The following is a 144,179-nucleotide window of genomic DNA, read 5'->3' as shown; positions in this document are numbered from 1 at the left end:
TAAGCTTTTGGCATCCTACCTGTTCAAAAACGGCAACTTCTGGCCGTATTTGATCTGCCGGCGGAGTAAAGGTGGATGCTAGGGCCAGGCTAGATTGATTACTCGATATAGGTTTCCTTATCAGCAAAAAACGCTCTGAGGTGATTTTTCCTGAAAAATGCCATTAGATCTACATACAGCTCAAATATGTTAATTCCAGAGTGAGGGGCAAAGGACAGCCCACTAGATAGTAAAGAGTAGGTGGAAGGGGCGAGGCTAGAGTTACTGAGATTGAATATTGGGATTTTTTAAATTCCCTCCAGTACTGGGCGTTGCGAGTCACCAGATATTGGTTGTAGTTGGTCTGTTGATTGCCTCGGTATCTGGGTTGATATTGCGTCCGCCAATTGCCTCTCCTCGTATTGCGCCTAGCAAAAAAAGGTTGGCTGTTTTGTTGTCCTCTTGACGTATATATGCTTACGTATTATGCCTGCACATATTTCTATATTGTCACTTGCCTAGGTTTTTTCTTAACTTTTAGGACTTACTGTAGGTAACAGGAGGGGTTGTTGGCCCCCAAGGACCCCCGGCATCTTAAGGGACTTCATCCCCCAACCAGTAGTGTGCCAGGAGACGTGTTTGCAGAGTTGTGGAGAAAGGGGATTGGGCCTCTCAAAGGCTCTCATCAATTGCACTGTGTGGAACTTACTGGAGGTACAGGAGAGGTTGTTGGCCTCCAAGGACCCTCACCAGCCAAGGGGACTTCATCATTCAACTAATAGTGCGCCATGAGGTGCATTTGCAGAGTGGTGGAGAAAGGGTCTGGGTCCTCTGATCACCTCTTCAATCCCCCTGTGTGGGATTTACTGGATATAACAGGAGGAGTTGTTGGCCCCCAAGGACCCTCTGCAGTCAAGGAGACTTTATCCCCCAGCAAGTTGTGCGCTATGAGGCACCTTTGCAGAGTGGTTGAGAAAGGGGGTGGGGCCTCCGACGACTTTCCAGCTTTAAAAAAAAATTTTTTTGCAATGCAGGAGGGAGTCTGCGTGGCCCCCCTCCCAAGACCAATTTTGATCCGAGGACCCCATTTCCTGGGGCCTGGCCTTTTTTATCAAATATATATTTATAAGGAGCAGGGTGCCTCTCGGCCCTCCTCCCTGGGCCTATTTCGTCCCCGGGGTCCATCTCCTGGGGCACGGTTTCAAAAAAAACTATTTTCTTTATTTGCGGGGGCACACGGCCCCCTTCCCAGGCCGATTTTGGCCCCAGGGACGCTATCCCCTGGGGCCTAGCCTTTTTTAAAATATATTTTTTTATTAGGGGATGGGGGCCACATTACCCCCTCCCCGGGCTGATTTCAGCCCCGGAACCACATCCCTCAGGGTCCAGTCATTGTACTATGGGGAGGGGGCTGTGGGACCCCCAGCCCTGGGATGATTTCGGGCCCGGAGACCCCATCCCCCCCAGATTGGGCCTCTCTATTCTGGGTGGCCATAGGGCACCCAGTGACCAATGCTGGGGACCGCGAGGGAGCCTCCTTAAGGTCCCTGCATTCTCAGCTGGCTCCTTGCCTCTTGCGGGAACTGGCATTGCTGTGATAAACAGGGATGGATCGATTCAGGGCTGTCCAGAATGGCCTTAATGAACTTGATGCAACTTATGCACAACTATCCTTATTGCATAACACTTAGGACCTTATATACGACCTGACATACATCCATCTATATAAGGTTACCATTAAGCCGCATCACACTGGATCACCGCATCCATACACCTTATATGTACGACATGCTGTCCATCCACATGTCCTGTCATAATGATCGCAAACGATGTCGGTTTGACCCCGGGTTCGAAACCAGATTGTGCGCTGCTGATCAGACAGTAACCGGAACATTTGTGCACATTTTGTTCCTCTGTACCAAGATTTATCACCTCTTAGTTGTCTCCTATACCGGTTCTGAAGCCAAGTGTACCCGAAAAATTATGTTCTCTACCTAATACTGTGATACTAACTGCCCTACATGCCAGCAAGTATGTTTTATGTAAAATTGTGTCCTATCAACGTCTGTCAATTTTTGTATTTCATTATTGTATACACATTTTCCGTGTTGACTGTGCGATTTTTCTTTTTGACTGTACGATCTTCAAACGCTATTTATTGTTTCACCGCTTTGTAATTATCCCCTTCTCTTTTTTTGAATATTCGGCGCTAGTTAACATTTATGCCTGTTACCCTAAATCGTCTTCACACCAGGTCTGGGATCGGCAACTCCGGTCTCCCCAATACATCGGTTTAGACAGGATCGATTTTCCAAGCTGCGTGCATGACTTCATGTCTTTTAACCAATCACGTGACATTCCCCCGGGCTAGCTGTCAGATGCATCGACACTTCCCTACAGGTATGTCACACGGCGAACGGCTGCGCGCCTTTATTCTTATTCTCATCTTTAGATGCCGACTGCCACTTATTATTTCCTTCATTAGCCCCCCAAGCGTAGAGTTTTTCACCGACTCACCATTAAATATATGCCATCTGCCTTCCCCCTCTTCGCCCATTCATGCCCACAAACCACAAGACACTTCTTTCACTATAACTCGTGAACTTAAAGGTTCTAGATCCCAAGCGACTATTTCTTATTCGTAGGTACTCTGCTCCGCAAACGTCACGATATACAATCCTTTCCTGACAGCTACTTGTACGCTGCATGCGGTCAAACAGGGCTTCACACTCTTGTTGTACCTTACCAATTACGCCCTTATTTTGGAGTTCACACCAACCATCCAATGCCACACACTGCTTGATATGTTCCTGCTTGGGAACCCCTGCTCCTATCATTCTTTTTTCTGCACGCGACTTACGTGTGTGCATTTAGCATCTTGCAGCACTTTCACAACCGTCTCACGGTACTTCCTGCAAAGCGCTCAATCAATGACATGCATTTCCAATGTCAACAACGTGTTTCTCCATCTTTTCTTTTCCCGTTCCCAGCCACTGGTTACGATTCAACCGTGTGTGTTCCGCTACTGACTTATCAATCTACCAAAGATATTTATTGCCTATGGTATTTCCTAATTCCTAATGGTGAGTACAGACTTACCATGTATGTTTTCAATTCCTCTCCCCCCTCAGCCATTAGTTTTTAATTATGACCCCCACTTTGGCTTATTTGTTTTCCTCCCACCCAGGAGCGCTGCGGGCCCCCATTCACATTTTCCAGCACGATGGATTCCTGCTGATGCTGGTAAATCTTGCTCTGATTTTTCCTATTCATGAGATCCTTTTCTCTTTTTAAAACACACCGTAATACTATCTATCATTATCCTTAGGTGCTCTCCCTGCCCCCTTAACCCTCCAGTCCTGAAGAAGACCCCACCGCCAAGTCTCACATTGTGCTGGCTCCCGAAGGGGTCGAAACATCTCAAACCTGGAAGACAGTGATATTACAACTGCATCCACTGTTTATGCTTCTTACATTCATTGTATTTGCCAGAAATCTGGCAGGATAGGCTGTTAAAAATTCAATGTGGATATATATATATGCACAACACCTGCACTGACCCTAAATTCTGCACTTTCACCTTGCTTGCACCTGTTTTTACCAAATTTGTGATTTTGACATTCAGTCTGTCATATGAACCGTTGATCTTCTGACAACCCTGATTTAATTGATTAAATCACAGTGATTCTTCGCAAATGATTATTGGTGTTGTTATAATTTTCTGCATAGTGATTACATATATGTTTTCTGATGTTTCGCAAACAATTTCCACTGTGACTACTAGTTTTGTGTACCGTGATAAACAGGGGGCTGCTGAAAGGCATCACTCTTTCTGTCAAAGCAATGTTTTAATCTGTTTGAGAAACAGATGACAACTCCGCTTTCTGCAAGCCAGAGCTGTTTGACAACTAAAACTACAGGTGCCAACCACTCTGATTCCTTGATTTCTTCTACTAGTTTAGTTTCAACTCCTCTTTGAAGGTCTTTCATCAAATAAGGAACTTGCCAGAATTAAGATAGCCCAAGTTTTTATCCTTCTTTAATTTCAATCTTATGCTTAAATTACTTAAGCATTGCCAGTTCATTTCGGAGCACAAGGGGAAAGTTGCTTACCACATTAATTCCTTCATTCGACCTTGAAATCAAACTCACTTGTCCTTTTGCATTGGGATCTAATGTCATACCAAGATCATGTTAATGTCTCTAACCAAGTGAATTTTCTCCACCACAAACACTTTTCCAACTGTATGTCTACTATGAGCACAATTTCTGTGCTCAACATTCAATCAGATCCATTTGGACCTTACCATTACTACTTGGTTTAATAACTTGATTATATAACATTTGTTCATCAAATACTCTTTCAAATACTTTGTCTCCAACTAATGTACATGGCAAACCATACTCTTCAAAAACAGCAACCTTTTCCCCATCCAATGTTATGTCTCATTGTGGCATATTCAGAGGTTCCTTCACTTCCTCATCAACATCTTTCATCTAAAGAACAATGTATTTTCCTTTCTTCTTTTCTCCATCATCCACTTGTTGTACCTCTACTGTATTACATACTCTTTCATAGTCTCTTTTCTTACCACAACGTCTGCAATAAAAGCCTGATTGAATACTAATATGGTCCCTGTTGTGCAAAACAAATGCAGTCTGTGGTGAAAGTGCACAGCCTAGAAAGCAGGCTAACTTGTTTTTATGCAGCTAATAAAATGTGTTTGGATTGCCATGTTGTTTCTTAATTTTTATGTTAACAAAGCCGAGAAGGAATAGTTCCACTCTCATGAAGGCAGTGTTCATGAACATAGCACCTGTGTATGTTTATCTCCTAGGATGAACAAAGAAAAGTAGGCACCAGCTTCTGTAAATATTTCAAACAAAAACCATTGCTAAAATATCACATGTTTAGTGATACAGAAGCTGAGCATCATCCGGCCCTTACTTGCTCCATAGAACATCATGCACATTAAAGAACTGTAAGACACTTTATTGCAAAGACGTCCTCTGGGAATGTTTTGTATTCACACCTTACCTCACACTCGTGATCAAAGTCACATGCATTTAGATCCAATCATATCGACCACATCCACACCTTGAGTCTGCTAGGTATTGGCACAAAGAACCTATAGTTATTGAAATGATGGTTGAAATGTATTAAAGCAATATTTTTTTCAAGACATTACATAATAAAAACAATTCTATCAGAGAAGTCACAAGAAAGCACTTACAATGCATTCAATAATAAAACCAATTGATCCTAGTTAAAATACAAAAAATGTTGCACGAGAGTTTAAAAACAGACCGTAACCTTTGTCATCAATTGCCACAATCAAAAAACAAGATTTCACCACATAAACCTTGATGCCTTACAAGTCATAAGCATCTAAGGTAATGTTCAAACAGATGGATTTATGGCTGCAATAGGAGCGTCGACGCGTTTTGAAAGTATGTTCACATAACACCTTCTTTTTCAAGACAATTGTAGTGTTACTCCCGTTCTTTTAAAAAAAAATCTATAAACATAAACAAATATATTTCAAATACAACAGTAATGTCTTCATCTAATTTACAGCCATCTTTATAATACCTTCAGTTGTTTAAGCACTATATGTACATATACGTATATAAAGAAGCAGGATGGAAAATGTTATGCAAATACTGCGAACCCACAAACATCCCCTTTATGTCTTAACCATCGTAATCAATCAGTCACACTTACTCTACCATTCTCCACTCCTAGAGTCATAAGATAGTATGTGCCCCTTAGTTCACATGTGCTCTATTATTAATAAATGTCTATACCCTCCATTCATGAGCTATATAGAATAGTGTCTTGTAACTTACATGAGGCGAAGATAAATCAGTCTGCCCAAGAGTCATGTGGACTTTATAGTCCCAGAAGTATTTCCTATTAAGACGTCCCGGTTAGTCACTTTCTTATCTAAGGACACATAGAAAGACAACATTTTTTTCTTTTACATTAATTAATCCATATGTTTTGGAACTCTATTTCACTACCACTTGCTGACGTTGATAGCCTTTATTGAAAAGTGTTCCTCAAGACTTACTCTGTAAACTCTGTACAAACTACGGGCGTCTGATTCACAGCGGCGGACTGGCCTTAATTTGGGGATCACAGCAACCACGTAGGTCCTGGTATTGACTGCATGAATACAATTTGTGATTTTAAATAAACTTATCTTATTTTGTCGTGGCTTATGTTATTTCCTTATTAATCACGCATACCTTCTATTATAAAATTCCTCTATTCCTTGTGGGCAATATTAAAAAGGAACGTATCCTTCACATTATTCCTTAACCAGAACTCCTTTGAAATTCCTTAATGAGGTGGAGCTTTTAGATTCTATCGAGCTCTGAAATACAAGAGAAGGCCTTCATGAATAATTTGTTCATTTTTATATAATCAACAAAAACGAGCTGCAGTATGTCTCACAGCGATTTTAAATCACACTCGGCTAAAGTGGGCTCTTCTATCACAACAGTTTCATATTACTAAAACGGGGAACAAAGAATGCTACTCTTTAAAAAGTTTAATTTCCATTCCTGGACCAGTCTATTTCAGAGGAAGAAACCAAAGGGTCACTTTATCAGAAATGTCAGGGTCAAGCAGTGAGGAGGAGGATTATGATAAGGATCAATAGGGGAGAGAAGGGATGAACCCTGAACAGGAGTCTTTTTTTTAGGCCAGAGACAGAGATGAGGCCGGGGGAATTATCGGAACATACAAAGAGGGGACCAAGGGAGGATATTTCCTCAACAAGATCAAGGCAGGAATTATCCCCAACAGGACTATCTAAAAACGTGCAATCAAAGATATTGGCGATAGATAAATTCCCAATATTTAATCTCTCAAGACGGGCTTTAACTAGTAGTGAAATTGAAGAGCCATTTACCCTTTGTCCTAGTTCATATGGGAACTTCTGAATTGTTTATAATGCTAACAGTCATTCGAATGCACATGATTTGCACAAAAACAGTGCATTATAAATAGTCATATAGTGTAAAATACCACCTACTGTATGTGTGTACTGATTTTTGATGTGGGGCTCTATGCATACCACTTACAGAAAAGTGTTTCTCTGTCAGGTTTGTCTAACAGTTTTGCCTACCAGAGCATAACCTAGTAGTTGAGGACAGAAAAGCACTTTCTGGTTTTCCTTCTCTTAGTAAAAGACCACAGGTTCATTTTGGGGCTTAAGGGATCCATCGGGTAAGACGTCAATAATATTGGGGATAAAACAACATCCCCAAGTGTTAACAGTAAGTGTTGCACTTCATGGGTGGGTGGCACAAAGCCTCATCTCTACAGGTTCACTTTACTGTCTTCTCTATCTTTCCATGAGTTGAGAATAGTCCCCTAGGAATTTTGTGACTTTGCAGTAGGTCAGAGAGCTTTTTAAGTACTCCTGAGTCATGTGACAAAAATTAGGTCCAAGTAAATCCATGCATACCAGTTAGGCCATTAGAACATTTAGAGCATAAGCTGTGCTTGTGTCTGTTCTCCTTAAACATTTATCACAACAATGTCAGAGAATTTACCTTCCTATACTCATGCCGTGCCAAACCAGCTTGAGACGATGGAGAGGATGAGATCCATCTAGCCCCCACTGGAGCAGGCTTGCATAATAATAGAGTTCATAATCTGGAAGTCTGAACCACCTGAAGGGAGTGGAGGCAAAGCTTATACAAGGCCACTCTAGGTCTATCTAAACTCCATTTTAAATGAAGGAGGATGGAACCCAGTTTTTCATAAATATGTTGATGAAAAACAGGTAGACTGACGAGGTAGTATAAGAGATGCAGGAGGACTACCATCTTGGGCAACTCTATTCTACCCATTACTCGCAGGAGCAAAAATCTCCAAAATGAGACACTGGCTCTAAGGGATTGAAAAACTATCTTAACATTACCCAGTATATTATCCTAATCAGAAAGATAAACCTGCACCACCAGATATCTGAACATAAACTTCATGATATTCTATCACTATGTATTGAAAACTGCAGGTCGCGAGCTCACCACCCACAGTGCGAAATGACTGGTGTGGAATTCCCCTTTGCACATGCTTTGACTTCCATTAACTTTAACTTAGCAAAGGCTTGCTAAGGTTCAGAATGGTTAAAGATAATACTAATCCTTTCTCATATACTGGAGATTTTTCTCTTCCACATAAGCTGCTATAAATATTTCCTCACACTCCAGAGGCCATGAGTATACATTCAGGGGTTGGTGTTGCTTCCTTCCCCCAGCCCTGGGCTCAAAACCTGTTCACAATTTGTTGCAACCCATTAAAAGGTTACACTGCCTGGAATGCAGATCGCCCTTCTTGCAAGAAGCAACAAATAAAAAAGGAAGCACCTCTGCGACCTGCCCAGAAGGCTAAGTGACTCTGTATCGAATCCCATCAGCACCAGCACAGGGCACGAAATGATATATGTTCATAATGATATATGTAATATACTTATTCAGCCAGGCCTTTTCGTGCATCTTCTGTTGTTTAGTCATTCACATTTTACTTCCCACTACAGTATACTGTATACAGCATGGGGCACTGTGTCAGCCCACTTCAGCCATTGGAGAATTTCAGTGACAACATCCTGGCTGTGAGTAAGGACATTTCACTCTTGCACAAGGTGCACATCCGTGCACAAAGTAGTTTCCTTCGGTGCCAAGAACAACTGTGCAATGTGTGCTTCTTAATGTTACTAAGAAGATATACATACACATGCAGCAGCAACCAATATAAACGAAGGGCGGTGAGGTGGGTGGGGTCGCGTGTTAGACATTGCGCGAGGGCACGGGGTCATTGAATATAAAAAATAATAATAATAAAACTTACCTTTGCCACTGGCCGCTCCAGAGTCACGTGATCCCAGTAGCCCCTGGGACATACTCTTAGCCAATCCTTGTGTGGCAGAGAAGCGCGGGGACTGTTCTGAGCTGGCAGAAAAGACGCCCTGCTCAGACCAGGCAGTCTGGGGTTTCTCCAGCCCAACTGCTCAATGCAGCTGGGATGGAGAAAACCTCAGTGCGCATGTGTATTTTTGTCAGCCTGAGACGGCCGGCCAACACACATATGTGCACTTAGGGTGTGGAGTACACTAGCACTCCTCCTCCCCGCTCCCATACCTATTCCCCGCCCCTCCTGCCACCGCTGGCTAAGAGCCGGCAAATGTAAATTGAAACGATGCAAGAACATTTACTGGCTCTGAGCCAGGCAGTGGGTCGACACTCAGGAGATGCCACTGTACACATTCTAAAAAATGTAAACGGTCTACCAGACCAATTAGCGATATCAGATGATAAATTAAAACGTAAGTATGTTTCAGCTGCAAGAGAAGACTGGCTATCCCCTTCTATCGTGAGTCTGTATTGAAAAGGTAGGACATTTTCAAGGTAACAGGGGTGGAACTGAAAACTGGAGAGCCTGTGGCTGAATTCAGGGCACAATAAGAAAGGGTCCCTCTTACGCATTTCCAAACAATACTGCGTGGAACAAAATATTAAACAGCCAATTCTTAGCAAAGATGTCTGCATTAAATATTCTTGTTCTGTGGTTGTTTTTAATGATCTTATAAGATATGTGCACATCTGAAACCAGGGAGTTTTTTTACTTCAAGCCAAAGCCTATTTTCCATATTACAAACCGCAGAAGTCTGTGTTTACATAATGGAAAGAATATTTAGAAGCATACATTATTAAAGAGATATTTTACATTTCGTCTTTGTAGGTACCATGATTATAGGCCCTCCGAACGTTAGCAGGAATGAAGCCAATAATAATGAAGGGTTGTTAACCACAGGAATAAAGATACATAAGGACTTCAGTCGCACACTTTATTAAGGGCCTGATTACGAGTTGCTCATAATATTTCGACCCATGCGTAAACTCCTGTTTACTCATGGGTCCGAATTATGAGTTTGAAGGTATTTAACGCATTTGATAAATATCAGATGTGTTAAATAACTCAATCTTCATTCAATTTCAGCAGGACAAACCTGCTGAAATTTAACTGGAGAAAATATATGGTATTTACCATATCATGTGGATTTTGGTGCGTTAAACTCGGAAATCCAAATGTTATTCCCTTTGGACTCATAGTAGGTGTTATTTAGTGCGACTGATATATTTGGTACCACAGTAGTATCGATATTTATCAGGGACAATAAATAATGCCTGAACTCAGCGCCATAAACTTCTGTTCTAGGATGGAACTGATGTTCGTTTGTGTTATGTTCTGCATTGTCAATGTAACCTGGTAACTGGTTCCTAGGTAGCTGGGAGCTCCCCTTCTGGAATCCGGCATGTGGATTCTAAGAAGCTGGGGCTGACAGTTGCTGGGAACCTCTTCTTCACCTCCGGCCGTTACTATTCTCGCAAATAAAAGAAGACTGCTTGTAACACGGTGTCCTGTAACAAGGATGGGATGCAAGGACACGAACCAGGCGGAATAGAGGGAAAGAACAATATTGAGAATTTACATAATTCTCGCATTGGAAGTTTTATGCACTTTGGGAAGGTACATGTCTGAGGATTTGAAGAGCTATGGCTGAAACGTGTGCAAGGAGCTATCTGCGTGAAGGAGGGTTTTCGAAATTGCCCCGATGAACTTAAACAACGAGTGCCGTGTTCATTTAAGGTACATTTGTGCGGTTGCGGCATGCGGTGTGTGCGCGCTGTTGTGAAGTACCGAGAGTTCGGGGGCACGATCGAGCCTCGAGTGACGTACCTTAGTTGTTTGCAGGCCGGGATTCAGCTGGAATTTGGTGGACGTCAGTGACGTGGCAAAAGCTGTGTACGTGGAGTGTGCGCCGCAGCGCAAAAGGAGTGGTCACGTCATTACACAAGATGAGTGAACCACGCGACCAGCTTGAACGTTCCTGGTAATCAAGCTCCTGGTTACAATTGCGGTAGTGCAGCATTTCGTGAAATTTGTTTTCTAGCAACCGAGTCTTTGGGAACCAACGCAAAGGACAAGCGAAGGAGTTTGATTACGGGATCAACTAAGCTACGATTTGTTTTTGAGAAGGCAGTTGAGAGCAAGTATTTTATACCACACAGCATGTCCTCGACTTCTGTGGGATACTACACCTGTGGCAGATTAATTCAACAAGACGCTACAGCTATCACACATATTTTCATTGCTTGTGTTCTAAAAGTACAGAGGCTTTTAAAGGCCATTGTGCTGGGATGTATTCAGTGTGACTGTGCATAGTGGTGGGAATTTGATCACTAATTCAAGGGTTATGTCCTCGCAAAGTATACCTCACCACCAACATTCTTGGAAAACCCAGGTCAGCTGTGCATGGGTTGGGAAGATTGGAAGGATGCTTTCACAACATACTTGGAAGCAATTGGTGGGGATGTATACGTGGCTAAAAGGAGGCTAGCAATTTTGAAGCACAGTTTGGGCATTGAGGGCAGGAAGGTGTTGAAGACGCTTCCAGTAGAGGGAAGAAATATGGATGTAGGTTCAGATACTAACGATGATGATGATGATGTTTATGATAGTGCGCTGAGAGCGTTGGAGTAGAATTTTGGTAAAAAGGTTAGGATAGTAGTTGAGAGACACAAGTTTTTCTCCTGAGCACAAGCACAAGACAAAACGATAGATCAATATATGGCAGCACTAAGAAGGCTTGCCATCATTTGCAAGTTTAGAGACCTCAGAGACGAGATAATAAAGGATCAAATGATTAATAGAACATGTAGTGTGAAAATACAAGAGACGTTATTGAGCCTCAAAGATTCTACATTAGACAAATCTATAGAGGTGGCTAAGAGAATTGAAACAAATCCTTGTATGTGAAGGAACTAAAGAACGGAGGCAGTAAGGAAATCGGTTAGGCAGACAAAACGTGCAATGTGTGAGCCCTAAAGAAAGTGGTACCTAAACCAAAAATTGGAACTGATGCAAAAACAAGGTTCCATGAGAGCAACAAAGTCAGATTGTGTTTTAGATGTGGAAGCATAAGACACACAGCGGAATTTAGCAATTGCCCGGCTATTAATAGTATGTGTTTCAAATGTAGAAAAACAGAGCATTTTTCAGTGTGTAGTAAGAATCAAATACCACAGTTCAAGAAAACAATGAGCTGTGTTGATGGAGTTACAAAAACAGATTTAGATATGGGTATGGATGGAACAGATGATGACGATGTAGAGGTACTTGTGGTCTGTGAGGAGAAAGGAGTGAATAAAGTGCACCTATCGCCTTCCTAAGTGCCAAATTAGAATGTTTGGAAAGGATGTACAGATGTGGGCTGATTCTTGCTTCTCCATTCACGATAATGGATGTCAAAACATGGAATGACATAAAATCTGGTCAATTACATTCCACTGATGTTGGGCCAGAAGTCTATTGTGGCACAAAATTACCAGAGTTGGGGTATTTTACGACATAATTGGAATTCGAGAGCAGGAAAGCAAGAGGAAAGGTGTATGTTGTAGAGAAAGGTCGATCACTACTAGGTTGGAAAGAACATCATGAGTTGGGGATAGTGTTAGATCCCAATCATCCCAAGCAAGTTTTGTTTACTGAATCCCGATCTGACACAAGCTGGGTCAATGATTTTCCTAAATTATTCAGGGAGGAATTGGGATGTTTGACAAAGTTTGAGCACCGCATATTATGGAAGGAAGGGGCGGTGTCTAAAGTACACAAGGTGAGGAATGTTCCTTTGGCATCGAGGGGTCCACTAAGGGAGGAGTTGTCATGGTTATGTAAGGAAGGTGTGATTGAACCAATTGAATTTTCGGAATGGTTAAGTCTGTTGTTATCGCCAGAAAACCTAATGGAAAAATCTGCATGTGCATCAACTTTAAAGATTTAAATAAATGCATATGGGTGATAGACACCCACTACCTAAGATTAGCAACATTTTGGCCAGTGTTATAGGAGGACGACGGTTCACCATATTGGTCTTATCAAATGCATATCACCAGGTGCGATTGGAGAAGGGATCAAGACATTTGACCTCATTTATAACACCTGAAGGAGCTTATTAGTTTGTCCACATGCCTTTTGGACTAGCTTCTGCTTCAGCAGTGTTTCAAAAAATCATGCAGGGGATATTGAAGAACATGTCAAATGTTATGGTGTTTCAAGGTGACTGCTGGTTTGGGAGAAGATGAAGGCGAGCATGATGAAACGTTGAGGGAAGTTAAAGGAGGCTGGTTTAACCATATGTTTGGAGAAACTTGGTTTTCCGAACAAGGAGGTGGAATACTTGGGGCATACATTGACAAATGAGGGTATAAAACCAAAATGTAGGTTGGTTGAAGCCATCGAGAAAGCCGCTGCTCCCCAAGACAAAGATCAGTTAAGGTCCTTCCTTGGAATGGCAGAATACTATCCCAAGTTTGTACACCATTTTACAGACAAAGTGCATGTTTTGCGGGAGATCATGAAGAAAGGTGTTAAGTTGCATTGGTCTCAGGAATGTTAGGATGCATTTGAGAAGGTGAAGGAGTCCATTGTGAAGGTAGTCAATCTTAAACAGTTTGACCCTCAAGATAAAACGATTATTGTTACAGATGCAATAAATTATGGTTTGGGGGCGGATCTCATGCAAGTGCACGACAAAAAAGGAGAAGGTGGTGATGTTTGCGTCATGCACTCTGAAGGGGCCGGAGAGCACATAGTCAACAGTTGAGAAGGAAGCCCTTGCATGTTGGTGGGGTGTGCAACATTTCAGCATTTTTGTATGGGGGTTAGATTTTGAATTACGCACAGACCATAAGCCTTTACTGGATTTGTTCACCACGGTTGGTGCTAGTAGAGCTACACCATGCATCGCCAAACGGTTGTACCGCCTTCAAGACTATGTATTTACGATGATATATGTGCCTGGGGTCACAAACATAAATGCAGAGGGTGTTAGATGTTTTAGGCCTATTCACAAAGGCATGCAATTACTAATAAAAGAGTACTTATCTAGTACTAATTACCTTACTCATAAATGCTTTTTTGTAACTATATTTCAAACCCTCATGCTATTGGAGGTACACTGCAGTGAGGATAAATATGGTATTGGAAGCTGTACTGATCGCCCCTGGTTGGTGACTGATACTGCCTGAGGTGAAGGGCTTGATGAGCTGCAGGGTGTATCTGGTTGCCTGGGGAGTCTGTTGATTATTGCTCTTCCCACTAGTACTAAAGTTGCCAGCCAGGGTAAAATGGTTTGTCGTGCTCTTTGCTGATTTAGTGGATAGGTGGCCATGCTATTTTCCTTTCTTTTGCTGCAAACTCTTTGTTATGGCTGTGTAAAATTCTGCTGGGCCATGTCCCACCCTAGATCTGAAACTGCACATTGACTACACCTGGTGATGGTAGGTGTTAAACACATACAGCCTTCGAAGGCTATGTTCAAGGTTTCTAAACTCATCTCTCAAAAGTACCCTAGACACAACCCTTTACCCTCAAGAAGCAGAGAACCACCCCTAAAGTAAGCTCTCTGGGGGGCGTGGCCAAGATGGCGGCTTGAGTGGATGTGTCGCTCTGTCTCTCCCACCGGCGGTCCAGCACTGCCTGCGGGGTGCCGTTCGCTGCAACAACAGCTACGAGAGCAGCATTATGGCACGGACCGGGCTTCTTGGGCCCAAGCACGAGAGCGGAGAGCGAGCCTGCGAGACAGAGGTCTGGTTATGAACAGGCGCAGCAATATAGCAGCGACGGCAGGGCGGGGACCTCGGAGGCTGGTCTGTTGTAGCGCAAGCCCCCGAGAGGAGGATTGGTGAGACAGGCCCAGCTGCGTGGAGGTCTTCCCCACCCCTGAACAGTGGACCTCTGGCACCCTGGGCTCGATCATCCGGGCCGGAGAGCGGATCTGCGAGGCGGAGGCCTGGTCGCGGGGTGAGGCGACCTTGCAACAGCGGTGACCGGGCAGAGGCACCTGGGACCGGCCTACCGCAACGAGAGTCCCTGGACCAAAGACACACGAGATGGGCGGAGCCACGTGAGGGTCTCGCCCACCTCCAAGCAGCGAAACTAATGGGTGACTAACCTGCGCGGCGGCCCGGGGAGACACAACGCCGGTCCGCCATTTTGAGGAGGCGCTGCGGAGACTCGCGGTCCTGGAGCTGATTGAGGGCCCGGCGATTCAGACGGGACCACCCCGCCCCAACACCTGCCAGGCAAGTGACCGCTCTAGGGAGGGGAGCGGCTGTCGGCGCCAACAGCGGGGGTCCGAGTGGCGACAGACAGGAATCGGCAGCGGGAGGCCTGGAGCTCCTCTCCCTGGGCTTGGACCTTGGCAGTGCCTGTACGGCGCCTGGGGGCCGGCGGGCTCCGAACACATGTGGCGAGCTGAGGGGGCCTGGCGGGCTCCCGCGGAGGCTGATTACTCTGCGATGAGGCCGGGGCCAGCCATCCTGCAACGAGTGGGGGCCTCACCCAACCCGAGCAGAAGGACCAATGGGGGAATGACTGGTGCGGTGGCCCGGGGAGACACAGCGCCGACCCACCACTTTGTGACAGCTCTACAGAGATTCGGTGGTCCAGGAGTTGGATGGGGGCCCGGCACACCTGACGGGACCCTCCCGCCCCCACCCCTGACAGGCAAGTGACCGCTCTGGGGGTGAACGCGGTGAGGTCCACACCTGCGGGGGATGCAGTGGGGAAAGACGGGGATCGAAAACCGGAGGCCCGGGGCTCCCTGCACTGGGCCCGGATCTGGGCAGTCCACGCACTGAGGCAGGGGTCCGACCCATGTGCAGTGCCTTGGGGTCAGCAGGCTCCAGGCATATCTGGCGCTTTGGCAGAGACTGGAGGGCTCCCGTGAAGGGGACTACACAACATTGAGGCCGGGGCCTGCCATCTTGTGAGGCGGCCTACTGGTGGACTGCAGTGCTGAAGGCCGGATGGTGCCACCCGTGCAACAGGCAGCATTGAAGAGACTCCGGGTGGGGCTCGCAGCCGGGACGGCTGGTTCTGGGGTCGGGGGCCTTCTTCCACCCGGGATTCTACAGAGGAGGGCCTGGCATCGCTGGCCCATTAGGGCTGACGTGGGACCTCAGCGCAACTGGACGGCCCTTGGCACCAGGAGTGCAGCCTACCACGGGGGAGCACACTGGAGGAGAGTTATCAGGGGCACAGTGGTAGGGCAGCATCTGTGATGACACTGCAGGCCGCTGGGGCCCGGCGCCTGGCGTGAGACTAGCCGGAGTGGACTGGCAGACGGTGGTGGAGGTGCAGCTTGCGACAGACAAGCTACCGGCATTGGAGCGTTGATAGACGGGGTTACGCCTCTCCTCGAGTGAGCCGGTGGTGGGGGGGCAGGAGCGAGTAATGGTCCCCCCAAAGAGTGGCAAAGACAAGACATTGAAATAATTGTTTGCAAAGGCACCGGTGGGTCCTGCGCTGGGCGTCATGGCGCCCGGTCCCTCATCCGCGCGGACGGATGGAACTGAACAGATCACCAAGTCCTTTCTAGAATCCATGTTCACTGCCCTGAGAGCTGACATTCAAAACCTTCAAAAGGAATTTGCGGCGGAACTTAAAGAAGTTCGCAGGGATGTGGACGGAATTGGGGAAAGGGTCGCCGCGCTGGAGGACAAAAGCGACGAGCGGGACACGGAGCTGGCGGCGCTACAACAAGAGATCATCCGGATCCATGACCAGCAGGTTGACCTCCAGTCACATGTAGAAGATCTAGAGAATCGATCTCGGCGCCATAATATACGCATCCGCGGAGTGCGGATAGCCGAGGACACAAAAGACCTGTTTGGCTTCACGAGAGAGCTCTTTAATCATATCCTGGATCGCCCACCGGAGTCAGAGTTGTGGATCGACCGGGCACATAGAGTGGGTCCCCCGAGGCCCTTATCCGCCACTCCGTCCGACATTTTAGTGTGTGTACAAGATTACCGCACTAAAGAGGACATACTCCGTAAAGCTCGTCAAAAGCACCCGGTGATGTTTCGTGACCACGCACCGGTCCTTTACCAGGATCTCTCGGCCCTCACGCTCCACAAACGCAGACTCTTCAGGCCGATCACAACGCATCTTCAGCAGCGCAATATTCAGTATAGCTGGGGGCATCCTTTTCGCCAGGTGTTCCGCATTGACAACACGCTATACCAATTGCGTTCTTTAAAGGAGGCAGCTAAACTGTTGGGAGTAGAGTTGCCGGCGGAGGACAGCGGAGATGATGGGGGCCCGGTGGATACACAGGCTGCCCGGCCTGGGTGGCGCCAACAGGGCCGCCGTAGACACGCCAGGAACCTCTAGCGGCGGAGATCCTCAGAGGCCAGCAGGCAGCGTTAGAGACTGTCTCCACGGGTTTGCGCACCTCCTCACCCGCCTAAGTTAAGCGATAATTGTAGTCGGCTGGTATGCTGGCTTCCTGGGCGGGCCGTCGGCAGGAGGGGGGCCTTCCCACTGTGGAACTTTCTTCCTCGTTGCTACCTTCCCACTCACTGGAAGGTGGAGGACATTGGTTCTGGACCTTTTTTGTTCAAATGTTGGGTTGTTGGGGTAGGGGTTGGGGTGCACTGGTCGGGGGAGGGCTTGGGGTTCCACGTCCATCATTGGGTGGGATTGCGACAGACGCAATGGCACGGGGAGTACACAGCGCTCGCCCATGGCGTGCTCCCCTTGTATGTGATGCATTGCCTACCTTGCGCTCCCTAAGTTTCCTAGTTAATGTGAATGGTTCCACATACACTTAAAGTATTAACACTCAATGTTCGGGGACTTAACAACCCAGTTAAGCACAGAGCTGTACTGTCCTGTTTGGAGAACTCGCGGGCTGACATTTGTCTCCTTCAGGAGCCCCATCTCCTAGCTCAGGACTGTTACCGGCTCCGATCCCGCAAGTTCCCGACACAACTCTTCTCTTCTGGTCCCACCAAAGCCGCGGGAGTGGCGATCCTAGTGGCCCAGCGGTTCAGGGGGGAGGTCCTGCAGAAGGAGGTGGAGATCAGGGGGCGGCTTTTGGTTTATAGGTTTGCTCTGGGAGCCTTGACCTTCACCATTGGCTCTCTCTACGCCCTTAATGAGGGTCAGGAGCGCTTTTTGCAGTCCGCACTCACGGAAGTTACGGCCACAAACGACCGCAATATTCTCCTGGGGGGGGATTTGAAACTTGTTCTCGATAACATTCGAGACAGGTCCTGCCAGCGCACACATCAGACGGGTGCGCTCTCGGCGGCGGGACTTACCCGCCTACGAGACCTGGGATTATGCGATTTATGGTGTAGCTTCCATCCTCAGAGTCGGGAGTTCTCTTATTATTCTCATGCACATAAGACATGTGCTCGGCTGGATTATCTCTTGGCCTCTTCCACAGTCAGGGCGATGGCCTCAGAGGCTGAGATAGGGGTGGCTTCCCTTTCCGACCATGCTCCGGTGCTTACTGTTCTGACTCTGCCGCCAGTGGTGCGGCCGGACAGGGTATGACGCCTCAGGAACACTCTGCTACACTGGGAAGATGTGATAGCGCAGATACGTAGATCTGTCACTGATTTTCTCTCGCACAACGCTAACATCGACACAACACTAGCGACACAATGGGCGGCACTGAAAGCAGTCCTCAGGGGGGAACTTATTGCTGTCTCGGCCACGACAATCTGGAGTGTGGACGTAAACGGGAGGAGCTTACACGGAAAACTAAGGAACTGGAGCAAATGCATCAGAGGACGGGCGCCCCCAGGGTGTGGCGCCAGCTCAAAGCAATACGACAGCAACTGCCGGCTCTTGATCAAGATAGAGCGGAGTACGCTGCCCTGCACTTAAAATACGCTTATTACACTGGGGGGGATAAGTGCGGGCGCCTTCTCGCCCACAAACTCCGGGAGGTTCGGAGACGCCAGGGGGTCCGCGAGATCTGTCAGGAGGACGGCACGAGAGTTACAGAGGACAGGGACATAGCTGAGGCATTTTGTGCATACTATGCCAACCTGTACGCTAGCTCCCAACTGACCGCCGATAATGGGGCGGCTTTTCTAGACTCAATCACACTCCCAACTTTGTCCAAGCTCCAGGCGGATCAGTTGGACAGGGATATCCGCCCGGAGGAAGTGATCGCCGCTATCTCCCGGTTGAAATTGGCGAAAGCCCCTGGGCCGGATGGCTTCACCGCCATCTTCTATAAGACGTTTTGTACCCTGTTGGCGCCCCTTCTCACCCAGCTATTCAATTCTTTTTCGGCTGCGGGAACGATTCCCCCAGACCTTTTGGGGGCCCACATAGCAGTTATCCCCAAGCCGGGGAAAGATCGGACACGCTGTGGGGCATACCGTCCCATTTCGCTATTGAACGTCGATCTTAAGCTTTATTCGGGAATATTGGCCAGTCGGCTGGCAGCTTATATGCCAGGCCTTATTGACCCGGATCAGGCGGGGTTCATCCCAGAGCGTCAAGCCCCTGACAATACGAAACGAGTCCTGCATCTGGTTGAAAAAGCCTCCCGTACGATGGGAGAGTACATGCTGCTCACGATCGACGCTGAAAAGGCGTTCGACCGTGTTCACTGGCCCTATTTGGAGCAGGTGCTGCTAAGGATGGGTCTAGGAGAGAAACGTCGCACCCATATTTTTAACTGCTATAAATTTCCGTCGGCGTCGGTCCGCGTAAATAGACACACGTCCTCTAGCTTTCCGATAGCGTGGGGCACGAGGCAGGGGTGTCCGTTGTTGCCGCTGATTTTCGCCGCTTAAATGCAACCTCTGGCCCAGACGATCAGGCAGAACCCAGACGTCTCCGGAATTGCATTCGGGGGATATGTGCACACCATCAGCCTCTACGCGGACGATGTGCTGCTCTCTTTATCTAACCCGCAGGAGGCGGACCTGGACACCTTCGCACAGGTGGCAGGGTTCAAGGTGAATGCAGACATGTCACTGGCCCTTGGTCTCTCTTTGTCTCCGCCCACCCGGGAGTACCTGCAGAACTCGCTCCCCTTCCAGTGGGCGGAGGAGTCGATCCCATATTTGGGGATTCAGCTGGCTTCTACACTACCGCAGGTGGTGGCCCTCAACTACGCAGCCTTGCGTCGGAAGATCCGCAAGGAGCTGGGCCAGTGGAAGTATTATCCTCTTTCGTGGTTGGGCAAGATTGCGGCGGTTAAGATGACCATACTGCAGCAGATTCTTTACCCACTCCGCACCATCCCCCTACATCCGCCCACCGGATGGCTTCGGCAGACGCAATCGGAATTGGCCCAGTTTATTTGGAACGGGCGGAAGCCACGAATGAAGAGGTTGTTGTCCACTCTTCCACCGGAAAGCGGGGGGCTCGGGATCCCTGATATTCAGCTCTATTTCCAGGCCGCACAGCTACGCCACCTGGTGGAGTGGAGCCGCTGGGAATCGGAGAAACATTGGCTGTTTCAAGACCAAGCGTTAGCGGCCTGGCCTCTGCAGGAAATCCCCTTTCTGCGTAAACAGCTCAGGCCCCCTAACCTCTATGCCTCCTACATCACCCGCGTGCCTTTAGAGATATGGGACCGCACTAACGTCTCTCATGACTTCACCACCTTTCCCTCTCCGCTTACGCCCCTATTCGATAATCCGGAGTTCACCCCCGGGATGGATACGGTAGCCTTTAGTAGGTGGAAGCCGGCTGGCTGCCGTTTTCTCTATCATATGTAAGATGCTGATGGAGTCCGCCCGTTTCAGCAATTCAAGCAGGAATACGGGTTGCCAGAAGCAGAATGGATCCGATACCTCCAGGTTCGGCACTGGGAGCTTGACGGGCGGGTTCGCCCATCTGCAGATCGGAGGCTCTCCCAGTATGAGCGATGGTTAATAACACGCACATCAGATAAACAGCTAATCTTCGATTTGTATAGAATGATGCAAGTACGACATGCACACACTCACAACTCGAGTAGGACACGATGGGAGAGGGAGTTGGGTAGGACTCTGACTCATAAGGAGTGGGAGGGAATATACTATAGGGCCCGCCATTCAGCATACCACATGGGACTCACAGACACATTCACAATGATTGCGACCTACTGGTATTACACTCCAGAGCGCTTACACGCTATGGACCGGAAGAGGGACGCCCACTGTTGGAGGGGCTGCGGGCAGGTAGGCACCTTGACCTACTTACTTTGGGAGTGTGAGTATGTCCGACCATATTGGTCACAGGTGCTCGATGAGGTGGACAAGCACTTTAACACTGCGATACCGCGCTTCCCGGCGTACACACTGTTGGGCCTCCCAAATCCTCTGACCTACCCGCTTAAATCGCGCAGGGGGCGACAGATAGCCATAGCACTGGGCTCAGCGGCACAGAACATACTTATTCATTGGCGCGCTCCAACTTTTACGGGGTGGTTACACCGGTTGTGGAAGGTCCTAGGCATGGAAAAGTTCACGCTAATGCTGGCGGGTGAGGGCTCCAAATACGGGGAGCTGTGGAAACCCTTTTTGGCACTGTTGTCCTCCGAATTTAGGGAGGTCACTTGTTCCCGCTACCGACGCTTGTTGCGTTCATCCGAAGAGCAGAAGGCAGAGTAAGGTTTAAGACTTGCAGAGTCAGCGGGGGGGAGGGGCAGATGGATGTGGAACGTGGGGAGGGGGTGGGTAGGGGTAGGGGAGTTTTTTTTTTTTTTCTTTTTTAGAATTCTTTAGTTTGCTCCAGGACACCTTATTGGAACTCCTTATGGCATTTACGGGATGGGCAATGTTCGTTTTGGATTTACATCATAGGGATAAGGGGCCCATCCACCTTTCCTGGACAGGCACGGTGTTGATAAATCCCTTGGTTGCTATGTTGCTGTGTATTTTGAAATGTCAATAAAAGATTTAAACCTAAAGTAAGCTCTCTCATCACATCTTGCCATTACCTTCTAATTACCTTTAAGGCCCTTTCCTCGTCCTGGGCAGTGGTTGAATGTAAAGGGAGCTCGGAAGCCAGTATTGGCTTTGATTAATGGAATTATTTGACACTTTCTGATGACACAGATTTATTCTTTTTGAGTGGGATTGGAAAGTAATTACCGGTTGTGAAGTGTGTGCTTTTTAAAGGGGCATGACATAGGCCTCTGTGCCTTGCAGGGGCTGCAGGGGCCTGGGTTAGCCCCTTACTCTTCTCCACTGCTCCAACCAGGATTCAGATCTGTGGCTGTCAGGTTACAGACTCAGACGTCCTCAGTGCACTACCTAATAGAGGTTTCATAAAGTACGATAGTGCATTTCTCACTGATTAACTTAAAGCATTTATTTTATGTTAAGCTGTGTTTTATTTTATATGTACATACCTGAAGATCAAAAACTGAAAAAAGTTAGTCTATTTTGTTTTTTTAGCCACACCTTTGACCCCGCCCCCATTGTGCACTGGCATCACAGTTCCCTTACTTTTTATTAATGCACTTCGACCGCTGATCCTGGCTCATAATTCCCTCTGGATGAGGGCTTGTCAATCTCGTGTTAAAGGCAGTCCAATTATTGCTTTACCTACCCACTTCAGTTCACTCTGCCCAACCTAGCCCATGGATCCAGCATATGGGAAAGGTGCATGAGGCGTGCACTCAATATATTGGGAAGTTTTCAAAAACAGACATCGATTTAGAACAAATATGACTTTCGACCAAGGATGTTCTTTTTACAAATGATGTTCGATCACTTTGTTTGTTATTGTGTTACGTCTCTTCTATGTCTTTCTTTAAAGACTAGGAGATTTCATACTAACTTGGAAGTTTTTATCTGTTTTTGATGAACGGTTTTTAATAGGATATTTTAATATTATATTTTGTATAATGATGAATGTTTCCTGTTTGTATATTTGAACTTTTATGATCTTTATGAACAAGGATTGAATAAAGTGATTTGACTTGACTTGCCTGCTGGACTTATTAATATCAAGGGCAAATTGGCAGCCATTGTGGACTACTGAATGTTACTCTTTTTTTGGAGCAAAAACAGCACCTGAACAGTCCAACACTGATGTCTGTTTACATTTTCTTTTGCAACGGTTTTCAGATCACAAATGCCAATTGTCAAGCACATTATGATTTATCCATCCTTCCTACTGCCACTGTTTGCACCATAAAAGTATGATCATCAGGAGGTCAGGAATGCCGACAGTGGGGGGATGGCAAAGGTCCTGGTCCCCAGAAATAAGTGCTGACTCCTGGTCCCCAGAAATAAGTGCTGACATATGCCACTGGCACAAATTCAGCACTGATAATGGGTATCAGCCATCCGGCCCTAGGAAGTGAAATTAATGCAGCTGACATGACAGATTAAATAGTAAATAGGCGAGTATTAAGTTGTCGAAGTTAAGATTGTGACGCAATCTATATTGAACAGCCTCATAAATGGACCGCTCATCTTACAAAATCATACTATTTGACTTATTTTCATCATCATTATAAAAAGTTCAGTACATAACTGAATATTTGTATTTAATTATGTCTGACTAGCCGCAAGAGTTCAAGACATTCTCACTATCTCTCCTCTGGCACTATAAAATTCAAGAGAATTATAAACAAATTGCTGGACTCCCTTGCCTACTTAAACCAAAGTACACCTTCTACCCTGTCCATAGCACTGTGAACCTGTGGTGCCATTACAGGTAACAGTGTATGAATGTGCCAATAAATGAGTAAATAAATAATACAAAGCTGGAGGCAATTATGACATATTCCCAACCACGAGGATGGCCAGCTAGAGCTTGGCTAATCGTCTTTGAATATTTTGTGTTATCTTCTTAGAATTTTGAATTTTATCTTTTCTAGACTTTTGCTTCACATTTTTAGATTTTTAGTTTTGGGCTTTAATTATTATTCTTGGGACTGGCCCTGGGTTTGTGTTTTAGAAATATTGATATTCTCTCTCTCCCTGGAGTATGTCTGGGCTTTACACATGAAAGTTAGAATGCTTATTGAAAACCAGCCTGAACAGGCAGACACAAGTTTGGTCTAGCATGAAAAAGCAGGAAGAGGTTAGAGTCTAAGAGCTCAATATGCTTCGGACAACAAAGGTTTCCATCTCAAACTCCTGACTCCCTCTATTATAACAAAGGCCTAAAGAATTCCTCTCCAACTTTATATAAAGAGAACAATTTTATTAGCAAAAATGAAATCGAAACAACAAAAATCCAATGAGGAGAACCAGAGATGTGAATTTTTAAAGAATTAAACTGAAAAAGCACCAAGACGAATAAGGCACCCAATGAAAGTTAATTGTCATAATAGACTCGGGCCAAGGTGCAATTGCAGGCTGACAGTGGTGGAGCCCAGGTTGGATACACCAAGTGGATTGATCCTGGTGAAAGTCTTGGAGTGAAAAGTTCACTTCAGAAAAGGGCTTTGACACTTTATTGAAGAACAATGCTGACATTTCTTCTAAGTCCCAATGTAAAAAGTAACTTAGTCACTTTTACAGAAGAAAAATACCCCCCACGCAGGACGAACTGTAGCTGCCGCCTTGAACCAAAGGCAGGATACCTGAAGCAGGTTAGTCCGATTGGAGCTTTTGAGATTTCTCACTGAAAATGTTCTAAGTTCTAACTCAGAATGCAACTTAGTCGTGGTGTGGAAATCTCTGCGCAGGACAAAGCTAAAATCCAATATGACGTGGATTGCTGGTCAGATACTTTATCCAGCAAGCACCGTTGAAGTTCTGGTACTCTTAAGGAAAAGCTTTCAAAAGTTTCCAAGCTTTCTCTTGTACCCAAACAATTACAGGAGAACACTTCTAAGTCCCTCGGGGGGCACTTAGATTCACTGAGGGTGCCAATCAGAGTCTAGCGGCAAGGTCCAGTCCCAGTCGTCACTGATTTACTAGAATTCTTCACAGAAATGTCTTACTTTGCTTTTCTATGTACTTGGAGCCACCCAGGGTATCAGTCTTATAATTAAGGCTCCTGGTTGTCAGTTGAAACTGATTGTCAAAGATAAATACAGACAGAAAGCAATGTGTTTTCTGTCTGGATTTATTTTTGAAAGTGGATGACTACAAAAAACTGGGCTTCTTTTAAGTGCATCTCCGTGCTGTCTTTCATGAATTATAGCCCAACAGCTGAGTGGAAGGACAGCATGTCAAGTTAAAAAACAGAATGACATTTCTTTAAATAACGGCATATGTCAACAACATACATGGTATAATGCTAATATTTACCTGTGACTGTATTGTAATTTAATATATGGCAGCTTAAATAGCTAAAACACGACAGACATCAAAGTGTGACTGCGTGTCTATCAGTTAAATAAATATGGAAATGTACAGTTTTACAACTTCATTTATCCGCAAAACACTAAATAAATATAGATAAATGGCCCAAAAATAAATATGGATAACTATAGACGGAAATGTTAAAGAAATAAATACCATAAAACCGGGAGCCCTACTTAATAATCCTTGGAGGTATTTCTGTCTTCGGATTTCCAGTGGAAGGGGGTCCAACCTCCTTAGGCCCTTCTAACAGTTCACAAGTGCCATGTGTAGCTGGTTCATTCGTGTTCTGAGAAAGGGGGGGTGAGAGTCAAGCTTTGCGGGGTTCACCAGCCTGTGGTGGGGAGGGGCTACACCCTAAGACACACTCATTCCCTGTTGAAGTAATGGAGTAAATGTTCCCAGGCACTGGCTTGCATACTTTTTTCAGTAGTTCCTGGTTCCTTACTGCAAGCAGGTCCAAAATGCAATACGTTTGGACAAATCCAAAATGTCAAAGTCTTCAGCCTCACTAAACTTTGGACGTGAGTGCTAGGTGTATATAGGGGAGTTTACTATGGAAATGACTAGTGTACTCCCACATCTAACACAAACAAGTCCTTCAGTAACCATACCGTGGATACACACGAATTGTGATCTGAGCCTTTTTGATCACTTTCAAAGGAGCAAGAGTTTTATGTGCGCCTACGACCGGCCTGTCATACAGGATTTTACATTGTTGTGCCTATCAGAGGGGCATCCACCCCTACAGCCCATTCAGATAGACATGTCAATCAAACCAATATATTGTGCAGACCCTCGAAGGAATTTCATTACTGGGAGGGAAAGGCTAGCCAGCAGCTGCAAACTAAGGAAAATTATCCGACAGTGGCTCAGACGAATAAGTCTAACTTTTTTCAAGTTATATTTCCTAAATAGTTAGAAATAATCTGACTTTACCAATGAACTGGATTTTTAAAAAAGCAAGACAAGTTCCTACTGGACCATGCAAAAGTAGTGATTAAATCGGCTTAACTTTGGAAACAGATAAACCCAATACAGTGACATTGGCTTTTGGGGATTTATTCAATTCAATTCAATTCAATAGAGACTTTATTCGGTTATATTTCACACCATAAAAGTGCACATATATACAATACGATTAAAAACATTATTCATACTATTACAATAATTCATAGTCACATACAAGAATCATATTACACGTAGCCCATTGCCAATAACTTGATCCAGATACAGGGTAAAGTGCAGATAGTAAGTACAACATCATTGGTCTAGGCAATTCCTTAATTTGACGGTTAATTTTAAAAATTCTTTAACCTGTAAGACACTATCGCTATACAAAAGCTGCAAATAGAAAAAGGCAGGTTTGATTTGGTTAAAATTAAGTTTCCTTAAGAGTGCAACAAGATAACGTTTGCGGGGATATTCATAAAACCTACATAAAAACATAAAATGCAGCATATCCTGAGGAGACTTCCCGTCGCAGCCACAGGGTGCTGTAACCTTATTAAAAATGTCTGACTTCGGTCGAATTAAAAGATGATGGAAGATGTCAAATCTAAACCTAGTCAACAAGAATTTCTCATGAGAGGTGAGATTACTCATTAAATATGGCTCCATGCTTTCACAAGTTTTTAACATCACATATTTCCTAATTCTTGATTTCATAAGCTCCTCACTTTCCCTTTGAGCCAACTTGTCCTTATAGAAGGCTTGTTTGATTGCTGTTATATCCCCCTTTACAATTCCGCTAGGATTTTCAAACAAATTCAGACGGCCTAGCCTGGAAAAGCAGGATTTCAGATATTTTAACCAGGGGACACGCATGTGTTTGTCCTGAGGTACAAGATCTCTTACAATCAAATGGGTAAGAGGTATGTCCTGATTTATCCACAGTTTCACCCAGCAAATCAGTGGCTGTAAGGAAAAAATATCACTTAAATACTGGATTCCCAGTTCTTCATGTACTGTCAGGTTGGGTGTACTAGTGGGGACACAAAGTAGACGTTTTAGGAAATTGTTTTCAACAACCTGCAACTGTTCTCCAGCCACATATCCCCAAAGTTTGCTACCATATGCAGCTGTAGCAACAGATTTGGCATTGTAAAGCTTAATCATTGCGTTAATTGGCTTCTTACCCAATTTTGTCGCAAAGTTAAAAACAGAAACATTAGCCCTTGTCAGTTCACCTTTCTTTTTGACCAGGTGTGGACCCCAGTTAAGCTTGGTATCAAACAGGACACCAAGATATGAGAATGTTTCTGTGACTGGTATTGGGACATCATCCAATTTAAAAATAAAATTATTTTTGGGTTTATGGCCAATATGCATTATGTATGATTTGGAGTTGTTGACCAATAGATTTCGATCAGACATAAAAAAGTTAAAAGCATTTAAAAGCGCCTGGAGTCCCTTCTCCGTTCTCGAAATTAAAACTGCATCATCTGCGTATAAAAGAACTGGAATACCCCGCCTGCCGACTCTAGGGCAGTCTGCCTGTACATTCTGTAGATAATCATCTAAATCATTAATATACAAATTAAAAAGGAAGGGGGCAAGAATGCAGCCCTGACGCACTCCCTTCTTTATGTCGAAATTACCAGTGGTGTCCCCATTTACAGAATATCTGACGTCAGCACTGGTATTACTGTGCATATCCACCAGAAAGTCGACTATCCCAGGATCCACACCTTTCTCCCTCATGGACCTCCACAGCCCCCCCCTGTTAACACAGTCGAAGGCTGAAGAAAGGTCCATGAAGGCAAGATGGACAGTTCCCCTCTGTCCAGTGGTATATTTGCTCAATACAAGGAAGAGGTTAAGGCACTGGGTTATGGTGGAGCGCCCCCCACAGAAACCATACTGAGAAATCGACATGATGTTATTTTCAGTCGGCCAGCATGTTATTCTCTGTAGTAGAATTCTCCCCATAATTTTGACCATGGAGTCAATTAATGAGATTGGCCGGTAGCAGTGAGGACTGCCCTTATCTCCTTTTTTAAAAACGGGAACAATCGTTGATAGTCCCCAGGAGATAGGACAGCCCACTTTGGCAGCTGCATTAAATACTGCAGCCAGGATGGGCGCCCAAAAGTGTGGATCAGACTTATACAAGTCTGGGGGGATCCCATCAGGCCCTGGGGCTTTTCTAGCAGTAAGTCCTTCAATGGCCACCATACCTTCACCATTAGTAAACCTAATAGCACCTCCCCTAGCATCAAGCAATTTCTCAGTTGTAACAGGTAACCCAGAAGAGTATAATTGTTTGAAGTGAAATTCCCACTCTTCCTTGGTAATACAACAGTCCAGACCGTTACCCAGGTCTTCTACCAGAAATGTTTTTTTAATTATTGTCCAAAATCTGGTGCTGGATTTTAAGGTAGAGGGATCAAGTAACTCATTCCACGCTTCTACTCTTAGCGACTCCTTATGGGATTTAAGAATGGACTTATATTCTCTACGGCACAGTTTGACATTTTCCTGCACTCTCGGAGTAGCTGCCAGTGCTAGCCTGAGGTTACGAGCAGCTTTGGAGCAATCATGATTGAACCATCTTGGCCCACATTTTTCCACACTCATCTTTGCAGGAGCCAACATCAGTTCTGACACCTTCTCCGACAGATTTTGATAAGCAGTGAGAACCCGTCGTGGGTCTGCCCCTACCTGGGTGCAGTTCACAATATCCTCCGTACATGTGTCTACAATGTTTTTATACAGTAAATCTGGAGTCACCATTGACCATTTGAGTCGCCGCCTCCCATCTATGGTGCCCAGCCTCCCGGAATTACATATCTGTCTTTCCTTAGTGAACCAAGGTCCCTTCGGATGGATTGTTAAAGGATTATGGTCACTGAATTCGCTTGGGACAATATCAAACGAATCTAAAAAAGGTAGCAGTGTCGCTGACAACAGCATGTGATCAATAAAGGTGCCCTTCCCATGCCCCTTAAAGGTTGGGGTATCAAAACATTTAAATGGATCCCTGAGCGTCATGGCCAGGGAGAGGTCCAGGTTATCAAGGAGAGCATTGCATAGTTCCCCAGCCATTGTGTGATCCAGGTGGAGTCCCTCCGTACGCTCACAACTTAAATCATTTATGCATTTGTGCAGAGGGTCTCCACACAAGTGGACATTTAGATCCCCCACAATCATGAGGTTGTGATTGAAATCATTTAGAGAGGAAGTGAGAAAGGCATGCAGGACAGATACGGAATTAGATACTGAAGTGACATTGGCAGCATTATAAAAATTCACTAAACATACTCGGCAGTGTTCCCCATTTAAAACCAAACCCATCATACCAGGATCATTTGCATCAATTCTACTGATTTTACAGGTAACAAGGATAGAAACGAAAATCACCAGTCCACCCTTAGGTCTGCCTCTTAATGATGGTATGGCCGGGACATAGAAGGCCTTGTACCCTTCTAGAAAAAGATCACATTCAACCAGCCATGTCTCTTGTAGGCAGATAACTTTAAATTGCTTAATGTAGTTGACCCAGTTTATGTCTGCCATTTTTGCAGCCAACCCCGCAATGTTCCACGAGACAACATTGCTACCACAGTTTTTATCCTGTGAGTTCAGGATAGGTACCAGTTCATCTGAGATTGAGATGCCCTGACCCACAGGGATCTCATGTCAATCACACATGTCCAGGCCAGATAGAAGGTCGTACCTGTTCTGTGTGTTGATGTTAAACCCGGAATAAGGTTGGGCCAAAAAATTAGGTCTATTCTGTGTATTGGTAACGTCTCCAAATCCCCTCGGGTTAACAATATTATACTGAGAGCGGGTGTCCATGGCCTGGATCTGAGTTTCAGCCACTGGACTAAACAACCTTTGTTGGGGGGAATTATGACAGAGATGGGCATAGAAGTACCCCAGAGGTCGGACACATATACTGCTCTCATTATATATCAGTGACGAAGCTCTTAAGAGAGCGGTGGCCACATGTTGGGGATGTTTGAAGTTCACAACAATGCAGTCTCCGCTTCCCATTTTTTTCGATGGGCCCACCCAATTCACCCGCCTGACTGCCACTATCTGATCAAAATATGCAATTGGAAAGCCACAGTTTTTATTAAGCCATGACACTGTTTTGTTTTTAAGTGAGGCGTGAGACTCGTCATAGGGTGAGGCAGGATGAGTACCGCAGGGTGGTACATTAGTTAGGACTACCACAAATGGCGCACAGTCGGGCGGTAGGTTAAGATAGCGTTTACTCCTGTGCGACCTACTATCTGTTCCCTGTCTTGAAACAGGGTTAGATTGAATCTGTGGATCCATTGTTATTTGAGTGGCTGGTGTGGTTGCTTTTATTGGAACCCTGCTCACGGTGGTAGGTACTGCCATCGTATTAATGGAATTTGACTGCATTTTTCCCCGCACCATCCCTGCCTGTCTGCCTTCCCCAGGGTTATCCCTTAATCCAGTAACTGCAGCCTGGTACGAAGATACCAGGCCACCAAGCCTGGACACCTCAGCTGTTAGAGTGTCTATCTTGGTGGTTAAAGGTCTGATAGCCTCCTCTACCTTAGATTCCAATTTAGACTCGAGGTTTTTTATGAGGGCAACCAGTTGTACAATATTAGCATTTAAATTATTCTCCTTGTTTCCGGTAAACACAAAGGGATTATTAAATGGGACATTAACAATAGCAGAATCTACAGCAGTAGTTTTTTTCTTCTGTTTCCCACCCCCTTTTATCTGTGTTCGCCTACAGTTGCGTACCGGCCTTATAGCTGGCGGAACTTCCTCCAAATCCTCACTGGATGTATCTTGGTGTTCTACATGGACCTCAGTCCTTACCACAATCGGTGTGACCGGGTTTTCTCTAGCAGCACCATTGATGCTGGCCTCTCCCTCAGCGTCCATCGCTATCAGAGGCGGCGTCTCAACCAGTGCTGTTGCAGGGTGCCCTTTCCCTAGAGATGCCCGACGTTCACTGTTGATCTGAGTGACTTTTTTACCATGTAATTGTCAATAGTGCTATGGCCCGTAGCAGTTTTTCCATTTTTAGCCTTAGACATCCTAAATAAATGTTAAAAAGAATAAAAGTCTCACTTGTTACTTAAAAAAGAGGGATCAGTTCACGAAAACCAGGGTCTCGGGCCCAGCCCAGTCTCTTCAGGCCTCTGAGGGCCACAGAGGGCCCGCCCTTGTCCCCGACTTCGCCCGGGCTCGTTCCCGCGCGCGTTCCGCGATGCGCGTAGCTGTTGGTCAATTTATTCCACCTGGCATGGGCGGGACAAGGAGGCGGCTTCAGGCCCTGGAGGATTCTGGTCAGTGTAGTCTACCAGCCTCTTTGCCTCAGTCCCCCCCCAGCTGCGAGCGTTTTCCGCGAAGCGGGAAACGCGAGTTGTAGCACTGGTGGCAGCGGCAACAGGAGTTCACAAAATGCAGGGTCCCAGCGAAAGAACAGTTCAGCAGCGCAACACTCCCAAAACGGCCAGCAAACAATTCCACAGGGTCGAAGGACAAGGGCTCCCGCAATGCGCGTAGCTGTTGGTCAATATATTCCACCTGGCATGGGCGGGACAAGGAGGCGGCTTCAGGCCCTGGAGGATTCTGGTCAGTGTAGTCTACCAGCCTCTTTGCCTCAGTCCCCCCCCAGCTGCGAGCGTTTCCCGCGAAGCGGGAAACGCGAGTTGTAGCACTGGTGGCAGCGGCAACAGGAGCTCACAAAACGCAGGGTCCCAGCGAAAGAACAGTTCAGCAGCGCAACACTCCCAAAACGGCCAGCAAACAATTCCACAGGGTCGATGGACAAGGGCTTTATTCACTGTAGGTACATGTTAACATTAATTTAGGCAGGTACCATTTCTAGGCACTATGCACCATACCTTATGGTCAATAAGGTAATTTTAGGAGTGACTTAATTAGCTCTTTGAATCAGGTTTTTAAACCTGAAATACGTTTGTTTTTACAGGCATGTCTGCAGACATGCCAGCTTGCCGACTGCAGGGGACTGGGGTTCCCTGGAGGCCTGTGTCATGTTTTCAGGATCATAATGGTAATAGCACAATGAAGTGCTTCAGTTCACATGTGATATTTAAGTGTACATGCCATGTGTGTAGTTTTCACGATACATAAAATGGGCTTATGGTCAAATTAAATATGTCAAATTGGGTTTTAAGTCAATCTCAACTTTGCTTTAGGGGGCAGAGCACATACATTGGGCACTAGATAGAAGTGTCCCAGTGTTAGAGTTTAAAGTTACCAGAAAGGCAGTCGCAAGAAAAGAAAAACTGGGGGTGACCACCCAAAAATGGGTCATGTTGCTACAATAACCTAACTTAACATAGCATAACATAAAAGTGCACACCCAGAATAATATCTATGACTGATGTTTGTTTTTACTCGTCAATGGAACTCATTTAATTGACCCAAGAAGAGTGAAAGGCTGAGTTGAGCCACCAGCGTTTGAACCTGGACCAGGAGGGCAAACATAGATTCCTGCAGTGAATGCATTATTCCACTGTACCACAATACCAGTCTGGTGTACGGTAGAGAAAACACTTCACTCTTGGGGTTGAGATGGATTACGATCTAGGTCTGCCTGCAGGACGTACATTTGTCACATGTATCCTAGATAAGTTCTCCTTTCCCTGCCTTCTCTTGTCTTGCAACTTTATTTTGAGGTCCCCATGGTGGGTTTCTCCACCATCAATGCATTGACATAGCTGGTCAATTCCTGCCATGTGGCTACCTTCTTCTTTCCAGTGAGAGAGAATTTAGAAAGACCATGCAGTTCCGTGTAGTTATCAGAAACAAAGGGTCCTGATAGGAAAACTATTTGCCATTAGTAAATTCCAAGTCACAGTTACCCTGCCCAGAAATATGGCCCTCATGTGTAAAAAGTAGGTCTACATTTACTAAAACTTCGCTCATGTGCTTGTGTGATTCAAGGTGGCGTAAATGCTAGTACTCGGTAATAGTGGCATAAAAAAGCTCTGCTCTGCTTTTCAGCTCTCCTCCAGTCTCGAGGTTTCTTTCTTCCAGGGGCAGGACCTCTGCAAGGAGCATGCTCTTTACAGTTGATGTCAAGAACAACAACTGAAGTGACATAGTGGAGATAACGGAAAAATTGGCTGATGGCTCCATCAGCAACAAGTACAAGTGATTTTTGTGACAGTTAGTAAAGACGCACATGTCATTTTAGTGTTCAGACTTCATCACATAATTCAAGCCTCTTTATTTGTATATTTGTTATCAACTGTAGTGCGGTACATTTGATACTCAATGTGCTTTCTGAACCATGCTCACATTTCAGCCGTTCTTACTGCGCATCTCAAGATAATGCCAGTGCTGACATCTGATATAATGCCTATATGAGGAATACAATGCCATAAAAGTCACACCATCGGCAATAGTATAGCATTTATGGGGTTTCACATTGAATCAGTGACAGGAGAACAAGGCATGGTGTATGTTAAAGCAGTTTTGAAGATAGCTGCCCCCATGTAGGACAGGGCACTGGTAGACTTAGGTACTGATGTTAATATAATGGCTGGACATAAACATGCTAAACCAGTGAAGAAGTAAAGCTGTCTTGCCAAACCACTTGTTGCATGGTGGATCAGAACAACGTCTGTGTGAATGTATGGCTCTTTGCTTCAAGGGAAACATTGCACATCACTTGCTATTTTTCCTTCACCTCACTAAAGATCCAAATAGCAGCATTTGAACCCGCAGGTGAAGAGGGGAGCTAGGAAGACAAAATTATACTGTACTACTGTGCAAGAACACTCTGGAGAGATATTTGGTGGCGTTGTTGGTTCATTATAAGAAAACAAAATTCATGAGCAAAAGCTATGAAGCAGCAAGAACATTAATGTTTTGGTCACTTCTTCTCTCCTCCTGTTTCAGGTTTAGCAATAAGTTTTGATGTGCCAGTAATTTTAACTGGAATATCCCTGTGGAACACAAATAGTCACGGATTCCTGCTTCTTGCAGACGAATCCACATCCATGTAAAAAATAGGTAAGGGAACAATCAACCAAAGCAACTCCAAACCTTCGCTGGTCTAAGTTTTGAGCTATGTGGTACACTGATGAGTCGACTGACAGTCCAGTGACCCACATAAGCGCTATCCCTCTAAGTGCTGTGAATAATTCTTTGGGTACCTTATTATACCAGCTGAACTTTCCTGCCAGGGCGACAACATGGGCTTAATGGGCCTTGTTACACTTTGCCCAGCAGAAAGGAAGGCCTTCAAGTACCCATGGTGTAGCATGATGCCCAAATTTCAAGATGATGGTAAAACTTGACCTCACAGAGCATGGCTTATTCTTCACAGTTGTCACATGAGCAAATTTTCCCCACTTCAGTAACACAAGGGAAATTCTTGGACATGAATATTTTCACACTCAACACGAGAGAGCTACATGTATAATGTTTCAAGGTTTCCTCACAGAGGATAGCCACGTCTATACATTTTTCAACTCCCAATTGTGTCCCTCGCTCTCAAATTGTTTAGGAATCTTGTTTCCTTTACAGCACAATCAAGTAAAAACCATAACAGCTTACCATATTCTCAGAAGTTTTAACATGTTTTTGGTTTTAGTGTGTTAAATATACAGAATTCAATTAAAGCCCTCTAGAGTCTCCTTAGACTCGACATCCTTGGCAACGTTGTGCCTTCAATCACCCTATTTTGCTTAAATCATTTTTGTTGGCATTAGGACTCTGTGCACTTTATCACTAACCAGTGTTAAAGTGCTTGTGAATCTTTCCCTCAAACATGGTAAAAGGGGTCTACACCTAATTTGCTCCTTAAATGTACTTGTAAGTTTCTAGTTAATGGTACTACATGTACCTAGGGCCTGTAAATTAAATGCTACTAGTAGGTCTGCAGCACCCATTGTGCTGCCTACTAAAGTAGCCTTTTAAAGCTTGTCCCAGGCCTGCCATTGCAGCTTATAGTGCAGTTTTAAACTGCTATTTCGGCATGGCAAAAGAAACCGTTTGCCACGCCTTAAACTTTCCTTCTTAGTACCTATAAGTTACCCCTAAGACCGCCCTGAAGTTACTTTCAACAGGGTGCATTGTATTTAAAACGTAGGATATGTGTGTTTAAGTTTGACATGTTCTGGCAGTGAAAAACTCCTAAAGTTGTTTTTCTGTGTTGTATTGACTAGAATTGGGTTACTTTATTACACTGAATAAGGGCTATCTTTGGATTGGGAGCAGATAGAAATGTACTGTTTCCACTCATATGAATTGCAATTTAAAATCATCTTAACTGATGAAGTTGGATATTAAGTTACAATTCTGAAAATCTCACTTTTAGAAAGTGTGCATTTTCTTGTCACAACCATTTGTGCTTTCTGCCAGTGTCCTCTGGCCCTCACACCACGCAAAAGCTGGAACCAGGTCTAAATATTAGAACTCAAGAACTGCTCATCAGAACACTCATGGACCTGTGGATGTTACATATGAAAGGCTGCTCTGCTGCTTGATTAACTGCTTTGCTGTCTGAGAAGTAAGACTGGACTGTCTTACCTTCATTCCAGGCTAACCAGAGTGACTCTAAGGGTCAGTTTGCTGACCTCCTGTGTGAGCTAAAGGGACACAACCAGAGGCGTAATAAAACTTGAAGGGGCTCCCCTGCAGAGTACATAGAGGGGCCTCCCTTCGGACTCACTCCGGAGCTCTCAGGCCAAGGTACTGTTCTGAGGGGGCCCCCTGGAGCTTGGAGACCTCCCCCCACACTGAGGGGACCTTTGTTACATCACTGGACACAACAACCTTCAAAGACCTCCCTGCAACTGCCCAGCTGACCGGTTATAACTGGACCTGCCTGGGCCTGCAACTGGACCTGCCTGCACCCTGATGGCCTCTGCTGGAGTGAGCCCCTGTTCCCTAAGAGGTGCCCCCAGGTCCTGGAGCCTTGACAGGCATCAGAGTGTACTCCTTCTAAAGAAAAGGTGAAAATCCTGAACTTTGGGCTCTCACGAATGTGTTTGGGCCCGTTGATACCACAACTCTGCCACCAGGAAAAACCAGCAATGCAAAATTCCGATAAGAACTGCTCCTAACGCTGACAGCGGCCTCCAGCAATGACCGACAACCCGAGAGCAACACTTCTCACAACACCAACAACAGCCCATGACAACCGCCAATATGAAGCTACAGTAAAGACCACCCACAATGCTTAACAAACTCTTCACACTATAACGGCGACTATCCACGACACCCGGCCTGCTCTTTGTGCTCCAGTGACAACCATGCGTGATGCTCAACCTCCTCCTTCAGGCCTCCTCCAACGCCACCAGAACTGTTTGTGGTAGACTCAGAAAGTAACTTTTCAGTGGGACTAACCTGGTCCCTGTATCCGACCAGTGCTTCATCACAGTCCCCCAGTGTAGTGCGACCAGATGACTGCGAGTGGCACTTTGTACTTTTCCAAGTGTCATTTTCACAAACAAAATTGGATAATTATGGCTCAACTGATTGGATTTTTGTCATTCTGGTATAATTTTATGTAATAAAATTTACTCTACTTTGTCTAAATTGGTTTGGGATTGTTCTTGTGTTATGTTTTCACTTTATTACTGTTTGTGGACTGTATGTATACTTTAGACAGTGCCTCTAGGTTACGTCTGACTGCTTTTGTGTCATGCTACCAGAGGGTGGAGCTCAGGTTAATTTAGTAACTTTTGTGATCCACCCTGACAAGGATTGTGTTGGTTGCCTGAGTGGGGCTTCGAACTTCCACAACTAGTTACCGCATTTCTTGCAATTCACAAACTACAAATAAAGAAAGCCTGTTAGTTTCCTGGAGTTGATGGCTGACGATACATGTTTGCAACTCCTTCTTCCTCCATATTCTCTCCCCAGTTGGCGATCACTGCACAGGCAGGACCCATCATTCCCACTGACCCCAACATGTTCCACAGACCACTGCTCTGATAAAGTTGTACAGTAGTCCCGCACCTCCTGAACTTGCATGGGATCTGGCAGAACATATGTGTGTGAACCATTCTGTGCACGTGGGCCCTCTCTGAGCCACACTTTGGTGACTCAAAGGTGCTATCACACCTGAATCGAGTTGGGGAGGAACTAGTTGATACCGTTCAGTACAGCAACCATTACTCATCTGTAATCACCTCCTATTTCACTTTTTTCATCTTCATAAATGTCTTGCACTCTCTGCAGCTACCCTGGTAGCCTCAGATAAAAACACCCCATTACCCACACCAATGTAACTGCCTACAATGTAACCGCCCAGAAACTGATCATGCATTTAGCTTGCAGTGGGGAATTGTACCACCCTCACTAGGGGAAACATCTATTACATTACATTGTAATGCCTTTACAACGTAGTCAGTACTGCGACTACGACGTTACCACAAGTTCCATTACAACGCAAGTCATTACATCGACTTGCTTAAGGGAATGCGGTGTTTGACTAGTGTTGGATTTTAAGCCCAACACCTTCCCTACTGATACACCGACTGGAGTTGGAATAGTAATTTAAACTATTCCAAACTCCAGCGCTTCCCTGAAGCAAGTCGTTGTAATGACTTGCGCTGTAATGGAAACAACACAGTTGTGGTATTGACTGCGTTGTTAAGCCACGTGTAGTTTTGGCATGCATTGTAACAGATGCTATTTAGGTGAGAGGGCCTCCTGTGCCCATCTTGCTCCCTCGTAATCTGTACCTGCATCCTCGCCTTCCTTCTTAATCCATCCTTGTCAACATATATGAAGTGTAGCTCCTGCATTATTGCACCCCCATTAGCCTCTCTGCTTACACCATACATCTACTAATTAGTTCAAGCTGGATGGAGGTTTTGCTAATGTGTACTAGGTCAAGACCACCTACAAAAGACTCATTGCGCCTTGTGGCTACTGGAATGGATGGTCGTTCTTTGAGTCCTCCTTTGAGTCCTAATCTTGTCGGGGAAAGGAAGGTCCTTATTGAGCGGCAGGACAGCGTGAGAACCATCTGCGATCTAGAACCCTCCACCAAACGTTTATAGAGTGATTCAATACAAGTCTGAGTGATGTCTCTGACGATCTGAAGGATTGATTTTCCAGGTCTAAAGGAAAACCAATCTCAATGAAGTCACATATCACCTGGAGGCGAGGGCAGCAGAGACCAGGAGCTGATGGAAACTGGTGTTCGCAGGACTGGGCTGCAAAGCAGCTCGCGCTGTTTCCATCTCTGAAGTGTTCAGTGTAGCTATGGCCGCCTGTCTGAAATCTGCCTTGGAGTGCGATGTGTTCAGACCCAAACAGGAGAAGCTGCTGCACGTCCTGCAATTAATACCTTGCAAAGAAAACGAAGACTTCTGCGTCTGTGTGTCAGGTGAGTGAGATGCCTTGCTTAACCGAAAATGTACAAAAAAGGAAAACATTTCGTGCACTCTGTTTTTGTCCATCTTTCCTGACGCTTTGTTAGGTGAGGCTAAATGACATTATTAGGTGGCTGATGTCAAAGTTCAGAGCAATGAGAGGCTTTTTATGCGTGTTGTGCCAGCATTTATGTTAGAATGTAGAAAATGTAAAATAAAAAGAAACAATGACAGCCTCATATTATATAACAGCTGTATTAATTTAGATAACCACTAGCGACAAAATAAACTGTGCATTTAAATATTGGCGTTTTGGAATATTAAATCCAGACTGCATTTTAGAAAATTAGATTTTAAATTTGATTGACCTTTCCCTTTTGCTGTGCCTTCGGAGAGGCTGTGCGCTGTTATTGTGACTGTCTATATTATACAAAAATACCCGTTAAAGTGAGAGGTATGGAGTGTTGTGGCATTTGCACTGATTAATTAATTAATTACTCTTATATGACAGATTCCCTAGTGTGAAGACAAAATTATCCTATTGAAATTACTGGACTAGGAGACTAGACTGTCTATTGTACTCACTGCTAACACATGGCTTGTAAAATTTCTCTTGGAAAATGTGCTGTTAAAAAATTGATTAAAATAGCAATAGAGTGGCAGTCTGTCCCCTTACCGGCGAGGGGGTTGGGGGTACTAATTGTTTTCACAAGTTGATGTGTGTGTTAGGCGCACATAGGTCTCTGAAATCGATAGCGCAATCAGATAGCAGAAGACAAGTTATCGACTTTCCGGACGCTTATTTCATCGACGCGAGGCTAATATGTGTTTGTAAAACCTCTTCATGTTCATGCAGAGTGTGTTTTGTGGTGCAGTTTTAAAAAAAATATATTCACACAAATCAAAATGGCAGGATGATTCACACTGTAATATCCGACAAAGGCGGACAGTAACTTCCTCCAATTCGTCATGCGCGCGTGTCATGTACGCGCGTCATGTACGCGCTCTGACTGACGCTCTGACGCCATGGAGGGGCTCGCGCCATGGAAAGGAAATAACGACATTTCACGTTACAGGAAGGAAAACTGAGGAGCTTGTTTTTCAAGTTGAAAATACCGCTATGGGTGTTCCCTGTTAGACCATCAAAATACACAGATGATCCTGGCTATAAAAGGCTCCAGTTATTTGAGATCTGCTCATATTAGAGCGCTCTGTCAGAGGGCTGTGACGTATTTGTATGTCAGGTAATCTGACACAGCAAGGCGATTATATCAGTTGTATGTTGTTTTCGGATGATAATTAAATGAAATGTGGCAAATACATGAATAAGCATCGGTGTTGCTTGCCTAAACCATTCCATGAACTAGATGTTTGTATGGCTGTCATTGGGTGTTTATTTAGTACAATTGAATGCAATAAATCAAATCTAAAAAAATGGATGAGAGCATTTTGGGCTAAGAAAATAGCTTTAAATGCTGGGTTACTCTTCTCACTTAATTCTGACTAATCTGGATTAATTTTGCCGTAACTATGCGTAAGTAAACTGCGGCAAATTACACAAATTACACCTTCCCCTTCTTTCTATCTCCCTGCTTTTTTGGAGGTTTCTGCAGGCTTATGTGTTTTCTGAGGTCCACAGGCAATTTCCAACAAACTCCTACAAATCATTGTATTTAGGTTTTGTATCAGAGAAAGAAAATCTTGACAGCTCGAAGAATGTACATACCTTCTTCCTAATTTTTGGAAATATATTAATTTATATTGCAGGGAGTGGAGCGGGAAAGCTTTGGGATAAAGGGGCCAAAGTCTTGATGTTACTACGATCCCATGCAGCAAAAACGTTACTCATAAAGTTAAACCACGGTTCCCTACATGTGTTGTTAGCTTACCTGTGATGTCTTTGCCTCAGCAGCAGGCCAGACATCCAAAGAAATGTGTGCCAGGGCTGTGGTGTTGCAAAGCAAACAACCAATAGTACAACTAAGGAAATAAATAACTAATTGGCCACCAACATCAAGGACAATAAAGCAGCCGTGGTCCGTGCAGTTAACAGCGGTGGGGCGCTGGGGTAGCTTTGGGGGGGATTTCGTGGAACGATGCAGAGGGACAATTAAAAAAATAATTAATTTTCCCTCTACATCGTCCTTCGAAATTCCCCCTAACACGGCCCCACCGCTCCACCGCTGTTACCTGCACGGACTGTGGCTGCAATAAAGAGAGCCCAAATGGCACAAGAATTAAAAACAAAATAGTTTAGGGGTTCAAGAATAATTCAACAAACTAAGCATTATATAAGAAAAATGTAGAGCGCAATTTTAATCAAAGTCACTGGAGTGATAAAATCCCACCTTAAAACTTCAGCTGTATCTAATGACCAAGTGAGGTGGAGTTTACATGTTCGTATGAATCGTAAGGTTTGGGTTGATCAAGCATTTTTAAGTATGTAGGACATCTTGCAATCAATTTGTTTAAAAAGTACAATGAAGACTTCATATAGAGAGAGAGTTGGCTTTGGGTCAGCCCCTTTATCATTGAATTTATGTGCTTGTCGTGGGTTGCTAATCCCTGGTTGGGCTGCCAGTCTATGCCCTGGAGTTTTGAGGATGTTCACATCTTTCCATGATGCATAGTTTGCATTATGTAATTAAAACGTAGTGTGCTTCCTTTTATGTATTTACTTTGCAGACAAAATACCACTTAATTTGCTGATTTACTTTCTTTTTTACGAAGTACCATCTTTTCGGATGCATTACTCTGTCATATAGGTATAGTGCTATTAATTAATTGCCCTTGTGCATTCATTTGTTTTACTCTGTTGTCATTATAACATTTGTTAGATTTCCTCCTTGGGTTGTTCTCAAAGTCGTGAACACACCTATACACTTTATTAAAGAAGCATCAATAGTGGTGGCCGTTTCTCAAAAGTACCTAATTAAATATTTTGTTGTGCATGCCTTTTAAATCACCAATTACAGTGTAGACTTCAACTTCTGATTCATTTTCATAGCACACTTCTTTGCTTTCATAGCTTAATTCTGCTTTTGACGTATGTTCAGCCAAGGGGCCCTATCTCCAGCTTCTATATTGTTGTAGTTAAAGATGTTTTGTACATTATAGGAATTCCTTTCAAGGATAGTTGGGGGCAATACACACAAAGTTGCATGTCTGTTTCCGTACACTTCGAGTAACAAAACAAACACCTATTGTCTTTGCCAATGCTTTTAACAGTTCAATTTACAATGCGGGATCGAGGAAAAGCCTGTTCAGAGGCTTGAACTAGAATATGGTATCTTGTGTATCACTTATTTATTTTCACAGTGTGTTATACAATACAACCCTGTGTTTTTTTCATCGTGTGCTTCAGAGTGTTGTATTAAATTGGTCATGCAGCTTTATGCCTTTTGTGCAATTGCATTGCAGTATTTACTCAACACATTTCCTGCTGCACTTTCTCTGTCAATTTGTTATTGTGTTGTATTAATACCATCGCCTCAGTTATCGTTACTTTCTGCAAACACTGCATTGCCCTTTACCCTATGCCTGCCTTTGGCTTTTCATTAATGTTCATGTAATGTGCTATTCTCAGGTGCTTACTCCTACTGGAGTAACAAAAATAGCCGAACAATGAGTGCATAAAATAATTGCTAATATTTCATTAGCAGTAGCAGCCAGATGTAACTGGCTGCTACTTTTCAGAGGTTTTATCCTATCTCACCTTTGCTTCGAAATGTAAATCTTAATGTAAAAACCTATAATATACTGACTTCAGTTTCAGTAAATTTAGATATTTATAGTAAAATATTTAAACATACTTTCCGCTGGCTAACCTTTGACTTTGATTATAATGGTTTGAAAAAGGCACACAGAATTGAGTAGGAAAATACTCCCATTAGGTGACTGTGATTTTGTCATAGGCCTCTGGAAACATGCTTGGATTATGTTCAAGGACATCATGTTTTTGATATGGTGCATTAAGTACAAAACATTTGAGCTTCCTTAATTCATACACATTCACACTTGGCATAATAGTTCAGCAAGTTTGATGCTCCCCTCTGAGAAGTGTGGTGATTTCACATTCACGAGTTAAAATCATGGCACAGCATCGGCTACGATTTACCCTTCTGAAATCAATACATTTAGTACTTATTATTTGCATTTAGTAATGGCAGAAGTGAGGGATGATGAGCTATATGAAACGCTTTTACTATTACTAAACTGATTTGGATCAAGTGCCTTAACCTAAACAGAGACGCATTAACTTTGAATGCCACAGGTAAAATTGCACATTGTGATTTCTTTTTATCGCCCCCGATAATGCAGACGCCAACAACCAATTGTAGGTAAAAGGCCACTTTATTTAAGACTAGATGACAAACTTTATCCGAAACCAATAAATTTAGTAAACAGCCAAAACCATAAATGCCAAACCTTTTGTGTTATTTCATTTTCTTCAAACTTGTAACTTGAGTAAACTTCCATTGCATTCTTTTCAAAACCTTTTCCCTTTTCCCTTTTACCGTATTTGTTCTCCTTTCCCCCCTTCCCCTCCTCCCCCCTCCCCCTCTGAGGGGTGATCAAAATCCGCTCTTGACGTGACCCAAACCCCAACTCCGCCTCTGTAGTTTTTGTGGTATGTCACCTGTCTTAACCGTGGCAAGAATAAACATTAACAATCATTACATCGTAAAGTGCACCAGACCGTACACTATCTTTATACCATTTCTTTTTTTTTTAATATAGGGTGGGTGTGTGGGACCGTGTTCTACCGTCGCCGCTCCCTCTCCTCAGACGCCTAGCCTCCCGCCACCCGCGCGCCTCTATATCTATACTTGCGCGCGCTACCTTGCCCTCGGCCGCCTGCACCATGTGGGCGAAAACCCCGGGGGGAGACGGCTCGCGCCCGCTTCCCCCCAAGGCCCCATCGCCCCCAATAATGCAGACGCCAACAACCAATTGTAGGTAAAAGGCCACTTTATTTAAGACTAGATGACAAACTTTATCCGAAACCAATAAATTTAGTAAACAGCCAAAACCATAAATGCCAAACCTTTTGTGTTATTTCATTTTCTTTAAACTTGTAACTTGAGTAAACTTCCATTGCATTCTTTTCAAAACCTTTTCCCTTTTCCCTTTTACCGTATTTGTTCTCCTGGATGTATGACGTTACAACGCATACTTTTACAACGCATGCACTTACAACGCAATTTTTACAACGCAACATCCACTACAACGCATTCCATTACATCGCATGACACTACAACGCATTTTTAAAAACTACCTTTACAACGCATTCCATTACATCGCATACCACCTTTACAACGCATACAATTACAACGCATAATATTACATTACATTTAAGGTAAGTATTGGATAGTATAGGGGTAAAAATTACTATTCTAACTCCAGGGGGTGCAACAGTAGGGTAAGTGTTGGATAGTATAGGGGTAAAAATTACTATTCTTACTCCAGGGGGTGCAACAGTAGGGTAAGTGTTGGATAGTATAGGGGTAAAAATTACTATTCTAACTCCAGGGGGTGCAATAGTAGGGTAAGTGTTGGATAGTATAGGGGTAAAAATTACTATTCTAACTCCAGGGGGTGCAACAGTAGGGTAAGTGTTGGATAGTATAGGGGTAAAATTACTATTCTAACTCCAGGGGGTGCAACAGTAGGGTAAGTGTTGGATAGTATAGGGGTACAAATTACTATTCTAACTCCAGGGGGTGCAACAGTAGGGTAAGTGTTGGATAGTATAGGGGTAAAAATTACTATTCTAACTCCAGGGGGTGCAACAGTAGGGTAAATGTTGGATAGTATAGGGGTAAAAATTACTATTCTAACTCCAGGGGGTGCAACAGTAGGGTAAATGTTGGATAGTATAGGGGTAAAAATTACTATTCTAACTCCAGGGGGTGCAACAGTAGGGTAAGTGTTGGATAGTATAGGGGTAAAAATTACTATTCTAACTCCAGGGGATGCAACAGAAGGGTAAGTGTTGGATAGTATAGGGGTAAAAATGACTATTCTAACTCCAGGGGGTGCAACAGTAGGGTAAGTGTTGGATAGTGTAGTGTAATATTATGCGTTGTAATGGTATGCGTTGTAAAGGTAGTATGCGATGTAATGGAATGCGTTGTAAAGGTAGTTTTTAAACATGCGTTGTAGTGTCATGCGATGTAATGGAATGCGTTGTAGTGGATGTTGCGTTGTAAAAATTGCGTTGTAAGTGTAGTGCGTTGTAAAAGTTGCGTTGTAAAGGTTGTTCCCCGTTCTCCTTCCCCCCTTCCCCTCCTCCCCCCTCCCCCTCTGAGGGGTGATCAAAATCCGCTCTTGACTTGACCCACCCCCCAACTCCGCCACTCAGGAAAACCTCGAGTTTTCCTGACCCCACCCCAAGAAAAATTGTAGCTCGCAACATTTATTCTACCTTGCCAGCACACCACCAGGTAACATTTCATTCTTGTGCCAACAGATCTCTAATCTCCAAAATGTAATATGAAAGTCCGAAATCCGACAAATGCACCCCATCATCTCTGACAAATGCGTCTCTTTGATAATGATGTTCTCGTGTGCCATTGATTTAATTCCCATTCCAGCACAGTACACTTTCATGGCACGGTTTAATTTCTTCCTAGCTTTTTCCCTCGCCTTGTTGCTCCGTGCCTTTTTCCATTTTTGTCTACTAACAAATTCTGTCCACACAATGCTCGTACCCAGCCAATTGCCCTTTATCACCGCCAGATCCAGCTGCATTTTCTTAATTAAAAACCAAACCAGACAACGAAACCAGGTCTTTCTCTCCTAAATGGAGCAATAATATATCGGGATAACCTCTCTCCTGGCTGAGCCTTACCAACAATGGAAATAAACAATCCCAAGTCATACCCCCCTTACCACACCAAAAAACTTCGTGACTCGCACTAGGTATTCCGAGGGAGCGTCCATAATGCTGCTGGCTCGCAAATATCCATGCCCATTTGATGAATGAATGTCCTAAGAGCCAAATCTATTGCTTATGGGCACCGATGGTCCGAATGTCACCTACGTGAAAAAGAAAAAACGTCAACATAGCTTAGTAGTACGAACGTTAAACCATACCACCTGCCTTGCCATTATTTCTTAACGTATCTTGCACAGCAATCAGATTTCCATCTGCCAATGCGTTTAATGGTGTCCCATCCCAAACCCAACTTTGCTGCCTCTGACGCTGCCCCTATTCGAAATGAATGAGTTCCAAAAGCTGTTGGATCCTGCCCAACCCATAAAAGCGTTCTCCGCAACACACTCAACAGCTGATAACTTGCCACTTTTTTACCTGTGGAATGAACAAAAATTGGACCTTCTTTAAAAGCACTATTCAATCTGAACTTACTCCATTCGCACACCGGGCAACATTCATCCACATTCGAACCTTTCAAATGAATCCAAGTTCCTCTCCCTAACTAATCTGTCTTGGATCTACTCAACCAAATCCTAATGGTATGACCTGTTGTGGCAACATCTGTACTTAACAAACCGAAAACTTCTTTCAAACCTAGTAACTCGGATACTCGACACGCACCGAAAAAACTGCCAAATCATACATAATCTAAAAACCTGCACTTCATGACTATTGTAACAAATAACTTTTTAAACTGTCAATAGACTGCCTCAATAAACCAAAAGTAATGGGTTTTCGAGGCTTTGATTTTCTCATCTGCTCCTTACCGAGGCCTCTTAAAATTCTCCTTATCAAGACACTATCTACTGGGTCTTTTCCCCACAGTAACTGCCCATAGAATGAGACTATTGCCAATTTTCCCAATATTGTAGTAGGTGACAGACCTTTGCCAACTAAAAATAGCACAACATCTAAAACCTTGGGAGTGTCTATATTCATATGTCCCGTGTCAGCATCTCGTGTTACGTAACTTGCAAACTCTTTCCAAGCCTGCTCGTAGCTCCTTTGCGTAGACTTCGCTACAGACTTCTCCACGAGTTGCACCACTCTCAGTCCCCTAGAGCCCAGATGTTGGAGGGAACAGCCGTTTTGGCTGCATTTTGCCCCAGGAGCCAATTCCCGGAACTTGCGCCACTGGAAACGAGAAAGGGCATCCGCTATGTTATTTCTAGCCCCCTGTATGCTTTCTTTGGGATGACTCCCAGCGGGGAAACTATCAACCGTTGTAGTGGGCATTGCTTGAAAGGACCTGCTATTCTTCCCAACCTCACTTCTTCCTCCAGCTTAGCCCTTACCACTTCCTGATGCTGTTTGGCTGACTTCAAACTATCTGCCCACCTTCGCTGCGAGGACCTTGATAACTTATCCGAAAACCATCCTTCAGCCCCCAAAACAATTTTGCCGCTGCCCTCCCATCAGGACATTTATTTAACCAGAAAACCAGCTTCTCCCACTTAATTGGAGTATGCGCCCTTTGCATAAGGCAAGATAGCTCCTCCCGGTCCGCCTCCGCCGCCCCGAGGCAATTGCCCTTGGTCCTGAAATCTATGTCCAACACCCCCGTGTTCCTAGCAAAACATTGTAAGAGTGCGTGCTTTCCCCCACACTGTGAGCATTCGTGTTTGAAACGACAAAATTGCCTAGAGCAATATCCTCGGTTATAATTCCAACATGCTCCGGACCCTGCTCCTTGATCTGTTCCCCAAGAACCCACCCCAGTCTGGGAGGGACGCCCGAGAGAAGGCCGGTACATCACAGGCAAACCGCTTGCCGTATGAGTCGTAGCCGGAGGATGTACTGACGACATCCACTGTAACCAGAGCTCCGCATCCACGTCCCCCCACGTTTTATCCGGACAAATAGTCATCCTAGCTCTAAACTCTTCGTCGTAGTTGAGCCAAGCAAAACCTCCAAAATGCATATGTGCCTTACGCACCACATCCATGTACTTAAATAATGCCACTGCCCTTTCCGGATATTTTTCACAGTAAATGCTAGCATATATAAAAAAGGCTGACGTCCAGTTCTCTACGCTACACGGCACGTTTGGCCTCCTAGCAAGCTCTAGTTCCTCTTCCTTGGACCCTTCTTTAGCCTGCAGATCACGATGCAGCAACCTGAATACATCGACAAATTCATGATCCCATATGCGCTGCTTGGTTTTTAGCGAAAGATGTGACCCTAGAGGCATTGCTAGTCTCATATAAGGTAACCTCTTCTGAACCCTTCCTTCCTTCCCTGCTGTCACCATTGGAGTTAACTCAGGTCTATCCTTAATTTGATTCTCCCCGACTTGCCCAACCACTGGTTCAGTCGCAAGCAACCTCCTCACTTTTTTAGTGCCTTTATCCAATAAAACCCCATCGTCCTCCTCCCAAGCTGCCCACCAACGCTTACCGGTTGACAGCTGGTCCGCCCTCCTCTGGAAATCCGTACGAGAAATCCGCTCTTGATATTCCCGACGACCGTCTGTGTTTTCTTCCGGGCCCGCACTTGACTCCTGTAAAGAGCTAGCAGAAATAATTGCCCCCTTCTTCCCCCGAGCTCCCCCAACATCACCTTCCATCGTGCTTAGAAATTGTGGCCTAGCACCCCACTCCTTATCCTTCTGTAAACCTACAAACCCGCTCAGGTCATCTGCATAACCCCCAATGGTAGCACTACCCCCCGGGCGTTCACCATCGCCCACTCCACCATCGTAATTCCTCCAATTTAAAACAAACCCCCGCTCAAGTGGTCTGCCCGTAACACCTTGACCCGCTCGTGGTCCGCTAGCCGAGGCACTCTTATCCGAGGTCGTTCCAGTACCACGCTTTGCTACTCCTCCTGCTTCCTCTTGCAAATGTTGCAGCTGTCCAGACTGAGAATCATGAAAGCCGCTCATGCTCCCAAGACCCCGCTGTACCTCCTTGCCCTGGCGCTGTCCATAACTGCATGTTAACTTCTTATGCCGTTGCACAGGCTCCATCGATGAGTGATCTACCCATACCCAGTGACCCCCAACATTGTTCTCTGCATCCTTCCGCAACTTGTTTCCCCCAGGCGGCGGGCGTGCTTTCGGGAAAATAAACTCCTGACTAAAGCGAGTGCCTTGCAGTCCATGTCTGACCATATTTTCGTGGAAGTCTGAGTAATCATATAGCTCCTGTTCCTCTATAACTGTGCCTTCACTGACTATTTGTCCACTGGCCTTTTCTGCCGCAACTTTCCTTCTCACCAACTGCATATTCTGCTCCTCCTCACCTTCACCATCGTGCTGTTGCTGTGCCCCAAACAGGCCATAATACCTATCTCGGTCCACATGCCCCAAACCCTCCACCTCTTCCTCGTCACTACTTGAACGCACCCCTTCTTCTATTAGGCCCCCCTCCTCCCCTACCTCACTGCCACTTGAATATTCCACCAGCGAGACTGGCTTTTGTATAATTAATTTTTGAGCCCCGCAACCTTGCACAGCCATCATTTCTCCCTCCTGAAAAGCACTGTGTCCTTTTGCAGCAGCCAATGCTTGTTTACCCAAGCCACTCTCCTGTCTATGCAGTCCTCCTCCCCTTTTTCTGCCCCTCCCTCTTAAGGGCCGACCTACATAACTTGTCTGCTCCCTCACTGGCCGGTCCTCTTCCTCAAACAAGCCTGTCGTGCTCAGCTCCCGGGCTCCTCGCACCAATGGCGAAGCCCCAAAATCCACCGGCCTCTCTCCCAGCGCTGCTGGTGAAAGCGAGTGTGCTCTGCGCCCCCCCTTGGCTCCCAAGATGTTTCCTGGTCTTTCTTCACTGGGCGCTCTCACCTTGTAGGCTGGTGCCTTCCTTACTGCCTTCGGCGTAGGAGGGGGCGGTAAACACGCCTCCACCGCCTTCCTCACACCACCTGCTGCTTTCCGCTTCGGGGGGCGCCGTATCACCGCTTCAGCCTCCTGCCATCCGGGAACCAAAAGGTCTTCACGTCCAGCCTGATTAATAATGAGCACCTCACGCAGGCGCTCCTCCTCTACCATTTCTGTTGAGGTGAGGTGACGCCGACCGTGTTCTACCTTCGCTGCTCCCTCTCCTCAGACGCCTAGCCTCCCGCCACCCGCGCGCCTCTATATCTATACTTGCGCGCGCTACCTTGCCCTCGGCCGCCTGCACCATGTGGGCGAAAACCCCGGGGGGAGACGGCTCGCGCCCGCTTCCCCCCGAGGCCCCATTGTGCAGCGTGTTTGTTCTCTGCAACCGGCGCAGTGGTGAAGTGCCCCTTCATCCATCCATTTTCAAGAAGCCATTGGAATTCTATAAGACTTGCAGACTGTAGGGGCCACCCTGAATGCTTTGAGTATAAGTCCCTCAAGGAACAACACTTCCTTGTTAGGCCATTGTGATGCATAACTGCTGTGGAAACTGCTTTTTAGAAGTTATCCTTGACGAAAGACAATGTGCAAACAGAGAAGTATTCTCGCAACACATTTGTATAACTTATAGAAATGGACTTGTTTATCCTTCTAGGAATCTACATTAGGATAATGAATTTATATTGTGCAATTTGCTACCTTTGACGTGAAGTCTACCATGAGGGCATATGATTATTGAAGTGTGTAAGCGAAACACATGATGTGAGCAAGTGCTTTTTCATACTAGAGTTATCAACCGTTAAGTTGAGTACAATCAGAACTACGCAAGGCTAATGCAAACATTAAAAGCAGCTTTATAGGCAAGCAATAGATACCATTTCAGAGTTTTGTTTGAAGAGCTCATATCAATGTTAATTATATTGGAACTCAGGAGCAATATTGAGTATTGAGTTATAGCAGGTATAATAGCAGATGTTAGCTGGCCACATCATTACTATAAGAACAAACTACAGGAGGTAACCCATAAATCCGGTTGTGACCTGGGTAACAAGTGTGTACAACAAAAAACAATGTCTCAACCGTTAATATTTAAAGGCAATTATTTAAGAGCTTGCATATCATTTGCAAGAAAGCAGTGGAAGTAGGGAGGCAATTATGATTCATGCAATTATTGCTCAGAGCTGTTTATATTTAACAATAGATATAGAACAAGAGCACTGTATTACATTAAATGATCATGTAACCTGTACAACTTGTGCAGAGTTGTGCTTGTGAAGAAAGTGAACGGCGCAAAGTGACAAGTGAAACCAGCGAAAAAACAGCGCAAGAGAACAATGATAACATTGTTTTAAGGTCGAAACGCCGTCGATTTCCTAGCGCAATTGTTTGGCGCATTTCTGTCTCATAGTCTATGAATCTATTGGCTCATCTTGCATTGCTATCTAAAGAAATTGTACCATTTTTAATGTTTTCTTTATAAATATTGTTGTCACTGTTCTATAACTAGTGTTGTTTTTTGTTGCACATGTTAATACTATAGCCATAGTAAAATTCTTCTCTTACAATACAGATCAATCCCAGATGTGCCAGGCAGTGTGATGTCTTATGTCTATGATTCTTTATCTTCCCCAATTCCCCTTTCCCTGAATCTACTCCTAACCTACATTATGTCAGTGTATGGTTGGCTGTGGGTGTGAAGAATTGTAGAAGCTTGTATCACTCCCCTTGGATTGCAAGTTTAGTACATTTTGACGCATTGTCTCATATGTGACCACCTCACATAGTCTTTACAAGTGCTTCACTAGTTAGTCATGACCCGATGCTTCATCTTCAGGCATTCAGTATTGCTTACTGTTAGAAATGGGATTTCTGGTTGGCTGGGGCATGCACCAAAGCCAGGCAGAAACTACCACTCTAGTCAGGGCAAGGAAGTTACATGCTGAAGATAACCCCTGCTCACCTCCTTGGTAGCTTGGCATGAGCAATCGGGCTCATCCCAGCGGCAATGTGTAAAGCGTTTGCGCAACACACACACACACACACACACACACACACAGCAGCGACACACTAGGCACACTACAAAAGAGATTCCACACAAGGTTATATAAAAAATAGCCTTTGTATTATCATAAACACATTAGATCATAATCACAGATATACACTGTACCAAATGGCACTAGGCAGTAATTTACAGGGGATTATATACATGCCAGGGCCAATTGGGCCACTGTCAGAACCATAAGAACAGGTAGTAAAACACAACCAGTAACTACTGGTAAAATAATGAACTCAGCATTATCACCTTAGGCATAAACACATTATGCATTAGCAAAAGGCATCACATTAGGCATACATCCTAATAACCAGCAGTGCACCCCAAGCATTATGAAAGTTGCACACGTCATCTGGGGGATTTACACCACACCAGGACACAAAATGACCCCAGGCCAACTGGCCGTTCTTGGGGCCCATCTGGGCTGTACCAAATGCCCTCTGTCCCAAAAGACAGGGCTCTCAATCATAGGGCCTTCCACTGGCCCTCTGGCTGCCAATGCAACCACCACAAATGTGCGCAATGCACTGGGGGCGAGGGTACGTCTCACCCCTTCCACTTCATGAAAAGAAATGCCCCGCACATTGCAGCTGCCCGTGCTCCTGTGGTGCAGCTGTGGAAGACAAAAGCACTGGCACCAACAATGCTCCCCAAATTTTCAGCCCCCTCCGATTCCACTCACTGGGGCTTCTCCTCCGGTCGCCGTCTCAGGCCGACATTAGGCACCACAATGCACCCTGCAGGCCCCGCTCACGGGGCCTCTCCTGATCTGTCCCATTCTTCCTTCGGTCACCGGCGATCTCTGAGGACCCGCCTCTCTCTCCACCAGACAGGGGAGGCGGGGATGGAGCCCGCAGGGCCCCGACTCCTGAGACAACACGCGGGGCTCCCACCGACACACGGGGACCCTGCCTTCCTCGGGCCTGTCTTCCTCTCGTGGCTCTTCCTTTGGCGCCACGCTCCCAGCCAGGCACCGGCGTCTGCTTGAGTTCCAGCTCGGGTCGCGGTTAGCGGCAGCTTCCCTGAAGCACAGAAATGCGGGCTAGGCTCCCACTGCACTTCTTGGCAACACCAAAATGCGGGTTAGGCTCCTGCTTCACCAAAATGCGGGGTTGGCTCCCGCTTCACCACGGAAGGCACAACATGCGAGGTGGGCTCCCGCTCCGTTCCGATGCGGTGTGGGGATTCCCTCGGGACGATGTGCAGCTCAGCGCTGTTGGGCTCACAAGCTCCTCTTGTCCTGGAGCAGCAGGAAAAGGAGGCAGCACTCACAAGGCGCTAGAATCAGAGTCCCAAAAAGGCAAAGCTGGGCCCAGGCAGGCCAGCTCATAGGGCCCTCCAGCATAGGGGCAGTCCCTTGTGGCAGTTCCTCCTGGGGCCCAGCAGGTACAAGTAAGCACCCACACAGCACACCTTACATGGGGTTACAGCCCCAATACTTATACAGGGCTCGTGTTTGTTCTGCCCTGGCACAGGGCTTGGGGAACCTGTCTGAACTGGTTCTGGGAGGTACTGGAGCACTTTTGTGTACAGTGCTCACACCTTCCTTTGTCTGGTGGGGGCTCGGTCCTTGGACATATGACAGGGGGGCTGAGCCGGCATTGAACAAGGCAGACACAGACCTATTCAGGGTCAGAAGCTACTCCTCCCACTACTCCAAATGCAGATCTGCTCATTCAGCCTAGTGCCTTCCCTGGAGCCACACATCTCCCCAGCCCCTGTCACTCCAGAGCTAGACATGCAATACACATCAGGTAGGCAGAGACACATAGCACACAGAAATGCCAACTTCTAAAAGTGGCATTTCCAAAATAGTGATCATAAATCTGCGCTCACCATTACGCAGCATTTATTATCACTATTCCAAACATACCAAACTTGATGACGCTGCCCCTCTCATATCAGGAATTACCACTGAAACACTTATCAGGGAATCCCCAATGCATTCCCCAATGCATTCCTATGAGAGGGCAACCTCACAGCAGTGAGAAACCAAAATGGCTGTTTGTCACTACCAGGACATGTCTCCCACTTAAGGTACATGTCCTACCTTTTACCTACAATGCACTCTGCCCATAGGGCTAGCTAGGGCCTACCTGAGGGGTGACTGACATGCAGTAAAAGGAGGGTCACAGACGTGGCAACCACTTTGCGTGCCCCGTCACAGCGGCAGTAAACTGCGCGCACAGGCCCTCCAATGGCAGAGGCCTGAGACAGGTTTGAAAGGCTACATTGGTGGGTGGCGCGCAGCGCTGCAAGCCGCCGCTAGCATTTAATTTACTGGCCCCGGGTATATTAGAAACCACATTACTGGGGACTGATAGGTAAATTAAATACGCCAAACAGGTGTACACCAACCTTACCATGTTTACCACAGACAGCACACACACATTGTACACTGGACAGCTGTGCTAAAGTGCCCTGAGTCCTAAAACCCCCAACACCATGTCAGAAAAAAGGCTAGGAGGAAGGCAACACGTTCTGGAATGACCCTGCAAAAAGGACAAAGTCCAACACTTACAGAGTGATTTATGTCCAGTGCCCAACCTTCATCAAAGAATTGGCAAATAATTCTGACTTTTTAAGTTTTGTACCACTCTTTCCTTTTTGCTTCACTACACTCCCAGTAAAACACACAACACCCATGCAGACATGGGGGGAGCAGCCCCAGTCACCAGTTATGACATTAGCAGCTCTGGTACTGCAGAAGTGTAAGTGCAGACATTATAAGTTCAAGCACCAACCTTCTTAGGCGGTCCTCTAACAGGGCGCCTACCTCAGGAGTCAGTGCTCTCAGTGCGAAGTGAGTACCGCACCAACACCAGTACTTCTGCCTCAACATTGCACTACAAAAACAACCATAGAAAATTCTCTAAACAAGAGACTACTCTACAATACAATTCGATTTTGAAACACATCAAAGGACAATGCATGTCAAACCTCAATACCTGCATCATAAATACACTTACTCTGCAGTGCTGTGTAATCAAAGCAAGATCCGCTATCAATAGGAATGTGAAATCCACAACCGTATAAAAAATGATGACCTTGATATCCTCCTTATTACTAAAACATGTTTCATAGACTCTTCTGCCCACACCTATGAACACTTTGTATCCCCTCCTACATTCACACAACATGTTGCCGCCCCCTCCAGGCTCAGCACACTCAATGCTGAAGACCTCTCTGCATTCTTGTATGACCTCTTCCATTCCTCCAACCACAAGTTGAGCGCATGGGGTTTCACATTCTGTCTGGAGGACAGGCTCATAGATCTGTGTGGCAGTCTGCATGAAGAGTCTCTAACCATTAGATCATCATATGCTAAAGACCACTGCCTTGACTCAATAATCGAATACAGCCAAATTGTCAGTAGCCTAGTGTGCTCCACAGTCATATGGTCTGACCACAATGCTTTCCTCTACTCTGTTACTCTCGCACACCAATAAAAACACCCCAGCCAACATGCAACTATTCTCCAGTACCTTTCAAACCAGGTTGGCTAAATCCATGGCTTCAGCTCACAACACCAGACTCACAAACCTCTTCTGGAGTTTCTACCCCTAAGGTATTTACTTGACACCTGCACCCCCTTGAGAAAGATAGAGCCAAAGAAAAACAGAATCACTTGTAGTCTAATACCCCAAGCCCTTTAAAATCCAGTGCAGCACATCAGAGACAGCCTAATGCAAATCACCAACTTATGGCACTTCCTAAGTCCTCAAGTATACAAGAAACACCTATCATAAAGGCATCTCGTCAGACAAAAAAATAACCCTACACCAGTAGAGTAATTTAAGCCATGAACTGCCAAGAAATAATTTTCAACCAGTGCTAAGGCTGACTAGTACAAAATGCACCAAATAAACAATCCCACACTCCCAATAAATGTACAACTCACATTGATTAACATTCATTGAAAAAGTCCAGAAATGAAGATAATTGATAATTACTTAACCTGCCTTACCATCTCATTCTTTCTTGATTACACCCAGAACTTAAGTTTCTCTTTCACCTTTAGGTTCCGAGGCCAAGTAAAGAGTCAAATGACCACTACCTGGGGCCGCTGCCTAAAAACCACAGGCCGTTTAGCCTCACTTAGACAGTTTTCATTATTAAGTCACACACTCCCTAAACACTCCTTACCAAAAATGAATGCTTGATGCAACATAACCCAACCACTACTGGCCGTACTGAGATTTTCAAAATCAGAGAAAAACAATAATTGCCTAAATTCAAAACCATCTAGAAAGTAACAACATCCTGCATGAAAACCAATCTGACAGCTGGTCCAACTACATTACAAAAAGGCCAAGGTATAGGATGATCCTGAATATCAATATTATCCAGGTATACTAATACTCCTAGGCCTCTCAGCTGCCTTCAACATACTGGACTACAAGATCAGACTATACAATTTTGAGTCAGTGGCACAATTACAGATACGTTTCCCAAATGTTTCACATCCATCCTAACAGTTAGGTGCTTAGAGTCCGATTAGGAGTTACCTCCTGAGTCTCCCAAAGGGCCATCCTATCTTCCTTCTGAGCAACATTTATTCAGAGCTACAGGAGGGCCTGCTAAGAACCTGACAATTCCTCGTTCACACATTCACATGTGAGTGTCAGGAAAGGAAATGCAATTCTCAACAGCAACAAAAGCCATTGAATCAATGGAGTCCTGCATAGTTCTAAACAGATCTAAAATAAGCAGCTCCACAACAGAAATCTTTGTCATGGTCTTCATCACCTGTCAAAGAAAGTATCTTCATTCTGCCCGCACCCACATTACATGGAGAAATAGACAAAGTACCAATAAAAACTAGGGTCTGGGCAGCGAGAGTGGGCCTGCAATTTTTAATAGGATGAGTAGTTAAATCCACATTCCGTCAAATAAAGCTATCAAAAAGATCCTACCATTCACCACAGCAGAAATCACCCAACAGTGGATAGCACACTAGTCAACTCTTGCTTTAACTATGGAACCACACTATCCTATCACATTCCTGCATACCAAACCAATGAATGGCAAAGGGCAGAAAATGCTAGTGAGTGTCTGATTTTTTGACCTTCAAAAAAACACTAAAGGACTGCTTCACAGTGTAGAAGCCTATACTGGCTCTCAGTCATTTCCAGAATCCCAATCAAAACCTCATATCTCATCTACAAATGTCTAGCAGGCTCAGAAGCACTGGCGGCCCTCGCGGGGCAGCACCTGCAGCCTGTGCTGCACTTGTTCAAGCTGGGCGCTTTACGCTCCTGGCCGAGGGTGTGTTCGGGCGAGAGGCCATTATTTTCTTTTTTCAGTGTCCCTTGATACTTTTAAGTGTTGCTGCTCGTTTGCTAAATGACACCTTATGCAGGTTTTCAAATGAGTGGTAATGTTAGTCCTTTAGCAGAGAGATGCTCACAATTGCATCTGAAAGATGGCCTCTGCCCTGTCACCGTCTGGGCTGCTTAACATGTGATTGTCTACAAGAAAAAAAGAGAAAAATCCTGCAACAAAACTTTTGTGTACAATTCACAACTCTGCGCTTTGGCACTATGCCATAGGATACCATAATCTCTTTTTGTTTTTTCCAACAAATGGCATTTTCTATTGTGGGCCTTGTAAGCTGTGATTTTTGACAGTTTTGCCATGGGCTCAAAACACCAGCATAAAAAGTGTGGTTGGCTAAAAAGTCAGAATTTACCACTTGTGTGCTATGTTTTAAAATTGTACAAAGTTGTCATGTGAGCTGTTTGAAATGTTTACAAAATCTTCTTGTCGCTGTTTTAACATTTTGCAAAGTAGGCTACTCTTTTAAAAAACGCAAGTTTCACACGTAAATACAAAAGTAAACTTTGTTCATATATTTTCTGAGTGTTCACTCTTTCACTCTCATCATGCATTAAAACAAGCATTGGCAATGTAAACAATTGTTTCTTATGTGTAGTGGAATGTTTTATACCGCGCTTCATAACACAACAAAGGAACAACATGGTTAACAGCAACGCAACCTTCTGTAGCACAAATTAGTATAGGACAGATGCCAGTAGCAGAAGGAACATAACACAAATCTTTCACACATACAGGACAGGTAAAACACAGGTAGCTAACACACTAAAGAGTGAGCGGGAGGCGGTAAATAACTATTGTGTGATTTCCATAAGTATTTTAAAAGTACAAAACTCCTAGAATAAACAGCCAAACCTTTAGAATTAACATACATTTGTTTACTCGTATAGGATGATGAATGCTGACCTACCTAGTGTGCTATGCTTTATTAGTGTATTCCATATCTTGCATTGGGAAGCATTCAAGAGTAGTACTGGCAACTGGTTGTATAGGTGAAATGTATAGGTAGGTCAATGAGTTAATATGCAAGTTTTCACAACATTCTCGCATAGGTGTTATTCAAAGTCAGAATATTGAAAGTCCTGCTGCTGTCAGTTGGGGACCTGCTGTATGCGTTGATTGAGTTATGTTTCGTGGACTAAGATGTAGACATCACCTAACAGGTCATTGCTATTTGGAACAGCTTCACTACAGCGTAACTAACTATGCTCTAAACAGGCAAACAAGTGCCAGCCTCTTCGAAAAGGTTCAAATGTACATGCACATGCACCAGTCACTGGTCAAGGTAAAGGTCAATTTATATTGTACAGTTAATTAAAACCAACACAAATGAACTTTTCATTAGAACTTAATAAAAACAAAAGTTAAAATCGGAAACAACATTACAAGATAAAGTGTCAATTGCCAAGCAGCATTTTTGGTAAATGACAAAATATATCAAAGTCGTTATGGCGCCAGAGAAAAGTGCAAGGTGCAAAAAGGCAACCACGGAATATTCCAAGGTTACTTCAAATACCATCAACTGACTTTCAGTAAACGTGCATTTATACTGTGACAACAAAGGAAATAGCTTTGGGTTTGTCAGAACCACTACTGATACGCAGCCGTCTCTTTGCACTATCAGTGCCAATCAACCAAGGGAAAATAAAAAGATCCTGAAAACTCTGACTTGGAGTGAGGCCTGGGAAGTAAGGAACCTTAAGATGGCCGACGCTCAGGCAGAGTTAACCTTAGGCTTTTCTTATTGTTTCAGAACCCTATGTGAAGCGCGCAATTTAGAACGTTGGCGCACTTCACCTGAATTCGCCACACTAGCGGTAACGTTTCCCCTTGAGTCCGAGTTAGTTTAGTGAGGGTTTTTTCCTGTTGATTACCTGAAAGGAAGAACTTCAGAAGCGAAGTCCTCGACCGCTGCAGTGTCTTGTAGCGCGTCCGTGTGTTATTTCTCTGAGAGCTCTACAGTTTCCTTGAAGTAGTGTTCGTCAGGGACTCATGCGCAGTTCGTGAAGAGATCAATTAAATGCGCAACTGCAAGTTTGCACGACCCGCCCACCGTTTGAAGGAAGAGAAGCAGAAGCCTGAGAGTTACGCGTCTGAGAGACGTGTCAGCTCTATTCGTCGAGACAACATTTGACAGGAGTATCGAGTGAAGAGTTGAAGTCTTACGTGAAGCGACCAGAGCTAAGTCTTGAATTAAAATTAGCATTATAGTATAAGTCATGAAGTAAATAAGAAAATAAGTGTTGTTAGTTCTTACCAAATTCTTCTCATGACGAACTGTTCCTGCAATGTGAAAGTGAAGAAAACATTAGTATTTAAAACATCACTAGGAGTTAAGAAAGGACAGGTATGATTTAGGTCTTGGAAATTAGATAGAATGCTGTGAGGTATTAGAAAAGACAACTAAACTATTGTGTTAACTTATGAAACGACAGGAGTGAGTTAACGGAGCTGAGAAAAAGGCTGTCCAACACATAGAAGAGAAGCAACACTGAGTTAGAAAGCTGGTATGTAAAAGGGGTTAATAATACAAGAAAGTAAACACAGGGAGGTTGGGACTTTAGTAGAATTAATGAGTCTAATATTTATTCAGCCTCCTGAACGATCCAACCAGAAGCCAGCACAGCTGAAGGAAGATAAGATCAGGAAGCAGACAACCAGTGGCAGTCTCTTCTCTTTTGTTATTTTATCCAAATACCCCTACCCCCTCTGGAGAAGGCATTAACGCATGGTATCTCAGTGCTGCGTTGGTGGTTCTTGGAGGTGGTGTCGGGAAAAAGGCATCTCTGTTCCTGCGCATGAAAAAGGGTTTCTGACAGGGTTGCTACAACAGCTGTTACTGAGCCCTCCACGAGAGTATGCTATTAGAGTCTGCAAGCAAAGACCTAGTGCAAGCAAAACATAACTAGAATGCCAAAAGTGTGATGACATTCGTTTATAGTGCACTATGAAGTTAGTTATATTGTTAGTTACTCGATTAGTTAATCCTTTTCAGCGCTAAACCTTTATAAAGCATATTAGAGCATTGGAATGTTGAGAGCTCCATTGAAGACAATGCAGCTCCAGAGATCTGTATTCACTGGTAAAGGTCCTCTCAACTGAGTGTTCTAAACTCCACCAGCTGCCAAGAGCAATCCATTCTATTGTTTAAAATGCAGATTTTCCACAGTTTTAATAGGTAGAAAAATAATGTTTTTATTAAAGGCACGGAGGCCAATATTATGCAGTATACCTTTATTGCTCCTCAAACACAGCAGCAAACAACCACTAGAATTAGAACATTAATAAACTCTAGAACGTAGAATATGCGTATATTCATAGTACAGGCAGCCATCTTCCTCTTTTAGCCGCTCTCAAGATACCACTCAAACTAAAACCTCTCATAAACGCCTTACTAGCCATAGGACCCCTAACCAAGTGTGCCCCAAAAAGCCTCACATCCACACTAGCCTTACATATAACCTCCTTTACCCACATCGCCAAGGTAGGTGCTGAGAGAGCCTTAAATGGCTTCTTATATGAAATTAACAACTGCAAAGAACCACTCTGCCTTAATCCCAATGTCCTCTTCTCATATTCTCTAAGACAACTAACCACACACAAAGTACTATGCCCCTCCAAAAGAGGGTAAAAAATAGTCATTGACATAGTCTTCGTCCTCTTCCTCAACTCAAAACACACACCTTCCGGTTGATAACATCTAGAATTCACCTCTAAGGCCCTAATATCAGAAACCCTCCTAAAGGAGACCAAACACAGAAGCATAGCCAACTTCCAAGATAAACTCTTCAGATCCAAACATGAATTTGCACCCAAACTGTCCAGCTCTTTCAGAACTACTGAAACATCCCACAGAACACCATACTTTGGTTTTGGAGGCAACCCTACCCTAACACTCTTAACCAACCTTTTAACCTAAGCATGCTGTTCCACAGGTATTCCATCTACCAGAACATGCCCTGCTGAAATCGCAGACCTGCTTGAATTCACAGTATTATTAGCCAAACCACTATTATACTGAACCAATAAAAAGTTCACCACCTCCATTAGAGGTGCTGATACGGGATCCAAACCCCTTTCAACACACCACCACTCCATTCTCTCCAAGCAGATTTGTAGATTCTAGTTGTCCCTGGAGACCATGATCCCATGATGAGATCCTCAGCCTCCTTTGATAGGCCATGCATCTGCCAAACTCTCCTGAAATCAACCAAGCCATTAGCCTCAACTGACCTGACACTATCAACTCGTGTATATTCCCATGCACTTCTAAAATTACATCTCTGAAGTTCGGCAACAAGACTGGGTCCTCCATCAACAAACTCATCACATCTGGGAATCACACTTGTGCTTTCCAAAATGGCGTTACCAGGACTAACTCCGCCTCTTCCCTCCTGACTTTCGTCAACACTCTCTGAATCATAGAGAACGGAGGAAATGCATAATTCTTCCCCATCTTCCACTCCTGAAGAATAGCATCTATCCCCTTTGCTTCCGGATCCAGCCTCCAGCTGTAAAATTCCATCAACTGAGCATTCAGTCTGTCCGCAAACCGATCCACCTGCAGAGGACCCCACCTCTGTTGCAACCTCTGGAAAACCTCCTTGTTCAATTTCTAATTGCTCACATCCCTGAGATACCTTGAATACCAATCCGCTTCTACGTTGCTCAATCCTGGGATATACTGAGCCTGAACCATAATCTCCTTCTCCAAACAAAACCTCCAAAATTCCTTTGCTGATTCCGCTAGGCCCCTCGACTGAGGACCCCCCAGCTTGTTCACATAACGCACTTCTGACAAATTGTCAATTTTCAACAGAACACAGCATTTCACCTGATCCTTCAAGAAACATTTTATATCAAACGACCCCGCCAGTAGCTCCAAACAATTTATGTGCAGTTCTCTTTGCTCCTTGGGCCACTGTCCCACTGTCAATACTGTGCCACACCTTGCTCCCCAACTGTGCAAACTCGCATCCAACTCCATCTCTATCTCTGGAACCTTTGCATTCTTCACTCTCTTCACCTCTTTCCGAATTTTCTTCACTTTCTCCATAGGTAACTTAAACACACAATCCAATGTCTGTATCTGAAAACCTAAAAACTGCATTACTTGCTCGGGCTCCACACATGACTTCTCCCTGTTCACCACAAAACCCAGATCCTCCAGAACTTTTATTGCTCCCTTGCCAAACTCCTCTCTTCTGCCATAATCAAAATATCGTTCAGATAAACAATTAAACAAATCCCCCTGGACCTCAGTCACGGAGCTGATGTCAATCGAATGGGAGACTTTTGAACCTCCAACACACTCCCTTCCACCTGAACTGAAGGTAGTACCTTTATTCCTCGCACATCGGAATGATCAGATAAGCATCCTTCAAATCTAACCGGGTCAACCAATCCCCTTTTCTCAGCAAATTCCGCAACATGTGAATTCCTTCCATCTTGAAATGGTTGTAACATTCCCAATCGTTCAATGCCCCTAGGTTTTTACCAGCCTTATACCTTTTTCCTTCTTCTCTACTAGAAACAAATTGCTTACGAAACAACCTAGAACCCTCCTTGCAGGCTCTATTGCCCCTTTTGCTTCCAAAGCTTCTACTTCTTTCGTTACCAGATCTTCCATCTCCTTTGAAAACCTTAAAATAGTGTGAGTCCTCTCTTGTATTGGTGTCTGTATAAAATCTATTTGATAACCTGCCACTGTTTCCAAAACCCAAGGATCCTGAGTTATTTCTCTCCATCTTTAAACAAACTGGGCTAGTCTACCGCCCAATTTTACTTGGATAGAAATAGGGTCTGGTATACAACTTACCTGAGGCACCCCTTGATCTTCTCTCTGTCCGCATGCCTCTCAACCATGCCCTCTGTCTCTGTGGGTAAAAACTACTCTGCTCCGTCTGTGCATAGCATCGTTTGCTGCATAGTTCACTCCATAGGGTCTAAATCCTCTACCAAAGGAACCTCTGGTAATGCTGTGTCCATGGCCGGGGAATCGACCGGCATTCTTCCGGCCATTCCAAAAACCCTACAAATATCCTTCTGTAGTGAGTTAAAGGTACCCACATATCTTGCCATGTCCTTTACAAATTCATCACCGAAGAGCAAACCTTCACTTTGCTCCCCAGTTCCTTGCTAGCCAAATCTGCTAGCTTAGGATCCATTTTTAAAAAGGATGATTTTCCTTCTTTCCACACGTAGTGCTGCATTAGAGTTCCCCAGAAGGCAAATCGTCCTCTGTACCCACTGACGTAACTCAACTACGTCCACTCCTGTATTATTAGAGTGTGCCTCTTCACATAAATCAAAAATCTTAGTAAGAGGACCCAGTACATCCAACAGACTATCTTGGCAGCCTTTGCGTCCTTTATCCAGACCCCTTCTTGGATCTTTGCCTGATTGATTCAGAAAAGCCATCATTTTCTGATCCAATTCTGGCATATACGCCACTTTACTGTCCAAACTAGCCCTTGGGCATTCTGATCTCAACCTAGTTCTAACATCTTTCGGAATCTCTCTTCTTATCCAATATCTGACATATTTAGCCACGTGCTCAGCAGGAGTCCACTGAGGAAACAGAGGGTGCTGAATCAGTAGAGGATCAAATAACTCCTCTCCATGTGGGTCCACAAAATCGCCTATCTCAATTTTAATTTCCTTCTCAGCCACCTTTCTCTTTTTGTGTGGAACTTCCTCCACATCTGAATCCTCAAAATTGTTGTAGTGCACGTCAACTCTACATCACCACTTGTAGAAGACGAATCACAAGCCACAACACTGTTTTTCCTTTTCTGCGCCTTTATAGTGCTTCCTTTTGCCTTTATAACTTTCTTTTTGAACCCTACGTTCATTCTCATTTCCCTTTCTTTTTCTTTCCACATGATTTAGTTTTTGCGTCTTTTTAGCGCTTTGACCAGATACTCCTGCGACAACCTCAACCTCCTCTGTTGTCCAGAAATTATCATCCTCTCCTGACCTCTTTCTTGAGTCTCTTTTGAACATACTTTTCTCCACACTACTCTAAATTTTCTTATCTAGAGATGCTGACATTTCTCCAAACATCTTCTCCATATATATTTTAATCTTCTCCTCAAAACCTGTGCCTGTATTTTCCATTTTGTCAAATTTAATTAAGATCTTCCTTACAAAGTAAAACCTTTAACACAAAACACCTCACAAAACTTATTCTTTTTTAGCTCCTTCTTCTACTATTACTTACTAACACACCTGTTATTTTCTTTTCCTCACAATAATTTCCAAAATTGTTACTACCAGAAAGCTCACAGCACAATCCAAAAAAGCAACCTCCACCTGAACTCCTGACTGAAGTCTGTCAGAAATTGACTCATGTTCTGACAGACTCTGCATCAATTTCCTTATCCGTATTGTAAATAGATTCCTCTATTCCCAATCACCAAAGATGGCCGCCGTACGTTGCGTATGTATGGCAGCCTCGATAATTCCTTTCTATTTAATGTCCCTCGCGCTCCTCGAAGAAGGAGACACGAGGGAAATCATACGCGCTCGCAGCTTTCTAACAATCCCGCTCGAACGCTGTGAAGGAATGATCCTGCCTCGCTTCACATGCGCTCGAAACCAGCCTTCAAACAATCCCGCTCGAGCGCTAACGGCATCCAGCCTCGCGCTCAGTTTATCCGCAAGCAATCTGAAAATGCTGTGTTTTAAACGTTACAACCTCAATGGTAACATTTTTATAATACTTAAATACTTCTTCAAAACGCCCACAATTGAATTCTTTTAAAACTGCTTAATTACATGCCTCATTTCCACATGCTGCTATAAATCCTTTCAAAATCTGTTCTTAAGTACTTTAAAAATAATCCTAATGATATTTACAAGAACAGCTCTCAATCAACAAATACACATCATTGAAATACATCAACTATTAATCAAACTACTCTATTCCAAACATATCACATTCATATAAGAAATAATTAATGGACTTATCTGTTCTTTAGCAGCAACAAAAGAGGAAGATAGCTGCCTGTTCTATGAATATATGCATGTTCTACGTTCTAGAGTTTATTAATGTTCCAATTCTAGTGTTTTGTTGCTGCTGTCTTTGAGGAGCAATAAAGGTATACTGCATAATATTGGCCTCCGGGCCTTGCCATAAAATCACAGTTAGCTCAACAGTCAAGCCAAGGTGGAGAGCTGAGCAGTAGCAATGGCAAATCCTCCAAGATATGTACAGTTTTGTGAAAAGCCTCAACAAATATCTTTCAATTTATTTGAATATCTTTCCATTGATGAATGGGTAAACAAATCTGCTGGAGTACAAATGGAGATGCCTGGAAAACGTCACCAAAGCTTTACTGCACATGAACTGGATATACTTGAAGAGCAGAGGGCTGAAACCAACACTAGAACAGCAACAAAATGGGTGACTCAAATTTTCAGAGACTGGTTGGTAGAAAAGGGGTATGTGCCAGACTTTGAGATGAAACCACTGCCTGAACTCTGTAGCCTTCTGAGACATTTTTATGCAGAGGTAAGAAATGCTAAGGGGGAATGTTATAGTAATCAAAGCCTTATATCAGCAGGGGCTGGACTAAATAGACAATTTAATAATCCTCCTTTTAGCAGAGCTGTTAATATCATACATGATGCTGTATTTGCACCCACTAACAATGTGTTAGTAGTAATAAAAAAAAAACAATGTTGAGAAGGCAAAGATATCAGGAGAAGAAAAGAGTTTATATCAGCACAGGACTTGTCATTGATAAAACACTGTGGTATCTTGAACTATGATGAACCTATTCCACTGCAGTACAACGTTTTGATACCCAACTACACCTTGCGAGACGTGGCAGGGAAGGATCACGGGAGTTGCCTAAAAATGCTTTCACATTCCAAGTAGATGAAAACAACCAAGAGTATGCAACCTTAACTTTTAATGAACAAACAAAAAACCACAAAGAAGTACATGTGAAATTAAGATACCATCTATGCCCTGCCAGGCAATGATATGTGCCCTGTGAAATCTTTGAAATTTTATATTTCCAAATTGCCCAGAGATTGCACGTGCTTCTATGTTCAACCAATTAAACTTACTGTGGAGGATGCTGCAAGTGCCTCTGTTTGGTATTTCAAGAAGCCTCTCAGGAAAAACACAATTGGAGGACTAATGAAAGAAATCAGCAGAAAAGCAGGATTAAGTCGCATTTATACAAACCATTGTCTGCGCACTACAACTGTGCAATTGTTTGCAGATAATGGTCTTGAAGCTCGACAAATTATGGCAGTCACTGGCCACAAAAGCGAAACCAGTGTACAGAGTTAAGGGGAAAGCTTCATCTGAAAATCGAAATATATGGTCCACTGTACTAGCAAATGCAGGTGACAATACCAAGAAAAATATATCTAACAAATGCATAAATGGGCCAGAAACTTGTGTAGAAGGCAATCCTTCATTGAAGATACCAGGGAGCAGAGCAGATCACAATATGAAAAAAAGTATCTTCGATGTTTTCTCACACTGTAACATCACATTTAATGGCAATGTACAATTGTTAATAAAATGAAAGCTTATAAATGAAGGCTTACTGAAACAAATTATTTCTGATGGTTGTCATGCTTTGCAAAGTTCCTTCTTTCACAAAAGTATTAGTGTGCATGTTTAACTCCTAAATTTGTAACTTGTTATTCCATGATTTAGTACTGTAATTGTAGCACAAGGTGATGTTAATAGTGTAATAAATAATATTTTTTCACAAACTTAGCTGTCTGTTGTTTTTTATTCTCCCTATCTGTATACAGTTTCATACCACTGTTAAAGTACTTAATGTTCAAGTACGGTTGTGAACTGTCTGGTTTTCTTTTTCCTGTTATGGCCTGTTTTTAAAAAAAGTGTGGTTAAAGTACCACGTTGGAAGGAGTTCCTATCAATCTAATGTTCTTACTTGAAACAGCCATTCTCTGACATCTTCTACCAGTGCTAAATCTGAAAAATATAATCTTGACCCTTTCACTTTTATTAAATTGGTGGCAGCTTCAGATGTAGTGAAACAAACCAGTCCTACAAAGTACAAATAGTTGTAAGGGGCATTTAAAGTCAGGCTTTTAACAGATGTCAGAAAAAATCTTCTTCTTCTTTTGAGTGTATGAGCAGGGCACCTCCAAAAATTAAAGTGAAAGGTTGGAAGTGTTGTTTGTTTTAAATGCATATGAAAGGTATGTAATGCAGAAATCACTATGCCACAGACAAGCCAATTTGTGAGCATTATTCACCCAATATCAGAATAGCCATTGGGTTGGATGGGAAAACAAACCCATATACCCAGTGCTGTTAGTTTGTGGCAAAAGTGAACATACTTTCCAGGCTGATGGAGCTAAAACATCACGCTGGCAACTAGCAGCACATTTGGCCAGGGGTTTAAGTGGGATTAAAAAACTGGGCGCTCTCTCAAAGGGGCGTGGTTGATGTAATTAAGGGTGTGGCTTAAAAACACACAATCTAAAAATCTGTGCTTAGGTTAGTGTGCCACCCAAATGGTATTTTGCTTCTTCTGTCATTACATCCAGATATAGAATACAACAAGTAACATCACACCTACAACAAGCCAGGACTATTGGCTTTGTCAATGCTTGTTAGTTGCATACGATAAATAAGCAACAACTATGGCTTTGTTGTTTATAATATTGAAAATGCTTCAGTTGTGACATGATGAGACTGTCAAAGAAACATAATGAGTATTTTTGAAGTTACTTTAATGTCAGTGAAGGGTGGTACTGCGGCAGAATGAAGGATTCTTTTCGCCCTAACGGTGAGGGTAAAAATGGAGAACCTGAAAGAGACCAGTCTCTGCACCTGTTTATCAGAACTGCCAGTGAGCACCGGCAGGACCCAACCCACTTAAAGCCCTGCATTTGGCATTTTTTTTCTAGAGTTTTATACTGCGCAAACTGGACCCGAAGTTATCAGAGCGCTTTACATTAGCTCTAGTTGTGTTACAGACGGACACATTTATTTTTGTTAGGCACTGCGGAGATTAAGTGATTTGCCCAGAATCACAGGAGGTTGAGCTTTACAGCTGAGACTCGGACCTGGGTCCCCAGGGTCGAGGTCGACCGCTCTAGCCATTCCTAAATTAGGCTAGATGTGAAATCCCAAATTAGTAGCCCTTTTACAGGTGGTACTTTCTTTTGAAAGCAGATAGAAAACAAAACAAATGTTGTTATTTACTATTATCTCAGAAAGTAGTAATGGTTCCACACTTCAGCTGCACTGCCAGAAATGCACAAGGAACCCTTGTGAAAATAATACAATTAACTTAAGAAAAACAAAATAATCAACTGAAACAGACATCAATAGCACTCAGAATATGTCATTGATTCTTACTTCATGCCTAGCAAACAGGCTTAAATTTCCCATTTCGATTCTATGAACATTGGCTAAATGTGAAATGTTTTCAAAAGGCAGGCCTTTTTTTTTTTTTACAGGGACACAGTGGCAAATAGCGGATCAACGCAACAGCTTGGGGGTCAATGACCCTAGAATCTTAGCTTTTTTAAGCAGTTACCCATATAGACAAGCATTGGCATAGCCAATAGGTCTCGCCTTTGGGACCTTATAAGTATTTAGTTATGCGGCACAATATCCTTACTGCAACAACATTAACTGCATGGCTAAACACTTATAAGGTCCCAAACGCGAGACCTATTGGCTATGCCAATGCTTTTTTCTTACTGCATTTGAAATGAAGATGTTGACAAGGAAGCCATTCGAATAGTCCTTATTATCTTTTTTTGTGTCATTTAAGTGAAAAAAAGGTGATTATTAAGATCCCCATAGCACTCTGCCACCATTTCACACGTAGGCAGAAAAAGGACAACAGTGAGGGAAAGAGACTTAAGAGTGTATGCTTTTTGTTTCTTAGATTTGTCTGGCTTAAAGGTGCTAATGAAGATTCTGTACATGGTAGCACACCAAACTCAGACATGTTGACTTGGCCAATGCTCGTTTCTAGGGAATTTTCTTACTTTCCAGCAAGAAGAGCCGTCAATTCTAGGGAATCTCGTTTGGCCCAAAAGCACACACACTACTGCTTGATCAATCATGGCATTAATAACTCTGTTTATGTCATAAATGAAGTGCATGATAATTTAATTGGAGTTCCCATTAATATCATCCAGTACAGACTTTTCTCTTAATTATTTCACTATAAATATAGCTCATGAGGATATCGATGGCCCAGTCTGCTCATGCTTGCCAGAGTCATTCAGTTCTATCTCATGCAGGCGAAATGACTAATCATCCTATTTTATTTTATGTAAAATTTCCTGCTCCTAGCCTGGGTCAGTGAAGCACAGTGGCTCGTTCTTTTACTCCATCAATCATAATGATATCTTCCCTGCATCTCAAGCAGAAAATAATTGTTCTGTTTGAAACATTTCCCGCTTGAACCTCTTATGGTTCCAACTCCCTCAAATCCAAATAAAAATACATATTCTTGTCAATCCATTCACAACGAAAGGGGTTTACCATTAGCCCAGCAGTCCACGGTATATGTACGCCTGGCTGAAATTTAAATCACATTTGGGGGGAGAAGAGAGGATGCAGAAGATTCAGAAGAAGCGACGGAATAGGAGAGAAGACAAGAGGAGTTTGGTGAAGCAGGGAGGGAGGATGGGACGCAGTGAGGAGAGCCAGTGCAGAGGTGGAAAAGAGGGACGGGAGAAAGCAAAGAATGGACAGATGGGGGCGGCATAAGAGGGCAGTGGATAAACCGATAATGGCAAAGGTAGGGCGAAGAAATCAAGTGGAAAGAGGAGGCGTTGGGTGTAAGGACTGCAGAGAGGGGAGATATATTACATGACTTTGAAATCCTATTTGCCAACAATCTTTGTCACGTTTGAAAATGTTATTTTTCAAGAAAAAAGTGAATACCAATTAATAAGACGATTTGTGCTGCACACTGCACAGCTGCATTTGCATTCGTTCCTCAATCTTCAATGGTGTGCCTGTGTAATGGTGTGGCTTATATATGGCTTCTTTTATGGTGCCTTCACTTTGTTTGGCCTTTTTTTAATGTGATGTAGTACGGTGGCTGTGGAATGTACATACATTGATCCGAATGTACACTTGTTTAAGAATATTTCTTGGTCTGCGCCTATATTTGCAGAAATATATATCTAGCCTGTGGCTCATTTCCTCTGTAATGTATAGTGCAATTGTGGCTCAATTTTGTAATTATGGTGCATGCAAATAAATTCTGATAATGCTTGAACATGAATTTGTCCACACCAAATTTTACTTTGGTCGTTCTACGCAGGCCCGATTTATAGATAAATCATGACCTTGCTAAAACGTTTTCATCTTTAAAATTATTGGACCACTTTCACCAATTTCAAGTGCACGTGAGGTCGGAGTGAGTTCTCTGTCAATGCTAAATTGGGGGAAATGTAAGTGGGTATTTTCGGGTCATTTCACTTTGTGTGTGTGTGCTACGCGAAATTAAATTTGACTAAAGTTTTCAAACCCGAACATCAAAAATGTATTTAGGCAATGTCAACTCTCGCCAACTTTCACATCTACAAGCATATGTGAAATCAACATTTAGTTAATGTTAGTCAAAAATTACTTAAGCCAGAGGGCAAACCTAATATTTAAATTCCCAGGTACTTAGGCACTGGTGTAAATGTGCATATACGGACAGACACAAACACACACGCTTACAAGTACACATACAGACAGACACTAGACTACTCACACTTCATGGTTTGACTTTCAGTGTGAATGTTACTTTAATCAACACGAGTTGAATATTGTACCCAGAGACATCCAGGCAAAGAGCAACAAGAGATATGAATGTCATGTTTTGGCATAAATGGAAATGTGTCATCAAGAGTCCGATAAAATGCGCGTGAGTAAATATAGGCCGTGAAAAGAAAGGGCCAACATTATACTGGTTTATGTATTACACAGACATGTAACGAACGACGTGTAAAGATTAAATGTGGTGACAACATGTGCTCAGAGCCTTCTCTTTCAGGCTGAGCGTCGCGAAAGGGCCTTCTGTATAGAGAAAAAAATACATAAGTCATTGGTTGTCTGCTGTGTTTTTGCCAAGAACTTCTTCGTGCCAATCACCAACAACTGTGCTCGGTGGCAGACAAAACAAGAGCACGCGTGCCTCGCGCTAAAAGTGGGAGAGGTGGGTGCAACAGCACAAAAGCTTTCCCTTGCGGGAGCGAGCCAGGGGCACCATGTGTTTGTAAGTTAATTACAAACATATGGTTTCAAACTCGCTCCCGCAAGGCAATCGCCACACGTGCACGCGTTGCCATTGAAGGCAATGGAACGCGTGCACGTTTTCGGCTGAAAAGCCGAAGCGATTGCATTAGGTCTTTTTGCCTTTGGAGCGCATGCACGCTGAGAAGACGAGACCTAAAAAAGTATTGCTTTTTTTGTAAAATACATATTCAATTTAACCGGGAGTTAAGTTAGGTGTAGATTCTGTCCTCGATAATCACAATTTTTATCGATTACATCAAACTCAGTGAGTAGGCGAAGAAATGAGTGCAGGCCGCTGCAAAGCTGAATTTTAATTAACTGAATTACTATTTTCAATCAAGGAGAGGGAACAACACAATTAAATGACAATAGCATCTATATTAGAATTAAATCCTCAAAACAAAAAGAAGTCATTAGGCAGATAGTTCATGATTCAGATCCAATCTTCTTTATTGTAATTCAAGTCAAGTTTTCTTCATGAAAAGTCATTCGATTTTTTCAAATTAAAGACTTGCAGCTTTCTTGCATAAATCAGGTCACTCTTGGTTGCAATATTTAATTCAGCCAACGCGTTTCGTCTTAAAAAGACGTCATCAGGGCTGAAATAATAGAAAAAACAAATATAACTATTCAATTGAAACTTCAAAATAGAAACATAATCCTTAAAAAGTACAACTCTGCCGATATCCATTCTAATATTGAGGCAGTATCAGATGGAGGTACTATATTTAAAAAAATATAGTTTTGGATTATTTCAACGTGTACACCATCTATTTTATCAAGAGTTTACATGTACGGACGCATGTACAACAATATATAATTATGTTTTTAAAATGAGGTAGACACTTTAACAAGCCTCCTTATTACTCTAAAATGTGGGCCTCACTTACCTCATTTAAGTAAAACCGGTGTGCTTTCTAGCTTACGGAGTTGAACAACATGGGGTTGGCTCTTCCTTATTTACAAAATGTCCAGTTCACACCAAGCGCATGCGCAGAAAAAACACCAATTCCTGTAACTAAAAATGGAAAACACCTTTCCTTTGCCTGGCATTCTTCACTTTGATTCTATGAATGCCCTGTCATCCTCATCCTAATTAGGTCGAGAGACTATCGGAAAGCAATTGCAAACAATTTTAAATGTGTCCTCTGCCGTACCTTCAGGCAGTGGAGTCGGAGTGTGGTATTTAACATAACGGCAGCCACCATCGTCCGCCAGAAACAAAGGTAGGTTTATTTATTTTCCTTCGCGCGTGCACCATGTGCAGACCGAGCTGCAATTGAACTGTTTTCATTTTATGTGAAAGGTGTTGTCTACTATGGGCCAATGCTCTAATAGCCTTATAACCCTCTGTAGCAGGGCTATACCGGCTATTAAAGGCCCGCTCCTTTGTTAAAGGCCCTCACCTTCGACTAGGGCTTTTAACGCTGGAGCAGGCCTTTAAGAGCCAGTATAGCCCGCTGCAGCGAGCTATAAGGCTATAATAAAAATATAAATTCAATTGCAAAGCACTTTAAAATAGTTACTGCATTAGAGTCAACAGATGGGATTGGAAAAGTAAATTTGCGTAAAAAATGCAAAGTGTTAAGAATACGTTTTAAAACTAGAGATGACACTTTGCAACCCAAGTCAAGTCAAGAATAACTTTATTTCATCTCAGAGAACCATAACAAAAATGTGCAGATGAAAAAGTTTTAAATACACAAAAATCACAAATGAGTTAAAAGGAACACTTTGTAAGCTGTAACTATATCATATTAAGCTTTTAAAGAAGAACAATGTAAACATCTGACTGTAACCCTAGTAGTTTCTATACAAATTGTACTCATAACGCTTTCTGATTGCAATGGAACCTATTACATAATTCGCTACTGCAGTACAGATTTCAGCCGTAGCCAGTGACAGTAAAAAGTTAAAACCATCAATATACGAACAAGGGTGAATATTTCATTATAATGGGAGTAGAAATCTAGTTCACTCTGATTTATACAATGTGCAAAATAATACAAAGTGCATAGTGCCTTGAGCGGAGGCATTGTCACATGGGCATGGCATAAGCTTGTTTGGCGAGGAAATGCCAGCAAAAAGTGCATGGTGCATACACAAAACCTGATTTAATAAAATCGGAACTGTGACTTAAGAGAGTGATAGATAAAATTGTGCAGGGGCAGAAAGCAAGCGTGGGTCTCCCATATCACCATGTTGGTGACTAATAAGCCTATTGTCCCTGGAGCAGCACGCCTCCTTGATAATACTTTTAGAATTCAGTGGAATTCCTTCAGGGTTTTCAAAAAAATGTTCCAGACCAATCTCATGCTATTTCCTCCTTAAGTATTGAAACCATGGAATCTTTAAAACATTGTCTGATTTTAGGCAGTTTTTGATAACATCACGTGAAAATGTTACATCTTCTGAGGGCCATATCTTGGCCCATAGGAGCAAAGGAGTACTGCCTATGCGGTCTTCTATAAATTCTAAACCAAATTCCATATGGCAGAATAGGGTAGGTGTTCTTTTCAGGAGCATCAGTAATCTTTTCATAAATTTGTTTTCCATGACTACAAACTGTTGGCTTTTAGCATAGCCCCAAACCCCAGCTCTATATGTGGCAATAGAAAGACTTCTGTTTCTATATAGTGTAATTAATTCCTTCACAGGCTTATGCCCCAATTTACAAGTAAAACGGAATCATACATCCACTGCCCTACTTGTCTGCTGCACTTTTAAAGTTAGAAGTGGATCCCATGTCAACTGACTGTTAAAAAGATTGGACAGGTATGAGAAATTACTGACCTTTTCTATTTTCTTATCCTGCACAATTAAGGTTTTAGGTTTAGTGTTTTTAGGCCCACATACCATTGTGTATGATTTGATAAAGTTTACTTTAAATCAAGAGAGGTCGTAGACTTACGGCTAGAGTGGTCAACCTCGAAGCTGGGGAACCATGTTCGAGTCTCGGCAACGGCGCTCAACATCCTGTGATTCTGGGCAAATCACTTCATCTCCCAGTGCCTAACAAAAAATAAACATGTCCCTCTGTAACGAAACTGGTGCTCATGTGAAGCGCTCTGATACCTGGTATCTTGGGGTCTAGTTCGTGCTATATAAGCCTCTAAAAAAATTCCCCCCAAAAATCAGTAAAAGCATGAAGAGATTTCTGCAAACTCATAGCTGTCCTAGCTAATGAAACCGTGTCATCTGTATAAGATAAAAGTGGGACAGGTTTATTGCCGATTTTGGGAAAGTCAAGTTTCCTACTTAATAAGAAAGCTTCCAGCCCATTTGTATAAATTAAAAACAGGAAGGGGGCTAGGATACATCCTTGCCTGACTCTCTCCGTAGAAATAATTTGAAGGGTTTTTTCCCCATTACTGCCATATCTTTTTGTGACTGTGGTACTGGAGTGAAGCCTGCTGAGTAGGGTTGCTAGTGCTTTTTCCACACCCATACCTTCCAACAAAGCCCATAATTTATCTTGGTTGACAGTATCAAAAGCTCTAGATAGGTCCATGAAGGCCTAACGTGCTTGTGATAATTAGAGATAAATTAGGACATTGTTCGGTTGTACCCCGCCTCTCTTAAAGACATATTGAGTATTGGACATGATCTCATTTTGCAACCCATTTACAGCCTAAAATTTAACAAGTGAATTGTAGGGGATACAGTCAAGGAAAGAAGCACCATGAGTCTTTTAAAGGGTTTCCAACTAGTTTTCAGGTGCACGTTAAAAGACCAGTGTTAAGGACCGTCATAGGAGGTACCATCCAAGAGGAATATCCTTGTAGATCATTAAGGTGCGGTCCAGGTTATCTGCTTGGTTTTGACTGACCTTTTCAAGGATGGCATTTTGTTGTGCTATGCCACATTGTTCAGGGACCATCACTTGCTTTATTTAACACCAGCCTCCTTTGAGTTTCGATGGACCAGCCTAGACTTTAAAAGTTGGTTGATTTAAACAGGATAGAACAAACGTCCGTTTTAAGGCTTCAAAACATCACAAGCTCCCAGCATTATTGAGACGAGCTTTAAGAATTTTCTGAAGCGACAATTAAGAATGGGGTCCATTGCTTTAAGACATGCAATCACAGCCTGCCTGCAGCGCCAGATGCCTCGTTGTTTAAAAGGAGTTCTTAGTAGTGCCCTCCTTTCTCTCAGCAGTAGAGCAGGGTACAAGCATGTTATGTGAATAATATTTTCTTCCCCAGATTTACACTATCTGCAGCAAGCCTTTTCAATGACCCGGTTTCATGGCACCCTGTGGGCCTGGCCTGGAAGAAGGCCAAAGCGATATCTGATAAAGTGAACTTTCAGGTGCCTGGACCCAGCCTCTAGTAGGACTGGGGCTTATTCATTTTAGATCATCCTGGCGTGAGATCTGGTGAATAAGGTCTCTTTGTCTTTGAGCTCCGAGATTTTTTTCATCACGCCATTAATCCGTTTTTTAAAAGAAGCTGGTGATGGGGAATTTCCCCATATTGACCGAACACCCAGATCTTCAATGGCAGGTCTAGTTACCAGTCAGAGGGGGCATCTTCATTTGTTTGTACTACCTGCCAGAGACTTTATTCTGCTCTATATGTTTATGTACGCCCCTTTTCTTGCTATTAATTGGTTTGGTAGGCCAAACTCCAGCCTTGTCTGCGCCGGTGAAGCATTTGGAGGGAGACGAAATAGCGGTCTGAATATTTTTGAGGAGATCGAGTTTAGGATTGACGCATCTCTACCTCGGAGGGCTTTTTTGCCATAAGAGATGCTCAGTATAAGTTTTTCTGCTATTATCTTCAGCAGTGACAGGTAGCTTGGACCATCCAATGATCATTGCAATGTGAGGAAGGCAAGGAGCAGGGCGTTGTCTTTCCTCAGCAGATCCATCCTGTGATGATGGAAAGATGCTGCTGTTGTTGAATAGAACTCCTAGATATCCATAAGTTTTTACCGGCTCCAGTTGTTGGCCTTGCAAAGACCATTTGTGTCTTTTATGAATCCTGAAGTTCACTTCCATGAACTTGGTTTTCTTCAGGTTCATTATCATGCCATTGACTGTAGAGTATTGAGATAGTTTGTAAATGAGATGCTGTAAACCGATTTTTGTCTGGCTAAGGAGGATCACATAGACGTAGAGAAGGTTCAAAATGTGCATATCTCCAAGTTTTGGTCCATGAGCGTTTACAGCATTCCAGTAAGGGGTCAGGTCATCCAAAAAGATCCTGAGCAGGGATGGCACCAGGACACAGCCTTGCTTTAGGCCCTGCAAAGTTTCTATTTTCCTAGACAGAAATGAGTTGTCCCCAATTATCCCACTTGCCTAGGAGTCCATATATAGTAGCTGTATTGATTTTAAAAAATGAGCTTGGATTCCCCAAAGGGCCAGCTTTTGCCAAAGGAGGCTGCACTGCACATTGTCGAATGATGCCTTAAAGTCTACAAAGCAGAGGTAGACTAGTTGTTTTTTGACTTAAGCTTGTCCATTATTACTGATAGAGACAAGATGTTGGTTGCTGTGCCGGCCCCTTGAGTGAACCCTGCTTGGTTAGGGGGAACAATGTGGTTATCTTTCGTCCAAAGCAGCAAACCCGCAAGTAGCTGTCCTGCAAAGTGTTTTGCCGCAGTGTCTAAGAGGGTGATCAGAAGGTAATTTTCTGTCTGGTGACGATTACTGCTCTTGTTCAATCCCAGACTCAGTGCTTCGACTGCTCAAAATGCTGAGGGCCACCAGTGCTCAGTACCATCAAACATGACGAAAACAAAATAATGAATTATGTGGTCTCCCCCTCTAATAAGCAGACCTACACAAATGAAGCAGAAGGAATTTCAATGAATCATCCCTCTCAATTCCTAAAATAACTGTCTTCATTGACAAGGGTAGAATTAATGTATCTCAATTTCCAGCTTTCTTTAATAATGTGTTGATATTGTCTTACACACAGTTGCTCAGTGCAAGATGAAGAGGCAAGAGAATTCATCCTTTGAGTTTCTACACAACTATTTGAAACATTTGACTCTGTAACATTATGTAATGAAAGTCCTCAGTGAAAGAAGAGAAATATATTTGAGGCTCTGTATGGACAATTTCTACATTAAAATAAAATAAAAACACAGGAACAAACAGGTACTTGGAATCTAAATTTGCCATGTTTGTTCGAGAATATTATTTGAAATATTCATTTCTAAACAGACTTGAGACTTGAGACAGGAACACATGCTCATCACCTTTATACAGTAGCATTATGTAGGGAAAGTCTTTTAATAGCATGATGGAGAAATACTGTCATCTAGTGTCCATTTTAGATCTGATTTTAATGCGAGATGTCCACTAATATTGCTTTGCCGTTTTCAGTGAGTGAGACACTATGGGGCCGTATCAGATTCGGGTCGGAAAGCACTCCGACCGAGCCGGATCCGGAGTGTTTTCCGACCGAGCCGAAGTCCTGCAGTCCGACCGAGCAAGTAGGATGCGGCCGTATGCTGTCGGACTCCCATAGAAGTCAATGGGAGCCGGTCGTACGATGCGTACATGGGCTCCCATTGACTAAATGGGTATGTCGCGGACAAGTGTGCCACCTACAGTGGGTACGCGTCGGTGCCATCTGCACCGTACATGCCTATGTTGGGGAGACCCATGGGTCTCCCCCTGTGTCCGAGTCGTAGGGCTGTGGGTGACAGGGGGTCCGACGCAGACCCCCAAAGGCAACCACCCGGACAATTTGCGAGCAGGACACTCCGGCTCGCACAGGCTGTCTGACGCGTGCATCGTACTGGCTCGGTCGTGAATCGCATCCATTGCACGCCACAGTTAGCTTACGACCGAGACGTATGGAGCGGTTTGGACCCGGAAACGACTCGGTCGGTGAATTTCATGTAGCTCGCATCGTACTTGCTCGCTCGTACAGCTGTACGAATTGGCCGGAAAACATGCATACGGCTCGTAGTTTTTTCGGCCGGATCGTGTTCGGTGCCCTTCCGACCCGGATCGGAATCGGCCCCTTTGTTGATATTTTTCCATCCAATCGTTTAAAGTGAAATTAGTGATATGATCATTGTAATATTATTTTGAACATTGATATTAACCCAACTATTGTTTTAAAAAATATTTGAGAATATAAATAAAGTTAAGAAATGTCGAAATGGATGAATGAAAAAAGAGAGGAGTAAAGCTCTGAGCTGCCGTTTGCTCAAGCAGGATGGCTATGTCGTAATCAGTAATTCAAAGATTCACTAAACCTTTGAAATAGCCATAGAGATTTTGTGAAAGGTCGAGCATGGTGTTAGCCTGCAAATGCCTCTTGCCACTTGGGGTGAATTTCTGAAATCCATTAAGATGCATTTCTAATTGAGTAACGACATATTTTGAAGTGTTCTGCATGCCTTATGTTTGTTTCATTAACAGTGGAAGGTCTTTCACTTGTGTGCCACCTACAGAAGAGATTTAGCTCCTGTCTTTTGACAGGACACCATTCTGCGGTCTGCACATATACAAGTGACAATTCCCTTCATTTTGTTGCACGTACATCCAATATGTCCGCCTAATCGTAACCACTCCTCTGTTAGTTGGGTATCATAAAAAACCTGTAGTATTCCTAAGCTTAAGCACTTTTCAACATGCTTTTGTAAGTTTAATAAAGTGACTTCAGCATTCTTAGTTTTTCCAGCAATAACATTTAAGAGGTTAGAATTTAGGGGCTCATTATGATGGTGGAAGGACCGACACCGCCGGGCCGGCAGTGACGGGCCTTCCACCATCATACTGAAAATTCCCACCGCCAAATTAGGATGGCGGTGGGAATCACAATGGTTCTGTGGCAGACAGATAGTCCGTCTGCCTCTGCAAGGCAGTCCTTTTCCGCCCGCCTTGCGGAACCCGGATTCAGGCCAACATTGCGGCAGTGCCGTGCAGGCACCGCCATAGTGATTAGGGTATGCCCTTCCGCCTGTCTTTTTGCTGCGGATATCCTGCCGCAAAAAGACAGACGGAGACCTTTGTGTGAGGGGAGGGGGTGGTGCACTGGGGGGTACCCATGGTACCCCCCTGTAGATCCATGCACCAAGCGGCAGGCACCGCGTGGTGCCTGCCACGTGGTGCAGGGAAATGCTGTGCATGCTCTTTTGACATTGGGGACGGTGCTGCAGTCAGCAGCACCATCCGCAATGTTAAAAGGCCAGGATGCGCCCACCAGTATAGCGGGCGCATTCTAATTGCACTGGTGGGACCGCCGCACATCTGGCAGGCGGTCCCAAAACCGTTATGAGGGCGGGCAGATAATCAGATCCTTAGTGTCATTTAATAACTGCAGAGCTCTTTTTGTCTTCTGTGCTTCAAGGAAGACTTGGAATTTAAACTAAGTAGCCGTGTGCACAAACGTGTAAAAACGCTGCAGTTAATCTTGCAGAGATGTAAAACCACAATTTATTAACTGAAACGCTTTACATTGCACTTTGCTCAGAGCATTTATTAGCTGTCCAGGCCTTTCAGAAGCTATAGCGTGGCCACGGGTGGTGGGGCCAAATGCACCTGCCTCAAGCCTTCTGTTTCTCAAGCATAGAACTTTTAGGGAAATTGGCATTTTTGAGGGTCAAATTTGTTTAGTTTGAAGAATGATTTACACATACTTTTGGGTACACCCACAGGCTGGCAAGGAAAATACCCAGATAGCCCCAACGAGGCCCCAAGGTCAGCATTTTTAATAATATTTTATTTGTTTTACGATAACAGCATTGTTACCCACATTGTTGAATAGTCTTATAAAGTATCAAAAACCAAAACTATTTATCCACTGCCCTAAACTTGAGCCCATTACCCACTGCGCCAACACATGACTCTTAACATTTGCAAGCAGCATGAGTTCTCTTAGGGCCACGATGGCCTCACTCTGCAGCCCATGGCGAGCTTTAAGGGTTCCAGTTCACTCAGAGAGCTTTAAGTGTTCTAGAACAAGGCAGACCAGTCATGCCACTTTGAAAGAAGTCCATCAAAGGTTTCCAGACTGCCTTAAAATGCTCCTTGTCCTCTCATAGAAGATATCAAAGCATTTCCATTGCCATCACGTACCTGAACCTCATAGACCATTTCGAGATATCCGGTGCTTGTGTCTGTTTTGAGTGCACATTGACTTCCCATGATCATCTGCGCTATCACTGTCCAAACCTTCAGAGGTAGGCTTCCCCAGTTCGACAGTCTAAAGCACCAAATTGTTATTGAGCATTCCTGGGGTGTCAGCAGTCTCACCAGCACCTTTCTAAAATACCTTCTTCCAGTACGTTCCCATTCTGGGGCTATATCACTATCTGTTCTGAACCCTCTGTTACCCAAAACTTCCAGCATTTATCATCTTAGTGTGGGAGCACACACACATTTGAGTTTTCTTGGTGTTAAGTACCAGTTATACATAATCTTGCACCACGTTTTCAACCTCTGCGCACCATTGTTGCATGCAGCGCCACCTGTGATTGTGTGGCAATGTTCTTGATCTTACATTAATGGATGATATAATGCCCATGGTGGTTTCAAAATTGGAAAAAAGCTTTTCAAAGCCTGTTAAGTCTCCAGTTTCTGCCAACTGTTATGTGGAGAGAGAGCCCAATGTCTAAACTGTAAGTATATGTCCCTCAACTTTAAAGCCTAGTTTGCATAGCTGAAATGACTTAATCTGTTTGTTGAGGACATGGTCACTTAGCATGTTACAATTTTCCCTGCCCTATTTTACAAATTGTGTATTGCCCAAGACTGGAATGAAATCCAGATTGTTGTGTAGTGGGGTGAATGGAGATGGGAGAGATGCAAATTCAGTGGTTTTGGTAAGTGTGTGCCTGACTTCCACAAGTGGTCTAATTACATCAGACAGACACATTGGCTACTGTAGGTCTTGCCTGTTTAGGAAGCCAAAGACCCTCCCTGGGAGATTGGCCCAGTATATGGGGGCTCATAATGAGGCAATATTTCTCCATATCTCCAAATGACCATTCAAAGGCTATGCTCAATTGGGCAACCATATAGTACTTCCTTATGTCAGGAAGAGCACATTCTTCCGATCTACCCATTGTAATCAGTGCCCTTCTCGATATTGTGGGTTTGTGGTTTTTTTACCATATAAACTTGTCGCAATCTGTCTGCAATTTTATCACTTTTGGGTACTGATACAGGCAAAGCCTTAAAGAAGTAAAGCAATCTCGGGAGCATGTTCAGTTTCAAGGTCACTATCACACCCATCCATTATATATACATCAGGCACCATCTATTCAGGACATCACAATTGTTTTTATTAAAGCCATGTGATTAGCCGTATAGCAACCTTGTAGGGTTGGAGTTCTATGTACACTTAACTATCTGATACTCATTTTTGCTCACTTCAATAGTGTTAACTCCTCAACTCTGCTTTAGGTTCTGGAATTATTTTAATTCTCATTATCACTAGTTAGTAGAGATTTAACTGGAAGCCCAATACTTCCCTCAATTGCTGTGAGATCGGGATTACTGCTACAACCAGGGTTTCAGGTTTTGTCAGTTTGAGAAGAATGTTGTTGACACTAGATGTATACTGTGTGGGAATATCACAAAATTCATGCCCCTGACTTCTGAACATTGTATAACAAGTTGGGCGAGCGGTTCAACTGAAATCGCAAAAGTAGTGGGGACAGAGGGCAGTCCTGTCCAGTTCATCTAGTGAGGTTCAGTTCTTTCGTTTTGATAGCCTGCCCATATATATAAATATGTTTGCATGCAAGGGATGATTCCTATTTTATCTAGTACCAGCCTATGGAAACTCTATTCCACTCAGTCAACCACTTTCTCTGTGTTGACAGCTAAGATCAGCACCGGAATGGATCTCCTACTGTATTTCTCAGATGGAGAATCCGTTGTATATTGTCAAATGAATGTTGATTTCTTATGAATCCAGATTGCCCAGGATCCATGAGACATGGCATACAATTTTCCAACCTGTTCGCTAGCACCTTCATGTAGATTTTAAAATCTACCTTAAGAAGCAAGATATGCCTCAAGGAGACACATTGCTCTTTTGGCTTCCCCACTGTATGTGTAAGGGTAACATCCGCTTCCCTTACCTGAGTCACAGATGGTATTATTTAAGGGATGAAGCACCCCCTGTCGTACATCATTAGGCTATTGCAAATCACCAAGGAGTTCCATAACCATATAGAGGAACGAGGCCGAAGGGTGAATTCCTTTATAAGGTTTTGGAACTCCGGGGTGACTTACAATATCCTTATCATGTATGCCAGGGGGTTCTTTATTCCCATATAATACATGGTCATATCATCACCTTTCCCACAGACACTTAAAACCTAAGTATGTAGCTCTTTCATATAGAAAATAAAGCATTTTTGCAAATATGAAGAATGAACATTTATATTTGTTGCAAACTGATATTAGAAGCAGTTCAATACAAGCAAGTTTATTAAATAAAAGAACGATCTGCAGTAGCTTGGTATGTGTAGAAACATGCAGAAAGTTCTAGCCTTTCTCTATTTGAGCAGTGCAAAAAATAAACATTCTCTCTGCTTGTCATTGTAAACTATTAAAATAGAGCAGAAGATGGAAAATCAACATTCTGTTTTCGTTGCTTTAAACAGCTACTTCAGTTATACTCCGTGATCTGACCTGACTTTAACCTTGGCTACTGGCAGCAGGTATTGCGATGTCAGAAAGAACTTTAATAACTTATATTAGTCCAATTCTGATGTCTTTTCTTCATAATTGGTGACTGAGTGTGTCACTAGTCGCCGATTATAAAGCATTTCGATAAATTTATACCAGGATTACAGAATTCCATGTATTATAGATGTTAACTATGGGGACAACAATGAGTGGAACATTTTATAGAATATAATTGTGAGCTCCTCTGGCCCTGAGGCTTTATTGGCAAGGAGATTTTTAATGAGCCATTCTACCTCTTCTTAGTCTATCTCTGTTCTAGATCATCTCTCATTTGTTTTGGCAGAATTGATAATTTATATTAGATGTCCATTATATTCTGAGGGATTGGCTTTTTGCTACTCTTTTGCTACTGGGTCTTTGTCACTCAAGGAGTAGGGTGCTAATGGGTAGCAGAGATTACCATGGTGCACATAATCATCAACTGACTATCTTGAACTGGGATGAAGTAAGTACATAGGGCAAACTGTGTTGCGGCCTCCATTACACCCATCTCTTCAGGTGCTCCCAGCAAGTAGGGGTAAGGGTATTGCTTTCCAATTAAATTGCAATTAAAACATCTTAATAATCGGACAATATATAAAAATATTATCACATGTAGTTACAGGCCAATAATAAAACTATTTGGGAGCATCTTTTTTTAAAACGATGCCAAATAATATTCTTGACAATTTATAAATACATTCATATTTATGCAATAAAACCTATTAACTTTTATCAATCATTGTACAAATGAACTATAATATCTATCAGACATGGGTTGGATCATTATGAATTAAAGTGAAAATGTGCGGTAGACAGTAATTCCATTGTGCAAACAGGCTATCAAAGTGCATCAATAATTTCTATTGCAAACAAGATAACTTCATTATTTACATTTCGAATTATTACCCTAGCAACATAGACACTAAATTCTACAAGAGGCCATACAGTGCAAATAAGCAGAAAAAATGCATTCAAGATTTCTCTTGAAGCCATGGGATTTAATTATGATACATCTTGAACAATCAGTACCAAACAAATGGCATAGCAGCGGTATCGACTCCTCCGATAAACAGAGAATAAGGGCCTGGCAAGCCGATCTGCCCCCAATCTTCAAAGATAGGGGTTTTAAAATTAAGCAATGTACTTTAAGCAATTTGGGACACATGCATACGATGTGCAATAAAGATTCACGTGGCAATCCACAGATTCTGCAATTGGTATCAGTTCACTGCTGAATCCAAAATGGCATACCCTTCTTAGTTTGGGTTTATTTCCAATCTTATTTTTAAAAATGTTTTTTTTAATTTTTGCCGAGAAATGGGCATTAAGGTATGGCTGGATGCGTAAAGACTGATGTGAGTTGATCACATACCATGCATGCTTTTTTGCAGCTAAACAGTCTTATCCTTATGAAGGGATTTAGCTTTGATTTGTTTTTTTAGGATTAATTTATAACTGGGCATTTTCAATTCAGGAAACCCAATTTCCAGACCAATATCACGCACACAGGTTAAAATATGGGATCTCCAGGTAGCAGCATAAGCAGATTTTGTTATTTCAAGCCAGCAGTTTTTTTGCTAGGGTAGCAGTGGCGGAAGAAAACATAGAGGACATACATTTAAAAAAAACCCTTGTGACAACAAATACTGTCTTTGGAGACCAAACTCCAATCTTATTTCAACTTGGCCCACTGACCTGGGAATCTCAAACTTTGCTTTATAAGCCGTGACTACCAATAAATCCAGTAGCTTCGCATCTTAACCCCTGGTGATGGGTGAGCCATATGAAATGGTTGGCTGTAACTTTGCTCTCATGACTTTGAGAATATGTTCATAGGGTTGGCAACTCAGTGATTTTTGCAAGCATTTAAAAGCCTGAATTAAAGTCACAGTTTATGCCCTTAAATATTTAAAATGGTACTTAAAAGAGACTCTATTGTCAAGTACAACCCCTAAATATCTATATGTTTTAACAACTTCCATTGGCCCACCTCAGGCCCTCCATGATTTAAAAATCTGTTTGCTTGACCAATTTTCATAATTTTTGTTTTTTTAACATTCAGTTCAAGTTCAAGGACATTCATTAGTATATAGTCATCAAAAGCATTTATCAGTCTTTGAAAGCCAATAGGGGTTTGGCTCAAAAGGATAGTATCATCTGCATATTGAAAATACTTAAATTGCACCTCAACCAATCATGGAAAATGGGCGTTAACAGAGTCCAGATGCTGTAAGAGATCCGATAAAAATAAGCTAAAAAGGCTTTAAACCATTATATGCTCTAATTTTCTTCGATAAAGTGCCACCATCACCCAGCCTGACCTGAACCCAGGTGTCCGTATACAGAAGAATTATGGCCTCTATCAATTTCCGTGGAATGTCCCAGCCAGCAAGTTTTTTCCATAGTAAATTTCGTGGGACTGAATCAAAAGCTGCCTTTAAGTCTATAAAGACGATATATAAATCTAGTTTTTTAAAACAGCCCGCTCTGCAAGTAATGTAAGTGCCAACAGATTTGTAGTGGTAGATTGTCCCTTCTGAAAACCAGTTTGATTTAGTGGGATTACAGCTTGCTGCATTGCCCATTTTTCCAATTCTATCAACAAACCTAAGGCGAAGACTTTAGCATCAACATAAGTTAATGAAATTAACCGGTAGTCAGCACGGTTATAAACCGGACCACTCTTATAAATAGGCTGCAGTATGCTACCTTGGCATGATACAGGCACAGTTTTCGCACGTTTGCACTTTAATTTGTAATGATCCAGCCCACATGTCAATATTGGCACTAAGCAAGGCATTAGGCAACCAGTTAGGATTGGGAGCAGCATTTGTACGAAGGCCATATAGAAGAATGGTTATTTCATTACAACTTATGTGTTCCAGGACAATCCTCAAATCAGAACTGATATCACTAGATTTCACAATATTGTTCATGCCCAGGCTCATACCACTCTCCATATCAGTGTTTGGTTTACTATTTTTTCCATATTTGTATGAAGAGTGGGCCATGTTGGGGAGCTCATTAAATCTAATGTTACAGTTCACTGAAGAATTCAATATAACTATCAAGTCGAGGGGTTTCCTTATATTTAAACAGTTTTGATCTTACATTTTCTGAAATAAAAGTATAGTCAATGATTGAACCGTATTTAGAATATTTAAACTATGGAATGAACCTAGATTTTTCTTTTAACAGGGTAAACCCAAACTGGTGCATTATATCACAACACTCTTTTGCAGTACAGTTGATCTTTCCATTAACGGGATTTAAAGAAATCAAATGTAGATTAAAATCACCATAAACTATAAAACCAGCAACTGAGTGCCGGATTAGTAATGTACTTAGGATATTCCGCAAGACATACAACTGTGTAGTCTTACTTTTCCTGGCACTTAGATATACATTAAGTATAATTAGACTAAAATCCTTGTTCTGCAAAACAAGGCATTGTAACCAATCCAAATCAAGATCGACCACTTCTACTTCTAAATTTAGGTCAGCCGCATTATAGCACGAGAGCCCGCACTTTGCACGACCTGATTTATTAATGTGCACTGCTGTGAGACTATATTCATTAAACTCTTGCAAGGGTGTCGCTTGTTCTCTCCATGTTTCTTGGAATAGTAAGATTGTAAAAGAATTTAAAAATAAAGTTGTATCTGGGTCAGACAATAGATGGGTAAACCTGTGCACATTCCATGAGCATAGTTTCAATTGCACATCTTTATTGTTTAAAGCTGATAACATTCAATTCTCTTCTACTCGAAGCACATTTGCAAGGGTAGCTGGAAGCCAAGTCCAATCCTCCACTCGCATATTATTTTTAGATAACCCTTCGCAGCTATGCCCTCCTGTTTGAATATTAGAAATCAACAGGCAAGTGATGCAGGGTGATTTATCTGTTGGACCTGTTGCACCTCTGTGTACTGGATTTAACTTATTACTTCCCACCTTTATTCTGTCTTTTTCCACCTTAGGAGCCAATACCTTTAAGATCGGGGGGTATTTTAATGGAATCCAATTCTCAATCATAATACGACATTCCCTAAAATACGCACTTGAGTCTAAGATTGTATTCACAATTTCATTAGTGATCCAAGTTGTTATAGTGGACTCACGATATGCGTTAGGTTGTATTTGTTTGATCTGCACAGACAAAAGATCAGTGGTTTTAATAAATGATGAATCAGGAATGGTTGAGATTATTTTCAGGATTAAACTCCAATTAAGACTGTCATGAGTGCCCCAAGATTCATATAGGGGGATGCAGTACTAATTTCCCCCTGTTATGGGTATTATTTTCCTGTATAGCACGTAGAGATCTTATTGAACCTGGTTTGCTATCATTAACTAACTAGTTAATTTTATATTCTTTAAGGGACATTAAGCTCTGAGTGAAACAGGACTTTGTCATACCAGCTGTACTAAACCTGTGTGATTTGTAAACTACTTGGTCTTGGGACAAGAGAGCATAGTCTCTTTATATGCTTGCAATTTAATCTCAGGTTGCGGATGACAGATATTTTCTCTACCTGCATATCCCAGAGTCTGCTAACTCTCACTCAAAGTCTGGGACTTGCTTTCATACCTAGACACACCTCCATTATTAATGCCGACTGTATGAGGAGTCATCATAACGGTGGCAGTATGAACGTCCTTTTTTACTACACCTTACAGAGGGCTGAACCTCACTCCTAAATTCGGGATTCTCATGCTTCAGTAGGTCAGAAGGAGATTCTGCACCCTCTTGGGAGCAGTCCTGGCCATGACATTTCTGATTAGCTGCTTTAAAAACTGGGTCACAATCCCTGATTTATGCTACTGATGCCACTGAAACAACTGACTTCTTGGCTTTATTCCGAGCCTTCTGCAACCTTTTTCTAGCCCTTTTCGATAGTGGGAGAACATCACTAACGCTATCTCCTGAGCTTGAACATATGGAATTAATAACCTGGATTGTCTCTGCTTTTCTTCCCCTGAAAAGCTTGACATTCATAGATTTGGGTGGCTAAACCAAGACGTACCTCTGACTCCCCATCAGTCTCCGCTATTTATAACGAATGGGGAATCGTTTAGGATAAGATTTCCCAACTGTTTTTTTACTTCATCAATGAGTAACCCTATTATTGTCGGGAGGTCAGATACTTTATCTAAAATGTGTGAACACATGCATCTGATTGATTGTTGACATCAGTCTGAGCCTTTACCACCAAGTTTGTCAGATTATGTAATTTTGTATCAATGCCTGCCACATAAATTGCTAAAGTATTTAATAATTCCTCCTGTATATCAAGCTTATTTGAGTGAATATGTAATACTGCTGTTATTGCGTTCATTGTGTTTAAAAATTTACGCCACACTCCATTATTATCTGCACTTTTAGGTATAGCAAGAACGCTAATTAGTTATAATAGAAACATCATATTTATCTAGGAACAAGAGGTCTGCAGAGTTCAAGGAATTATCTACTTGGGCTACATTCTTTGAACCCTGTTCAAAATTTGTAAATTTACTCTTTAAAGGGACTAAAGTGGGATGAACGTCTGGGACCTGTTCCCCATCACGTAACCCAGGACTAAATGGATTTAAGAAATTCTTAATATTGGGTGACTGAGTTCTAGATGTACCTAGATTCTCACAGACACTCTCAGTCCCAGTCTGAGGCGACCGAGATTTAGTAGAGCTATGGTGAGTTTCAAAGTCACCCAAGCAGATAACAGAAACATCACAGTCATTTGAGGCCTTATTACACTCGGTTATATCCCAAGGATTATCTTCCACCTTTAATGCACAGTATTTTTGGGGCAGCAACATAGTTGAGTTGACAGCATGCTTACTTGACAGACTTCAGGAGCATAATGGACTTGAGCTTTAGCTACCACTACATGAGAGTTCCCCACTTCATATGGGGTAATTGTTGCAGCAGATGCATTAGGAGGTCAAAGAAGTAGAAGCAACAGACTGTTTTGCGCATTCTCTTTTTTCTTCACCTTGGGATACAGCACCATCACAAATAGTCAGAACTATTGATAGACACATGTTTGTAAGTGCAGGCGTAGACAAAGACGCATCGGCTTCACATTGGGCTTCACCTTGGGCTCTGTCTGACTGTTTAAAATATTCCATTATGCTGGGCTGAGAGAAGTAGGTCCCACCGACGGAAGTTTGATTGTATATTTAACCCAAAACAGTTAATGCACATTCCAGACTTGATGATGATCTATTACTGGCCGACAGTTCCTCAAGATCCATGTCATTAGCCTGCGATATATCCTTTTGGGAACGGGTTTGAATTTTTCTTGCAGCTTTACGCATTTTTTGTAGTTGGTCTTGAAACGAAAATTGGATTGGTCCCCTTGTACGGCCTGTTCTCATGATATGAGGCTTACTACTCCAAGGAGGCAGCAGGGAGGATCATTTCACCACAACAAGCTCTTATCATGGACCGACAGAGTTCAAAACACAGGTCAGCTCAAGACAGCTCAAGACCTCATTAATATCTCAGGCCACAAGTGACAGTCCTCCTCCTATCGCTTTTTCCTCGTGCCCCACCTGGCACACACTGCCAGAGAAGTAGAAATGCAGATACGCCACAGGCAAACCTCGTATGCAGCTACCTAGCTGCTTCCAATAGCCAGGGGCAAAGGGCAGAGGACCAGCCTTGTAATTCACTTTCTTTTCACTCGACTTGCCCTTGCTCCTTTCACCCCTTACACTCTCCTGATTTTTCCTTACACAGGAGCGGGAGGGAAGAGGCAGGGATATACCTAATAACTGGAGGATGGCTGCTACTGTTAGTAGCCAGTAAAATTCTGCCCGGGTCCGCAGTATTTAATTTAATTTAAAAAACAAGGTTACCAGCGGGCAGTGAACAGCATGTGGCTTAACAGGGACAACAGTCCCCAAAGTCACCAAAATCAGCAAAGGCAGTGCAGGGCAACCAAGGGGGAGCAAGCCTCACCATCCTACCGCTGCCCGCTTCCACTCTACCTGTATGACCCTCGCGGCTCTGAGCCTTACCTTTTGTAATACACCTCTCACCACAATGCGTTCCGCGCTCTGCCGCTGAGTACCTCGCTGCACGGCTGCCTGTCCCTGCTTATCCTCACTCCACTATACTCCAATCATGGGGCCGAGGCTCACTGTGCCATTCCGTAGTGTTCTACTAAATGCTCCTCTGCGCACCTCCCAGGATCACCAGGACCCGGTCCTGGGGTCCAAGGAGGGATGGAGGGGAAAACGGAGGAGAAAATGAGGAGCAGGAGTGGAAGCAAATGCCGGCAGCAAACCTGGCAGCTGTCGATCCGACGACGACATGCATAGGTCTGTTGAGCGTGTACGACATTTCCAGTGCAGCTTCGGAAAGTTGCAGTTCAATGCATGCCAATTGCTTTCCAATTGATTGTTATAATAGGCTGTAATTGGGGCTTATGTCCTTGTCTGACTTACAGGATGGGTGTCTTGGATCTTGTGATTACGAGATTAAGAGGTTGTTGATGCCCGATGGTCCGGGGCCTCTGCCAGCTACTCACTGTGGGAAGGACTGCTGAGGAGTATGGTTGACATCTGGGGAGCAGGAGTACAGGAGTGCCCACTCACACACCACTGCACCTTCTAAGATCCCGGATGGTTTTCTTTGGGCGGTTCCCACTGCCCTCTGCTGTGGAAGGACTGATGTCGGTCCTAGGCCCCATCCGCTTCCACTATACTCAGTGCAGGACACTGAGGTGCGAATGGTTGCTTGCGTGACATGGGTACCCTTCTCTTTCGATCTGTTAAAATGGGTACATCACTAGTGGCGTCTGGCTTGTACCAAGGGTGGCGGGGCGGGCCAAAAAAAACATTTCGACTTACCTTGGTGAGTTACAGCGCGACATCCTCCTCCCTCCGGAGTCTTCACAGGAAGCTCTGACGCAGAAAACTGCACTACCCAATCCTGTCGCTGCATTCAAAGCACTTTAAAATGTGCATGTCTGGCTGGCCAGCCCAAGACGGCTGGGCAAAGAGTCATGCACATTTTAAAGTGCATAGTTCTCAGTTGCTGCCACGCTGCAGCGCTGGCCCCTGCTCCCTCCTGACACTTAGTTCAGGATGGGCTAAGGCTGAAATATAAAACGGTAATAAAGTTAATTTATTACCGTTGTATTTTTCTGCTCTGGGGCTTGTGGGGCGACACTTCTCCGACTCAAATGGAGGAGCCGCCCCTCTACAGGCTTCACTCATAGTATCGCCATTGGCACCCCTCAGTCCCCCCTCCAACAAAATACATTACCCAATAATAACACACACTCAGACTGTTCGATTGGGTACAAAATGCTGCAGGTTTATTACATACACCGTTATGTAATAGGTGGGTTATCTTACGGGCGATCCAAGGGCAGGCAACCAACTGGGCCGCCTGCCCGCCTGATGAGCCGGGCAGCACTGGGGCGAACCCTGCCTTTGCTGCCGTCCAAGTGATTCTCTTCCAGGATCACGTGACCGTTGGTAACTTCTACTCACGCCCCTTCCCGGGGCGGAGCGTAGCATAGCAAACCCCCGGTTGTTCAGGCCCACAACCGCCTGAAGGACTAGCGGGGCGCCGACACGGCTTCCGGGACCCTCCCATGAGGCTCCTCTGATTTGGCTCTGGCACCCCCTATGGTGCCGCGCAGAGGTACCCTTGGTACCGGCCTACTTTCAGATCGCCCTGTAACTCCGCCACAGCTCTGGAGGCGGCCATCGTTGCCGCCAGAGCCCCCCACCAAAACAGCTATAGTCTTATCTGCCACCTCTCCTGTCTGGAGCTTCCTGCAATCCAGATGAAAGAGAACCATCCCTGCTGGTTATAGATGGCCCCATCTATATCCCAAGCCCTTGATGCTATCCTGGGTCAGATAGTGTCTGCTGAAACAAGAGGCCCGGCAGGCCTGGGGAGTTGTGCCAAAAGCAATACACCCCCATGCAGGAAAGTTCCACTGCTTCACTTGCCTCAGCCCCGAGCCAGCTCTGGGCGGGGTGACCGCCGACCCCCAGGCTCGCAGGCCCCGTCTATGTGCTGATCTCACCTAGCTGCCGTTTTCCTAGCACAGAGTGCGCCTGAAAACCTGCATGCCCATCTATGGGACCGCAGCCCGCTAGCTAGGTGACCACTCCCCCACCCGCCTGGCTGCTCTGGCTATTCTGGCGAGAGGGATTTTATTTAACCTTTGAACAGTCCCTTTGTTTGCTAAATCCTGACACGCTGGTGTGTTCATAACTTTAAGTGTGTGGCCATGGGCAAGGGACCCTCTTGCCTTTGCCATGTCTCCCTTATTCCTTATGGGAATTATGCCCTTTCAGCTCCCTCTGTGGTGAAACCTCCCCCAGGCATAGCTTAGAGAATCTGTCTGATTTAAGCAGTGCGCACTGTCTGTGGCATGGTCCAAGCATTACGAATTGGCTAAGTCCTATTTTAACCCATCCTAGAATGCTCCCAGATGAGAGGGTGGCCAGGAGGGGTTACTCACCGCCAGCCTGGAGTATCCCCCGCGGTGACAAATTGCCTGCTCCGTTGAAGTTTAGTTTTAGTTACCCACTGGGCGTGCCAAATGTTCTATTGACATAGTGTCCCATTGTGTTTGACACGCTGCTACCCCCGTTATTGGGACGGCAGCACTCTATGTTGGCTGACCGCAACCCCACCAAGCGAGGTACAAGTGTCGGTATCCCAGGTTCCCAGTTTCCTGCTAGCTCCCGTACACTACCAGTGGTTCCGCTGGGAGATACCATAAACCGCAGTGGTCATCCGAACCTTAAGAAGCGCCCCATTCTCACCTGGGCGTACCTCTAAATGATAGTGGTTTCACACAGCTGTAATGCTAGAGACACACCTCTTAAACCTATTTACTGGTTTTGCTACTCGGCAACCTTATGGTTGGAGCTCTGTGTTTACGCAGCGCGCATGCCCTCATGGCACGATGTTGCTGAAGAGCCGGGGCCTGTTACCTTAAATGTCTGAGGTGAGGAGTTGAGGAACACAAGACAGGTAATATGCAACTGGAGGCTGTATGTGCTTCTGCCAAGTCTGACAGCGGCCCAGCTGTGCCCCAAGACCTCACAGAATTCATACCCTTGGGCTGTTAGCCGGTGGCATTGCAGGCTGTAGTTTAGCGGCTCATAACATTGCCTCCGTGTATAAACACAAACACCGTGCCTCACTACACACCAGTACCTTTGGCGTAAACAATGTTTGTTAGTTGTATAAGAAAGATGAAGCAAAATTATAGCTTCCCTGCGTAGCCTACTGCGGATGCTTCAATTATGACATGGTGGGACTGTCACCTTAACGTGTTGAACATTCCTTAACTATCTCCCTTCGATGAATAGCGAGCTCAACAACAAATGAACCAACACACTAATCAACTTCCACAACAGCCAGCAGGTCACCTACACGTGATCATGGTGTGGGAAGCGGGAGCCCATTGGAAACGGAATGGTGGCGCACAATCCCCACCTTGGAGACAAAATGTTTTCCCTCATACTGCGAGATCGGTGCATGCAGGAACAACATAACTATCCTTTGCCAACGCTTAGCCAAACTGTAACTTTAGTCTAAATTGGGACAAGGGAAGACCCTGGTAATATCACTGATCAAGTCTGTGATGTCATATACGACCTCTTCCCCTGTGCTTTGTGTGATATTGGCCCTCTTAGGCGTGGGCAGAGCCCCGGGAAGAATACATGGGTTCTAGGCCGATAATGCACCCTTGTTCGTGAAGAAAGCTGAAACCAAGGTTGCCGGTTCCCGGCCAAAACAGACAACCCCTTTTACCTTTTTTCCACCGCAGTACATGCATCAAAAGACATTGATAAGGACCACATGCCTAACTCCTGATGTCCAAAGGACCTAGTATGCCAAGCAGTGAAACATCACTGAATGGAATAACACGAAACAGTCTTCTCACGGTGCACGCCTCCCAGTCTCCGGCAGGACACCGAGGTTTACACCGAACAACCCGATTCCAAAGTAATCCCAATGTGACCTTGGCTGTAGAAGAGCTATCCTTGTACCTACAGGAAATGAAAACTTGGAGCTGAAGCCACGAAAGCTAACTAAATGAAGACCAGAGACCGGGGTTCTCCACAGGCGTTTATACTCGCAAAGCTGGAGTCATGGAACATGACACGTGCAGGATACCAGGGCCTGTCCAGTGGACAGCGAGTCAACCGATACTCAGTTAAATATAAATGGATTTTGAGACATAGGCACCATCCAAACTACTGAAACCAAGTTGGCGAGACTAGTTCTATGGAGAAAAGCATTGAAAGAAACGCTCCTCAACGTCAAATGACACAACTTCCCGGTTACGTCTACCTTGCTGGGAAAGGTGGAGCGATGCCCATTAACGGAATAGTGAATGAATAATTAATTCCTGCAGCCAAATTGTGAGAAACTGCCCCCCGGGTGGTCTTTCCGCTTAATGGCCCCCTGGCAGTGCAATTGGTTAGGGCACCAATAATTAACCCAAACTGGCATGCTGCTTTGCCCCACCCAGGACACCCTGTCCGGTACAACCAAGGCAAACGTACCGCAATGCCAACTGAAGGTAGAGTAAAACACATTTCTGACCTAGGGTTGTTCGCGGCGACACATACATCGTGATGCCCCGTATAGCGCAAAACTAGGATCGGCATACACGCGCGCTACACACCGCAAGGCGTTCCTAAGGAACACCTGACAATTGTGCCACTATAAGCCAGGACTCCTGCCCGGCGCCACTTCCTTATGCACCACACCTTGAAACTGCCATGCTTAACACCACAACTACGGACCCGGGTACTCGTGCAAACGTGAAAATTCAGCCTATTTCAAGCCCTCAAACTAAAAGGATGGCTTAGGCAGCTGGCAACAGTGATTTTAATGCCAATTGCATTAATCCATGCCTTCGGGGTCATCTCTACAATAGACAGACCGTGCCAACTCGTGGCAGACTGTCCCAAGCACCAGTGAGCAATCAAGTCACGGGCAGCGCACCAGCACCCACTTAGTCAAATTACAGTGGCCCTATATTGGTCCCCTTGGCCCTTCTGCGACAATGTCGACATCCCCCTGGACTTTAAACTGTACAAACCAGCTGGCCCTGTACTCCCGGCTCTATAATGGCCCCTGACCGGTCAACTGCGGACCTCGAGCGCGGTGACCGCCAACTTGGAGCGTGACCATACACTTAATCACCTGCCCCCTTTTCACCGTCACGGCCCCCTGTCCAACTTCACTACCAAGTCCTTGCAACCCAACAAGCACATCACACACATTTCTACAATTGGCAAAAAATTAGGGAAGTGCACAGGGACACCGCAGCAAGCCTTCGCACTCGTGGCCTGCACCAGCCGGAAAACCGCGACCACAGCCTCTGCAGGCCACCGCATGCTCAGTGGCCCAATGAAGCTTGTCCCGAGCCACAACCTTATTAAAGCTATAATAAGGATCACATCAAACATGGCCCCCCCAAATACAAGCACAGGGCAACTTACATGCTCGCTAGAACCTACGTAAGTGCCCGAACAGACTGCAATGCCTTACCATTATACATCACCAGCGCCCTCATTACAGCCCTTAGCATAGTTGAATTTCTTAATCGGTCACTCCCTTTAAGCCTGGGCTCCTCATGCCGCGGGCCTTCCCCATGCATTGCTCTTATTGCCTCTGCCACGGGACAAAGCAGTCCACTATGGGGTGGCCCAAGCCGCCCCCTAGGCCTGAAGATATAACCCCCCGTCGCATAACAGTCAGGGGTCCCAGGGCGCACAGGACAACCCAAAGACCCTCCCCCCGGGCAACCACTGGATCAGAGCCACGTGGTACACAACAGGGGGAATAATAGCCCACACTTACAAAAGCTAACCCGACGCCCGCTGCATCTCAGTACCATGCGATGCGACCACCACCCAGTTTGCAGTTCAAAAGGAGGTGGAACAAAACAGGCCGCAACTTTCAAGCGGCTGCCACTGCGAGCAACCACAAACCCAGGGGACACACAGGCCGTGCCGGACCACATCGCGGGTCGTCTCCATGCAGTCCCCCATGCAACAAAAAATCCACCTTCCGACCTAGGCGGTTAAATTGTATATACAGTGCAAACTCGACCCGAAGGTATTGGAGCGCTCTGCAAGATACCAGTTGAGTTACACAAAATGTAATTTGATATACGCACGGAATTTTTGTTTTTGTTTTGTTTTGTTGCATAGTAAATAGCGCAAACTCGACCGGAAGGTATTGGAGCGCTTTACTAGAGCACCGTAGTTACTTTACCCATTCAGGCACGGCGGAATTATGAGATTTGCTCGGAATCACAAGATTCGACCTCAAGGCTCGAACTCTGGTTTCCAGCACCAAAGTTGGCAGCGTCGCCGACGGACCACATCCTCTCCCCCTAAGGACAAATTCATATTGGGTAGGCACGGCCCATCATCCATGATGCTGAGCCAACGCAGGGGCTCGAACCCGATTCCCCAGCGCCCAAAGTCTGCAGCGCTGGCCTTAAGGCCACCTACTCTACATGACTATAGGTGAGGGGGGGGCGCGATGCCCGGGCACTCACCGCGACAAACTAGCGCAAGACAGGGGGCATGCTAGCGGTCCCGCGGGCTACGGCACCCACAAGGGGGGGTGGGGGTGCAGAACTCACCGCTGAAGGCAACCAGTGACCCGACGCGTGAGCGGTACTAGGCAGCCTGACTCGAGGGCGCAGAACCACGATGCCCACTCCACGCGCCGCCAGACCGAGGGCTGATCAACCGGCCCTTCGCATCACCTCAAACCCCCTTCACAGCCAAGCCAGAGGCTCTGCACCCCGCGCACGACTGGCAGGCCTGGCTCACCCCTGGCAACATTTCTCTTGGGCGAAGGAAGGCCCCAAAGGTACACTGTGCCCCCCAAATTCACCGCGTGTGACAACCGCCACTTGGTACCGGGTACCCTAACACCCGAGGTCCGCGCCGCACCGTACCCAGCCGCGCACCTAGGCGAGGAGGCCCCTCCGCCATCCCAGTGACACTCAGCAGCCCTTCGAGGATCCGTTCCGACCCCACAGGCGGCGCACCAGGCGGGGCTACATTTGCGACAAAGACCAGGGAAAGCGAAAGCTTGGAAGGCTGTCTGAGGTTGGGCAAATCTAACTAGCGTGCATCCGCCTAACCAGGGGAGTCCCAGTACGTTACATTCACCTCATCATAAGACCGGAGACAAACGCCCTCGCTTGCAAACAAAAAAGGGGGGGCACAAGACTGTGGTACAAATTGCTCCAACTGGCCTCGGACTATCCCCTCGCACACCGCAAAGCGAAAACCCAACATATATAATGAGAAGAGTTTTTACTCTGTGGGGTAATACATAAAAAGAAATCCAACTGAACAGAATCAATGGGAATTGAACCTGTAACCTTGAGAATAAGAGTCTCAGACCTTAACCATTAGGCCACAGTGACTACAAAACCACGAACCTGCTCATCCTCCGCTGACGGTCGCCATACTGCATGATGGGAAACCAGCACTACGCCAGACCAAACAGCGTCTACGGCGTGTCCAAAACGGCAGATCGTGGCAAGGCACGCCCAGCCCCTCACTGCCCTACGAGGATCGCTCGCCTAGCACTGATAAAATGCCGGCAGCCCCGCCACACGTGCCTGCAATGCGCTCGCACCCCCCCAATGCTGGCCGTACCATGGCACCTGCACAACTTTGGGCCGCCCAGGGACGGGGCGGGGGGTGATATCGCCGCACTCACCGTGAGTGAAGTCGCGCAACGGCGCACAAAGTACCACCACGCCTAAGGACGACGCTCCGACGGGACGACACACGGCCTCTCCATGTGGTTTGCGAGGCGACAAGAGGTCGCCGGCATGGTGGGGAGGGCTATATAGCCTCCTCCATGCCCAGAGGAGCCCCGGAACTGACGCCCGTCGCGTCACTTCCGGGTAGGACAGAGGAGGGGGACACCGGCCGGAGTCCCTGCCCCCCCGGGAGGGGGAGGCGGGGTGGGGTGACCGGTGCCCAGGCGACACTAGGGCGTCGATCGCTCTAGTGGCCCCCTGTGGGGGCCGCGGTCAGCGGCATTCTTCTGATATTTCTTCACATTACAGGCTTCTTCTGTAAGTCACTGCATCCTAGAAGCCTTTAAAAGGATAGCTACTGCACTTTAAGTGAAGGGGATTATTTTTGCTACATCTAAAGGAAGCCTGACTCGGGAGCTCCACACTGGAGAGTCCGCATTGTTCCTGTGAGCATTTTTAACCAAATTGGGTGAGCAGCATTAAGGAAACTGGAGATAATTTAACAATTATTTTTCAGGGGAGTTGAGGGTTGATGCCAAAATTACGTTCGAAACATAGTAAGTGAAGTGGTATTTTTCTTACAGCCAATCCCAAAATTGTACAATGTCTGGACACAGCTTTATAGTGACGATGGTAGTTCACTCGAAGCATTTCTTGGCCAAGCCTTGGTACGATTTGAAGACTACCTAGTACTCACAAAAAACATTATTGTGAAGCATGTAGACATTTCTCACTATGAAATCTAGCACATCACTGACTAGTGCAGCAAATGCTTCTCCACAGAGAGAACAGGTATAGCATTGGCTGAGTAAGTATAGCATGGACAGAGGGAGTGTAAACGTCCCTGATATAAGGACGTTCACTATAAGAGCACAAGCTTCTTTCACACACAAAGACAGAACGTTCACTATAAGAGCACAAGCTTCTTTCACACACAAAGACAGAACAATATACTAAGTTACAGGGAAAGCTGATCTTACACACATAACTGGCTCAAAAGAGGCAGCAGCACTGCCCCTACCCCCACACACAACTGGAAGTAAATTCTCAATTCTATTCTAGTCTACCATATACTAATGGAAGGCTTGGGCATAGATTTTCAAGGTATGTGGGTATATGTGAAAAAAACAATCACTCTCCGGGTCAGAACAGGGGAGGTATTGTTACCACAATAGAATGAATGTGACTTCTTGCGTAACACACATAAGAAGGTGGACTGAGGCACAAGAACAAAAGTAAGTTGCCTAGAATAACACAATTTGGTCATGTTAGGAAGCTGAGATGTAACCCTGCTGCTTTTAGATTGACTAATACAACTTAGTCACTATCTCCTCATGGAATCACAAATGTACTAATAACAGTCAGTTCATCAGCTAGGAACCCTTTTGAAATTAGTTAGTCCGTGTCAAGTACTTCTCTGTCGATGTTCAAGTGCGGTAAAACACACTGGGGCAGGTTTAATAAGATCTTACGCTGTGTTTGCGTCACAAAAGTGAAGCAAATTGGAGCAAAATCTTTTTGTGTGATTTTTTTTCCAGCGCTGGAAATAAGTTAAAGTAACGCAAAGCTGCGCATAGCACTACTTTGCATTACTTAGCTCCAAGGGGCCGTACCATGGGTGTTCCCATGCAATGACCCAAGGTTTCTGACCCTAACCCAATTTACTAAATAAAGTAGACAGGGTTTAGCAGCCAAAAATAGCTCACCCTTCAACCAGGTGCTATGAAAAGGGAAACGCTATTTTTCCCTTTATTTTCTGACATTACATGTGTGCTGCTTTGTTTAACACACATACAAAGTGGAAAAATGTTTACAATTAGCCTAAGCATATTATTTTTTTCAGGAAGGGTAGCCTTCCAGTACCAAATCTTTGCTTGACTCATGGAGACACCCTTTCACTATGGCGCAAAGGTGTCTCCGTGGCGCACAACAGCTAATTTCACTGCCAGCGCTAGGGAGAGTGCCATATTTCAGTAAATCTGGTGTTCTCCTGATCTCACCTTCACACGCAGCGCAGCATTTGCGGCTGCTGCACTGCATGAGAAATTGGTAAATCTGGCTCACTGTTTTTCCAGAATGGCAGATTATCCAGGGCCTGGTTTAGCACTGGTGGTGCCCAATGCAACAATCTTTTTTGGCAACCCAGCCTCCTATACCCTCCTCTATTTCCATCACTGCCACCTAGCAAAAGTGCCTTCATCTCCCCATAGTCCCTCTCTTACATACATTTCTTTTGTTTTAAAGCCCTGGTAAAGGCTGGCTTCACTAATCCACTCAGCTATCAACATAACATTCAGATCTGTTCTTTGCAGCAGGCATATTAACCCTCTGCGCTACTTTATGGCTAGTGAAAACTGCCACTAGACAGAACTCTGATCTCTCTCTATTGCAGAAACATTAATCACAAGAGTTACTTGACATTTTTATTTCTGCAAGAAAGCTGCCACACCGGTGGCAATGCCCTGAGATTATCAATGGTACCTGTTAGTTTCAGAAGCTTGTTTCTTTTTTAGGCCTGATGTACTAACATTGGGAAATGTGATTTCCAAATCTGCAATTTTTACCGCATCGCAATTTGGAAATCGCAATTCTTAATGTATAAAAGATTTACATTTAAAATAGCAGTTCCTAGTGGGCTGCAGATCAACCTACCTCATGAATATTAAGCTATCACATAGATGGTGGCATGCTAGGGTCAGCAGATCACAATGTCAGTAATTGCTTTCTAATAAAGCAATGGTTCATGTTTTCCTTAAAGGTAAAATGGGATGTATTTGAAAAAATAAAATGAAACACTGAAATTTCATATTTCACGAGAAAGCAGTAGTCCACGGAACCATTGCCAATTCTTTAAAAATATTTTAAAAAACATATTCAAATGGAAGGGGCCCCTTTGGATCCTTTCTTTTTGCAAATGGGTTACCACCACCTTTGAAGTGTTGAACGTTAATGCATACCACTACGTTTCGGTATTTGGAAGGAGTGACTTTTACACAGCCCGTTCAAATATCGAATCGCAAACCCACAATGCTATTCTGTAGAATTGCAGTTTGGTGTTTGTACACTTAAAAAAGCATTTTTTAGGTTGTTTATGTGAATTGGGCTGTTTGTGACCTCATAATTGAATTGTATATCTGGCCCTTAATTACATACTCAGTGAATCAGTTGTTTACTAGTAAATATAATACATGGTCCCAGAGTGTGTTATACGTTAAGGATGCAAAAAATGCTTCGAAACCACTTTGGTTAACAGACCTCAATAAACAGTCAATACTGGGGTTCTTACTTTTAATTAGCTCGCTAGGAGTGTTGTATGTAGCTAGCTCTGCGTATGCTCTCTCTGAGGCCAGGCAGACATAGAACAGGCCCAGACTGGTGGTAACAAAGCCAAGCAAGAGAGGCATTGCCTATTTCGTGGGACTGGGAAAAGCTGGTGTGAGTGTCGTATCATCGACCCTCTCCAGCTGCACGTGCCTCTGTTCCAGGCAAGGCCCGACTGGCCATACCGGGCATCGGGCATTTCCCTGGGAGGCTAGAAGGGTGGGGGGATGATTTTGTTAGTGGGGGCTGGTTTTGTAGCAGTGCAGCAGTTTTAAAAGCACTGCAAAGTTCCTTCTATATTCAGTAGTTTTCGGGAAACAATAAAAGTGTCTCGTGATAAATGTCTCTGCTGGAGAGAGATGGGAGTTTTGTTTAGTGGCAGTTTTGACTCATCTAAGATAGCACAGAGAGTAATATGCCTGCCACAAAGAATATGTACCATGCATATCAAAGAGCAAAATTGTATGCACATAGCTCAGTGGGTTACTGCTTTGTCACAGAGATTATTTTATTACTGTGCAGTTCATAAGTTACAGTCTTAATCTAGCACAGTGAGCTATAAACTGCCATCAAAGCGCTGCATGGTACTGGTAAGAAAGTTATGTTTATTTCCCAGTCTTTCATTATCCTGATATTGCTAAAAGGGTTTGTTTGGGTAGAAATAAATTCTCATTATAAAAGTCAACCCGAAACACTCTGTTATGTTCTGAATCCTGAGTTTCTGCTTCTCCAGACCAAGCAATTCTACCACTATGTATGACATGTGAATCCTACACCTTTGCCTTATGTAACATTTTCTACACACTGATTACATAGATGATTCATTAGCTCTGTATTTGTGTGTTATGCAAAGTGTTCCGACACCCTACACTGTTGGGTGCAATAAAACAAATAAAATACATATGAGAGAGGGGATATGGAGAGATGACAGGCACTGTTGTAGGGTTATAGTGAGGGAATCATTGAAGAGTCCCAACAAAGTTTGTCATATCATGGTACACGGCAAAGCAATAATTTACTATGTTTTAAAGGCAAATACAATTGAATACATATTAAATGACAAATGTGTTGTAGAATGCCCTATTTTTCCAAATTTTCTTGGGAGAATAGCACCACCCACCCCCAAAGACTTCCCTTTGTAGTGGTCAAAATCACTCGCTATGCACAATACTTGGGATGGTCTGACAACATTTGTCAGGACTGCTTTGGGTTCCCAGTCCAGACTGGTGCCAGGCCCCCAATGCCCAGAAAGAAACTGCAAGAGAACAAGAAAACTTACAGTAGCGAACCATTCTGGAGTGTGGCGGCCTCAAGTGAAGGGGCTGTCTAGTTGCAGCATCACATTCCTTCTATTTGCATTTTAAAAGCAAAAACATTCACAGCATGGGGGCACATGAAAAACGTGGATCAGGTCAAACAACCCTGTCTGCTGAATATAAGCTGCTGCGGTGTCTGGGGTTGGAAACGATGAGGGGCTGCTGGAAGTAACCAAGCCTCTAAGAGAGTTCTGCTTATTTTCTGCCTTTGATGCGATCTCTAATGTAGGGGAGACAAGAGCAGTGCCAGGGGTAGAAAAGGGAAAGCCAGTGGTCGCAGTTGCATCCTTCGGCAACCTATAAATTATGTCCATGCCAGCTTCTGAAACAGTGATTATGAAGGAAGCATGAAACCAATTCAGTATCATTACATTTTCCCTGAATGTGTATCGATTTCAATAAAAAAGATCTATAGGAAAGCATTTCGATTCAGTATCCCTATTGATTTATTTTTGCATCTGGCAGTCAGACCAGAAACGGTCACACTCTGCTCACATTGCTCATTTGCCCCAGTGGAAACCTCATCTCTCCTTTTCGCTAAAGGGGCTATCAACTGAAGAGAGAAAAACGTTTTTTGCTCAGTCCTGCATCGATAACTGTCACTCATACTAGGCGTTCTAGAATATTTGTTTGTTTGATGATGTCAGCTGGGGTTTTGAGATCTATTGTGACATTATTCACAAGATAGCCCCTTTAAACTAAACGACCATTGAAACGCACAGTATGCTTTGGTGCAAATTGTCTTGGCTATGTAACCATGAGAACACAGGATTACCTCTGAATCTTGGATGATATTTTTGTTAACTAAATAATGGGAAAGTGAATTTTGTGTCTGTTACTTGTCACATCAAATTAAATGTATATACTGTTAGGGCTCAGCTAGGAGTACATAAACATCAGATATGTACTTATAATAAAAACCATATCTTCTTAAAAGGACCATCCAGTGAAAAGTGTGAAGCTTGTTCTTGTTCCTCATCTGACATCACCAACACTCACCAAATTTAACCCCTCAACTACTGGGCCTCCCATCCCCACCTATTCTCCCCTCCCCCCACTCCCCAGTGCTGAGCCCTTTTTTGGTTATTCGGGGTAGTGTGCGCTTAGGGCTCTATAACATTTTTTTCACATAGGCTATCCATGCCAAATTTGTGTCCTTTTTTCCAACATTGGAGGGGTTCTAAAGGTGCTCATGGTTTGTGGATTCCCCAGGAGGTGACTGAGAAAATAGCCAAAATATAGCTACATTTAGAGTTTTGGGGAAAAAATAGGAAAAAAGTGTCTGTTTTTTCTCCTAAAAATGGCATAATGACCAGTTTGCTGTGCTAACATCACCATCTTCCCAGCTTCTAGGCACATGCAGAGATGAACAAAAAAACCCACATTTTATTAGCACTGTTTTGGCATTTTTCAAAGAGATAGCCCATTTTTCCTACTTTTTTTGCTCTCAGCCTACTTTCAGTTTGTGCTGGAAACCATTGTGAAACCCATTGTTGATCCAGGAAAGCTATAGATTTCTGAAAAGTAAACAAAATTCCAAATTCAGCAATGGGTCATATGTGTCAATCCCTCAAGGTTTTCCCAAACAAACTAGCTGTTGAAATAAAGGAATATTGAAAAAGAGTAGGAAATAAACTGCCATTTTCACTTGGAACTTTTTGTCATGATGGCTGATTTACAAAAGCAATATATCATTACATCCGCTAGACCCTTCTGAAAGGGAGAAATATAGGCTTAGTAGGTTCTTGAAGAACCCAATGTCTCCAGAGCCAACAACTGAACTGCACTGTACAATGGTTTTTCTTGTATACAGAGTATCGACCAATTCATATGGTGAAATATGTAGAGTGAAATATGGGTATCACTGAAGCCTACAAATTTCTGAAATGGGCAAAAGATATGGAGGTTAGCGCAGTGGTTATTTGTACATCTCTGAATTTGTGGGTACTCGTAATTGGATTTGATTTAGAGGATATTTTTCAAAATGTCTTCTTTCTTACACACTGACTTAACTTTGAAAGTCACATATGCAGTGAAATTCAATTGGTAACAGCAAATCTTATACTAGTCCATGTTCCCACCCACATGTCTCACGATAAAACTTGAACCTCACTTATGTGGGTAGGCCTACTGCCCGTGACAAGAACCGGCCCATAATGCAACAGGGACACATCACATTTTTCCACTCGAACCTGACCCTTTTTTGTTTGCAAAGTGAGTAGCTGTGGATTTTGGGCCCTAGCTCAGCTGGCACCTAGGGAAACCTAGCAAACTTTCACATTTGTGAAAAACAGACACCTAGGGGAATCCATGGTGAGGTGCCGTGCATGGCTCTCACCGTATCGTTTTTAGCCAGAATACCTTGCAAACCTCAAACTTTGACTTAAAAAACATATTTTCCTCACATTTCTGTGATGGAAAGATCTGGAATCTGTAGGGAGCCACAAACTTCCTACCACTCAGCAATCCCCTAAATCACCTGATAAAAATGGAACCTTACTTCTGTGGGTAGACCTAGTGTGCAAGAAAATAAATGGCCCAAAACGCAACATGGATACACTTTCCACTCAAAACTGACCCTTTTTATTTGCAAAGTGGCTAGCTGTGGATTTTGGGCCCTCACTCAGACGGCACCTAGGGAAACCTAGCAAACCTGTAGGAATCCAGGGTGGGGTGACTTGCTTGACTCTCACCAAGTTTTTCCCCATAATCCCTTGCAAACCGCAAATTTAGAATAAAAATCACATTTTGCTCGCATTTCTGTGATGGAAAGATCTGTAATCCGTGAGGAGCCACCAACTTTCTTCCACCCAGCATTCCCCTAAGTCTTCTGATGAAAATAGTACCTCACTTGTGTGGGTATGCCTAGTGCCCGGAACGGGAAACGCTCCAAAACACAACATGGAAACATCACATTTTTCCACTCAATATAGACCCCTTTTTTGCAAAGATAAGAACTGTACCCCACTTCTACGGGTGGGCCATGAGATCATGACACAAAAGGCCCTAAAGCGCTACATTGAGAGATAAGCAACAGGGGCAGCTGCAGTATTTGGGCCCGTGCTGTGGTGCCAACCATGCAAACCTATGAACCACAGACATTTTTGAAAACTACACAACCATGGGATTCCAGGGTGGTGTGCCTTGTGTGGATCCTATAAGGTTTTTTACCCAGAGTGCCACACAAACCTCAAATTACTGGGACGGATCAAACCAAGGTCAATGGCAGCCCTTGTGAGGGGGCTCCTATTGACCTTGGTTTGAGATGTTCCTGTCACAGGCTCTAGTCCCAGCCACACAAGTGGGGCAGCATTTTATCAGCACAAGTGGGATAGCGATGGGTGGTAGGATTTTTGTGGATTCCTGCAGATTCTGGAAGTTTTCATCACAGGAATGTAAGGAAAATGTGTGATTTCAGGCATTGTTTGAGGATTGCGGGGAATTGTGGGCAAGAAAACCTCATGGAATCCACACAATGCAAAATACCATGAAATACCCTGATTATTTAAAAAATGTCTGTGGTTTAGAGGATTGCATAGGTTGCAGCCAAGCACTGCTCCAAATCCTGTAGCTACCCTTATTACTGATCTCTCCATGTAGTGCTTTAGAGCCATTCGGGTCAAGGTCTCTTGACCCACCCACACAAGGGAGGCACCATTGTTATTGGGAGACTTGGGGGAAAGCTGGCTGGTAGGAAATATTTGGCTTCCCATAAATTCCAAATATTTTCCTCACAGACATGTGAGGAAAGTGTGTTTTTAGTCAAAGTTTTCAGTTTGCAGGGCATTGTGGGTAAGAAAATGTTGTGGGATCCACAAGAAGCACACCACCCTGGACTCTCCAGGGTGTCTAGTTTTCAAAACTGTCCAGGTACTGTAGGTTGCCCAGGTGGCAGTCTACCCAAGCCCAACAAGTGGAGCCATTTACATTGGCAAGTGGGATGATATTGGGAGTCAACCACACTCTTCTGACCATATGTAAAAACAGGAATCAAATATCCTCTAGTTTGCTCTTGGGGTAGGATTTGTTTCTCTTAAGGGGAGCAGAAAGACTGCTGACCCTTTATTGGTGAGGGTGGGGAAATTGATAGGATGGGCCAGATCCATGCAGTTATTTTATTACAAAATATATATTCTTGCTATTCAGAGGGCTTTCTGGTCCCCAGGGCAAATTGGAGCAAACCTCCAGTCTGCCCCTCGGGTGTTGGCAAAAGACTGGTCTGTTCCTTGTTTTGGGGTGGGGGTGTGGCCAATGGCAGAGTCAACACCCACACCACTTTCTTTTGCCCCACAGGCAGAATCCCTGGTGTCAGGTGGACTTTCAATTTGCCCCTGAAGAGGGCAGAAAGCCCACTGCACACCATAACTCTGCCCCAGAAGGGGAAAAATGTATTTCTGCCCAACTGGGGGCAGATAGGAGGTGTGCCCCAGTTAGGGATGTTGCCCCACAATTTCCCCAGGGATTCTGCCTTTGGGCCAAAAGAAAGTGGTGCGTGTGTTGCACTCTGGCATTGGCCACACCACCAACCCAAATGGGACAAGCCAAAGTTTCTTTAGCCCCTTAAGACAAATCCCCTGGTGTCAGTGGACTTTCTAACCCCTCCCACCGGGGCATTTTTGGGGAAATACACTATTGACCCTTCTAGAGAGGGGGTATGGCTCAATGCCAGGGTACACCGCACCCTCTTTTTGTTTGTTTAGGCACCATTTTGACATGTCTGGTGTTTAGTGGGCTTTCTGCTCCCCTGGAAGGAAGATTGGGGTGAATACCCCTATCCACCCCCAAGGGGGCAGGAAGTATATTCCGCTGTGTGGTGGGTGAATGCATAGGCCTATGGACGGGGGAGCACCCCTTCCAAAAAAATACTGCAGAAATGCAGTCCCTGGTGTTTAGTGGGCTTTCTTGGTGGGGGAATGGCCATGCCCATGGTAGTCAGCCCCCACCCCTATGTTTATTTTTATAATATGCCCTGTTGTCTAGTGGGCTTCCTGCCCCCTCAGGGGGCAGATTGGTTGTAATCACCCCATCCACATTCTGAGGGGAGCAGAAAGACTGTCTTACTTCTTGTTGGGGTGAGGGCATGGCCATGCCCATGGTGGGCAGCCCTCACCTCTATATTTATTTTTTAAAACACATTTCCTGGTGTCTTGTGGGCTTTCTGACCCCTGGGTTGGGAGGAAGATGGGTTTATCACCGCCATCTGCCCTCTGGGGAGGGAAGACTGTCACCAGAATGTTTTTGGGGGGCAGGGCATTTCTATGCCCATAGTAGGCAACCCCCACCATTATTTTTATAGTAGATCCTGGTGTCTAGTGGGCTTTCTGTCCCCAAGAGTGGGAAAATCAGGGGTTATTACCCCCATCCACAACCCAGAGAGGGGAATAAAGACTGTCTGGCTTTTCGTTGGGTTGCGGGCATGGACATGACCATGGTGGGTAGGCCCGCCCCCATCTGCCCTCGGGGTGGGGTACTGTTGCCATGTCTGTTGGGGGTGGAAGCATGGCCATGCAGTGGTGGGCAGCCCTCACCCCTATATTTTTATTTTAAAAAGTCCCTGTTGTGTAATGGGCCTTCTGCTCCCCGGGTGGTAGATTGGGGGTAATCATCCCCATACGCCCGATAGAAGGCAGAAAGTTGTCTGCCTTTTTGTTTTTTTACAGGGGGCACGGTCATGCCCATTGAGGGCAGCCCCCACCACTATATATATATATATATTTAATAACCTGGTGTCTAGTGTGCTTTATGCACCTCCACTGGCTCAGTTTGGGGGTAATCACTCCCATCTGCACCCCTGGGGTGCAGAAAGGCTGTTGCCATATACATTGGGGTGGGGGCATGGCCATGCCCTGGTGGGCAGTCCCTAGCCCTATATTTCAATACAAAAAATCCTGGTGTCTACTGGCCTTTCTGTCTCCATTTGCCCCTAAACGAGCAGAAAGACTGTTATTTTTAGCAGGGAGGTTTCACAGAGCACAAGCCCTTACCTAAGGGGGCACTCCCCCTAACCATGAAGGCTAGTTGGTGGATCACTGCTTGGGACTCATTCTCCTGTGGCGAACCCCAAGCAGGGATCTACTGGGTAGAGGTACCATTGGAAAGGGGAGATCATTGTGGAGGACCACCAATGCAAAGTTCCAGCTCACCCATCTGCGACGCCTGGCCTGCTCTGCCCACCACACAGTCCACTGCCAACAACGCTCTCTTTGCTCCTCGTGACCATCTCCAATGAGTGCAGGACTCTTGGCACACAATTTGAGAAGGTAAAACTTCAGCATGACCAATCTGGGACTGTATCCAACCCGCGCTGTATCGCAGTTGGCCTGAACTTTTGACTATGATCCGGTCCAACGTGAGCAGATATCCCCGGCTGGCACTTATACGCTTAACGGCGCTATTTTACAGTTTACTCTTTAAAAATTCATAACTCTGGTTTATTGATTGGATTTTTACATTTTGGTCTTGTTTTATTTATTAAATTTTGCTATATTTTTCTAACTTGGTGTGGTATCTTTCTGTGTGGTGTTTCTACTGTTTTACTGATTGAAATGTTGCACAAATACTTTACACATTGGCTCTAAGTTAAGCCTGACTGCTCTGTGCCACGCTACCAAGGGGTTAGCAGAGGTTAATTGGGTGTTTGATTATGCCTTACCCTGACTAGGATTGTGATTGCTGCTTGACCATGGCTCACACCCAGTCAACTAGTAACCCACTTTCTAACACTTGCTTTTGCCACCAGGACAGCTCAGATGAGATAGATTGCTTGCCATTCAGTGTTCTAATAATGGTTAATTGCTGCCCTCGATTCCACACACAAATGAGTAAAGCGTGCATGAGAAATAATAGATGGCACACTAATCTTTGCTCATTATTACTGATTGTTATTGCAAATCTCTTCAACTTAGTCTTATCCCCTCCTCTGTTCTCACTCTTCAGAATTAAGAAAAATCTGCACACTGTATTCGCTAATTTCATTTTACCATGTCTTCCAATTTCTCACTCTAATCCAGATGTTTGCGCATATCTTTGATTACCAATGGCTTCTGGATTCAACACTCCATGTTTCAACCTTCCGCCATTTCTCTTTAATGGGAATTCGGAGCCACATCCTGAATTTTTTCTGATATTTCACGGCTGTTATCCAGTCATTTGTTTTACATTTACGTTACTGACTTCGTCTTATTCTTATTTTCCCACATTGCCTATTCCCCCCCCCCCCATCACTTATCTGTGTTTCCATGCCATTTAAAATAAGCAGTGCACATTCAATAGGCCAGGCTTATAACTGGAAATACAAGCCAGATCTATTAACTGTACCAATGATGGTTCTTAAAGTGTTTGTAATGTTGCACCTCGCCTCACTCTTCAATACATTTTTCCCACTCAGACAGATACAAACGTAAGCAAATATACAAACATATAAATGCGCACACTTCAACAAATGGACCATAGACATTCACACACACAAGATAAATACACGCAGACAAAAAGTGAGGTAAACTAACAAACAGACATGGTCACTCTGAAAATGGTCAAGAGCAGCTGATGGGAGAAGCAGCAGGGGTTGTATGAGGGGCGACTCAGATGGAAAAGTGCTGCCTGGGCACTATATGGCACGGAGCGGAAGTAGAGGAAGGAACATGGTCAGCAGGTTTGGACTCTCTGAGTGTTCAGTGATAAGGAAAGGCAGTCTGGCAGGAGGAGAGATGAACAGTGATGGCAGCATACTGGGGACACCTGGTTGCTCAGAGGGAGAATAGTGTTCTGGCGAAGGGACAAAGGGCATCAGAGGTAAAGTCAGGTGTTCAGGTGGGAAAGAGCCGCCTAGTGGGATGAGGGAGAGGCAGATGGGAAAGCATGACAGTGCTCACCAGGAACTCAGAGATGATAAATAGCAGCCTTTTAGGAGGGAATGGACATCATGAAGTGATCTACTGGGCACCGATGGTAAAAAACACCTGAGTAGAGAAGAAGGGCTCAGGTCTGGTAGCTAAGCAGATGACATGACCTATGTAAAGCCGCAACATTGAAGAGAACTCTAGCGCTATAACAGTAGGAGTTGTAGCAGAAGCTACTTTATTCCCAATCCATAAGATGTCATGTAAGTAAATGGCACAATCTATACATCAGTGATAAGCTGTGGGTCTGTCTGACTGCCCATCCAAGCAATGGCAAATGCAAAAACCTGGAAAGCAAATAACTAAAGGGGTTTCCTCAAAGTACAACCCCTCTATGTAATTTGTTTTGTAGTTTGCTGAATAATTGCTCAGCAGAAGCTGCCTGTAGCCAGACCTAATAAAGGTTTTTTACATTTCTTTTGACCATGTCACTCGAAAAATCAACTTTGAACAATTGTTGGTGCTTTCCATTTACATTTCCTTCTGTAGAAACGCCGTGTAAATGTCACATCACATAATGGAGCACTATAACTGAAGATGTGGCTTTATTTGTAAATAAACTTGCTTTTGTCCTTCATTTCCAGTCACCAGAGAAAAGGTTGTTAGGCTCCTCTCTCTTACTGTCGTACAAGAGCAAACAGTCAACCTGTACAAGATAGAGCAAAAATGGCTGTTAAAAGATTTGATCCTCATTGATGGAAAAGATGCCACCAACGTAAGTATATTCTGATTTTGTCTTTGTTTTTCTTCTTTTTGTCTCGTTTCTTCGTTCCTGTTATTACTGTAATTTTAGTAAGGGAGGAACTAAATTCACTGATAAAGCTACAATGCGCTAATTCTGACGGTAAAACTATGTTATAACCAGAATACTTCATTTTTCAGTGTCGCAGGATTCTAAAGGAGCACATAAGATTTGTGAGATCCGGCCATTAATATGCCATTGTTGTCTTGTACAACTTTGGGGTTAGGTTCAGGTTGTGTAGATTATAGAAACAGCAGCTCATGAACTAATGAAATATAAGGTAGAGGTATAAACCTCAAATTAAGTGAAATAGAGGGAGAACCCCATAGTGGTATCAATCAGTGTTTAGTCATTTTTTAGACAATCTTACATGTGCTTTTATTTAGGCCATCATTTAATAAACACAAAAAAAAAACATTTTCGACATGGTCTGGCATTATTTTCTGCAAAAATTGCATATCTCTCATCTAAACCCATTACTGAGCATGAGTCTAGCTCGTGGTGCAATCAGAGTGCCATTCACTGAAATCAAAATATCCCAAATAATATTTCACAGACAATATTAAGGCAAAACAAAAAGCTCAAACTACTCTCAGGAAAAAAAATTCGGCAATCAAGGCCAGGATATAAAAGCAGGAAGAATTTGTTTTATAGTCACTCTTAAACTTAATTCTACTAAGAACAACTCTTTCTCCTAGTTCAAGCTATTTTGACTCCTTTTTTTACTCCTTCTTACTCTTGCTTCTACTCACTCAGACTCTTCCTACATAGGGTCTGATTACGAGTCTGTCGGTGTGGGAGCAGGCCACCACGCCAGTGGCCAGCATCCACACCGTCAAACTCGACTGCCGACCGCCCGCCAGATTAGGAGTATTCTCACAGCGGTGCCTTTCAAAGGCCCAGATCTGAGCCCTAGAAAGGCACCGCAGTGGGAGCGCCAAAGCACGTTCCTGCATGGCATGGACTGTGAAGTCCATGTTGTGCATGAACTGGGGGTGCAGGCAGACAAGAGGCACAACATATACCCCCCTGCATGCATCCCCTGGCCCTTAGGCAACAGGTGACCATGTAGGCCGACCTAGTTTCCTCACTGCCATGAAAAGGGTGAATATGAAGAAAATTTGTAATATGCTTGACGGTGCCTCAGGCTGCGGGAAGGGCTTCAGTTCAGTGGATGGTCATTGTAAAGCACCACATGCCGCCAACTGCACTCCTAGGCGCTGGAGTGCATCTGTATAGTAAGCGTTTTGTGGTTTACAATACAGTGCACAGAACAACAGAAAAACTTCCCATGGTCTCCATTGCCTTGCAAGGTTACATGACCACTTAGCTGTCCTTCACTCACTCATTCTCACCCCCCTCCCCACCCCTGAGATAGTTACAAAAAACAGGAACATGCCAAAACTGGCTCGCTGGTTATTAATAAAACAGGCTGCGGTAAGGGCTTTTTCCAATTCATTGGATGGTTAATGTAAACCACCACATGCCACCAACTGCACTCCTAAACGCTGGAGTGCATCTGTATAGTAAGCTTTTTGTATTTTAGAATACAAATCACAGTACATCAGCAATCCCTTCCATTGTCTCCATGCCTTGCAAGGTCATGTTACCGCTTCATTGCAGCTGCCCCTCACTCACTCATTCTCACCCCTCTCCCCACCACTGAGAAAGTTACAAAAAACGGAAACACATCATAACAGGCTCACTGGTTACTAATAAAACAGGCTGCGGGAAGGAGTTTTTTCAATTCACTGAATGGTCATTGTAAACCACCACATGCCACCAACTGCACTCCTAGGCGTTGGAGTGCATCTTTATAGTAAGAGTTTTGTGGTTTAGAATACAGTGCACAGAACATAAGCAAGCACATGGTTTATTATATTGAAGAATTACAGGTTAAAAAGAAATAATCAGTGAAAGACTTATTGCAAGATACAATAAACAAAGGCATTTTCAACAGATGCCACCCCGCATTTGAGATGTATGGTTGGTAAATGTTGATGCCAGCACCCAAGTAAATTCACATTACTCAGCTTTTAAAAACTGCAACCTACCTAGGGGCACCAAAGAGGCGCTTAGCACGTGCACAGGCTCTGAGCCCTGTGCGAACCATAATAACAACAGGGGCAAAAAAGAAAATACAATATCATTACATAACACTTTGAGGCTGACATATCTAATACTGCAAGATTTCATTACTGTCACACAAATTAAAAGCATTTATTTTATCATCCTCAGAAAGTCCAACGGCCCAATTACCCTGTAAGGATTTGCCCATGTGACCCAGTGATAACAATAAAGTGGCCTAATGAGATGGTCTACCACTTTCTTGCAATGGCCTTGACATCTTGGTGGTCATTGTAAATCCAATTCACTGACTGGAATGGAGGTATGGTCAGACTGTACCATGTTTCTGTCAACCAGATAGACACAACAGTGACCCACAAAACGCCATGCAGTAGGAAGAGAGAATACATGTAATAAAGGATTTCTCAATTGTAATATATGCATGCAATGATCTCTGCATTTTGATGATTGTTGCCAGTGATCATTCTAGCCAGTAGGATATCTCAGTGGGTTAAGTGCAGAAGGCATGTGTGTGTAGCATGCAAGTCACAAGTATGAATTGCACTAAGTCAGAAGGTACCTGCTGTTCTTGAGAAATGAACAAAATAAGTATCACGATTTTACTAGGTAATTTTGGCAGCAATCGTTAAAGGGAATTTGCATAGTTCATATTGTGTTTTGCTCTTTTTCTCATCAATTACCTGTGTTGCTGTATCCAGCGCAGTGCAGCGCATGATCACTGCAAAGATTTTTTCATTTATTTCTTCAAGTTGGCTGGAAAAGTATGCTGAGTTTAGTGAATTTGTGCTCAGCTCTTATTCTATTTTTATCCAACACTTCAATTTGGAGTTTGCAACTGCAAATGTAGATTTTCAAATACACAAATGCATTTTTAGGAATAAGTAAAGTTTTTACCGATTCCTAAAAAGTGATTATGCATTGATACCAATTTGTTTTTTGAAAGGTCGTTTTATAGGTGCTCCTTCCAAATATGGATTCTGTATGTGATGTGTCCTTGTCAAACCTTAAAACATTACTAACTCCCGTGTTGAAGTAGAAAGCCATGCGCAAGCCCGTCTCCCCATCATGAATGTAAAAAACAGTTTGAATGAGAGTAGAAAGAGGTCTCTTTGAAATGCAGCCCCTTTTCCTTTATTGAAAGGCAGGCATGGACAGGCTGGTCTGCTGAGCCTAGCCTAGTAGTCCACAATCCCGGTGATGGACACCAGTTGGAGTGAATCACAATTTGCGACCTGCCTCATAATTATTAATTAGATAGGTCGGATTACAACTCACTCCAATTTGGAATTTTACAACCGTCCCATAAATACAAAGGTCGGAACGTAAAATTCAATATTGTCTGCAAAAATACCGGGCGAAAATGTTGACCAGTTTTTACAACCTTTATTTAATGAACTTTGCCGCAAATTACTATGGGGGCATGAAGAACTGATACGCACATGTTTCGGACAACCTGTTGTAACTTCACCCCATTTTTACCCCATCACTACCCTATCACCAATCAATTAATTTAGCAGGAGCATATTTATTTGTTTCATCACTTAAAGTTTGGTGCAGATGGATCATTGGGAGCTTTTGCATCCAAAAATGCGACATATTAATAGACATAAAATGAAAAATCACAATAATAATAATGAAAATCATCATCTTGATTTTTTTAAAAATAGATGCCATTTTTAATGCCACAGAAAATCGAAGGACGTAAATAATTACTCATAAAGTATTACAGTATTTTTCACTGGTTAGGATCTCTTGTCTGTAACACCTCTGTTTCATTTTTAGGATGACCGCAGACTTGACATGCATTTTGAAAAGGTCTACGACTGGGAAGCCTGTACGACGGCTTCCAAATACGCCTTTGTACGCTGCCTGCGGAAGCTAAGGAAATCCTATTATGAAGAGGACATCGAGCTGATCAATTTTGACGAGGATTTTGTGGGCAATCCTGGGCCTATCCATGTCCCTGAGGACATTGTCCTTGCCCTGAAACTTTGCCTTCAAGCCATAAACTGTGTGTGTCTTTTAAGCTGCCTGTAGACCTGTCATGAGCCTGGAACACATCAGATATTTGGCCAATGCTGGGACTCAGTTATAGCAGGCAAATTATAATCCAGAAATGCTCTCTATCTGACGACCCCTCTACAAAACTTGTATTGTTGCAGAGGCATTTTCTGTATTTATGTAACATAGTGTAAAGTCTCCCTGCCAGCCTCTCTTTATGTCTTTGGTGTTGCCTTAGAAAAAAAAGATAATGAGCCAGGTGTACTAAAATGGCAGCCACAAAAAGAGGTCACAAATTGTGCACCAGCCTTTTAGTGACTGAAATCTGATTTTGCAAACTGCCCTATTTAATATTAATTTGATTTGCAAAATCATCATTCACTGGGGGTCAGAGAATGACTACCTTATAAAAATGTATCTGGCAGGTAGTAATTCGCGACCTCCTGAATTGGGCTACAAGTACAGGGATCTGCAAGGGACAGCAGAACACTATCCCTGTGGTTGCATTTCCAAATTAATTTTTTTAAATAACCCATGTTCCTTAAAGGAGCCAGTGTTTCTTTAAATAAATAGTTGTCCAATTAGAAAAAAACACCAAGGAAAGCTGCCAGTGTTCCCCTTGACCACTGGGCACTCTTTCTCAGGTTACATCACAATTCCCAAATGGGAAGGGGATCCCACAGGGACCCTTTCTACTTTGAGAGTCCATTATCGCCTCCTATGCGGTGTAAGTAACTATACAATGGTGCACGACAGGAATTGCAGTTGCAAACCATTGACACATAGCATACCAACTTACAATTTGGAAGAAACAATACTTCAAAATTTTGATTCGGTGTAGGTCACAAAGCCCATTTTATGAGTTGGAAAAACTTTTATGACTCGTGAAATGGGTAAAAATAATTTTACAGTAACAAGGCCAGTGAGTTTGGGAACCACAGGGTTTGCAAACGCAATATCCATTAGCACATGCAGCCTAATGTCTGGTGTAGTCTCCGTTTATTAATCGCTTATCTAGCTAAGATTTTCATCCCACTCCTTCGTTCCTCTTTCATTTTTCTCTGATCTCACTTGATCTTCGCTTTCCTCTTTTATATTTGGTATAGCAACTTTTGTTAAGTGTTGAAAAGTCTTGCTTTCATCAGTCATTCTCTGCCTTGATTTTCCATCTTCTGTGTTGGTCCTTAGTAGTTTTATATCATAGTTCTTCTCTGCCCGTCTACATTGTTCTAAGAGTATGTTTCTAGTTGGGTGGGGAGGTGGTTAGGGAAAGATGATGGGTATGTCTTTCTTATGATATAATGATGTAGATATCAGCACAAACTACAACATGCATTGGCAACGCCAAAAAGCCTGCTGTGGCAAGCTACAACCATTGTTATTTTGTTTTCATTTTTTATTGCAAGCATATGCGACAAAATTAAAAAAATAAAATAAAAAGAAACTACTCACAGTTTAAATTCGGTGACTATCTGATTGCAATAAAAAAAATGGAAAACTATATTAACTGTGACATATAATTCTAATAGAAGAGTATGGGTGTTTCCTAGCAGAAATGTATATTTAGAACAGGTAAAAACTCGTTTTAGTTTTAGTGCAGAACGCATGGAAATTTAAGTCTTTTAGGTACAATGAAAAGGTACTATCGGCTGAAATGACTGTAACCTGAAGATATATTTTAAACATGAAAGTATGACTATAACATTTTTAAAAAGGTAAAGAATTTAAAGGAAAAAAAAACACAGGCAACGTAAAGTATTGGCCCACCAGCCTAGATGTGTGTGTTGTAGTGTAACCTGGATCCATATCCCATGGCGATGCGCCTTGTTGATAATGCTCTAACCGGGCGATATATTCCAGAGCTAGCCGGCCTTAAATATGCAAGCGCGCTTTGCGATATTTATCGCCGGCCCTTGTTAATATGCCCCCTAGTTTCTTACCTGCAACAGCACCAGCTACTCCAGTGCTAAAAGTCATACACCTTTCTGGAAATGCTACTAAAACTGTCCATGTCGCACCCTCAATTACTGCAGTATAGAGATCCATACACAGCTATACCAGTGCACCTTATGTCAGCTCAAAATCCCAGTAGTGAGAATCACACACTGCTCTGCCAGTGCTATTGTAGTTTTAGCAACAAACCTAAAATCTAATTTGTAGCATTCCCGATATTCTTGTACTGGTGACAGAGTTTGGCTCCATGTAGAGATCTCACAGTGGACATCTATCCTGAGCAGCAGACACCCTAGCCATACAAGGAGAGGGAACCATGCTAAGCTCTACCAACGCTCTTCTGTCTTAGCCAAGAGCATCCCATTCATTTTGGGGTCAAAGACGCAAATACAACAGCTCTGCCTTGCAACACACCCCGATATTTCAGTAGCTGCCCCACTTCTATTCCTTCCAGGACAGCTCAGTCCTGTCCTGCAGCACTCGTTTTTACCCTAATAAAGGGACAGATCCACAAATCTACTTGCACATGACTAAGCAGCTCCCCTTGCTTTTCCATTATGTATTTTTTACAGTTTTATAGCGCAAATTCGACCCAAGGGTATTGGACCGCTTTACATGAGCATCAGTTACATTACACAAGAACACATTCATTTTTGGTAGGCACGGGGAGATACAGGCTGGATTCACAAAGGGCCTCTGCACTCGTGGGGGCTGCCTTCTAGTCATGGGGAAGTCTCACACTTGGGGTAGAATCTCCGCAATGAGGAATCTCAGTAATGAAAATTCTCATTACGGAGATTCCGCCAGAGTGCGGAGACTTCCCCACAACTGCATGGTCTCCGCCACGAGTGCGGAGGCTTTTGTGAATCAGGCCCTAAGAGATTTGCCCTGAATGTAGATTTGATGCCGAGACTCAAACTTGATTCCTCGGTTCCAAAGTCAGCAGCTCTGGGCATTACGCCACATGCTCCCATTTTGTATATAGTGGCCTGCATATTAGTCTTCCTATGTGCCACATTTCATTCCAAAGGGGACAGACAGCAGCTTTATCAATGCACCTCAAACATCCCTCACAGCACTCGCAGCGTATTGAGTGCCTCGATCCACATACATCTGATCACCCTAGCTCAAAAGTCACCTGCACCTTTTCTCTATTCCACTCTCTATCAATCCACCTCAAACCTGACATTAACCTCTGCACAGCCACTACTGGAACACACACAGAGCTACAACACAGTGGAGTGTTGTGCAATGTATTTTCAAGTTTGTTGTAATATGGACTTGTGCCATATTGTTAGTTTGGGCATTTCAGTTGTTCTCCCTTTGTAAAGAACACTGTGCATGTCATCGATTAGATGTAGGTTCTATAGATGAGGTCATCAGGTGTGGGGAGTTACAACAGGAGAGAGTTGACAGTTGCCTGATGTGATGGACATAGGTATTATGTTCTGCCAATAAACATAATTAAGGAGATCTACAAGTGTTGTGGCGCATTTCCAACATTTTCTTTGGTGATGAGGATGGGATGAGGAGTGCCAGGCAGCTGGTATATGTGTGGTGAAATTGGCAGAATGACCTGTGACACCCTTCCGTGCCAACTATTGGAACTGCAAAGTTATTTCTTCACAGCAGGAATTTATGCTAGTAAGTGAAGCATCCCTGGCCTGCATTTACTGTCCTATGTTGAAAAGTTGGTGAGAGAGTGTGCACTCTCATTCGTTGAACAGCATGAGGAGAGTGCTTCGCTCAGTGACGAAAGTGTGAGGAAACATGGGCCTTCTTGGTGGCGGCAGCAGTGCGTGCAGCTGCAGCTGTTTGTGAGAGCGTATGTTGTAATCAGTTGAGCGTGTGAGGATCGTGCTCCATTCGTTTAGCACCGGTTCATTGAAACTTACAGTTTTGGAAAGCCTGGGTGAGAGAGGGGTCATTCACCCTGTCGGTTGTCGGCTGATGGAGAAGATCTGGAAGACTTCAGCTGTTCTCGTTTTCGTGCGCAGAGCTGTGTAAGTGGAAATCTGCCTCTGGAAGTTTACAGTGTGAAGCCTGGGCTCTTCTCTAAACCAAGTTAGGCGGGGATATCTTCAGGTTAAATAAAGGAAAAAACATACTTATTTATTATTGGCACTGTGCCCAAAGTTGGAATTTGTGAAAAGATATTGTTACCGCTTTAAACTGATGCAGGTTTTCACTTATAATTCTTACAAACATCAAGCTGTGCTATTCCTACTCCCAGGGCTCATTTGACTGGTGCCAAGAGGGAGCTGTTTCAAGAGTGGTTCAGGCTCTGGTTCTCTACGGTTGTCTTATAGAGTAACAATGCCATCTAGTGGTTAATCTTTAATGTGTTTGTGCTGTTCTTCAGTAATTTTTCTGAAACATGAATGTAAGCCACTCCTTTACTCCTCCTTTTCTTATGCAACAAGGTGATCCGCCCCTTGAATGAGAGGATCGGGCTGAAATATTTGAATATTATATTTTGGCACTGCGAGGCACAAATGTTCCACCAATGCGCAAGAAAGCAATTTTAATGGGGTGTTTAGGCACTGAATGGCAACATGTATTCAAATACTTGCCAGAGGTAAGTGAAGAGAATGGTGATCCATTAGAAGCTGTTTACAAAGAAGCTAAACTATGACTGCAAAACCATTTTACCAAAAACCATTAATGTTGTAATGAGACGTCACAAGTTTTACACCCAACCCCAAAAACCACATGAGACGATTGATAATCTTGTGGCTAGATTGAGGGAACTAGCTGCGAAATGCAAATTTTGGCATGACTGAGGAAATGATCAGAGATCAATTGATTGTTCAATGCAATAGCAAGAAGATACAAGAAAGACTTTGGGCTGCAAGTGACCCTTCACTGAAAGCGTTATTAAAATTGCCAAAATTGTGGAAGACGTTAAGAAATGTATGGAAGTGATGCAAAGTCAGGGGTCAAATTTTCTCAGACTGTAGCAAAAGTTGATAATGAATCGGAATTGGTCAATGCAGTAAATAACAAGCATTTGCAATGCAATTGGTCTCGCCTTTGGGACCGTATATGTGTTTAGCTATGCAGCACATTAGCCTGGGTGCTGAAACCTCTACTGTTCTTTAACATGGAGGGAGAGAAAGCATCAAACTGATTGACACGCCAGGTATGGGAACACATGGAGAGAAATATTGCCTTTCAGCGGGAAATGGTATAGTCCAAAGCTCTGTTTTCAATATAAAACCAGGGCCTTCAGTGGTCATATCACTGAAAATACAAGATTTGATTTTTTTTTTATTGTCTACGAGTGCTCGTGGAGGAGAATTTCTATCCATGTTGTCTAGGTGACACTACTTTATGGATTACCCCCGCCAAACGAACAAGTTTTAGAGTTGATCTTGCTGTCGGCATTTATCAAAGTTATAGGGCGATAGGAGCCAGGTTCTAGAGCTGTTTTGTTCTTTTTCAGGAAGACTAATATTTTTGCTTGAGTCCATGATTCAGGCGGCCTCCCCCTTTATACACATGTTCAAATAACTGGTGCATACCTTCTTTCAGTTCAGTCGAAAACTTCTTATAGAATTCTAGTGGGATGCTATCTAGACCAGTGGCTTTGCCATTAGGGAGACTGTTTATATATAGTAAAATATCAACCCACTGAGGGGTCTCTTCAAATTGTAACTGCTCATCTTGAGATAATTGTACAGCTGTGAGTTGATTAAGGTAAGTCTTAATGTCTTTTGAGTAATCAGAATTGGTCTCAAGAAGTAGATCTTGATAATATGAATAAAACACTGTTCGAATGCCTTCTGGATCTGTAATTTTACCTCGTGTGGGGTCATTAATAGCTGCAATTGAATTCCCTGTGGCTTTTTGTCTTGCCCTAATCGCAACCAACCTGTTCGCTACATTCATATGCTTCCTGCCTCCATGCAACTAGTCTATCTGCTGCCCTTTTTGCTAATATTTCCATGATGGACGATTTAGCTACCATTATTTTTGCAAGCTAATCTGCTGGATCCCCCCCATCCTGAATTACAATAATCAACTCTTCAACTGCCGCCGCCAAGCACCTCTGTTTGTCATTTAATAGTTGATGTTTCTCTTTATTCAGGGAGAGTGAAAAGCTGAGTGTCTCTCCTCGTATAGCTGCCTGTGCTCTCCAAGTTATCTCTAAGAAATTGAGGGATCCACGGCCTCATATGTGTACAGTATTCATTATTCAGGAGTAAGGATTGTTCAAAACTCCAGTTGGTCATGCTTCTATTTCCAAGCCTTGCCCTTCTAAATTCAACTATTAAGGGGTTGTGATCTGCAACTATACGGGGTGCCTTTTCTATTTAGCAGACATGTAGAATAGAATGGGATGCAAACATAAAATCTAGTCTCACAAGTTTGTTATGTGGAAAGGAATAGAGCGTGTATCCAGGTTCAAGGGGATGTTGTGCATGCCAGACGTCAGTGAGTGCTTATTCGTGGCATAATGTCGTCAAGGCTTTCAGCACCTTTGCTTTCCTATCACTATAAGTCCAGTTTTTATCAGTAATTATATTCTTATTGGCGGGCACATTTATATTAAAATCTCCACAGATGATCATAGTTAAAGGCCGTGTGGCCAATTCATTATTATTCTGTGATAACCCACCTCCCGTTGTGATCAACCGCTGTGCGTGTAAAATGGATCGTACGATTAGCCAAAAGAATTGCTGCCCCACGTGTCCTTGTCTTTTGTGTCGTGGCCCCTATAACTGTATATCCAAGTGTGTCTAGTAGGTGAGTCTGGGCCCTTTCGATGTGCGTTTCCTGCATACATATGATATCAGCTTTAAGCAGACGTAGCGCTGCCGCAGTATTCCATCCGCCATTTTTTAAAATCATTAAGGCCGCAAATATTAATTGTTGATATTCTTAGCTTACTCATTGTAGTTTAGTACGGTTTTTAAACTCTTATGGTCAATACCAAAGAAAAGAGAAAGACACAATGTGAGAAGTTGGCCTGACATATGCTGGTCACTAGTTATAGTGGCCACCTTGCACCAGTCCAATTCGACTCTTATGGTAGATAGGTTTAAGATAACCTTTTAAAGAAAGCTATCCTAGTGGTAGCTGTGGAGAGCAGCCTTCAGTCTAAGTCTCTGAGAAATGTAAAGCAGCTTGTTTTACCTTATAATCTCTTGAATTACCAAATGAAAGGACACCACACAGGTATATATATCAAATATATATGTATTTATTACTAGACACACTCTACTAATCTCTTTATGAGATTAGAAGTCAGGTACACATTCAAATGTCAACGTTTCACAATAAATTAAGCAAAAATATGGCTGGAGTTCTAGGGGCGTACCAGACCATATACTAAAAAAATGGTATAACAATGTCGACTTGCAAAATGACAAGGCCTAGGGCCTGGGGAATCGCTGGGGCTTCACTACTGCAGTGTTAGCAGGTAAGTAACACGCCCACGGGAGACGCGTGCAGTGTGTGAACACAGCCGCGGGTTTCCTATTGATTACAATGGAGCAAGTCGCGGTTTGATTTTTAAAATTCTAGGGTACTTCGAGGAAGTCTACAAGCAAGCCACTTACAAGGTAAATTCTTCGAGGGCCAACACACACTAGTGCACCGGAGTGCACGAGTTACCTCACCCAGGGAAGCCGGGTGCATAGGTGTCTTTTGATGTCGGGTCGCGACTTGCTGCTTGTGTCGACTGAAGAAGTATCCGGTGGAATCCGAAGGTGGATTCAAGGTGCAGTAGACCTGAAAATTGAAGGGATAGTGTTCAAGGTCACTTGCCAGTGACCGGTGGCCAGGAAGATGGATGACCACAGAGGTCGCGTGATTTCAGGTCGTCAATGGTGTTTTGACTCTTTGCTCACGAGGTACAGGAAGGATCGACGATGACCAGCAGCTGGATTCGGAGTGTACCGCAACGTCTGCAGCTGACTGTGGTGTCGGCAACCGGATTGGAGCCAACAAGCTTTGGCAACTGCAAGTCTTGAGTAGACTGAAGAAAGTTGATGGTGCAGACCAGCAAGGTTTGAAGGCCTCACCCAGCAAGGGTGAGTGAGGGCAGGCCTGGAGCAACCAGGGGAGCCCTTTTAGTTGATGAGAAAGTCTTCGGGGATCCACTAGCCAACGGGCAAGTGATCGCAAAGACGCCTCTTCAGGAAATGCTTCACAGAAATCCACGGTCACTCGGGATGGGGTAGGCCGCTGATTTTCACTGCAAAGCCTGCTGGAGGCTTGGGCCACAAATGGTCCAATGCACAAGTTCGTAGACCATTGTTAAGGGATTGCACTCGACAATAGTGCACGGTCCCTGGGTATTGCTGTTCCTCGTCACTCGTGGGGTCCACTCACCACAGCTTTGCTGGGGACTCACAATGGCCGTCACGAAGTCAGGAAATCTACTTCCAGGGCAGCAGGGACTTCGAACTCCGGCGGGAGCGGGAAAGTTTGCAACTGTTGATTAAAGTTTTTATTGCCTGCCAAGCAGGGGAGTCACTCCTTGACTCCAAAGGAGATTCTCCTGTCTTCCAAAGGTAGTGGAACGTCGAAGGGCCAGGATTCTTCTTTGTAGAGCGTCGTTCAGGGTTATCTGCTTTGCAATGGCAATGCTTGCTTTCTTATAGTGAAGATAGGGAGGGACTAGCTCTATGACCACTCCTCTAGGAGGGTCAAGGTAGGGGGTGGTTACACCCACTTCCCTTTGTCCAGTTTCGTGCCAGAGCAGGGACAGGTAGCCCCTGAACCGGTTTGAGCTGGCATATGCACAGAGGAGCCTACTGCTCCCCCAGTGTAGGTCTTCAAAGCACTCTAGGAGTGCACCCACCCAGCCCCAACACACTAAATCCTGTCTGGAAGGTGGTGACACCTCCCTGTGACAGGATGCCTATTATTGAGCTTCCTCCACTGCGAGTTTCAGTCAGCAGCAGGAGGGCAGCCCAGTGTCTGTGTTGGTGGCATCCATTTTGTGATGCCAGGGCTCTTTCAGATTTCTGTCGTCTAAGTACAGTGGGCACATGTCGTCCCCTCTAGAAGGGTGGAATCATACTCTCACACCAGTTACTGGTGTGGGGGTATGATTCCAAGTTGTTTGACACCAAACACGACATGTTTTGATGCAGTCATTCCAAAGTTAGCCTTTACCGCTAGGTTATAATGCACTTAAGAGTATATGGTTTAACCGCATCCAGAAACAGCTACAGAGAATAGACTCTGTCAGCTGCAGAGGGGTCCTGCTCATGCAGAGGCACACCCTCACATAGTAAATCAAGCACCCTGCCCTCAGGATTGATAGGGCCTGCTATAGGGGTGGCTGATAGGTTTATATGTGTGTGTATGGTGAGATATAGGAACCTATATCTCAGTGAGGAGTGCTAACACTACCTCACACAGGCTGCAGTAGCAGGGCTGTGGTGTCAGATTGAGAATGCTTCCCAGGGGTGGCATAATACATGCTGCAGCCCCTGGTAGGCCTGTGAAGTGCCTATGCCCTAGGTACCTAAGGTGCCATATACTAGGAGCTCATAAGGTACCACAGTATGCAATCACTAGTGCATCTAATATGCACACCAATTTTTTAAGGGAGTAAGCAGATAGGCTGAGGTCCTGGATAGCAGGATCCCAGCCAGACTAGTCAAAAATCATTCAAACACCAGGAAAAAAGTGAGCTTTAGTCTTTTAGTCTTTAGTTTTGCCCCTTCCAGCATCAGTAAACTCTCGTACATATAGCTGAGCCATGTCCTTTGTCTAGTTTTGCACCAGAGCGGAAGCCAATGCCTCCCAGAACTGGTTTGAACTGGACTATGCACAGGGACACCAAATGCGCCCCTCATGCAGACTTTCAGGTGCTGGCAAGCACACCCACCTGGACCCAATACACCAAATCCTGTCTGGGAGATGGTCAGACCTCCCTATAACAGGATGTCTATTGCTCCATCTTCCTCTGCTCGAGCTTGAATCAGCATCAGGAAGGCATAAATGTTTCTCGGGTTGGCAGCTCCCTGTTGTGGAGTGGGCTAGTGCTTGTGAAAGTAAGCGGCCCAAAATGTAACATGGATACACCATATTTTTCCTCCAAAAGCTGTTCCGTGTTTTGCAAAGTGTGTAGCTATGGATTTTGGACCCTGAATCAGGCGACACATAGGGACACCTGGCAAATTTGCAATTTTTTTTAAACCAGACAACTAGGGGAGTCCAGGGTGGTGTGCCTTGTGTGGATCCCATGAGTTTTTTTTAACACACAATGTTATGCAAACCTCAACATTTACCTGAAAGCTCACATTTTTCATTACATTTCTGTGATGAAAACTTCCAGAATCCACAGGAATCCTCAAACTTCCTACCACCCAGCAATACTCCACTTATGCCGATAAAAAAGCTGTCTCACTTGTGTGGGTGAGCCTAATGCTCTTGACAAAAATCGATAAAACCAAGGACAATTGGAGCGCTTGCTTTGGGACTCCTATTGACCTCTGTTTGATCCATCCCTGTCGCTGGCACTAGGCCCAACCAAACAATTAGCGCAGCAGTTTTAGTGGCACAAGTGGGAAAATGCTGGGTGTTAAGAATTTTCTGTATTCCTGCGGATTCCTGAAGTTTTCATCACAGAAATGTGAGGAAAATAAGTGATTTCAGGCAATGTTTGAGGTTTGCAGGACATTGTGGGTAAGATGACCTTGTGGGATTCACACAAGGCACACCACCATGAAATCCCATATTTGTCAACTTTAAAATAATGTCTGTGGTTGTAGGTTTCCATGGGTGGCAGCCGAGCACAGCCCCAGATCCTGCAGCTACCTTTATTGCAGTTATCTCAATTTAGCACTTTGGGGTCCTTTGTTTCAAGGTCTCTTCTCCCACCCACACATGTGAGGTACCATTTTTATCAGGAGGCTTGGAAGAACGCAGTGTGGTAGGAAATGTGTGGCTCCCTGCAGATTCCAGAAGTCTTTCCAGGTGGCCGCCTACCAAAGCCCAAAAAATGCAGCCATTCTCCATTGCAAGTGAGACGATATTGAGAGTTTGCCTGGCACATATATAAAAACAACAACCAAAAGATAGGATGTTTTAGTCTGCAGGGTAGTAGAAAGACTGTTGAGGATTTAGGGGTGAGGGTGGGGCCTGATGTTAGGATAAGAAAGACCCACCCGATCAATTTATTAACAATATATATTGCTGCCATACAGTGGGCTTTCTTCACCCCCACGGCAGCTTGTGGGTAATTACCTCCCGACTTTTGCCCCATTTACTTAAGTTTGGGGCATTCCTATGCCCATGTTGGGCAGTACCAACCCCTATATTAAAAAAAGTTCCCTGGCGTGTAATGGGCTTCCTGCCCCGCAACAGTCATATCAGGAGTAATGATCCCCATAAGCCCACCAGGCTGGACAGGAAGACTATATCTCTGGCTGGTGTGAGTGCATGCCTATGCCCATGGTGACCAGCCCCAAAGCTATGTTTAAAAAAAAAAAACATTCTATGATGTTTAGTCGGTTTTCTGACGCCAACTGCGGGGTCTGATCGGGGGTAATCACCCCCATCTGCCCTGCGGGGCCATGCCCATAATGGCAGCCACTAGCTCTATTTTGTTTTTAAACCGTAGTGGGCTTTCTGCCCCCCGCCTGGGGGGCAGATCAGTGGTAATTATCCCCATCTGCATCCCAGGGAGGGCAAAAAGACCGATCAGGTATGGGGGTGGGGGGATCAAAAGCTCTTGCCCAAAGGGCTGTTTCCCCAAACATCTGGTGTCTAGTGAGTAGATCCCTGCTTAAGGGTTGCTGTCCTATGGCAATCCCCGACAGTGATCCACTAGGGAGGGATCTTTTTGGAAAGGGAAGATACCCCCCTCTCTAATGATACCTCTCCTGCCCCAATCAGGTTCCGGGGGGGGGGCTGAGATATGTCCCCAGAGCGCTGAAGCAGGGAAAGTACAACAACCACATCGGATCATTTTACTTTCACTTTAGTGTAATGATGCCAACGTGCCGTGCATGCTGATCGTCATTATACTTTTTTTTAAAAAGACTCCGGCTGCTCTGGAAGCATGTTCTGTACAGCGGGAGTTAAAAAAATTATAAAGGACTACCTCTGCTGCATTGCACCAGAGAGGCCTTTATGTGCCTTCCCAGGAAATGTCAATGGCCGACACGACACTGGGGAGGTAGTGCAGCTATTGGCCAATGGCCACACTGAAAAGGTTAAGAAGGGTGATAAGCAGGAAAGAGAGACTCCTGAACATAATGCTCAGCCAAGGCCATTAAGGAAACCTACATATTCTGAATATTTGCAGATTGTTTCAAATTAAAGTATCATTACAGAAAGGAAAAGTTTGTTAATCAAGGGAATTAGCATAAACATGAATCATAATAAATGCTGTAATGCAATGTGCCTTTGAGACATTAAGTGAGCAAAGCACATCTGGCAATCAATAAAATAACAGGCCCTGAATACAGAATGCACAGCTTGCATTGTGTAATAAACGGAATGATAGGGAGGCTCCGACGAATTCAATAGAAAACGTCGCTCTTTTAAAAAAAGCATGTCTTTTTATCATGTTCTGGACAATAAAAGCACACACCTTTCACAACACTACATTATGTAACAGCAGCACTGACATTTTACTTGTGCAGCAAACCAATCAACTGTTAATTTAAAAGCAACTCCTACTTACACATTATTTTCATTGGCTACAGTGCACGCAGTTTGTTGTAAAAAAGAAATTCTACTTTGTATTATTGCAAAACAAGAGAGAAAACAATTAGCTGCTTTTGCATATAAATAACATCTACATTTTAACAAGGGTTTAGTGATTAGAGGCCACATTGGTTTCTGCAACATCAGAACGTCTGTACCCGGGGAAGCTAGATATACATATTTTGTTACACATACATTGATACCATGGTTTGCATCTGAAGTTTGATGATTTTCTAGAATAAATGAAATACGCATGTGTGCAGCTCGTTGCACAGCAAATAAAAATGGACTTTTCTGTAATATGACAAGCATAATGCCATTCCAAAGTGCATTCAGACGAATATGTAAATATGCATAGATTTGAAAACTTGTGTGCTACACTATCACACCACTCTGGGAAAGAGATGACAGACACATCAACCCAGTTGCTCAGTGACAACCAGCACTTGGTACAATGGGGTCAGCTGATGAACTGAACATGTTTCACAACTCAGGGGCTATCTAAACACACACAAGTTAACCCACAGGTATTGCTACCTCATAATGAAGGGGTAGTTTTGTGTCGCTGCAAGTCATTGGAATATTAAGCCCAATTAGAACATTAGAATGTTGAGCACTACATTGCAGACAATGGAGTGCTCTGGGCTTCTACGGGCCCGTAGAATCCCGTAGAACTACATTCTAATGTTTTTCATTCGCAGCTGCTGCTGTGAACAAAGGCCTCTCGGGCCTGAGGGGATTTTAATCAGAGAGTCGTTTGTTTTTACCAATTCGAACATTCTGCCCTCTGGGGCTGAATGTTCTAATAGCCTTAGAGTCCTCCTAGTGAACTCTACTGGCCATTAATGGCCCGCTCTCTTGCCGGAGCGGGCCTTTAATGGCCGGTAGAGCCCGCTAAGTAGGGCTCTAAGGCTATATTATCTATCTCACGTGGAGCACAAAACCCACTTTTTAATTCTATCTAATAAAAAAATTGGAGTGCATTGAAATCAATTCATCTGACCTCGGCCAGGGACCTGCTTTCTCCCCACGTAGCTCTAGTCTGCCGTGCTTGTGCCTCTGTCAAGGCTGGTAGGGGTTCGAGCCCAGATTGCCTGCTTGCATTGTTTTTTTTTTTTTTTTTTGGCCTTCTTGCGCTTCGCTTCACTTCTGCCCACATTGTTGATTCTTTGCCTGTTTGTTTGTTTTTTGCCTTGCCATTCCGCCCGTTACCCACTCCCCCACCTGCCACTGCTGCCCCCACGGCCCCTCCCCTCCGCCGTTTTCCGCTATTGCTCCTGCCTCCCAGCTGCACCTCCCTCCCACTTCCCCTATAAGATACTGGCCGCTGGCGCACTGAAGGCGCGCAAAGGCAAGCCCATCTGCAATTGACCGCGACCAGCGCCAGGAACCCTGGACCTCCGCACCGCCAATGGTATGACGCAGCGGCACTCCAAGCACTCAACCCAGGCCGCAACAGCAGCTGCAAGCTAGCATCACTGGCCAACACCCACGGTCCCTTAGCTGTCACCACTGCCGGCACTCCTACAGCACCGCCAGCACAGCCCACCCGCAAGAACACAACAGAACCGAAGACCCTGCAATGCATCCTCCTCAATGTTCGATCACTCCACAAACATGCCACCGAAATCTGGTACCTCCTCGACTGCACCCCCCGGACATAGCATTCTTCACTGAAACCTGGACCAACACCACCTCAGGACCGGACATCGCCATAGCCATTCCCCAAGGATACAAGATCTCCAGGAAGGACCGCCCCACCCGCCCGGGAGGAGGAATCACCATCGTCCACAAATCCACCCTCAGCCTGAGCACACTACACAACAAGCCCACAGCCCTGATGGAACACCTTCATTTCAAGATACTGGCCAGCCCTACCACCACCCTCGGAGGGACCCTTATCTACCGACCGCCTGGACCCTGCGGACCTTCTGCCAACTCCAACACAGACATCATCTCCCCGCAGGCCATCGCATCCACCAACTACACCCTGTTGGGAGACCTCAACTTCCACCTCGACAACCAACTGGACCCCAACACCACATCCCTCCTGGACAACCTCCACAACATTGGACTCCACCAGATCGTGACAGAGCCCAAGCACTCAGCAGGACACACCCTTGACCCCTCTTCACTACAGGAAACTCCATCACTTTCAGCCACACCACTGAACTCCCATGGACTGACCATCGATGCATCCACTTCACCTTCAGATCACCCACCATCCATAAACCCCAGAACCTGCTCCCATGAAGAAACTGGACCAAAATAACTGATGACCAGCTCACCTCCTCACTCAGCAACTCCACCCCAACCATCACGGAGAATGACGACCCAAACACCGCAGCCCGAACCCTGCACAGATGGATCTCCGACAGCGCCAACACCATAGCCCCCCTCAAGAAAAACAACAACACTCAAGCCAAGAAAGCCAGATGGTTTACCCCTGAACTTCGGAAGTCCAGATGCACTTGCCACCACCTCGAAAAGGCTTGAAGGAACACCAAGTTCACTGAAGCCACCACCAACTCATCAGATAAAACAAGAAAAAAAGCGATTGAAGACAGAATCTCCACACACGTGCACAACAGCAAAGAACTCTTAAATATCATCAGGGAGTTCGCCCAACCCACTAGAGTATCTACTGACATCCCCCCTCACAAGACCTCTGCGACAAACTCAGCACCTTTTTCCACCAGAAAATAAAGAGCTTCTACGACAACTTCAACGAAGACAACCAACACACTGAACCCTCACAAACCACCCCCGGCACCCTGAAGCCAGCGATCTACAACTGGGCAGCCCTCTCCACCGAAGACACACTGAAGATGATGAAGTCAATTCACTCCGGGGCCCCCACGGGCCTGTGCCCCACCACATCTTCAACAGAGCCGCCACACCATCAACTGCTCCCTGGAGAACGCCTCTTTCCCCGAAGACTGGAAACACGCCGAGATCAACCCCCTCCTGAAGAAACCTTTGGCAGACCCCACCGACCTCAAAAACTACAGACCATCTCCCTGCTCCCGTTCCCAGCAAAAGTAATTGAGAAAGCCATCAGCAGCCAACTCGCCACAATCATCGAAGTGCACAACATCCTCGACTCCTCCCAATCCGGCTTCAGAAAAAACCACACTACGGAAACCGCCCACCTCGTCGCTACAGATGACATCCACACCCTACTGGACAAAGGAGAAACAGTAGCCCTCATCCTCCTTGACCTCTCAGCAGTATTTGACACAGTCTCTCACCGCACCCTAATATGCAGACTCCACGATGCAGAGATCCGGGACAAGGCCCTCGACTGGATCTGCTCCTTCCTCTCTGGCAGAACGCAGCAGGTCAGACTCCCCCCTTTCCTCTCCAACCCTACACTCACCACCTGCGGAGTCCCCCAGGGTTCCTCCCCCAGCCCGAAGCTCTTCAACGTCTACATGGCTCTGCTCGCCCCCATCGTCAGAACCTACAGACTCAACATTTTGTCGTACGCAGACGGCACCCAACTCATTCTCTCCCTATCCAACGAACCCAACTTAGCCAGACACACCTTTCAAAAAGGCATGGAAGCAGTAGCCAAAAGGATGAAAACCAGCTGCCTACAACTGAACACCAGCAAAACAGAAGTACTCATTATAGGCCCAAACCCCGACGCCTGAAACGACACCTGGTGGCCCCCCACCCTCGGAAGCCCGCCAAGCCCCACGGACCATGCACGCAACCTGGGAATCATCCTGGACTCCGAGCTCAAAATAGACTGCCAGATCAACTCAGTCCCGTCCTCCTGCTTCCACACCCTCCGCCTCCCACGTAAGACCTTCAAATGTTTCCCCCTCGAACACAGAAAGATGGTCGTGCACACCCTCGTCACCAGCAGAATCGACTATGGCAACTCACTCTACGCCGGAATAAACAAAAACCTCACCCGCAAGCTACAGAACATCCAAAACGCCCCCGCAAGACTGGTCCTCAACCTGCTGAGACACCACCACATCTCCCCGCACCTGCGCACACTCTACTGGCTCCCCATCGAGGCTAGAGTCACCTTCAAGATGCTCACCCGTGCACACAAGGCCCTCCACGACACTGTACCAGCATACCTCAACAGCCAACTCAAATTCCACACACCCCAAAGGACCCTACGATCAGCCCAGCTCTCCTACACCGTGGTCTCCCGCACCAGAAAGACCAGAACGGGAGGCCTCTGCTTCTCCTTGCGGCTAGAGCCTGGAACGCCCTTCCACTCTACATCAGACAGACAACATCGCTCCCCATCTTCGCAAAAAACCTCAAAACCTGGCTCTTCGACAGACCCCCTTCCTTGATGGACTGGAGCCTGCATCCCTCCCAGCACCTTGAGACCCTTACAGGTGAGTAGTCGCGCTCAGCAAAAGTCTGATTGATTGATGGATTTATTGATTGATCTTAACGGGTGCTACTTCTTTCAGTTTGCAATAAGGAAAAACCTTCATGTAGATGCTTTCTTTGTGGCCTGTGTACACTGAGCACCTCCCATCATTAAGACTCATGAGTGCTTGGCCTTCTGCAATTTAGCTAAGCAATGTTTTAAACAGCTGAACACTTATTAGAAACATTATGCCATGAAATAAGCATTCCCCAATTCTACATAGCCATATCACACAAGATATACAAATTTAAATTTAGTGCATACATTTAAAATAAAACTACTTTACTGTTAAAGTTGTGTGTTTGTTTATCGGATTTAATAGGAAACTGTCTTCATGTATTATTTAAGTGGGTCTTGTCTGTTTCTCCAATCTAATTATTTACAATTGTTTACTAAAACATTTCATTGATTTTTTATCATAAGAAACTGATTGAACAGCATTCATTGAGTTGCACTTTTCCTTGAGCCCCTCCCCCGCCCCTGCTGATCATAGGTAACACGCCGTCATAGTAAGACTGTTTGCTGGGTGGCTACCCCTTTTCATGGGGTCTTATTTGACCATGTCTCCCCATCATCCAGAATCTCCACTCCCCCCCTTGTTCAGCTGACTAAGTCCTGGCGGCCCATCCTTTCCACACTTTTTCATACCTATGGATGCATGCCCTGCCCTCATAGACCAGTTTTTCTCTCATCCTACACAATCCCATACCTTCCACCCATTTTTTTATTCTTCGAAAGGATGTGCTGCCAAGCGATGTCTCTCTTCCCTATCATGTAACTGACGTTAAGCAGCAGTTTGTTGTCGGACATAATGTTACACTCTACCGATATACCTAGCTGTGCCATCGGTGCTGTCAGTGTTATAGCTATTCATGTGGGTTATTCCACTGAGTGTGACACTCTATCCCAGAAGGGTTGGATTTTCGGAGAGTCCCACAAAGTGTGAATGAATGTGCCTTGTTGACCTCATTGTAGGAGACATAGGCTATCTTGGACTCTGCCTATTCTGTATAGGAGTACATGTGTGTCATAAGTTCTCTGTAGGATTTTTAATTGTATTAGATGGAGGATTGCTCATATGGCTACTTTACTCAGGAATTGTAGGGCATCTCCCCAGTCTTCGTCTTTAAGTCCCCAACATCCCTCTGCAAGTTGGATCTCAACTGTGTTAATTCTCCCTCTGTTTTCCTCAAAATGGTGGCATATGTAAGGGAAATTCTTTTTGTGGTCACGTGTCTGCTAAACAATCCTCTTTCCAATGGGAAACTTTCTTTGTTTCTTCCTCCTGGGGGATCCTGGCCTGCAGGGCATGTCTTAGTTGCAAATATTTAAATATTTGCATAGTGGCCATGTCACATTTCATCTGTAAGTGTTCAAATGGCTCTATCTCATTTACATCCCAAATGTCATCCAGTGTGGAGAGACCAATCAGGTCCCTTTGTCTAAAGCCTGGTAGATTTGGCACCATAGGGGAGTTTTCGATGTTAAGTCTTTTTTCCCACCCCATTTCTCTATTTAACTTGCACCATATAGATGTAACTGTAGCAGTAGCCAGCAGGACAGTTGGTGACATCCAGTGGGGCATGTGCCCACTCATTTACTATATACACCTGTGCTGTCTCATTTTATTTCTGAATATTCTGAAGTGTTATGCCCCCCATGTATACTGATCTGTGCAGTGTAGAGAGTGTGATTCGTGTTGAGACGTCCTGCCAGAGCAACAATTGTAGAAATTTGTTTGCAACTTGGAAGAAAGTGCTGGGATGGCATATAGACTATTTTGCATTATGAAGGTGAATCTTTGAAACGTTATCATCTTGAATAGCATTGCTCTACACATGAGAGAAAGTGGCAATGCTCTCCATTGTTTTATATCCTTCTCGTATCTCTGTAGGAGTGGGACCAAGTTGCCCTCGTAGTGCGTACGTTAGTCTCTGGATATCCATTGGCCCAGGTATTAAAAGTTTCGAGTGACAACTTTCAATGGTAGAGGGAGTGTTCCTCTAGTCGCCCAGTTACCCATCATAAAAATCTGTACTTTCTCCCAGATGATCCCCAGCCCTGAACATGCGCTATAGATTATAAAGACTTCCTTAAAGCACTCTAGAGAGGATCCTGGTTTTGCAATATATAGCAGTATGCCATTGACTTACAGCAATATTCAGTCTTACCACGATTTGCTCCAGCGCCAATGCCATATTGGGGCATTAACTTTGACCTATTCAGCTAGAGTCTCAATAGCGATGAAGAATAGCATCCCAGACAGGGTGCACTCTTGTCTTGTGCCCTTCAAGATGGTGAATTCCCTGGAAAGGATTCCAGTCACCTTAAGCCGGGCTCTCTGGTGTGTGTAAAGGAATCGGATCCATTGTAGGAATTTTGGTTCAAATCCCATTTTCTGCATAATGGCAAACATAAATGGCCCCTCTATTGAGTCAAATGCCTTATTTACGTTCAAGGACACGATCGATAGTGGAGGTGCTCATTTTAGCCACCATTGCAATGTTATTATATAGGCGCTGAAGGATCAATTTGGTCAACCAGTGCGGTACAGACCCATTCTAGTCTAGGTGCACCTGGTCTGAGATCACCTCCTGCAGTGTGCCTGGCAATGCCTTGACTAGCATGTTTGTGTCCTCATTAAAAAGCGATACCAGTCTGAATGAATCCCATCTATCTCAGGACTTGCCTGTTTTAGGGATAAGTACAATTATCACAGAACATAGATCTCCAGGTAATCCACCCTCTCAGTATGCCGCAGTGTACATCGCATGCAGTGTGGCCACTTTTATGCCCGCGATTCTCTTAAAGAGTTCAGCTGATAACCCACTCAGGCCCAGAGTCCTCCCAGTCTGTAGCTGCATGATTGCAAGTAGTATTTTGTCTTGTGTTAGATCACTCTCACATTCTACGGCTGTAAACCTTTCCAGCCTTCTACAGGGGCAATCCCTTACGAACGTTGGTACTTCAAGCTCTGAACATATTAACTAATGGGCATAAACGTTATGCATGTTATTGGCCAGTATATTCACTATTTCATGCTGCCGATCATAGTAGCGCCATCTGGTGCTACAATGTGCCCAATATGACTCGTATCCCAGTTGCTGCTGCTGAGCCATACCAAAAATTTCCCAGCTTTATCCCCTGTTTCATATATATGTTTCTGCTTTCCAACATGTGCCCATTTTGACTTCCTCTGTCACTAGGGAGCAGAATTCCTCTGTTATAAGGAGGATGCTCATTCTCATAGTGGGCGTTTGCATTGTGATACTCTTTTTTCACATCTATAAGCTCTTGTTTTAGATCTAATCGGCGTTGGGATTTTTCCCTCTTTTCTCCTATTTCATCTCCTAATATTACCCTTGTATCATGGCTTTACAGGCTTCCCAATTAGTTACTGTGTAAGTCTCTGTTGCGGAGTTGTCTTTAAAGTAATGCTCTGTAGCCGTGATGAGATGTTCCAGTACTCCTCATTCATCAGGTACCAGAATGCCATTCTCCATTCCATCCTGCAGCTTGTTTTTTTCATGCCATTGTGATGCTTTGTGGTGAATGGGCTGAGATCCCCCTACCTTTAAACTCGGCTTTTGTCTGTGGAGTGACATTAGTGGTGTGAGTAAGTAATCTATCTGGAAGTGAATGTTGTGCACCCCCGAATAGTAAGAGTAGCCCTCACATGTCCTGTGTAGTGTCCTCCATATGTCCTTGGATCCCATAGCCAGCCCAAAATCTCCCAACTTCCCCGCCAAGGGGTTATGTGTCTGAGTGGAAGTAGTTCTATCCATGTGTGTGGATGCATAGTTATGTTAAAGTCTCACCCTATTAAGGTTGTCACCTGGGGCAGGTCCCACAGTATTTGCTCCAGTTGTTTCAGTGTGTCGGTCTGCAGTCCCTGTGGGACATATACGTAGGGCAACACCATGGGTTCTCCCTACCAAGTCCCCAGGACCACAAGGAATCACCTATGTTCATCTGACTGGACCTGCGTCACCTGGAACAGTGTTTTTTGTTTTTTTTAGGATTGCAACATCTCTAAGGCACAATGTGTAACCTGACTGACCAGCCAGTGTATATCACCCTCTGTCTAGGGGGCCTCAGTTGGTGCCATTTAGGTGTGTTTCATGAAGAAACACCACCTCTGTTGCATATTATGTTACAGTTTTAGTTATTAGCCCCCATTTGATTTGGATTCCCAGCCCATTAACAATATATGTGAGCAGGCTAAAGATGTATGTTCTCATATTGTTGTGTTTGTTCTCTTCTGCAGCAGGAGTGAGTCAATCCTGGTTGGAGTGTCCTTTTCCCACAGTGTGTGCACTCTGGTTTTGCTGCTAAGTGATTATCATTAACAGTGTCCAACTCCCCTACCACCCTACCTTAACCATGCTACGGTCTTTAAACAGGCCGCCACCCCAATGCATGGTATGTCTATCACCCAACAAATTCAAAGGCGCAGAGTGTCAACATCTGTATTGAGTACCTTGGAACTCCATTTCATGGATGGTGGGGGAACTCCCATCGCCGACGAGCAGGGAATGCAGCCCCTTTTGATTCTCCCCTGTCTTGCTGGGGATGGGTCCCAGGGTGCTGGGGTCCTGTATAAGTGTCATGGTTCCCGTGGGCATGGGTGAGGGGGATAGAAGAGTACTCTCAGATGATCTCCTCAGATGTAATTAGTGTGACCGTCAGCGGCGGCCCATGGTCTCCGTCTTTTTCCTGGTCAGAGTCCTCCTCTTGGAACGCTTATCATTCTTCCCCCAGGGCGTTCCATTTATTGGTGATCTCGAGGAACTGTTTCAGTTGGAGGTCTGCCACCACTTTCAGCCTTTTCAACAATGCTTGATCCTTGGTCGGCACCATGGGTGACTACCCTGGTAGTACTTTGCAGAATATCTTTCGTTCCAGCTATCTCAGAAACTGGAATCTCCTTCTTCCATTAGGGGGTTGATATGTGTGTCTTTCTAGCCAACCCTGGTCTTTTTCTGCCTACATGAAGTACTGTGTCTTGCTCAGATCTCATATGCAAAATTTTGCTGGGAAGAAGAGGGCATATCCGATGTCTAGTTTCTGCAAATATTGTTTGAACTCCAGGAATTTCTCTCTGTTTCATTTTACTGCTATACTTAATCCAGAATATATTGACCTTTGCTCCCTCCGCCATCTATGGACCTAGTGTCAATGCTGCCTGCAGTATAGCATCCCTGTCTCGGGTGATCCGTAACCTGACCAAAATGGCACGTTGTGGGGTGCCAGGGATTGGTGGCCTTGCAGAAACTTCATGTTGCCTTTCCACCAATGAAAATGTTCGAGGTCTTCCCTCACAGTACTACAGATGATAGCCACTGCTCCAAAAACAGTTCTGAGCTTGGGCTTTTAGCTTTTTCAGGGATCACATCATCGGATGTTGTTGCAGCTTGAGTGGCCATCTCCTTCTCCAGCATCCTAATGCAGGTTGTAGTTTCAGTCACTGTAGGTTGGGCCAGGGCCAAACTAAATTCTACATCCAATACCGTGTCTACTAATTGTTTGTGGTTGACTCATAAAAGGTTTACTTCTTGTCACTGTGTCAATTTTGACTTCCATGGGTTGCCGTATGAGTCACCAAGCCTTGGCACATGGGTGGTGGCTTTTGAGCTTTCTCCCCATCCTCTGTTCAGGTATCGTCTTCCTCCAGATGGGATCTGGTGGTCTCAAGCTGGATCATTCGCACCCTTCCACGTATTGATTCCTTTGTTCTCCAGACTGTGATAGTTTCAACAGGTCAATATGTGGTTTAGTTCCCTTTCGCCAGGGTCTGACGAACAGCTCTCTTGTATCCACCCAGGTCCCATGTGTGCCACCTCTGACGGGTACTGCTGTCCTGCACGGAAAGAATATTGCCTACTTCGGCCCCTGTCCGTCCACCAAAGGGCTGAGTGCCTTGTCTCTTCATGTGGTGGACCAGGCATTGATACCCTCTCCAGTCCAAGGTGCATCTCATGCAGCTCCCTGGACACAAGCTCTCCCACCACCAGCCACACCTCTTGTTAGAAAAGGTAGACGGACCGGGAGGGCCGGCCGGGGTCAGGGGGAGAGGTCTCCGGGGAGAGCCGTCTCCAGCGATCGTACAGACAAGTAACTTCCCCCCCACAGACAGATATCACACACGGATAAGGTTCAGTGTTCTTTATAGGTACTTAGTTATGATACGGTAGAATGGTACAAGGAGGTCTGGACGCAGGGGTCCCCTCGATTAGAGTCTCGTAAGGTAGGGAAGGGGGTAGCGGGTCAGTCTATTTACCAATCAGGTAGTTCGGATGAGATGATGATGAGCTCACAATCCTCGAGCTTGGTGGTTAGGTGGTACGGTCCGCGGCAGCGCCAGCAGGTCCCGGTAAGGATGGTCGATACAACGGGCCGCGGCAGCGCCAGCAGGTCCCCGGAAGATGTACGGTCCGCGGCAGCGCCAGCAGGTCCCGGTGAGGATGGTCGTTACAACGGGCCGCGGCAGCGCCAGCAGGTCCCAGGAAGATGTACGGTCCGCGGCAGCGCCAGCAGGTCCCGGTGAGGATGGTCGTTACAACGGGCCGCGGCAGCGCCAGCAGGTCCCAGGAAGATGACGGTCCGCGGCAGCGCCGGCAGGTCCCGGTGAGGATGGTCGTTACAACGGGCCGCGGCGGCGCCAGCAGGTCCCAGGAAGAAGAAGGTTGCAGAAGGCCGCGGCAGCGCCAGCAGGCAGGACGATGGTTCACAAGAGCGGGCTACGGCAGCGCCAGTAGACCGTCAGGGTTGAGTTCACTCGGTGTCTCTCGACTCCAGGATACAACTGCCTTCCTGCTCCGGAGCTGCCTCAGTTATAGGGCTGGTGCCCTTTGATGTCCGGACCCTCGCACTTGGAGGTCGGAGGGTCCGGGATGAAGGTGTCCAGACACCCAGCAGGGGGTGGAGCCAGCGCCTGGGGGAGCTGGAGGCGATCGGCACCTGGCGGGGGAAGAGCTCTTGACACTTCGTTCTCCCATTGACCTGCCAAGTGGTCCGCTCACCTCCTGGGTGGATGGTGGTGCCGGGATGTCGGGGCCGGCCAGGCCCGGGGTTAGGGTCGAGGTGAGGCCACGCGGCCGCGTGGTGCAGGGCCCAAGATGGCGGCTTGACCCGGCCGGGGAAGCCGGTGGGGCTGGACCCCGTGATGAGTAGGGGTCCGAGGGCAGAGGGTCCGTCGGGAGACGGAGTACAGGGGCTTGTCACGGGGGTATGCCTGGTGGGCCGGAGCTCGGGCCCTGTCGTGCGGGGAGGGAGCAAGCCCTCTGTGTGGCCTGTCCAACATGCGTCCCCCCCAGCTGAAGGCGGGGAGAGTCACCCATCTCCTTGGGGACTCTCTTCGTCGAGGCGGAAAAAGCGGGACAGGCCATCCGCGTTGGCGTGGTCTTGGCCTGGCCGGTGCTCCACAGTGAAGTCCATTCCCTGCAGGGAAATGGACCAGCGCAAGAGTTTTGGGTTCTCCCCCCGCATCTGCATCAGCCATTGCAGGGGTCGATGGTCGGTTTGTACCCGGAAGTGGGTACCGAAGAGATAGGGTCGGAGCTTTTTGAGGGCCCACACCACTGCAAATGCCTCCCTCTCGATGGTGCTCCAACGCTGTTCTCGGGCCAGGAGACGTCGACTGATGAAGGCCACCGGCTGGTCATGACCTTCGGGGTTCAGCTGAGAGAGGACGGCCCCGATGCCGTGGTCGGAGGCGTCGGTCTGCACCACAAATTCCCGACTGTAATCGGGGGCCTGGAGCACCGGGGCGGTGCACAGGGCGGCCTTCAGCTCCTCGAAGGCCGCTTGACAATCAGGAGTCCAGTGGACCCGCTTCGGTTGATTCTTGGATGTGAGTCCCGTGAGGGGCCCCATGATGCTGCCGTAGTCCTTCACGAACCGCCGGTAGTAGCCGGTGAGCCCCAAGAAGGCTCGGACCTCGGTCTGGGTGACGGGGGGCTGCCAGGACTGGATGGCAGCAATCTTAAGTTGTAGTGGGGCCACCAGCCCGCTTCCCACTTGGTGCCCAAGGTAGGTCACAGACCCTTGGCCAATTTGGCACTTGCCGGCCTTAATGGTGAGGCCGGCCCGCTGGAGGGCTTGGAGGACCTCTTGGAGGTGACGGAGGTGGTCGGACCAGTGGCGGCTGTATACAGCGATATCGTCCAGGTAGGCAGCGCTGAATTCTTCGAGCCCTGCCAAGACCTGGTTCACAAGGCGTTGGAATGTGGCGGGGGCATTCTTCATGCCAAAGGGCATGACCTTAAATTGATAGTGGCCATCGGGGGTGGAGAAGGCTGACCGTTCCTGAGCCCTGGGTGTGAGGCCGATCTGCCAGTAGCCCGCCGTTAGGTCGAAGATACTAAGGTAGCGGGCGGCCCCCAGCCGGTCGATCAGCTCGTCTGCTCGGGGGATGGGATGAGCGTCGGTCCGGGTGACAGCGTTCAGGCCCCGGTAGTCGACGCAGAATCTCAGTTCAGGGGCGGTGCCGGGGGCAGCGGCCTTGGGAACTAATACAACCGGACTGGCCCAGGGACTGTCCGAGGGCTCGATGACCCCGATCGTGAGCATCTTGGCCACTTCCCCCTGTATGCAGGCCCGTACCCGATCTGGTACGCGGTAGGCCCGGTGCCGGACAGGGGGACTGTCCCCGGTGTCTACGTCGTGCAAACACCAAGGGGTGACCCCGGGGGTGAGGGAGAACAGGGCAGCGAACTGCAGCAGGAGGTCCCGGCAGTCCTGGCGTTGCTCCGAAGTGAGGGCGTCAGAGAGCCGGACCCCATCCACGGAGCCGTCCTTCTCCTGAGTCTTTAAGAGATCCGGGAGGGGCTCGGAGTCTTCTTCTGTACCACTGTCTGTCGCCATCAGGAGGCTTAGTTCGGAGCGCACAAAGTGTGGTTTGAGCCGGTTGGTGTGGAGGACCCGCAGGGGGTTCCGGGTGGACCCCATGTCGATGAGGTAAGTGACGGGGCTTTTACGCTCGACCACTTTGAAGGGCCCCGTCCACTTGTCTTGCAGGGCACATGGTTCGGTGGGGGACATCACCCATACTTGCTGCCCAGGCTCGAATTCAACGGAGGAGGCATTGTGATCATACCACCTCTTCATGTCCTCCTGACTGGCCTCGAGGTTCGCCTTGGCCAGCTCCCTGAAGCGCCGGGTCTGGTTTCGTAGGGCCAGGATGTATTTGAAGACGTCGGGAGGGGTCGTTAAGGGGGCCATCTCCCAACCTTCCTTGACTAGGCTGAGGGGCCCTCGCACAGGGTGCCCGTACAAGAGTTCGAAAGGGCTAAAGCCGAGGGACTTCTGGGGGACTTCTCGGTAGGCGAAGAGGAGGCACGGGAGCAGCACATCCCACTGGCGACGGAGAGGCTCTTCCAATCCCCCAATCATCCCCTTGAGAGTGCGGTTAAAACGCTCCACTAGTCCGTTCCCTTGGGGGTGATAGGGGGTCGTGAATCTGTAGGTGACCCCGCATTGTTGCCAGAGGGACTTCATGTATTTAGATATGAAATTCGTACCTCGGTCGCTGACGACTTCTCGGGGGAAGCCTACCCTGGAGAAGATCCCCATCAGGGCCCGGCCAACCACCGGAGCTGTCACTGTCCGTAGGGGCACCGCCTCGGGGTAGCGGGTGGCATGGTCCACGAGTACCAAGATGAACCTGTGTCCTTGTGCCGTGCGGGGGTCCAGAGGCCCCACAATGTCTATCCCCACCCTCTCGAACGGGGTGGTGACCACAGGGAAGGGTTGCAGAGGGGCCTTCAGCTTCCGACCACTCTTCCCGCTGGCTTGGCACGTGGGGCAAGATCGGCAGTGGTTCAGGACGTCATTCCTCATTTTTGGCCAGAAAAAGTGGGTCACCAGGCGACTGTATGTTTTGTCTTGGCCCAGGTGTCCAGCCAGGGGGACATCGTGGGCCAGGTTGAGCAGAAAGTCTCGGAAGCGGAGCGGTACCACCAGAACTCGACCGGCCCCCAGCTCGGCGATTCTTTGCTCGCTGTAGAGCAGGTCGTTGTCCCAGTAGACCCAGTGGGTTCCGGTGGTGTCCCCTGCGTTTTGGGTATCGGCTTGTTGGCGGAGTCCCTCGAGGGAGGGACAGGTCTTTTGTTCCTGGCGGAACTGTTCTTGGGTGGGCCCCCCCTCTTGACGCCACTGAGCCAGATCCGGAAGGTCCTGGTGTTGTGCGTCTGCTTCGATAGTCGGGTCCGGGAGGTCGGACTCGCCGTTGTCCTCGACGGGGGCAACCGGGGGCGGAGGTGCTGGCCATTCGGTTTCTTCTGATCGGGGGGTGGCACGGGCGGCCATGGATCGGGTGGTTATGCAGGCCCAGTCCGGGAGGCCCAGCATCCCCAGGTGCTCTCTTTTCTCGACGGTGGCCCACGGGGAACTCTCGAGGTCATTCCCCAGGAGGCAGTCCACGGGGGCATCGTCCCGGACCGTCACTTTCAGTAGGCCGGAGACCCCTCCCCATTCAAACGGGACGCAGGCCATCTTACACATACTCTCAGAGTTATCTGCCGAGCGGACGGGGCAGAGAATGTTCGGCAGGATCTGCTCGGGCTTCACCAGATGACAGCGGACGGCCGTCACGCTGGCGCCGGTGTCTCGCAAGGCCTCGGCTCTCTGTCCATTAATGGTCACCCACTGACCGTATTTTCTGGTGTTGGCGGGTAGGGGAGCCCGCGGAACCATGTCTCTTCCCCCTAGGCATGCCAGGACCATGGCGGCCGGTTCCCACCCTTGCTGGGCCGGCTCGTACTCTTCGGGTCCCTCCGATGATTGCTCTTCCCCTAGGGCAACGGCCGCTACCTGGCGGGGCTTGGGTGTTTGATTTAGCGGGCAGTTCGGGTCATTGGCGTAGTGGCCTAGTCGCTGGCACCGGTGGCACGTGACGTTGGCTCGGTACCCAGGCCGCAACGGGGGGTTGCCCCGGCCGGCCGGAGGCGGGGTGCTGGCCACGGGTGTTGCTGGTAAGGCGTCTCTCCCTCGCCCCTGGCCCCCTCCTCCTCCCCGAGGACGGTGCTGGCCTTGGTTGCCTCTGTTCTGGTCGTGGGGCCCTCTCCGGCCCACTCGGGTGCTTTCCCACCGGTCAGCTTCGGCGGCGAGCTGCCGGGGGTCGGTCAGCTTACTGTCGAGTAGGTGCTGCCTGAGCTCGACGAAACAGTTGTTTGACAGGTGCTCCCATACCATAAGGTTGAAGAGTTGTTCGTAAGTGGTGACCTGACTTCCCTTGATCCAACCTTCGAATGCCCGGCTGAAATAGTTCACGTATTCTACCCAAGTTGCACCTGGGATCCTGGTGCAATCTCTGAACCTCTGGCGGTACATCTCGGGCGTGAGGCCGTAGCGGGTGAGGAGGGCAGCCTTCATGTGGTCGTAGGACGACATTTGGTGATCGGGGAGCTGCAGCAGGGCATCGCGACCCTCGTTGATAAATCTCCCCCAAAGTCCGGCTCCCCAATCACTCCGGTCGATCCGGTGGGAGGTCATTGCGATCTCATAGGCTTTAAACCACTGTTGTATGTCGTCTTCTCGGACATATTCGCGAACAACATCCTTGGGGATGTGAACTTTTTTCTCACTTGGCCCCGGGGTGTGTGGTCGCTCAGGCACCCCCAGTTCCTTATTCTGTTTGCGCAGTTCTATTTCCGCTAGCCGGCGCTCGTGCTCGAGCGTTATTTTTTTCTCTTCCAGCTCTCTCTGTCTCTGCTTTTCTTCTCGTTCCTCTCGAAGCCGCATATGCTCGAGGTTGAGTTTCTGTTCAGCTAACTTGAGTTCCCCATCCATCTTGAGTCGTGCCATCTCCAACTCGTGTAATCTGACTCTGTCTCTTTCTCGGATCTCCTCTTGCGGGAGGCCCGTTCCCCGCTCCTCGGGAGCCGTGGCGTTCCCCTCTGGTGTGATGCTGGTTTGGTCTGGTGTGACGCTGCTTTGGTCGGAGGGTCCTGTGACCCCCGTTTCTGTCCATGACTCCAGAGCGCGCTTTAGATCATCCTTTGTACTCAGGCCGGTGGTAGCAATGCCAAGTTCTATGCAAAATTGTCTCAGTTCGCGGTGGTTGTATTCTTCTAATTTCTCCATTTGGAATTTCTCGGTGGAGCTGCTATCTTTGGTCGACATCGTGCTTATGTCGTGGGGTGAGCTACTTTCTGTACGATTACGCGTTGATTCGGATCGCGCCGCTGGCCACCAATGTTAGAAAAGGTAGACGGACCGGGAGGGCCGGCCGGGGTCAGGGGGAGAGGTCTCCGGGGAGAGCCGTCTCCAGCGATCGTACAGACAAGTAACTTCCCCCCCACAGACAGATATCACACACGGATAAGGTTCAGTGTTCTTTATAGGTACTTAGTTATGATACGGTAGAATGGTACAAGGAGGTCTGGACGCAGGGGTCCCCTCGATTAGAGTCTCGTAAGGTAGGGAAGGGGGTAGCGGGTCAGTCTATTTACCAATCAGGTAGTTCGGATGAGATG

At 45.1% G+C, this 144,179-nt stretch overlaps 1 protein-coding gene across 1 annotated transcript; it reads left to right on the top strand.

The window, feature by feature from the left end:
* The first annotated feature begins 38,328 nt into the window (after nt 1–38,328).
* LOC146811001 (exocyst complex component 1-like) lies at nt 38,329–114,704 on the top strand. Its single transcript, XM_085614476.1, has 3 exons — nt 38,329–38,452; nt 110,422–110,552; nt 114,450–114,704. Exons 1-3 carry the CDS (start codon nt 38,329–38,331, stop codon nt 114,702–114,704), a joined length of 510 nt encoding a protein of 169 aa, XP_085470602.1.
* Nucleotides 114,705–144,179: the final 29,475 nt, after the last annotated feature.

The sequence above is a fragment of the Triturus cristatus genome, chromosome 7 (assembly GCF_964204655.1).
Source record: "Triturus cristatus chromosome 7, aTriCri1.1, whole genome shotgun sequence".
Lineage (NCBI taxonomy): Eukaryota > Metazoa > Chordata > Amphibia > Caudata > Salamandridae > Triturus > Triturus cristatus.
This window is presented reverse-complemented; position numbering and strand designations above follow the sequence as displayed.

Coding starts and splice junctions, on each gene's coding strand:
- LOC146811001 (XM_085614476.1), top strand. CDS start 38,329: ATGGCCGCCTGTCTGAAATCTGCCTTGGAGTGCGATGTGTTCAGACCC. Junction 38,453..110,421: donor CTTCTGCGTCTGTGTGTCAG/GTGAGTGAGATG, acceptor CTTCATTTCCAG/TCACCAGAGAAAAGGTTGTT. Junction 110,553..114,449: donor ATGGAAAAGATGCCACCAAC/GTAAGTATATTC, acceptor TTTCATTTTTAG/GATGACCGCAGACTTGACAT.